This window comes from Meles meles, chromosome 1 (assembly GCF_922984935.1).
Source record: "Meles meles chromosome 1, mMelMel3.1 paternal haplotype, whole genome shotgun sequence".
In the NCBI taxonomy this organism is placed as follows: Eukaryota; Metazoa; Chordata; class Mammalia; order Carnivora; family Mustelidae; genus Meles; species Meles meles.
This window is the reverse complement of record NC_060066.1, coordinates 66,907,108-67,051,286: the sequence shown is the minus strand read 5'-3', so window position 1 is coordinate 67,051,286 and position 144,179 is coordinate 66,907,108. Positions and strand designations below refer to the sequence as shown.

The 144,179-nt window shown below is 38.7% G+C and overlaps 1 pseudogene; it reads left to right on the top strand.

Annotated features, from left to right (window-relative positions):
* Window positions 1-38,526: 38,526 nt before the first annotated feature.
* Window positions 38,527-136,793, top strand: LOC123945313 (annotated as a pseudogene).
* The last annotated feature ends 7,386 nt before the right edge of the window (window positions 136,794-144,179 follow it).

Genomic DNA, 144,179 nt, shown 5'->3' with positions numbered 1-144,179 from the left:
GTGTATTACACTAAGTGAAATCAGTCAGTCAGAAAAAGACAAATACCACATGATCTCACTCACTTGTGGAATTTAAGAAAGAAAACAGATAAATACATGGGAAGGGGGAGAAGAAAAAATGGAGAGGGGCACCTGGGTGGCTCAGTCATTTAAGCGTCTGCTTTGGCTCAGGTCATGATCCCAGGGTCCTGGGATTGAGCTCCGCATCAGGCTCCCTGCTTGGTGGGAGTCTGCTTCTCCCTCTTCTCCCCACTCATGCGCTCTCTCACTATCTCTGTCTGTCTCTCTCTCTCAAGTAAATAAATAAAATCTTTTTTTTAAAAAAGAAAGAAAAATGGAGAGAGGAAAACAAGCCATAAATGACTCATAAGGAAAGAAAACAAACAGGGTTGCTGGAGGGATATGGGTAGGAGATGGGATAAATGGGTGATGGGTATTAAGGAGGGCACTTGTTGTGATGAACACTGGGTGTTCTATATAAGTGATGAATCACTGAATTTCCTCCAGAAACCAATATTGCACTGCATGTTTACTAACAAAATTTATATTAAAATAAATAAATAAAAAGAATTAATGAACAAATTTAATAAACTTACAGGATACAAAATCAACATTCAGACAAAAATTTAAAAAAATTTTTTTAAATGAATTGTAAATAAAACATGCTTTCAGTGGTCTTATTTGTGTAATAATGAATTAATACATTATTACCTGGAATTTTGTCTGAGAAAAAAAAGGAATGTCAGATTTTACCTTTGGAAGAAATCCAGCTTCAAGAAAATTATGTTTTGGTGAATTTTTCCTTTGAAACTTGAATGGATATGACAGATACTACAATGTTCTGGTTCCATTCTTCTTCTGGAGCACACTCAGGGGAACTGTTCTTTCCTGACTGCTTATAGTTAGGTGTGTCCCTGGACCTAGTTCTGCCCAATGCTGAGGATCCTTTCTGATTTGGATTGTACAAAATGCCAGTAAGAGACCCACCTGCTCTGCTCATCCTTGTGAGGCAAATGTAGAAATACGTGTTAACATAAGACTCCTTCAACTCAGGTCCCTGAGTGACTACCGAGCAGAGACTCTTCAACCCCTCCTACCGCCCCCACCTAATACCACCCCAGGCCCATGTTGGACTTGTTAACGTAAGTGAAAGATACACCTTTGTTGTTTAAGCCACTGAGATTTGGAGCGTTCAGGGTTTCCACAGTTAGCCTATCCTGAATGACAGGGACAGCAACTTGAGCTCCTTACTGACACTGGCTCATCCAAAGATCAAAAGAGCCTTCTAAATATCCAAGTTTTCTATTATGACAGATTTCCATGATGTGGCCATTTTCAGTGGACAGTGGAACTTTCTTTTAGAACAGTACACAACATTGTAGTAGGGAAGATTACATGAAAATGCCTGGAGAATTATTTCCTTCTGTGATTTCTAAAGACCATGTGTATTTAGTGCCAAATGAAAAATTGCCAGATGACAAATGAAAAACTCAATCAAACATCTATGTGTTTTCAAATCGTATCTGGATCCTTCATATCAGACAAAACATCTGGTTGACTGCTGAACTGGAATGTTTTGCAGTGGATATTTAGCATTGTCCATAAATAGGACTAAAGTCAATAATGCAGTCCAAGTTTGGGCATAGAAATCCTCTGTTTGGTGAAGTGAACAAGAAATAGACATAAGCAGAAGCAGAAGCATTAGATGTTTTGTTAAATGCTTTGTAGCTCTAGAAGTTGGGAGATTTGTTCTCCTGATAAAAGATATCTCTTAAAAGTCCACTGTCAATAATAGACTAGTTCCTTTTTTTAAAATAGAAATTTTCTCTCTCTTAAAATGCAAATATGACAGAGGTAGTCACAACAATTTGTCAAATACATGAGCAAATAGGGGCACCTGGGTGACCCAATCATTTGAGCCCCTGCATTTGGACTCAGGTCATGATCCCAGGGTCTGGGATCAAACCCCACACTGGGCTCTCAGCTCAGCAGGGAGCCTGCTTCTCCCTCTCCCTCTAGCTGCTGCTTCCCCTGCTTGTGCTCTCTCTCCTCCATTCTCTGTGTCAAATAAATCAATAAAATCTTTAAAATACATACATGCAAATCATGGAAGAAAAGTTGTCTGGGCGCTTAGGCTAGAGTAAGCTATAAACTAGGAAATGGGTAATTAGAGAAAAATATGAAGAGGGAAAAGCAATTTCAGGAAGTAAGCAAGACCTCTTCAAATTAAGTAACACAGAGATTTCTCAAAGTTCTATTCTTCCTACACAGACAAACACTTTATCTTTTTTCTCCTAAAATGAGATTTTCATATAAAACGTGCAAATGGATTCTGGAATTCCTGAGAGAGGCACACACACACATAGATGCACAAAGACAGAGACAGAGACAAAGAGAGGTGAACTTTTTTCATAATCAAAGACACAGCAAGTATGCTATGAACAAGAAAACTGATAAACGGTACTTTTGCGGGGGGAAAAAAGCATTGATGTTCACATGTTTATTTGGGCCACTTTTCCACCGTTAACTGTGTTTTAGTGCTAGCCAATGATTTCTACTTTTTAATGTACTGTTTTCCATAAATTGATACAGTTTAGAGAGGCAAGGAGTCCTGGTCTGCTTCATAACTGTGAGCCTTGTGTCTGCCTGATGTCAGCTACATTTGTTCTGGGAAATTTGCTGCTTCATTGCTGTTGGCCTCACAACAGGATCACAAAATACTTCAAGGTCATGTACAGTGTCCTCTGGAATGAAGTAGAGGAAACCCGATTTCCTGCTAGAATCAGTTGAGCTTCTTGTACAAAACGTCACTATTGGCTACAACCTCTCGTGTGGCTCTGGAACTCTCTGAGGGAACTGGTCCAACGAGACATGGGTATGGAACAGGAATTGGCCTGTCATTAATTTACTTGGCCTCATGCTGATGAATAATAATGAATTATATGTCATAGATTCTTATCTGATGGGAGCATAAAAGGTTTTAAATCCCCATACTCCTATCAACTCCTTTGCAACTAACTGAAACTTAAAAAACCGGCATTTTTCCCCCCCTATTGTTGCTTAGGATGACTATTTAATAGAAAATATGTAGAAATGTCTGGATGGAGATAATACTTCAACTGACTTGATAATAATCAGATTCCTGCATCCCTTCCTTCAAATCACTGAGGACAATTGTTCAGATTGATAGTTTTACATTGTATGTCTCAGTGTAGTTAACCCAATCTCATCATCGTTATTAAGTATTAAAACTCCTGAAGACCCATTTCTCCACCTCCTCCTCTTCTCGCTTTGTTTTTCCTTGTGAGAAACCCACTGCTGCCTATAGACTTAAGCTGGTAATAAATATGTTATTATAGCCAGCAATCTTTTTTTTCCTTTTTTGTTTTTTTTAATAGCCAGTGTCAGTATCAATTCCCCACCTTAGGTCACCTATTACTTCTGATCTCCAAACTTCAGTGTGCTATCACCTATATCGATCATTTGGCTTTCTGCCCATGGGAGATAGTCTTATTTGAGCTACTTGAGTTTCTACACGTCTTGCTGGGTGAGCCAAGACTGCAAGTCCCTATTACCCAGGCCATTTCTGATGTTTGTTTATGCATCCGGGAGCCTTCGAGATGAGTAATATTTGGGCATAGAGCAGAATAGCTTGTTTCTTGCTAAAAAATAAATGGATTCCTCAAGCTCCACTGATGTTTGCCGTGTTGTGAATAATAAAGCCCTTTGTTTCTGACCCAAGATCTTGTGTCTTCTGCTAAGCACCTGGGAAACTGTTATAAGCTAACTTTATAGCCTCTAAGTGGAATAAAACCAAATCCATATCCACAGTCTATACCACCTGGATTGCGTTTATGTATGTGCTTTTGCCCCCAAATAGTAAGCCCTTCAAGATCAAGAGTCCTCTTTGCACTGCCTTTCATAAACTTCAATAAACACTCAGAAAGTGTTCAGTGGCTATGGTGATATCAACTTATATCAGGAGGGGATGGAATTTTTGATATCAACACAACAAGGATATCATTGTGGCAACTTGTAATGCCATAAGAGGATGCCACTTCTTTCTTTCCCCTTACTCATCCTAACTCATGAAGTAGATGATGCCATGTTGTGGAGAGATTTTTCTGTAGGAAACAGATGTGAGGAACTAGACTGTAATGGAAAGATGCTGGGAATATCACAGACATGGTTACTCCACACTTCTGTCCCCGCCCTAGTAACAAAAAGCTTCAGCAGAACAGCCATTTGCCATGAAGAAGAAAAGCTCACGTCAGGAAAAAACAAGGCACAAAAAGAAAACAAAAAAGAAGAAGGAGGAGGAGGACAGGGAATGGAGCTGCTTCTTCTCTATATTAGTACAATAGCAAATCTTTGTCTCTCTCTTTACCGTTTACTGAGGAGGAACTGACAGCTTTCTTTGAACTGAAAACCATCATATGGCTTCCAAAGGAGTCCAGTAGGTGCAAAGATTCTCTGAGTAATAAGTTCCTTTATTTTTTTGAGGTAGGAAAGTCATTTCCCTGTCAAGTAAATATATGAACTAATTTCCTTCTCATTTAACCAGACATATTTGTTTATTTTTTAAAGATTTTATTTACTTCTTTGACAAAGAGAAACAAGAAGAGAGGGAATATAAGCAGGGGCAGTGGGAGAGGGAGAAGCAGGCTTCCCATTGAGCAGGGAGCCCCATGCAAGGCTTCATCTCAGAACCCTGGGATCACAGCCTGAGCCAAAGGCAGACATGTAATGACTGAGCCACTCAGGTGCCCCTGAACTGACATATTTGTAAGGCTAAATGATGCACCAGTAAATGTGTTGTACTGATTCTATGCCTGGGAAGGTGTTCCCAGGAGAACAGACTCATTGGTGTGACCACCATAAGAATTCATGTTTCATATCTCCCATGGCAGGAAGCATCACTGACCTAAAGCCCAGCCACCTTCCTTTGACATCCATTTCTCCATTTGGACAAAGCTCATGCTTCTCAGGCCTTGTTCTTGGACACTGAGTGTGGCAGGAATATTATAGCAGGTCCATTCCTTGGATGTGTGCTACTGTTCTGATGGGTGACTTTGGTTCAAGATGTCCCAGCAGCGTGTGGAACTCCCCTTACAAGTGAACTTCTACATGACTGTCTTTCCTTGTTTCTGTTCTTCTCTTGAGGTCAGACTTGCACCACAATCTAATAGCTCTCCTACCTTCCCCCAACTCCCACCCTATTTTCTATTTTCTATTTTCTATTTTCTCCTTAGGGACATTAGCCCTAATAAATTTCTAGCATGTTCAACCCTGTCTTGGTATTGGCCTCTTGAAAGATGGACTAACTAATGTGCCTTAGAAATTAACAATGCTATTTGTTGAAAGCATGGAGATTCTTAGAGCGGTTTGAGATGAACATAGTGTAATCTGAAATTATGAATATTCAGCTCATTTATAACAATAAAACTGAGAGTTCTAGGAATTTTGGAGGAAATTATAATAAAATGGCATTTATGCTGTGTACTTAGTATTTCAGCAGCTTTAAATTGTTTATTCTAACGCTGGTTATTTTTGTCAGGATAATGGTCTCCCAAATGCATCCTCGGTTTCTCAGACCATTCTTTTGGTTACAGAGGTGGTGTGCCCCTAATCCACTTGCTTTGTCTTCCTACAGTCTTCAATCCTTATTGTCTTATTCATCCTTTAAGACTGGTTCCCATTGTCTGTGAAGCCTTTGCAGCAGCCTCTTCCCAAGCAGAGTATTTCTCTGTGTTTTCCTTGCTTACAAAGGACTTTTATTTAATATGTTACTGATTTTACTCACTTCCTGTCATATTTGTCATATTACCATGAGATCCTTGTGCTATCTCTTGTGGTGGAAGTGTCTTTTGGGTGGGTTGCATTTTATGAATATGTGGGTCCCTCTCCTTTCAAGGAGAAAGATCAGTGCCCACCTCACAGGACACATTCTGTGCACACTTACAGATCTGAGTGTAACTACTTTCTCAGTCATGGCTATTTAATAGGGAAGCACTTGAAAGTTTTGCAAGTTAGATCCCACCACTGGGGACTATTTTCGCCTTTTTTGCCTGACTCTTGACTGCTGAAAAATAATGTTAATTATAAAGTTACATGATGTTCTGTACTGATACTTTTTAAAAAGACAATAATGATTTAAGACCAGTCAATCGAATCTCTGAATGTGAAATTATAACTTCTTTCTAAGAGCCAAAAAATCTCACCTTTGACTTTTCACTCTAATTGCTTCCAAAGTGAATGCTCAACTCCATATTCTGTTATCCTCTTCAATACGTTACAGCATTTTTTTGGGTCACTTGAGTGACTCAGTAAAGTGTCATGATCTCAGGGTCCTGAAATCAAGCTCTGAGTCCGACTCCCCAGCTCAGTGGGGAGTTTGCTTCAGGACTCTGTTTCTCTGTTCCTCTGCCTCTTTCTCTATATCAAATAAATAAATACATCTTTTTAAAAAATGGTACAGCATTTTCCATATTATCTCAATATATTGCCCCTCATACTGGAGTTGTTAGGAGCCATCAGAATGATTTGTGTTTCTGTGGAGAAAATCACCTTTCTTCCCCTGGGATTCTCATCAGTTTTCATGAGCCTTCTGCTAAAGGCCCGAGACTGTTAAAGATTTAATATCTGGACCCCTTTAAAGTCAGAACAAGATCAGGTCCCGTCCTTTCATCTGGACACCTATAAAGCTGGGATGTGAAGAGAGAGACTTCTGACTTTTGCCAAATTTTTGTTATTCTCCAGTCTCTTCCCTCTTGCCTACATCTGCCTGTCAAATTGCACTGGAGATAGAGAAGATTAGAGAATTTATTTGCATATAACAGTCTCAAATGACCATTTTGTTTTATGGCTTTGTAAAAACATCACATGAAAATATTGGTGTTCTTTTAAAATATCATGATCTAACCCCCAGTGAGTGCATTCAACTGTATTTGGTTGGCAACCATTGTAGAAAAGTTCAAATTGGGCTAATCTTCCAAATTAGAGAATGGTGAAATTTGGTAAGAAACTTTCAGCCATAAAAGTTTGCTTTGAAGCAAAGCAAAAAGAAACTTCACCTGTGTCTTCTCTATTCCCCAAAAATGCAATAGCTCCCTATTGAATGTATAAAATTTTATTAGACATAATTGAATATGTTTTGAACTTGATTTTAAATTCATTCATTGTAATAGAAACTCTGTATTTTTAGGGTGATTTACAATGTTTCATGTAAGTAGTTCAACAGTAATCCAGGCACTGTGTAAGGGAGGCTCAGCGAATATTTCTGAAGTTCTTCTCTGGCCCATATGCCTGTATATATATGATACCCTATATAGTCACCTACTCTACTATTTTTCAGGGTGAGAATGCATGAAAATTTCAGTGGGTTCTGTAGTTACCATGAGTAGAGAGGTAGCAAGCATAATACTCGTCCCTCTGATTTCAGACCCCCAAAATATGGAATTCTATCTCACTCTTGCTAGAAATTAGCCTGGAGGTGAGCATAGATTTCCTTTTTCTGAGACCCTCCCTGATCTAAAATCTCATTAATCTCCCTACTCTATTGAACTAGAAGCATTTTATCAAGTATGGGGAAATGGTGTGTTATCGATGACAGGGAATGTAAGCTTTACCCAACTGAAACTTGCAATATTTTTTTTCTTCTTTTTCATCTGAAATTAGTCTTCTGCACTAAATAGCCAGAATTATTGCTTTCTTCCCTGTTTCCTTTATTGCTCTTCCCAATTTAGAGTAATTATTGGTAGCTCACTGAGCAAAGATGACTTTGTGTGTCTTGGGGGAGTTCCTATAATAATCCACATGTCACCTTGCTTATGTCAAGATATAATCTTTAAAAATAAACAGGTAACTCATACCATATGCAATTAATTCAAAATGAATCAACTACATAAATATAAGGGCTAAAACCATAAAAGTCTTAGAAGAAAAGACAGTGTTAAATCTTCATGACCTTAGATTTTGGCAATGGATTCTGAGATCTGACACCAAAAGCAATAAGAGAACAGTAAGAGGAAAAAAATAGATAAACTGGATTTCGTTGAAATTTTAAAAATTGTGCATGAAAAGATATTATCCAAAAAAGTGAAAAGATAACCTACAGAATGGGAGAAAATATTTACAAATCATTTATGTGGTAAGAGTTTAATATCGAGTATATATAAAGAACTCCCAAAACTCCAGAGAAAAGACAAAAACCAATTAAAAAATGGGCAAAGACTTGAATAGACATTTCTCCAAAGAATATTTACAAATGGGTCATAAACACATGAACAGATACTCAACATCACTAATCATTAGGGAAATACAAATCTTAATGAGATACTTACTAAGATATACTACCATAACTTCAAGAAAATGGAAAAATAACAAGTGTTGGGGCAATTGAAACTCTCCTCCATTGCTGATGACAATGTAAAATGGTGCAGCTTTCCGTGAAAGAGTCTGATAGCTCCTCCAAAAGCTAGATGCAGAATTATAAGACCCAGGAGTTATGCTCCTATGTATATACCTCACATCATTAAAACAGGGATTCAAACAGATATTTGTATGCCAATGTCCGTTGGAACATTATTCATGATAACTGAGTGGTGGAAACTACCCAAGTGTCTATTAACAGATGAAAGGATAAACAAAATACAGTACATACCTATGATGAAATACTATTTAGCCATAAAAAGGAATGAAGTTCTGATACATGCTACAGCCTGGATGAACCTTAAAAATATTATGCTTAGTGACAGAAAGCAGATGGAGAAGGACAACTATTGTATGACTCCACTTAACATGAAATATCGAGAATAAGCAAATTCATATACAGAAAGTGGTCTAGGGTTTACCAGGATGTAGAAGGACAGGACAATGGGGAGTTATAACCTGATTATATAATCTCTATTTGGGGTGATGAAAAGGTTTTGGAAATAGATGGTGGTGATAGTTGCATAATGTTGTAGATGTAACTAACACTGCTACATCATACACTTAAAAATGACTAAAATGGCAGTAAATAAATAAATACATGGCTTTGTTCCCCTATACCAAATAGACAAGCCAAATTTGGAAGATGGGTTTAAACAGTAGTTTAAGGCTACTGAAAATTGATATTTATTCACAGAAAAATAATTTAGAGTAGAAACATCAGTGATTCATAAGAACCATGAGAAAAAATAAGTATTTAACCCTTTGTTCAGTAGGTTTCCTGTTTGTAGAAGAGAATTCTCTGAAAGAGGGACAGAAGTTTCCTTAAGCCTTGTTGTCATTGACATCTGATTAAGACAACCCACATTATTTGGGTTGGTGGAGTTTTCCATTAACTTCGTGTGAGTTTTTCTACAGGAATTTTAAATAAAAATTTTCCTTTAAAATTCTTATATATGCTTGTCTTAGTTACTAAATCTTGCAGTCTGTCACTATCGACAAAACATAAGAGCTCTCACTAAGGCAAGTCTCTAGTCAACTTTTCTTTCTTCTTATTTTTTTCCTGTATGAAATTAGTAATAGGATCTACTAATACTTTTAAATAATTACTTTATTTCTGCTTGGATGACCACCTGGATTAGGACTAAACCTTTCTAACTGCATAACACCTTTCTTCAGGGAAATCTTAAATCCTTGGACTTATTTCCATTCTAATTTGTTTTGTAATCTTAACCTTTTTGGAGGGTAAGGAAGATGACAAGAAGTGAAGAGAAATAGTAAGAAGCAGCCAATACCTAACTTTTTATCTTCTTACATGGCAACTGACAACACATTTAAAAAAATTTCCAAAATTGTGCTTCTTGATGCCAACATACCCTTAGTTTGGATTTGCAATAAAATTTTTGCTGAAAGTAAAAAATTATTTGTAAGCTCAAGTTTGTGTAATCATATAAAAGTTTCATAATATAAAGTGGTATCTAGAGATAAAAACACACACACAGAAACAAATATAGGCACATCACAATCCCAGATTTTCTGGGACATGATAAGGGCCTGAGGGAAAGAGGGGGGTGTATTTTTAAACATAAAGTATACTTAAGTAACTTAAGGATAAAGTATTTATGATGTCAGAACCTGGGTAGGATAAGTAGAATTCAGTGACATGATAAGGGGATAAGATAAGGGCCTGAGAGGAAGGGGGGGAGAGATATATGTTAAACATAAAGGATACTTAAGTAACTTAAGGATAAAGTATTTATGATGTCAGAAATTGGGTAGGATAAACAGAGTTCAGTGACTTTGATTAGTCCTAGAAAGAAAACAGCTATAGTGAGCAGAAAAGAAGGATAGATAAAGAAAGATGAGTCCAAAAAAATGGGATTCTTGGAAGAACTACATAAAATAAGTGGGAGTGGGGACACTGGTGACTTACTCATTCACTTTCAAGTGGCCAGGATGTTGTAGTGTTAGATTACCTGGGTCTTTTGCTTTTCAAGACTGTTTCTTCACTTTCTTACCCCCACATATTCAGGGGGTATAGGTGTTCATGTTCGTGTCCCTCTAGTTTCTGCTATAAAGTTGTTGAAAGCCAGAATGAGGACTCCATCATATTCTAAGTGAAAAACTCCTCAGATACCTAGCCTCTGTAGCAACTTAAACATTTCAGAGGAGATTTTAACTGTTACAATCAAAACAACTTCTCCTTCAGAAGCAAATGACCAATTTGACCATTGCTTTATATGATCTTCTAATAAGACTGTTATGGGAATAGTGTTTTGTCATTGACTCATTCCTTGATTGATGCTACCATGCTGCTATACCTCACCTTATGAGTGCTTAACTAGTGACTTTTTTTAAAAGTAGGCTCCACATTGAGTATGGAGTCCAATATGGGGCCCAAAGTCACAACCCTAAGATCAAAACCCAAGCTAAGATCAAGAGGCAGATGCTTGACTTACTGAGCCACCCAAGTGCAACTACTTAGTGGTTTTTTGACATAACATATCTGGGAAAATTATACTACTTTTCAAACAATGACCTTTTCTCCCCAGAATAGCACAATTTTCACCATGAAGCACACTGGATAATCATGCTCTTAAGAAGTGGTATTTTGGGGCACCTGGGTGGCTCAGTGGGTAAAGCCTCTGCCTTCGCCTCAGGTCACGATCCCAGAGTCCTGGGATTGAGCCCCGCTTCGGATTCTTTGCTGGATGGGGAGCCTGCTTTCCCCTCTCTCTCTGCCTGCCTCTCTGCCTACTTGTGATCTCTGTCTGTCAAATAAATAAAATCTTTAAAAAAAGTGGTATTTTAACATTATGATTTCAGACAAAGACATGCTTATCAATTCATTCAAAACAAGTTTTTAGACAGAGTACAACATGTGGAACAAATTTAAATTGCATACTGTGAAGGATGCACCCAAAATATTTTCCTCTGTGTATGCAAGACAAGTGAAAGAGATGAGAACACAGCATCTTCAGCTAGTTACTCACATGGGTGATTTTGAAGTGTTCTGAAGTATTCTCATGGTTATTTAGTCTTTATTTCACCCTAAAAATATATTTCTGGGCTATAACTTTGAGTGTAGATTTGTGTACTAGACAATGATGTACCTAAGAATGGTTGAAAAATTGTCAAAGAGAAAGATGGAGAACAAACCCTCCAAAGAATATATTTCCTACACCCCTCCTCTAAAACCCACCATCCACTATAGTCTTTTATTACATTTTAAGTATAAACTATATTTACTTTAAACTAGTTATTAATCACAAGAAATTATTTTCTTACAATTCAATTCATGTATTTTTCTAAGAAGATTGTTTGGGTATCTTTCCTTTGGTATTGATATAAAACATCATAAATTTCCTTGTTAAATTTAATAGATTTTTAATTGAATTGTCAAGTTGCTTCACTTCTCTGAGACTTCCTTTCTTCATCAAAAAGAAGGTTAATAAAACTGGTGCTGAAAGTGCTGTGGGGTTTTAAAATAATTAATTAATTAATTAAAAAAATAAATGTCATGAGTAAATAGTTTCAAGCACTTTCACAGCATTTATTTATTTACTGATAAATGTTTTGTTACTAATGAATCGCTCCTGGGCATCTGGGTGGCTCAGTCAGTTAAGCATCTGACTCTTGGTTTCAGCCCAGGTCATGATCTCATGGGTCATGATCTCACGGTTCATGGGATCAAGCCCCACATGGGGCTCTGTGACCAGTGGGGAGTCTGCTTGAGGATACTCTCCCTCTTCCCCTCCCCCCTAAAATAAATACATAAATCTTAAGTAACAGTAATAATAAAATCACACTTATTGACACATTAAAATGGTTATTTAGCATATGAGATATTCAAACTGCATTCTTTGAAAATTAAAAAAGATAAATTTAATGGATTTCTTTTTCCTTTAATGACTCTTCACATGGTGGCAGAATTTCACAAATGAAGTAAAATCAGTAAGCAAAGGAAGACATTGATGGAATAAAAGAGCTGAGTAAGTTATAGCCTCAGCCTTGAAGGAAATTGTACATAAGAATGTGCAGAATGTAAAAGTTTATGTACATTATAAAGAAATAGGACCACACTTTAAAAAACAAATAAGCATATCTGAGTTTATACACCAAAACTACAGTTATCTCCTTTAAAAATTTCCCCTGGAAAGTATACACTGTCATTCCTCAAAAACTTATTTGATTGAAAGATAAGTTATGATGATAAAGTAATGGGAATGGTATCACAGAGAAGCACTAGGATATAAAATGCCCAGAACATAGATAAGCGATTTTTCTAAAGGGGTGACTATTCTTAAGGATCTTTCCATGATCTATTCTCCTTTCAACATTTTCTTTATCTATCTATCATCTATCTATCATCTATCTATCTATCTATCTATCTATCATCTCTATATTCTTTATATATATATATATTTCTTACTTTTAATTCTAAGTAGACTCCATGCCCAACATGGGGCTTGAACTCATGACCCTGAGATCAAGAGTCACATGCTCTGCAGACTAAGCCAGCCAGGTGCCCCTCAACATTTTCTACATAAGACTATAACAAGGTTCAGAAATGCTGATCCAAAGGAGCATTCAATTGTTAAAGTCCCATTCAGGAAAGTAGTCAAGCTTGGATCCAACAGTGTGGACATTTTTGCAATGGGAAACAACCAACCACAAAAGGAACTGACTTTGAATACCAAGTGAATAGACTCATTCTAGAAGATACTCTTTTTCTTGCTTAAAACTGTTGTCAGGAGGCAATGGTGGGAGTAAGGCGTAGTCTCATACCTTCCTATAGAGCAGAAACAAGAATTTTCAGAGGATATTCGTGGACATACAAGAATATTCAAAAGGAGTTTATATGGCAAGAGAAATAAGGCTAGGGGGACCTGGCAGGCTCAGTCAGTTAAGTCGCTGTCTTAGCTCAGATCATGATCTCAGGGTCCTGAGATCAAGCCCTACATCAGGCTCCCTGCTCAGTGGGAAGTCTGCTTCTCTCTCTCCCTCTGCTGCTCCCCCTGCTTATGTTCTCTCACTCTCATGCTCTCTCTCTCTCTCAAATAAATAAATAAAATCTTAAGGAAAAAAAATAAGTAAGGTTAATGAACTTTGTGTGTCTGGAGGGGTCTACAATCAACCATAAGCATGGTACATGTAAATGGTCACCCCATATGAAACAGGTCAAGATCCTAATTCAGTGAGATCAAGAATAACAGTGAATCAGGACACAAAGGAGTTCCTGAAAGTCATTCTAAAAGCTTCTGACCAGGTTCTTCAGTGTGCCCTATGATAATGTTTTGGTAATAGCGTCATTGCCATCAAACCCACTCATATATGACTTGGTATGTTTATTCCATAATGTGGGTTCATTTGTGTTCAACCAATTCTTTTTTGTCCCAAGTTAAAAAAAAAAAACAAAAAACCCAAAAGGTTTTATTAAGGGGGATTCTGAAACTGAAAGGACATTGTGTTTCTGATCCAAATGGACACTGTATACTCTTAACACCCTGATTTGTTCACAGGTAGATAGAGTATCAGTCCCATTATAGAGTAAGCAGGGCCATTTGGTAAACATCCTTACATTAACCAAGGATTGTACGTGGTTAGTGCTTAAATTTGATTCCTTCAAAATAGACATACAGAGGTTTCTTTAGTACTATACTGACATATACCTCTATGTCAACATTATCATCATTCCTAAATGGGTCACAGTGGGGGAACTCAGACTTTTTAAGGTCCCCACTGAGGCTGGTTATTCTGTGTGTGGGCCTCTTGTGACATAGTTTTTGCTCTTCCCCATCCTGCTTCATGCCCCAAGAAGCAAACCTGGAAGTCTGCGTTATCCAAATTCGTCTGCCCTCTGTCATTTGGTTGGGTTTGACAAATGCAATGCAAGAGATTAGAGAGTGAGAGGAGGAAGAGGTCAGGGATTTATTCCTGCTGCTCTCTGCCTGGTTCAGGAGCACCCATGTTCCTTTACAGATGGCCTCAGCACTTGGTCGGGTGGCTTCTCTCCAAGGGATACAGCCCTTACCATGCTCCAGTAGAGCTCTCCTTTGGGACTTCCTGCTGTCTCCTCAACATCCTCTGTTGGTTCCTTATCCTTGACAATCAGTCCCTACATCAAATCCTCTTTGATTTCCCCATTGGAATGGCTTCCTGCCTGAAACATATATCTTCCATGTATTATTTTCTTATATATTATTTTTTCTCATTAACACAAATATTTATTAACACTATTTATACACCAAAATAGGTTGAGTGTGAAGTTTGGATAACTTGAAGTCACCATTTGCTTCTGCACAAAGGGATTTTCTTATTTATTAATGAACATTTTTCTTTGTCATCCTTTAGTTTTTGTCCAGATATTGGCCACTGTCAAATATTTAAAAGTTAGCTTAGTTTCTATTAAACAAAACTAAAAGTGATTCTGTGACAGTGACTGTATGGTAACCAAATACTTCTGATGTCAAATGTCATTTAGAATGTTTCTTGGGACGCCTGGATGGCTCAGTCTGTTAAGCATCTGCCTTTGGCTCAGGTCATGATCCCAGGGTCTTGGGATCCAGTCTTGCATCAGGCTCCCTGGAGCCTGCTTTTCCCTCTGCCTGCCACTCCCCCTGCTTGTGCTTTCTCTTTCTGAAAGATAAATAAATAAAATCTAAAAAACAAAAAACAAAACAAAGCAAAAAACCAACTTAAAAAAACCCCACCAAAATTTAGTAAACAAAAAACAAACAAACAAAAACCAAAAACACCCCTGATTCTTGATCATCTCTGTCAGTTTGTGCTACTTATGACAGAGAGGGCTGGGATTTTATAAATTCCAAGCCTTATCTGAACAGTGTGCATATAAAAGTGGTCTTTTAGTTTATTAAAGGGGTATCCATGAAGCTGTGGACCTCTGCATTCTTGTCTCTACTCATCAATAACAGCCATCCTTCCAACTATCCTCTTTCAGGCAACCACAGGTTTTAGGAGCTGGCAAGGATCCACAAATAGGTTGTGCAAGTTTACTGTGAGGCACTGGTATACCCCCAGAAGAAGGGGAAGTGGGTCTCAGCAAGCCACTTCTCACAGTGGTTGTTCCTGCAGATCTGGTCGAAGGAGGGCTGTTGATATTGTTGGGAAGATTTGCTGGGACTGTGTACTCTGAGCCATGGGAGGGCCTGGCTGGGGAGGGGGTTGGTATGAGCTATTGTTTCTTTGGTACCTGGAGAATGAGAGCCATGGTTTCTTTTGGTACCTGGAGAACTAGAGCCATGGTGGCTAAATGCTTTTACTGGTTGCTGGCAAGCCAGAGGAGAAGATACTGTAGGGAAGCAGAATTTGCCTGGAGAGATATGGCTGAAGCCTGAGGTTGTGTATGAGGTATTTCTCCATTTGACACTTGAAAATTTAAGTCACTTCTGCTGCTTTTCACTGAGTCAACTTGCATATTCGATGTTTGGGACTCTCATTCATTATTTAATATAATTCCCACAATGCGCTTGTTAGAAGTATCACTCTAAAGATCACCAAAACAGAATCATACTTACCACAAAGTTGTAACTTAGAAGTAAATCTATATTTGACCATCTCTGAGCCTTTCTCCCCCATTTCATAAAGTTTCCTTCTAGAAGGTTTGTTAATACTTACTTAGCAAATCATCCATAAATATGCTATTATTATTCCTATTTTGCAAATGGAAACTAAAAATCAAAACCATCTACTCACTCCACCTCACATACTTGACTATTCACATTATCGTGATTTTACTCTGCCACTGTCTTTATCACAATGTCTTAACTAATGCAGGAAATTTTTGTCCAGAGAGCTAAAAGTTAAAAATAACTTCAATGTTCCTTTCAGGAACTTACTGAAAAAGTCCATTTTTAATGAACATAAGATTGTTTGGCTTTTCAATAGATAGCATCCAATAATTCTTTGCTTTCCGATTTTTCCATACCTTTACCTCAAAGCCCTTTTTTTTCTGTACCCACAAATCCTAAAGCATTCTGCTTTGATCTTTATCCCATCCTAATTAAAAGTCACCCCTTGCCTTGAAAGACTTGCCTTAAACCAAATACCGAAACTTCATATCACAACTTTGCTCTCTTCCTTCCAAGATGCTACTAATTTCATGGTCAAAGCAGTGTTCTCCCTTACTGAGGTAAGCAATAAATTCAGATTTACCTTTTCAACAGGTTATTTTGGTGGAATTTTTGAGGATCCAGCATTTGCCAACACTAACACTTAGGGACTTAAATAATCACCCAAGTTTAGCTAGATAGGAAGACGTGGAGCTGAGATTCAAACCGAGGCCTTCTGACCCTGGAGCCCTCCCATAAATAGCACACATTTTTGCCTCTAATAAGCTATACTATTAAAAGAAAATGTGACAAATCACGTAGCATAAATGTTACTAATTGGTCACTAGAGTGTTTAACACAGTCCCTGATGGCTTTGTATAACAGTACTATCTTTTCAGGTATTCAGAAAAAAATTATTAAAAATTAGACTTTTTCTTTTATCATTCCCCAAAGCTTAAATTTTTAAGACTTGTGTTACTTAGACTCACAAATATATCAAGGTAATTAGCAAAAGTAATAGTATTTCTTTATATATCAACTTGTCATATGAAAATATTGAGCTGTGTTTTATCACTACATATAAGTAAAAATGGGTCTTGCCTTTACATGGCATTATGCATCAAAGTACTGATTTCCAATTTGTCTTCACTGTGCAGCACTGATTATTTTATCATCTGAATGAAATAGAGCAGAATTTTACTTGTTCTAAAAAAGTAGTTGTCATAATAAAAGTGGGCATTTCAATAAAACAGCGTATGATTTTACTCTTGAGATACCAAAGGCAATAACTCAGAGAGAATTGAGTAAGAATTATCATTTTTAAATTACATATTTGAAGGCAATTATGAAAATAGGAACTGATGAATAAACCAAAGGAGTCAAGAAAGTTACTAGAAAATTCTGGAAATAGATTCTCTTCCTCTTGTTTATTTTATTTTTCATGGTGACCTTTGGAAACTCTCAAATAAATCTGATGCAAATGGATGTTAATGTTTAATGTCTTTTTAGCCTGATAATATGGGAAGCAACTCACTAAGGCTTCCACTGAGGGGACTCTCAGGATTAACAGACTCTCTACCCTCTCTCTGTGAATCATACTGGCTGATTCCCACAGCAAAATGACCCTCAGCACTGCCATACTAGCCCCATTCTATCCTTGTACCTGTGCTCCCATCAGCTGAGTTGTATGCTTCCCTAGACGCAATTGTGTTTGATTTGAAACCTTGTCATTGTAATACTATAACAACTACATGTTAATACAACTTGACAACTACATATTACCCAAGATGACAGGTTGTAAAAGAAAAATGTTGCTGCTGTGAAAACTAAATTAAATACTTCAGAAAGCAAACTGCTTTTTAAAATGAGATCAAATCAAATAATTTTAAAGAATTAGGGGGAAAAACCCTTTTAAGGCCTAGAAAAATTTTGCTGTTAGCTTTAAGATCTTTTTATCACTTGAAACACACTAGGAAATGTAGATGAATTAAGAGTATAGTTTTGTGAAAAAGACTATCTGGAACTCCAGTCACCAGATTCTTATTAAAAAAAAAAAAAAAAAAAAGCTTTGGGTCTACTACAAAAGGAAGATAAGCAAATATGTATTTATATGTTTGATGTAAAATTCAAAGTTCCAATTTAATATGTATCTCTTTTATGACTGTCTAATATGACTGATATTTCTTGATTAACCAATTGTGATGGTTAATTTTTTTTTCCATTTTATTTATTTTTTCAGCGTAACAGTATTCATTCTTTTTGCACAACACCCAGTGCTCCATGCAAAACGTGCCCTCCCCATTACCCACCACCTGTTCCCCCAACCTCCCACCCCTGACCCTTCAAAACCCTCAGGTTGCCCCAACCTCCCACCCCTGACCCTTCAAAACCCTCAGGTTGTTTTTCAGAGTCCATAGTCTCTTATGGTTCGCCTGCCCTCCCCAATGTCCATAGCCCGCTCCCCCTCTCCCAATCCCACCTCCCTCCAGCAACCCCCAGTTTGTTTTGTGAGATTAAGAGTCATTTATGGTTTGTCTCCCTCCCAATCCCATCTTGTTTCATTTATTCTTCTCCTATCCCCCTACCCCCCCATGTTGCTTCTCCATGTCCTCATATCAGGGAGATCATAGGATAGTTGTCTTTCTCCGATTGACTTATTTCACTAAGCATGATACGCTCTAGTTCCATCCACGTCGTCGCAAATGGCAAGATTTCATTTCTTTTGATGGCTGCATAGTATTCCATTGTGTATATATACCACCTCTTCTTTATCCATTCATCTGTTGATGGACATCTAGGTTCTTTCCATAGTCTGGCTATTGTAGACATTGCTGCTATAAACATTCGGGTACACGTGCCCCTTCGGATCACTATGTTTGTATCTTTAGGGTAAATACCCAGTAGTGCAATTGCTGGGTCATAGGGTAGTTCTATTTTCCACATTTTGAGGAACCTCCATGCTGTTTTCCAGAGTGGTTGCACCAGCTTGCATTCCCACCAACAGTGGAGGAGGGTTCCCCTTTCTCCGCATCCTTGCCAGCATCTGTCATTTCCTGACTTGTTAATTTTAGCCATTCTGACTGGTGTGAGGTGATATCTCATTGTGGTTTTGATTTGTATTTCCCTGATGCCGAGTGACGTGGAGCACTTTTTCATGTGTCTGTTGGCCATCTGGATGTCTTCCTTGAAGAAATGTCTGTTCATGTCCTCTGCCCATTTCTTGATTGGATTGTTTGTTCTTTGGGTGTTGAGTTTGCTAAGTTCCTTATAGATTTTGGATACTAGCCCTTTATCTGATATGTCATTTGCAAATATCTTCTCCCATTCTGTCAGTTGTCTTTTGGTTTTGTGAACTGTTTCCTTTGCTGTGCAAAAGCTTTTGATCTTGATGAAATCCCAATAGTTCATTTTTGCCCTTGCTTCCCTTGCCTTTGCCGTTGTTCCTAGGAAGATGTTGCTACGGCTGAGGTCGAAGAGGTTGCTGCCTGCATTCTCCTCAAGGATTTTGATGGATTCCTTTCTCACATTGAGGTCCTTCATCCATTTGGAGTCTATTTTCGTGTGTGGTGTAAGGAAGTGGTCCAATTTCATTTTTCTGCATGTGGCTGTCCAATTTTCCCAGCACCATTTATTGAAGAGGCTGTCTTTTTTCCATTGGACATTCTTTCCTGCTTTGTTGAAGATTAGTTGACCATAGAGTTGAGGGTCGATTTCTGGGCTCTCTATTCTGTTCCACTGATCTATGTGTCTGTTTTTGTGCCAGTACCATGCTGTCTTGATGATGACAGCTTTGTCATAGAGCTTGAAGTCCGGAATTGTGATGCCACCCACTTTGGCTTTGTTTTTCAATATTCCTTTGGCTATTCGAGGTCTTTTCTGGTTCCATATAAATTTTAGGATTATTTGTTCCATTTCTTTGAAAAAAATGGATGGTATTTTGATAGGGATTGCATTAAATGTGTAGATTGCTTTAGGTAGCATAGACATTTTCACAATATTTATTCTTCCAATCCAGGAGCATGGAACATTTTTCCATTTTTTTGTGTCTTACTCAATTTCTTTCATGAGTACTTTATAATTTTCTGTGTATAGATTCTTAGTCTCTTTGGTTAGGTTTATTCCTAGGTATCTTATAGTTTTGGGTACAATTGTAAATGGGATTGACTCCTTAATTTCTCTTTCTTCAGTCTTGTTGTTGGTGTACAGAAATGCAACTGATTTCTGTGCATTGATTTTATATCCTGACACTTTACTGAATTCCTGGACAAGTTCTAGCAGTTTTGGAGTGGAGTCTTTTGGGTTTTCCACATATAGTATCATATCATCTGCGAAGAGTGATAGTTTGACTTCTTCTTTACCGATTTGGATGCCTTTAATTTCTTTTTGTTGTCTGATTGCTGAGGCTAGGACTTCTAGTACTATGTTGAATAGCAGTGGTGATAATGGACATCCCTGCCGTGTTCCTGACCTTAACGGAAAAGCTTTCAGTTTTTCTCCATTGAGAATGATATTTGCGGTGGGTTTTTCATAGATGGCTTTGATAATATTGAGGTATGTGCCCTCTATCCCTACACTTTGAAGAGTTTTGATCAGGAAGGGATGCTATACTTTGTCAAATGCTTTTTTAGCATCTATTGAGAGTATCATATGGTTCTTGTTCTTTCTTTTATTAATGTTTTGTATCACATTGATTGATTTGCGGATGTTGAACCAACCCTGCAGCCCTGGAATAAATCCCACTTGATCGTGGTGAATAATCCTTTTAATGTACTGTTGAATCCTATTGGCTAGTATTTTGGCGAGAATTTTTGCGTCTGTGTTCATCAAGGATATTGGTCTGTAGTTCTCTTTTTTGGTGGGATCCTTGTCTGGTTTTGGGATTAAGGTGATGCTGGCCTCATAAAATGAGTTTGGAAGTTTTCCTTCCATTTCTATTTTTTGGAACAGTTTCAGGAGAATAGGAATGAGTTCTTCTTTAAATGTTTGGTAGAATTCCCCTGGGAAGCCGTCTGGCCCTGGGCTTTTGTTTGTTTGGAGATTTTTGATGACTGTTTCAATCTCCTTACTGGTTATGGGCCTGTTCAGGTTTTCTATTTCTTCCTGGTTCAGTTGTGGTAGTTTATATGTCTCTAGGAATGCATCCATTTCTTCCAGATTGTCCAATTTGTTGGCGTAGAGTTGCTCATAGTATGTTCTTATAATTGTCTGTATTTCTTTGGTGTTAGTTGTGATCTCTCCTCTTTCATTCATGATTTTATTGATTTGGGTCCTTTCTCTTTTCTTTTTGACGAGTCTGGCCAGGGGTTTATCAATCTTATTGATTCTTTCAAAGAACCTTATATCAGATCAATTAGATTTTAAGCCAAAGACTATAATAAGAGATGAGGAAGGACACTATATCCTACTCAAAGGGTCTGTCCAACAAGAAGATCTAACAATTTTAAATATCTATGCCCCTAACGTGGGAGCAGCCAACTATATAAACCAATTAATAACAAAATCAAAGAAACACATCAATAATAATACAATAATAGTAGGGGACTTGAACACTCCCCTCACTGAAATGGACAGATCATCCAAGCAAAAGATCAACAAGGAAATAAAGGCCTTAAATGACACACTGGACCAGATGGACATCACAGATATATTCAGAACATTTCATCCCAAAGCAACAGAATACACATTCTTCTCTAGTGCACATGGAACCTTCTCCAGAATAGATCACATCCTGGGTCACAAATCAGGTCTCAACCAGTATCAAAAGATTAGGATTATTCCCTGCATATTTTCAGACCACAATGCTCTGAAGCTAGAACTCAATCACAAGAGGAAAGCTGGAAAGAACCCAAATACATGGAGACTAAACAGCATCCTTCTAAAGAATGAATGGGTTAACCAGGAAATTAAAGAAGAATTGAAAAAATTCATGGAAACAAATGATAATGAAAACACAACAGTTCAAAATCTGTGGGACACAGCAAAGGCAGTCCTGAGAGGAAAATATATAGTGGTACAAGCCTTTCTCAAGAAACAAGAAAGGTCTCAAGTACACAACCTAACCCTACACGTAAAGGAGCTGGAGAAAGAACAAGAAAGAAACCCTAAACCCAGCAGGAGAAGAGAAATCATAAAGATCAGAGCAGAAATCAATGAAATAGAAACCAAAAAAACAATAGAAAAAATCAATGAAACTAGGAGCTGGTTCTTTGAAAGAATCAATAAGATTGATAAACCCCTGGCCAGACTCGTCAAATTTTTTTAAATTTATTTATTTTCAGCATAACAGTACTCATTGTTTTTGCACCACACCCAGTGCTCCATGCAATATGTGCCCTCTCTATTACCTTCCACCTGGTTCCCCAACCTCCCACTCCCCGCCCCTTCAAAACTTTCAGGTTGTATTTCAGAGTCCATAGTCTCTCATGGTTCATCTCCCCTTCCAATTTCCCTCAACTCCCTTCCCCTCTCCATCTCCCCATGTCCTCCATGTTCTTTGTTATGCTCCACAAATAAGTGAAACCATATGATACTTGACTCTCTCTGCTTGACTTATTTTGCTCAGCATAATTTCTTCCACTCCTGTCCATGTTGCTACAAAAGTTGGTATTCATCCTTTCTGATGGAGGCATAATACTCCATCGTGTTATATGTACCACATCTTCCTTATCCATTCGTCCATTGAAGGGCATCTTGGTTCTTTCCATAGTTTGGCGACCGTGGTAATTGCTGCTATTAACATTGGGGTATAGATGACTCTTCTTTTCACTACATCTGTATCTTTGGGGTAAATACCCAGCAGTGCAATTGCAGGGTCATGGGGAAGCTCTATTTTTAATTTCTTGAGGAATCTCCACACTGTTCTCCAGAGTGGCTGCACCAACTTGCATTCCCACCAACAGTGTAAGAGGGTTCCCCTTTCTCCACAACCTCTCCAACACACGTTGTTTCCTGTCTTGCTAATTTGGGCCATTCTAACTGGGATAAGGTGATATCTCAATGTGGTTTTCATTTGAATCTCCCTGATGGCTAGTGATGATGAGCATTTTTTCATGTGTCTGATAGCCATTTGTATGTCTTCATTGGAGAAGTGTCTGTTCATATCTTCTGCCCATTTTTTGATATGATTATCTGTTTTGTGTGTGTTGAGTTTTATAGATCCTGGATATCAACCTTTTGTCTGTACTGTCATTTGCAAATATCTTCTCCCATTCCGTGGGTTGCCTTTCTGTTTTGTTGACTGTTTCCTTTGCTGTGCAGAAGCTTTTGATCTTGATGAAGTCCCAAAAGTTCATTTTCGCTTTTGTTTCCTTGCCCTTTGGAGACATATCGTGAAAGAAGTTGCTGTGGCTGATATCGAAGAGATTACTGCCTATGTTCTCCTCTAGGATTCTGATGGATTCCTGTCTCACGTTTTTTTTTAAAGATTTTTATTTATTTATTTGACAGAGAGAGATCACAAGTAGGCAGAGAGGTAGGCAGAGAGAGAGATAGGGAAGCAGGCTCCCTGCTGAGCAGAGAGCCCTATGTGGGGCTCGATCCCAGGACCCTGAGATCATGACCTGAGCCAAAAGCAGTGGCTTAACTCACAAATTTAAAGATCTGTGTAGGAGGTCCAATATTTGAATGCTATGAGTTCCAGAAAGAAATACAGAGGAAAGTATGAAAATGCCTTAAACCAAAAAAATTCCTAGAACTGAGGAACACAGTTTTCCAGATTAAAATGACTCACTGGGGGTGCCTAGGTGACTCAGTCAGTTACACACCTGACTCCTGATTTCAGCACAAGTCATGATCTCAGGGTTGTGAGATTGAGCCCACATCAGGCTCTGCGCTGGCCATCGAGTCTGCTTGAGATTCTCTCTCTTCCTGTCCCTCTGGCCCTCCCTTTCTCTCCCCCCCCCAAAAAAAAGAAAAGGAAAGGGAAAAAAAAGACCCATTGAATGTGCAGCCATACGAATAAAGAAAGGCAAATAAGGACAAAAAAATCTTAAAAATTTGAGAAAGAAAAAAAAATCAGGTACTATACAAAAGATAGATTCCACATGTCATTCATAGGAATTCTGAGCAGCACTGAGAAGCCCTGTGATTTAAGGAAGAGCACATCCAATATAGAATTTCTAGATGACAGGGAAATCCCTTCATGGAGGCCATATAGTAAGGAAAGAAAGGACGTGAAATGTGTCAGGAGTCTTGATTGCTGTGATACCTGAGGTAAGCAGTATTAAAAGGCATGATGAACTCATGACTGGCAATAGAATGGGCAATCAGCCTGGTCCTGATATAGCCCTTTGTATGGCGGGGCCTTGGCCAGCTGTTGTTTGTTCCTGTATCTCTGTTGAGGCAGACAGAGGTGGATTCTGTGCTAATGAAACTAAGCTCCAGCTATCCAGTGGAAATTACCCCCACCGGGAAATATAGTCCACTCTCAAGTCTTATTTTTGACAGCTTTCTAATATGTGATCGCCAATGCCACCAAGAATTTCCTAAGGTGGAAAAATTCCCTCATAGGAACTACCTATTCCACAACTGCCTTTAGTCTCCATAATTACAGGTTACATGGAATATTATACCTTATATGACATGGGATTTTCAAGCAATTGGTTGTTTTCCTTTGTGACAAAGGCACACATTCAAAGTCCTAATGGAATTTATGTATTGGGCTTATTTTCTTAACAACCGGCACCAGAGAGAGGAGTCAAGATGGTAGAGAAGTAGCAGACTGAGACTACATCAGGTAGCAGGAGATCAGCTAGATAACTTATCTAAACATTGCAAACACCTACAAATCCAACGGGAGATTGAAGAGAAGAAGAACAGCAATTCTAGAAACAGAAAATCAACCACTTTCTGAAAGGTAGGACTGGCGGAGAAGTGAATCCAAAACAACGGGAAGATAGACTGCGGGGGGAGAGGCCGGCTCCCGACAAGCGGCGGAGCAAGGGAGCACAAAATCAGGACTTTTAAAAGTCTGTTCCATGGAGGGACATTGCTCCAGAGGCTAAACCGGGGTGAAGCCTGCGCAGGGTCAGCATGGCCCCAGGTCCCGCAGGGTCACAGAAGGATCGGGGGTGTTGGAGTGTCGCAGAGCTTGCAGGCATTACAACAGGAAAGCCAGCTACAGAGACAGAGCCGAGGAGTGAGCTCTCAGTTCGGGGTTACCTTGAACCGGTCGCAGGCTGGGTGAGCTCAGAGCATGGCTGGAGGCCGGGGATATGGGAGTGATTGGGCGCTGTTCTCTGGGGGTGCACTCAGGAGTGGGGGCCTGGCTCTCGGCTCCTCCGGGCCAGAGACTGGGAGACCACCATTTTCATTCCTGTCCTCCAGAACTCTACAGAAAGTGTTCAGGGAACAAAAGTTCCTGAAAGCAAAGCCAAGTGGATTACTCAGCCGGCGCCTGGTGAGGGCGGTGCAATTCCGCCTCAGGCAAAGACACTTGAGAATCACTACAACAGGCCCCTCCCCCAGAAGATCAACAGGAAATCCAGCCAGGACCAAGTTCACCTACCAAGGAGAGCAGGTTCAATACCAAGGACAGCAGCGGAATTCCAGAGGAAGAAAAAGCACAGTACGGTGCTCATGGCTTTCTCCCCATGATTCTTTAGTCTTGCAGTTAATTTAAATTTTTTTTCAATTTTTTTCTTCTTCTGCTAAATTTTTTTTAACTTTTACCCTTTTCTTTTTTAAAGTTTTTAACTAGTTTTCTAATATATATATTTTTTTTCTTTTTTATATTTTTTCTTTTTTAAATTTTTCTTTTTTTTTATGAACCTCTTTTTATCCCCTTTCTCCCCCGCAGGATTTGGGGTCTCTTCTGATTTGGTTAAAGCGCATTTTTCCGGGGTCTTTGCCACCCTTTTAGTATTTTACTTGCTCCTTCATATACTCTTATCTGGACAAAATGACAAGGCGGAAAATTCACCACAAAAAAAAAAAAAAAAAAAAGAATCAATGCACAGAAATCAGTTGCATTTCTCTACACCAACAACAAGACAGAAGAAAGATAAAATAAGGAGTCAATCCCATTTACAATTGCACACAAAACTATAAGATACCTCGGAATAAACCTAGCCAAGGAGGCTAAAAATCTATATGCAGAAAAATATAAAGTACTCATGAAAGAAATTGAGGAAGACACAAAGAAATGGAAAAATGTTCCATGCTCCTGGATTGGAAGAATAAATATTGTGAAAACGTCTATGCTACCTAAAGCAATCTACACATTTAATGCAATCCCTATCAAAATCCCATCCGTTTTCTTCAAAGAAATGGAACAAATAATCCTGAAATTTTTATGGAACCAGAAAAGACCTCGAATAACCAAAGGAATATAGAAAAAGAAAGCCAAAGTTGGTGGCATCACAATTCCGGACTTCAAGCTCTATTACAAAGCTGTCATCATCAAGACAGCATGGTACTGGCACAAAAACAGACACATAGATCAATGGAACAGAATAGAGAGCCCAGAAATAGACCCTCAACTCTATGGTCAACTGATCTTTGACAGAGCAGGAAAGAATGTCCAGTGGAAAAAAGGTATCCTCTTCAATAAATGGTGCTGGGAAAATTGGACAGCCACATGCAGAAAAATGAAATTGGACCACTTCCTTACACCACACATGAAAATAGACTCAAAGTGGATGAAGGACCTCAATGTGAGAAAGGAATCCATCAAAATCCTTGAGGAGAACACAGGCAGCAACTTCTTCGACCTCAGCCGTAGCAACATCTTCCTAGGAACATCGGCAAAGGCAAGGGAAGCAAGGGCAAAAATGCACTATAGGGACTTCATCAAGATCAAAAGCTTTTGCACAGCAAAGGAAACAGTTAACAAAACCAAAAGACAACTGACAGAATGGGAGAAGATATTTGCAAACGACATATCAGATAAAGGGTTAGTGTCCAAAATCTATAAGGAACTTAGCAAACTCAACACCCAAAGAACAAACAATCCAATCAAGAAATGGGTAGAGGACATGAACAGACATTCCTGCAAAGAAGACATCCAGATGGCCAACAGACACATGAAAAAGTGTTCCACATGACTCGGCATCAGGGAAATACAAATCAAAACCACAATGAGATATCACCTCACACCAGTCAGAATGGCTAAAATTAACAAGTCAGGAAATGACAGATGCTGGCGAGGATGCAGAGAAAGGGGAACCCTCCTCAACTGTTGGTGGGAATGCAAACTGGTGCAGCCACTCTGGAGAAGAGCAAGGAGGTTCCTCAAAATGTTGAAAATAGAACTACCCTATGACACAACAATTGCACTACTGGGTATTTACCCTAAGATACAAACGTAGTGATCCGAAGGGGCAGGTGCACACGAATGTTAATGTTTATAGCAGCAATGTCTACAATAGCCAAATTATGGAAAGAACCTAGATGTCCATCAACAGATGAATGGATAAAGAAGGTGTGGTATATATACACAATGGAATACTATGCAGCCATCAAAAGAAATGAAATCTTGCCATTTGCGACGACATGGATGGAACTAGAGGGTATCATCCTTAGTGAAATAAGTCAATCGGAGAAAGACAACTGTCATATGATCTCCCTGATATGAGGACATGGTGATGCAACATGGGGTGTTAGGGGATAGTAGAAGAATAAGTGAATCGAGATGGGATTGGGAGGGAGACAAACCATAAGTGACTCTTAATCTCACAAAACAGAGGGTTGCTGGGGGGGAGGAGGGTTTGGGAGAGGAGGAGGGGGGTTATGGACATTGGGGAGGGTATGTGCTATGGTGAGTGCTGTGAAGTGTGTAAACCTGGTGATTCATAGACCTGTACCCCTGGGGATAAAAATCCATTATATGTTTATAAAAAAATAAGAAATAAAAAATTTATTTAAAAAATTTCTCATAATCGAATGTAAATAGATGTTGCAAGTTAGGTTAATCACTACTATTTAAGTAGGGAATACTATTGGATGGGTTATCTTAACAACTGTCTTCCAGCTCACATGTTTAATCCAGATAATTTCACTGTTATTAAACTATTCCAGATCACAGATTTTTTTAGATGATTTCTCATTTATGGTAAGAATTCAGGTTAACTTTAATAATAAAATTTGTTAAGGAGAGCACAAAAAAGGAAAACTAGGGATCCAATGCTTTTATGAATATGGATGCACACTCAAATAGAAAATATAATCAAGTAGAACCCATTAATTTGGTACCACATTTTAAAAAATAAAATATGACTGAAATGCATACAAATGTGAGAGGACAGAATGTAAGAGCTGAGAGAATTCTGCCTGGGATATGCATATCCCCTTCCAGCTTTTTCTTTTTCACTCTCCCCACATCCCACAGACTACACATGTCAACCTGACCTGGGGTGCAACTGTAGAGCACTTTCAAAGCAGCAGCCAAACATAAGAAGTGGGAATACACAGAACCTCCTAGGGCTTCACAGTTGTTAAAGTGAGAAAATCCTCTCTGGCAGCTATTTAGGGAATGTATGAATGAGATCCTGGAGGCAATGAGACACTCTTCAGGGATCCAGATGTTTGACTTCCAAGGCAGGCCCACAGATCATTCTGGGTGGCAGGTATGGCGAGTGTCAGAACTCAGAGTACTTCCTAAAATTCTGGCTCCTCCACTGGACATTGACTTTTCTCTCTTTTATAGATGATTTTGCAGTCAGAGCTGTTCTTGTCACCCCCAAAGCTACTGTGCTTCTAATGGCAGGGACACACAGTCTTTTCCAGATCACCTGTGAATTCTGTGCCTTTGCCACCAAGGTGGGGCCACATACTCTCCTCTTCTTCCCCGTTTGTCCTTTATTTCTGCCTCATGTCTTCTGTCTTTCCAACTTTACCTTTCGGTTAGACCTTCTCTATACCCTGTTCTCAGTTCAGTTTAGGTTGGAACGCAGTCCAGCACTTTGGCAGTAGCTGCAGCTCACGCTGAAAGTCATGATTACTGAAGCTATGGAGTAGTTTCATAATGTTGGCAGCAATGGCTTGAAGTAATGGCAGCAGCGATTAGGTAGACTCAAAGGTGACAATTCTAATAGTTGCAAGTTGGCAAAGGTGCCAGCAGTTTCCATAGTGATAATGTTGGGTTCAAGAGAAGCAACAATGGATAATGGTCATGAACAGAAACTTTTCCAAGGTGAGTTACTAGCCTCCTCCCACCTGTCCTAGACATTGTAATTGCCTCTGTAGCATCCCCTTTACTCCTACTCCACTGGTTTCCATGAGATTGAACCCACCCTCAGTGCTAGGGATGACCTGGTTTGACCTAAGCCACTCATGACAACTTCTTGCTACACTAACTAGTTCAAGGAAAAGCAAAGATTCAGACCTAAGCCAATGAGTATACATAATTCCTTCAGTCACATTGATTGTTGAAGGAATGAATCTGTACCATTAAAATGGTCCAATAAGAGGGTCACCTTGGTAGCTCAGTTGGTGACGCATTGAACTCTTGATTTTGGCTCACGTCATTTTCTCAGGGTTGTAAAACAGAGCCCCATGTCATGCTGGGCGTGAGCCTGCTTAAGATTCTTTCTCTCCCTTTCCCTCTGCCCCTCCCCAACCCCTAAAAATGTTCAATTAGACACAAAGTTCAGAACTTCTGTTAGAGGTTGTTTTTAAAAATCCATTGCTCAGGGCGTGTGGGTGGCTCAGTGGGTTAAAGCCTCTGTCTTTGGCTCAGGTCATGATCTCAGGGTTGTAGGATCAAGTCCCACATTGGGCTCTCTGCTCATTGGGGAGCCTGCTTCCTCCTCTCTCTCTGCCTGCTTCTCTGCCTACTTGTGATCTCTGTCTGTCAAATAAATAAATACAATCTTTTAAAAAAAAAATCCATTGCTCAAGAAAAAAAAATACATTCCAAAACTTAGTGACTTAAAACATCAAAATTTATTATTTTTCTTAATTTTGTGAGTAGACCACGTGTTTCTTCTTCTTGTCTTGCCTGAGCTCTTTCATATGGTTGCAGTCATGTGACAGCTCACTTGGAACTAGAGTCCCAGATGTTATCACTCTCATGTCTGACAACTGATGATGACTGTTGGTTAAGGTACTTTGGCTCTTCTCCACGTGGCTTCCAATCCTACAGTAGGTTACTCTGGGCTTTTGTCTAGATGATGATCTCAGGTTTTCAAGAGGGCAAAAATGGAAGTTACAAGTTTTTCTAAGGGCTTAATCTCTGGAACTTATAGATCATCACTTCTATCACATTCTTTTGGAAAAGGCAATTCACAAGGTCAGTTAAGACTTAAGTAAGTGGGAAAAAAGACTCTATGCCTTAGTGGGAGCAACCAAATTGTGAAATTATTAAATGATGTGGATATAGGGAATTCATCAAGGGGCATTATCTACCTACAATCATTGAATGAGATCAGTTATGCTGTAAAATACCACATGTTGTGTAACCCACTATCTAGTATTATCTTTAAAAACTTATGTAGGGGCGCCTGGGTGTCTCAGTGAGTTAATGCCGCTGCCCTTGGCTCAGGTCATGATCTTAGGGTCCTAGGATTGAGCCCTACATTGGGCTTTCTGCTCAGCAGGGAGCCTCTTTCCCCCTTTCTCTCTGCCTGCCTCTCTGCCTACTTGTGATGTCTCTCTCTGTCAAACAAATAAACAAAATCTTTAAAAAAAAAAGAGCCATTTATTATTTTTTAAAAATTATGTAAACTCTTCCATCTAGTGTATTTCAGTTCCATAACTTTCCTCTTAGAACTGGCTATTTGTTCTACCACATCTTGTGTGTGTACACTTATTTAAGTGTATGTATACATGTCGTTAATCAAGATATGAAGTCACCACTAGTTTTCTCTTTTTGGTAATACAGACTTTTTTATTTAAATGTTCCACTGGCATCAGTGTTACACAGAATTTGAAATTTGTATTTATAGATGGTACAAGATAACGGGCAGAGGGTATGTGTTTTTCCTTAATCCCTTCAAACCCCCTGCCAACGTTAGGTAAGAGTAAAAGAAAACACCCATTTCTGCAAAGGGAATGAAATAGAAACTTGAGCAGGGGAGAGATTGCCACACATTTATGAAAGATAAAAAGAGGATGGAAGATTTTCAACAAGGAAAAGAGAGTGAGGCAGGTGTAGAGCACAAAACAGGAGAAGGTCGACCTAGAGGAAAGTTGAAAGGTGTAAAGCCAACAAGAGTGAGAAGAGTGGCATATCTGAGAAGGCTATTTGCACAGCAGCCTAATGTTTTCTTCCTGACATGCTCATTTCTTTGCTTTCCTTCTCTGTGTTTTCTGATGCTTAGTGTAAAAATCAAGCATCAGTCTCAGACTACAAACACCTAAGGATTCTTCTCTAATAAGATGGAAGCATCGATATAGGCAGAATTGGAACTTTTGGTGCCAGCACCCCAGAGTAAAGTTCTCCCATTTTGGCAGTTGGAACCTCCACAGCTAAAGACCTGTTACCTGCCTGTACCCATTAAATAATTCATTTCATTTAGACAAGTCCTAGACACCTACATAAAGGTCTCAGTAAATGTCTATTAATGAGAGAAACCAAGTAGAAAAACAAACCCACATAAATAGAGGAAACACATCCTTGCTACAGAGAGAAACAATCCCATCCCCTTTTCTTAATTGGAATGAATATACTGTCAACATCACAAAAGGACTGGATAAAAGAAAGACAAGACAAAAGAAAAAAAAAGAAGAAAAAGAAAAAACCCAAAAAACCAACAACAACAGAAAAATTGTTGCTAGAAGAAACAAAGAAATTTCAGAGAAAGATTTGAGAAGGTAGTACCCCCGAGTACAAGAGCAGAATGCTACAAGAAAGAACAGTCAAGGTACAAATTAGAACATTTATTATATATTTAATTATATGCCAAATGAAATATTTAAAGAAGTGTTAGAATATAATGTGAGTAGTTCTCGCACAACATAAAGAAAAAAACAAAGAGATTGAATGAGACAGAGGCAACAACAACAAAACGAGGAGATTGAACACTTGAAATAGATAAGATATTCAGAGTATAATTCTAAGAGATCCAACTCAACTAACAGGATTTCCAGAAAAATGGGCATACATTAACAAAGTTAAAGAAATTTTCATTTTAATTTTAAATTTTAATTAAAAAATTTTCTATGCCTAGCATGGAGTTCAATGGGCTTGAACTCACAACCCTGAGATCAAGATCTGAGTTGACATTAAGAGTCAGACATTTAACCAACTGAGCCACCCAGGTGCCCCACTAAGAGAAAGAAATTTTAAAGAAATACTACAAAAAAACTTTCTCAGAGGTCAGAAAACACTATTCTGTTTGAGTCTATCAAGTTCCTAGTAAATTAAGAGAAAATTCACATGTAAACATATGCCTGAAATCTTTCTGTCAGAACACAGAAGAAAGAGAATTCCAAAAAACTTTCACTTAGATAAAACAGGTCATTTACATAGGATAGAGAGTCAAAGTCTCACTGGACTTCTAATCACCAACACAACTGGTAAGAGAAAAATGAGCAATGGTATTTCCAGTTCTAATGGATAATAATTCTGAAGCAAATGCATCATGGCAAAATAACTACATTTTAGAGATCCCAGGACTTGGAAAATTTATATCTCATGCACTCTTCTAAAGGAAGTCATTTGAGATATAATCCAGTAAAATGGGTGTAGATATCAAGTGTTGTCAGTTGAATTGTATGCCCCCAAAAGATTTTGTCATTCTAGTCCCCAGTACCTATGAATGTGACCTTCTTTGGACCAAAGTTTTTCAGATCAATTTAAGATGAGGTCATTAGAAGAGACCATAATCCAATATGACTGTGTCCTTCTAAAAAGGGAACACAGACATGCACAGAAGAAAAACAATGTGAAGACATGGGGAGAACACATCTACAAGCTAAGGAATATCTGAGGATATCCAACAATAGGAGAGAGGGATGACCAGATTCTCCCTCACTGACCTTAGAAGAAATCAACCTTTTTAACCTCTTGATCTTATACTTTCAGCTTCCAGTACTGTGAGATGTTAAAACTTAGTTATGGCAGCCCTAGAAAATGAGTATACCAAGAGAAAAGACTCTGAAAAGAGAGATGGTGGAATTCACCTGAAGGCTTTGGAAAAACAATCCCAGGATGACAGTTTTTTTTTTTTTTTTAAGATTTTTTATTTATTTATTTGAGAGAGAGAGAGATCACAAGTAGGCAGAGAGGCAGGCAGAGAGAGAGAGAGGGAAGCAGGCTCCCTGCTGAGCAGAGAGCCCGATGTGGGACTCGATCCCAGGACCCTGAGATCATGACCCAAGCCGAAGGCAGCGGCCTAACCCACTGAGCCACCCAGGCGCCCCAGGATGACAGTTTTTGATCAGGTACTTAATCAATCAGTCCAGTGTGGGAATGCAATCAAGGGCTCCAAGAAGAATGAACAGAATAAAGACAAAACAGAGCAACAGAGAGTACCTAAGGGGCTGGAGAATATTAGTGATTTTCCAAAGAAAGGATATAGTTCTTCTTTTCACAGAAAATTAGAATCTCTACCAAAAGTAGAAAATAAAACCAAAACCTAAGAGACTGTGTAATAAAGTCATGGTTCAGATATGAAAGAAACCCAATGTCATGCAGGTCTTTCAGCAATTGATGGTGTGTTATGAAACAGAACCCATTTAACCTAGAAGAGGTCCCTGAGTGTCCTGAGTGTTATGAATTTGGACCTAAGGAGAAGGAAGTACAATTTTATTGTACTACTTATTTATGCAATGAGCATTATTTAAGTAGTCATATCATAAATACATTGTTAATTGATTTTAAACTTTTAAAAAGAAACGTGGATGTCTTAAATGTAATTACAGAATACAAGATAAATATTATCAATCCTGACAGTACAGAACTAAAGATACCAATTAAAAGGTAAAGGTGGAAGGTGGTGAGTCAGAGAAAGAAAGGCAGAATTGTTAATAGTCTCATGTAATAATACAGTAGGTAGTCAGGAGACATTGCATAACTTTTCTGTAACAGGAAGGAGTATTTTAAGTGTGCTGCTTATTTACAGATGTCGCCAATATAAGAATTAAAACAACTATCAAAAATGGGCATACCTGGGCGCCTGGGTGGCTCAGTTGGTAAAGCAACTGCCTTCGGCTCAGGTCATAGTCTCAGAGTCCTGGCATCAAGTCCCACATCGGGCTCCCAGCTCTATGAGGAGTCTGCTTCTCCCTCTGACCTCCCCTCTCATGATTTCTCTCACTCTGTCTCTTTCTCTCTCTCAAAATAAATAAATAAAAACCTTTAAAAATAAAAAAGGGCATACCCTCTCTCAACTTGATAAAGAACATCCTTGAAAACCTACAGCTAATATCATACTTAATGGTAGCAACTAGATGCTTTCCCTCTAAGATCAAGAATAAGGCAAATATATGTGCTCTCACCACTTCTATTTTATATTGTATTAAATCCTAGCTAATGCAATAAAATAAGAAAAGGAAATAAAAAGTATACAGATAAGGAAGGAATAAAACTGTCCTTGCTGTAGGATGACATGATTGTCTATGTGGAAATCCAAAACAATAACAATAAAAACCTCCTGTTACTAGTAAGTGATTAAAACAAGCTAGAAGGATACGAGGCAAATATAAAAAGCCAATTGCTTTCTGCTATACTAGAAATGAATAATTAAAATTTGAAATAAAAAACACAAGACCATTTACTTGGTAAACCTCATGTCCACACAAAAACCTGCACACTAAAGTTTATAGCAGCTTCATTCTTATTTTTAGTACCAAAAATTATACTTAGGTATATTGTTAACAATGTATATGTAATAGCTATATGAGAAACATACTGAAACTCTGATGAAAGAAATCAATGAAGATCCAAATAAATGAAGAGATATTCTATGTTCATGGATAGAAATATTTCATATTGTAAGTACGTCAGTTCTTTCTAACTTGATATATAGATTCAACATAATTCCAAACAAAATTTCAGCAAGCTAACTTGTGAATATTGAAAAAAACTATTCTAAAGTTGATATGGAGAGGCAAAAGACCCAGAAAAGCCAATCCGATATGGCGAAGAACAAAGTCAGAGGAGTAACTTTAAGACATGGTATAAATCTAGAGTAATCAATACAGTGCGGTACTGGGGAAAGAATAGACAAATAGATCAAGGAAAGAGAATAAAGAGTCCAGAAAAAGACCCACACTAACATAATCAATTGATCTTTGAAAAAGGAGCAAAGGCGATTTAATGGAGAAAGGATAGTCTTTTCATCAAATCATGCAGGAACAACTGGACAACCAATGCAAAAAACAAACCAAAAAACCCCCACAAATCTAGGCAAAGACCTTACACTTCTCAAAAATATTAACTCATGGATCATGGGCCTGAATGTAAAATGCAAAGCTAAACATCTGAGAAGACAACCTAAGAGAAAATCTGGGTGACTTTGGGTGTGACAATGATAAAGCCAAACATTTTTTGGATAGAGTGCCAAAAATGTGATCTATGAAAGAAAATCTTGATAAGTTGGTCTTCATTAAAATCAAGATCTTCTCTGCCAAAAGACAACGTCAAAAGAATAAAAAGAGGAGCCACAGACTGGGAGAAAATATTTGCAAAAGACACATCTGATAAAAGGACCATTGTACAAGATATACAAATATCTCTTATAGCTCAGTAATAATAAAAAAACCTAATTAAAAATGGACGACCAAAGACCTTAACAGACAGATTATGAAAGAGGATATACAGATGACAAGTATGCATATGAAAAGATATTCAGTCTTGTATGGCACTAGGGAATTATAAAATAAAACAACAATAGGATGCAACTACATACCAATTAGAATGGCCGAAATCCAAAATCCTGATACTGCCAAAGGCTGGTGAGGATGTGGAACAACAAGAATGTTCATTCACTGCTGATGGGAATGAAAAATGATACAGTCTCTTCAGAACAGTTTGGCAGAAATACACTCTCATCTTGTGATCCAGCAGTCATACTCCTTGGTATTTACTCGAAGGAGCTGAAATGTTCTATCTGTATAAAACCTGCCCAATAATGTTCATAGTAGCTTTCTTCCCAATTGCCCAAACTTGGAAACATTCAAGATGTCCTTCAACAGGTAAGTTGATAAGCTGGTACATCCTGATAATGGAATTTTATTCAGTGATAAAAAGAAATGAGCTATCAAGCCATGAAAAGACATGGAGGAAACTTAAATGCAGATTTCTAAGTGGAAGAAGCCTGTCTGAAAATGTACATAATGTATGATTCCAATTATATGTCACTCTGTAAAAGACAAAACTACAGAGACAGTAAAAAGATCAGTAATTGCCAGGATGGGGAATGGAGAGAGGAGTAAATACATAGAGAGCAGGGCACTTTTAGAAATTATTTTCTGACCTATAATGGTGGATATATGTCATCCATTTTTAAAAAGATTTACTTATTTATTGAAGAGAAAGAGAGCAAAAGAGCAAGGTGGAAGGGGCAGAGAGAGAGAGAGAGAGGCAGAGAAGCAGACTCCCCTATTAGCACAGAGCCTGATGCAGGGCTCAATCTCTGCACCCTGAGATCATGACCTGAGCCAAAATCAAGCGTTCGACATTTAACAGACTAAGCCACCCAGGCACCCATATATCATACATCTGTTAAAACACACAGAATGTGCAACACAAGGAGTGGATTCTAATGTAAACTATAGATTTTCATTAAAAATAATTTATACACATTGGCTGATTAATTGTAACAAGTGTGCCACACTAATGCAAGATGTTCACAATAAGAAAATCTATGTTGGGAAGGTGGAATATAAGGGGGTTTATAGGAACTCTCTAGCCTAATACATTATATACCTGTTTTCAGTAAACTTGCTTTTCTGCTTTGGTAATGTGATTTTTTTTCCTGGATTTATTATCATATATTTCGTTCAGTTTTCCATGATTGGTTTAGGAATAGTGTATATGGATTTTAATTATGTGATTGCCACATTTCAGGTGAGATGAATGGTACTTCTTTGAGAATACAAGAAATGTAATATTTGTAGTTTCTTCTGGTCCCCTAAACAGGCTCATAATTCACAGACACAGTCATTTACATATACACCATTTTTCTCTAAGAAAATAAAAGGGTATCTATCTTGCCTTCCCCTGAAGAAATGATAGAGGAGAAGCAAAAGGCCACCTCTAAACAAAGACCATTTTTGTTTAGAGATAGAATGATTAAAGAGTTCCAGTGCAATTCATTCATTCATTTGATCAACAAATATATATTTAACAAGACTGTATGCCAGATTCTGGAGAAGCTGTGGTGACACTGTCTTTTCCTTCAAGATACTGTGGTCCTGTAAAGAATTCCGTCAATTGATCTGGCAATTACAATGAACATAACGGATGCTATGATAAGGAAGAAGGACTGTGCTATGGATCTTGGCACTTAAGAATTCTGAAAGTACTCCTGCATGGCTGGGGTTCATTTGCCAAGGTGGGAGTGGCATGAAATAAACCCTGAGAGGCTGGGTCATAAATGACATTTGCCTTTATCCTGAGGGATTTGAAGTAGATTCAAACCCTTCTTGTATTCCAGGAAAAACTCTCTTGACCTCTTCTCTTACTCTTGATGACCATGGATGCAGTTCCTCAAATGCCCTCACCAACTTCATACAGGAACAATCTAAGAGTGCCTCACCCTTCTTGCTTCCTGACTCCACTTTTATCTGTGCAAACCTCTAAGCTTTCATGCAAGGGCACCATGCAAGTACAAGGTCCTATGAATGCCTTATGGAGCAATCCTTGACCACCTGGGGATAGGAAATAATGATTAAATGCTTCCCTCTTTCTTCCCCCAGGATAGTTCTGAGCTGTATTTCAAAAGACTACTCAGAAGGTCCTGTAGAAGAGAGCATCTAGTTTCCCACTGGAATGGTCAACTCTATTTTGTATTCTTGTATTGGTTTTCCCTTTTTCTCTGTTTCACTCCTTCTTCCCTCACTCTCCCCCCACCCCCAGGATCACATTACCTATATATTATCTTCACGTTAGCTATTGTCTCCTCTCTGCTTTCTAAGGAATCCAGGATAAGACACACAGGCAATGACATGAAAGACATATAATTTTTATAAATTTCATATATTATATATAGATATTGATAATAATAAGATACTATTATATATAATATATTATATATCTCATGTACATTTATATATATTAGAATGAAAACCTTGGAGGACACAAGAGAGGGTGTTCATAGAGGCAAGGGTAGAAGTTTTTACGGGGATGAGAGAAATAAGGTATAGCTTGAGGTTTATGAGGTTGGAGAGGATTTTTAAAGGGAGCTAAGCAGGCAGATGGTATCATGTAAGAATGATATTCTTCTGAGATTAACCATAGACAAAAACTGGCTGCTTATTTTGCAGGCATGGCTGTGTAAGGGCATATTTAGCCAGAGTGGCTCCACCTTGGTTGAACAGCCATTTTGTTGTTTATGCAGTAAAATTAAACTGACCCTGCCCCCGCCCCCTCCCCCCTCCCACGGGAACTTACTTAAAAGCAAGTCCAGGAAACCAGTAAAATATGGTTGACCAGTTCCAGCTAACAGAGCCCAAATACAAGGGTCGGTCCGATCAGGTGGCAATAACAGAGCCCGAATTTAGGGATGAGTCGGTCAAGTGGAGACATCCAATCAGTGGAGTATGCATATTGTCTCCCTAGCTACCAAGGAGTGTGGGCCCTGCCTTTTGGGCAACTTTTGGGCGCCAATTCTGACTAAGGAGATAGACTAGTTCAAATAGCTACTATGGGGTGAACTGTAATTCAATTAGCCACCCATGTGTGACCTACCATGACTGCAGCTTTCTCTGTGTGTTGCAATCTCATTGGCCACCTGTGTGTGGCCATGCTCAACCACATGGCCTTTGCTTTATAAAAGTTAGTCTGTGAGGCTGGGGGGTGGCCGCCCTCTCTGTAAGAGGTGGCCCTGAATGGTTGGTTTGATTCTCGATGCTTGGCACGAAATAAAGCTTTGCTTGACTTTCGCTTTGTATCAGTCTCACTCCTTTGATTACGGACCTAACAGCTGTAGGTCAAGTTTCCATAATGAGGAAAGTGATTATCCATTACATGTTAGATTACGGCTGTGAGGATGATTTGGGTTTGATCAAGCTAGTGTAGAAAGGACCACACTTTTAAGAACTTGAGAGTCTTCCCAAAGGAATCCTATTCAAACATTTATTTTGTTTGCTATGCCATGAACATTGTATCTAAAATTAAAATATGGCTGTGAAACTAAATTTTGTCCTTTCAGGTAATACACATTCTAAAATCCTAAAGTAATAAGTATTTTTAGAATTATTTCTTGTCCAAGACTCCTAATTATGCTTTATACAGCTCCAACATACCTATATCTTTATACTAGTATAGTCTAGAATCATCTATTATAGGCTAGAGTAGTAAAGGAAATGCCAGAATCAATTTTACTTATGAATAAAAAAGTCTGACTCCTAGAATTCTCTGTTTAACAAGATGGCCGTGCAATGAAGTAATCTTTCTTTTTTTTAGCCAGTGCTATTGTCTTTTGATGACTTCCACATCAAATCTGATTTATTACTTCACCTGGGCAAACACCAGTACCGGAATGGCAGGCAAGCTAAAATGATCTCTATCAGAAATACAAGCTGGGAACTCTTTTTTTTTAGAGAGACCATCTTGGGTTCTTCTGTCCAGGAGTTGTTCTTCTCTAATTCTGACCAAAGAAAACCTACTGTGCATTGTACTTTGGCTCTTTGAACTGTATAATAACAGATTCTAACCCGAACAAGTTCATGCATATGAAATAAACTTAATGGCTGGGCTAGTTTACCACTTAGCCTTTTCTCACTATCTTCTTTTTTCCCATCCCCTTTTTATTGGATGCTTCAACCTCATTACTATTTCAGGGAAAAACTGGGTCTTGTCCATCATTTTTGTTGTCGCTTTCTTTTTCCTGGCAGACAGAGCTTAAAGTTTCAATAGAGGAAGTGGGGAGGGATACAACACGTTCAGAGTTTATGAAAGACCTTATTTACCATCAAAGTGAAGGTTTCCAGATATGAGGGCCCTCTTTTCTTATGCTCTCAAGTCTTTGATAAGGAATTAAGAACTCCTGCCAGGGCTACAGAAGACACTGAGAGGTGCCTGGCAGAAGGCATTACATGGTGTTCTGAAGCTGTTTATTAATTACAAATGGTATTGAGGAATAATACACCGAGGAACAGAAGAATGGGGAGAAACTGTTAATATCATAATAATTTCTATGGGCACTTTTGAGAGACAATTGGATGTGCACACTTGAATATTTTTCTGTTAACGTCCTTGCACTTTTTTATTTTTTCAAAGCATGCCTTGCAGCTTCCTTTTAACAGAATTACTTATATTTATAACACTCTCCTACTCAATTATAATTCCTTAAAATGGTGGCTCTCAAATATTAGCAGGGCTAAGAATAATATGAAAACCCGTCAAAAGAGTTTAGGGCTTGCATCTCTGAGATTCTCCTTCAATACATCTAGGATGAGGCCCAGAAATGTTTAACAAGCCTCCATGTAATGGTCTGTGAAATACCTTCAGAAATATTTGCCTAGAGATCAAGTCTCTGTGGTCCTCAGGCCATAGGTCCATGCAATGCATGTAGAGTTACTCAATACACACGTTTGTAGATTCAAGGCAAATGGTTTGGGTAGGTAAAACCCCACTGGAGATTCAAGCTCAATATATTACTCTCAGAGATAAGGCTGAAGCTCTAGTGGGTTGTATATAAACTAATTATTTTTGATAAAAGGATAATGGCATAAACAGCTCTCAAACTTGGGGGGGGCAATTGGTTAGAAATATATATATATATATATATATATATATATATATATATATATATGTATATATTTATCTATAAGAGTGCCTGAATGGAAAGCGTGATTTATTTACTCACTTTTTATATTGGAGAAGGGTGGATGTAAGGAGGAAATGCATTCATTCCTTGTGGTACATTGTGTAAAGGCTAAACCATGTTTGATTTTCCCATTCATTGCTGGATGTGTGTTTCCTTTGTCCTCCCTTGTTTCTTTTGTTTATTGTTTACTAGGGGTTATGAGATCTGCTCTTTAATGCCCCTCCTCCTTTGTTCTTCTGCCACAAGGTGTGAAGCCATTTGCTTATTTGTCCTTTGCTCAGAGCTACCTGTAGATAGGCATGCACAAAACAAAGGAAAATCATATCTTGTCCATCAGCTCCTCACACATTCAAAAGCTGTGCCCTTAATAAAAGAAGAATATTTCACTCCCTCTTTGCTCTTTGAGGGATGTAGGGATTCATCATGCTCTGAAAAGATATCTCTGATAATTATTTTAATGTAAGTAATGTGGAAAATATCTTTTATTTTTAGAGTTTTGCTAATGCTTTCAACTATTGGAAAAAATTAACATGCTACTTTCTTTCATCAAAACCATTCACTCTTCAGTATATTTAAATGTCATTAGTGTGGAGTGCTTCAAGTTCTAAGTAGGAATAAAATGACACCGAAAAATCAATGTGGATAATATAAAGACAAAAATATATATGGATTATTCTGCTTGGAATTGTAAATGTTCAGTGCTCATTAGCTTCTGATTCTGTTTCCAAGTGAGAAAAGGCAATAAACATACACATTACAATCAGGACATGCTCTGTGTTTCTCTCCTTTTTCAAATCCTAAGAATATATCTGTATCTCTATACCTTTACGTGTATCTACACATCTTTTGATAACCACTCAATAACAGCTTTAGACAAAGCTGCTCATTTAGTGACACTGTGTTAAATCATAGCACCTCTTAGAAACAAAATTGGCACAAGTATTTTTGCCTGTGATTAAATTCACATACTATCTTGCTATTGAAAAAAAGTCATAGGCATGCAAAGCACCCCTCCAAAACAGCACAGTGCAAAGGGGGATGCTTATTCTATCTGGAGTCTGTTTGTTTGGGCCAGGGCTGTCATTTTCCCATAGTGTCTTCATTTATTATGCTAACTGACTTTCCAAGGGCAGGCAGGAGGGTATCTGCTCTGTGAATTATTCTCGGTTGGGGGGCTTTTAAAAGCAAACCTATTTTGTGCCCAAACAAAACCAAAAATCAATGTGTTTCTTTTCAAAGATGGGAGGGTTAATACCATGGTTGTTTTGTTCCCATCCAGTTATGTAACCTTGGGAACTTGTTTCTTTGCTTTCAGGATTTGTACAAAACACATTAAAGCTAAACAATAGGCGGGAGTCATAGAAGCAACCCTGGAGCTGTGTCTTGGAGTTCCTCCTCCTGGGTTTGGGAATCTCCAATTAGTTTTATCTCAAGTGCTGACTCCGTGTGTGTGTGTGCGCGTGTGTGTGCTTAGTTAGCCGGCATGCAACACACTTCCCCAGGGTTGTTTCCTTTTTCCTGAGATTTGGCGAAGGGTAAAGTGTCGGAGTCACATGGATACAAAGCATTTGATGAATGTCCAAGTCACCGCTGTGGCTGTCGGAGCTGCCTCTCCTCCAGCCCCGGCCGCGTGAGGCCGGAGCCACGGGGCTCAGCCTACAGGTCCCGGGCAGGAGCCCTCTCCTTGTCTGCTCAGAGCCTCGCGCCTCCCGCGCCGGAGTTCCAGCTAGCGCACTCTACTCTCCCAACACCCCAGCCTCTCCCCGGCATGTAAAGTCGCCCATGCCCCCTCCGACTTCTCAGAGGCAGCAACTTTCCCCTCTGGCCGGCGCGGGGCGGGGCACCAGTCGGCACCCGGCATAGCGCGCAGGACTGCAGCCCTGCGTCCCGCCGCCCACCTCGTGACCGACGAGAGCCGCGGGGATGCCAGCGCCGAGAGCGCCCAGGACCTGGAGAAACAGCTTCGCCTGCGCCTGTTGCATGCTCAGCGAGCTCCAGAAGACCGAGCGGGACTATGTGGGCACGCTGGAGTTCCTGGTGTTGGTGAGTGTGTCCCCGCGCGGCGAGGCAGGGAGTGGCGGGTGGCGCGGGGCGCGGATCCAGGAGAGGCCGCTGGAAGCGCGCGCGGCATTGTCTACTGGGGACGGGGTACTGCTCCCAGCGTCGCGGGACCATGAACCCGCGCACGGACACTATGCTCGCCCGCACGTGGACCCCGGGCGGGGCTGTTTCACGCCTGGACACGCAATGAGTTTGCCAGGGCCTTGGAGATAGGCGGGCTTGAAAAGTTAGCTCCAATGGGAGAAGGCTCTTGTCCCCGGAATCCCTGCTTACCCCATCTTTCCTCACTCTTTACCCCGTCCCCGGCTGCCTTATGTAATTTTTTTACCCTCTTCTCTTCCTCCCCTGGGATTTTAAGACTTTGGCTTGGTGATTAAAGTCAGTTTACCACATTCAGGCACATTTAGTTAAAAGAAAAAAAATCCTTGATTGCTTTAGAGCTTGAGTTCATTATTCAGATTAGATGGCAGCGAAGTCCCTTAGTTATAATAATCTTTGAAACATAGGATTCTGGCGGGGGCTAGAGAACTAGCAGCGGGGTTATGATCTCTAGCTGCTGTTGGCTATTAAAGCCACCTGTGGTGCTTACCGTGTTCTAGCTCTGCAGTCTCCTACCCCCATCCTCCATCCCGGGTTTAAATTTGTTCCCCGCTCAGCTTCTGGATTCTCTGTTCACACTGAGCCCAGGAGAGTAGTATAATAAAACTAGTGTCAAAAAACTTCAAGATTTCATAGAAAGAACTGGCAGGAACTTTGTTTCAAAGTTTCAGCTTGACGTATTGGAAGGCTGCTCTGGAAACGTTTCATTCATTTTAGAGCCAGAAGGGGCAAAACTGAGTGAAAGAAACTTCTGAGACATCACTCAGAAATTGAATTTTTTCTATTCATTGTTGCAAAGACAAAAGAGCATTGGCTCCTTTCCACCCAGATGCCTGGGAGAGCATAGGACTGAGGAGCTCTTAGCCTTTGCAATCTAACTCACATCTTCAAACCTTCTGCTCCTTCCACCTCCGTGTTGCGTGCCCTCGTGGTCCAAAGGGAAATGTTTCAAAGGCCAAAACTTTCCGCTCAGTGTTCTGTAAGATGTAAACTTTCTGCTTATAATTATGGTAGAGGAATTCACTTCTTTGCTATGTCAAGAAGGAGAGAACAATGTTTCAACACAGGTTGACTTCTGGTTGACTTCTCAAATTAAAATCAGTATACCTGAGCCCCTGGGGCCACATTCTTTGGAAATATTTAGATATTTGAGAATATATGTGTAATTGGTGATAAATTGGATTGTTGTACACTTCCATGCAGCAATGTTCTAAAAAGCATGTTTTTAAGATTTGACTTTTTTTTTACAAAGTTATTACAATATTATTGACTATATTCCCTATGTTGTATGTTTCTATGACATTTTATAATCAGAAGTGTGTACTTCTTAATCCTCTTCATCTATTTCACTTATCCTCCCACCCCCCTCCCTGCTGGCAACTGCTTGTTTGTTCTCTGTATTTATGAATCTGTTTTTCTTTGTTGTTGTTTGCTTGTTTTGTTTTTTAGATTCCACTGTAAATTAAATTATATGGTGTCTTTCTGTCTGACTTACTTCACTTGGCATACTACTATCTGTGTTGTCACAAATGGCCAGATTTAATGCTTTTTAATGTCTGAGTAATATTCCATTGTGAATTTCATATTCTATTCCATACGACATCTTCTAGATCAATTCATCTATAGATGGATGCATAAGTTGCTTACATACTGTAAATAATGCTGCAACAAACATAGGTGTACATATATCTTTTTGAGTTGATGTTTTCATTTTCCTCAGGCAAATGCCCAGAACTGGAGTTACGAATCATATGATACTTCTATTTTTAATTACTTGAGGAACTTCCATACTGTTTTCCAAAAGGGCCCCACAAATTTACATTACCACCAACAGTGCATGAGGGTTTCTTTTCCTCCATGTCTTTACCAGCACTTGTTATTTCTTGTTTTTTTTGATACTAGCCATTCTGACTGATGTGAGGTGGAGATTTGACTTTTAATAGCTTCAGATTTGCCTTTCATGAAACTTCATTGGTGACAAAGTTCTTTGACTTTTGAAAAATCTGAGCCACTTTTTAAACTGTATTAGTTACTTCTTTCTAGAGGTATATGAAAAAAGTACTGTGCAGAGTCCTGAATTGTAGAAATAGAGATCTAACCTAATCTACATCAAAAACTAATTTGTTGATCTTTATTTAATATATGCGTTTTTCCTCTAACCTTAGCACTTGATTATTAAAATTGAAAACTTATTGCTAGATAGAGTTGGGTAGGAAATTGTGGGAGGGGACACATGGGTGGCTCAGTTGGTTAAGCATCTGCCTTTGGCTCTGGTCATGATCCCAGGGTTCTGGGATTGAGCCCCACATTGGAGTCTTTGCTTAGCAGGGAGCCTGCTTCTCTCTCTGCCTGCTGCTTCCCCTGCTTATGATCTCTCTCTGACAAATAAATAAATAAAATCTTAAAAAAAAAAAAAAGAAATTGTGGGAGGTATAAAGTAAATTAATTATATGTCCCTATTTACAAGTAGTTCATTTAATGATTTCATTCTTCTTATTTCATTCAGAAATTATTGACTCTTCCACTTTTATTTTTCTTTGTCCATTATTTTGTGCACGTACATCCAGTACTTATGCACAAACATGTTCACACACACACAAACACACTAATTGGCCTGTCATCCTAAACAAAAGTTTACCCTGACTTCTTGTTAATCATAATCATTGAAAGCCTCAGATCTACTTGTAATACACTTTTAGATTTTTTCTGAGTATTTATTTTTTCATTATTATTTATAGTAACACTGACTATGCATGTATTATTACTTGTTCACCTTCTGTTGATGTAGTCAATCTAGTTCTAACTTTAACGTAAGGTAATAATATACCAAGCTTTAAAAATATTCAAACTCTTTGGCCTGGCAATTCTTTTTCTAGGAGTCCATCTTGAAGGACTGATCAGAAATGTAGACAAACCATAAAAGTGATTTTTAAAAAAAGTTAGCACTAGTATTAAATAAGGGGTACATTTGTTGTAAAAAATCTGGTAGTGCATTTCTAAGTCAAATGTAAATATTTGTTAGATTAGTCATTGTTTTAGATTTCTGTCATTGTTTCAGCCATTAACATGCAGGAAGGGTAACTCTTATTTTTATTATGAAGAGATAGAAAATGTATTTTTAGTTTTATCAAGAACATATTTTTGACTTACAAGCCCATAAATAATCAAACAAAATGGTATTTTTTCTCTTGATGAAATGATCATATGACCTGAAGGGGAAAATTTTTCATACTAAGATCTTTTATACTTCTTTTTCTTTTAAAGATTTTTTAAAAATTTTATTTGAGAGAGATAGAAAAAGAGCATGTGATCATGAACCAGGGGAGAGGCAGAGGGAGAAGAAAAAGGAGAAGCAGAGTCCCTGCTAAGGGGAGCCTGACTGGGGTTCTATTCTAGGACTCTGGGATTAAGACCTGAGCATTTAAGTCAGATGCTTAACTGACAGAGTCACCCAGGTACCCCTAAGATCTTTTATACTTCTAATTCCTTTCTGTTCTCATTTCCAACCCTTTCATTTTTTAAAGCGAGAACAACTTTCCCACCCCACAGATAGCTGGTATATAGAGTGATTCTCGCTTCCCATGGGATCTCTGGCTTCTTTTGTTTCTTACTAGCCCTTCTATCCTTTTGTATTCCCACTGGGCTTTCAGGGCTCCATTCCTTGAGGAAACTTCATAATCCTGTCCTCTCTGCTGTCCCCCCTACCCCATGCCAGGCTACAGTGCTCACTGCTTTGTAGTTTCTTCTTCCCTGCACCAAAGGAGGCTTATACATATATGTGTTTACTTTGGTCTCATTCTATTAGAATGTAAGCTTCTTGAGGACAGGCCGATATTTTACTTGTGTGTTTTTCCACAGAATTTTGTGCAGTGCTTGTGAAATCATAGGCCATACCAAGATCAGGATGTCTTCCCAGACCCATCTGAGTGAACAGAAGAAGGGCAGAGCAGGGCCAGCTTCATGGGTGTGCATGCTGTGCGCTTTGCTCTGGGCTTCGTACTCAGAAGGACCTGGAACTTGGTTTAGAGCTCTGATAACACTGTCTTGAAATTTGTGCTAGTTTTATCTTTGAACTTGTGTTTTACAAGTGAAGTCCATTGGGATAGTAGTGTGAGTAGAGCTAATATATATATGAAAGAAAGAGAAAAGCTTTATATTTTAATAGCTCTTTTTTTAAAGACTTTATTTGACAGAGAGAGACAATGAGAGAGGGAACACAAGCACAGGGAGAGGGAGAGGGAGAAGCAGGCTTCCTGCTGAGCAGGGAGCCCAATGCAGGGCTCAATCCCCTGACCCTGGGATCATGACCTGAGCTGAAGGCAGAGGCTTAACCAACTGAGCCACCCAGGTGCCCCTATTTCAGTATCTTTAATAACACATTTCCCCCTGCTTTTTGAGCAAAAGACCTCACACTTTTATTTTGCACTGGGCCTGGAAAATCTTGTCGACACATTTCACTCTGGCATTGTGGCCGGTTGGCTATGAACAATTTTTGTCTAAAATGGGACACTTCTGAGGGTGAAAGGGAGTGTTATTAATAATTACACTGGGAAACAGATGTAACCCTGGAGTGTTCCTGGCAAATCAGAATGTGCTGTTCTTCCATTGCGGGCACATGAGTTACATGTCTTGTCATAAACAAAAGATTTTGAAGTTTGTTACCTGCCTAGGCGCTGACCTCAGATAGCCCAGAATCTGAGTCCTGTCTCTAATTTACTAGTTAACTTTGGACACATTCCTAAACCTTTCAAGCCCCATTTTCTTCATCTGTAAAATGGGGAACCAATAGCATTTCTCAAGGTTGCTGTAAGGATGAGATGATGGATGCTTTGGGCTCTGCCCAGTCCCTGACTTACAGGAGTGCCCTATATATGGTTACTGTTATTTCTTCTGATGCTACAGTTGCTACACAGAGGTACCCATACTGGTCAGCCTTAGTGTCTAATTTTTGCATGGGTGATATTCCTCTTTACACTTTCTGTCTCTGAGTCTCTTCTTTACTTCTTCCCCCAGTGTTTCCCCTTCTTTTCATGCAGTCCTTATTCCCATGATATTCTTATTTTTTAAAAGATTTTATTTATTTACTTGTCAGAGAGAGAGAGCGAGTGAGCGCACACACAAGCAGGGGGAGTGGTAGGCAGAGGGAGAAGCAGACTCCCTGTCGAGCAGGGAGCCCAGTGTGGGACTTGAACCCTGGAATCATGACCTGAGCCAAAGGCAGACACTTAACCAACTGAGCCACCCAGGTGTGCCCCATGATATTCTTATACATACTCTGTTGACTTAAGACTGCAAGAACACTTTGCAGTCTATAAAACAACAACCATAGTTAGTATGCCATTTTACAGTTTATAGTAAATAATTGCATATTTATTATCTGATTTGGGTTAATATATATGCCTCTTACTCTTTCAAATGGTGCTCCCTAGAGTTCCAGGGTTCTGTGGTTTGGCTTCAGGATTCTGTGGTTTGGCCCTCATAGAGGGTGAGCAGGAACTGAATTGGATGGTTTCAGGCTTTCCACTCAATCTCTCCTAGCACAGCCCCACCTTCTTCTGATTTGTGCCTTTGCTAAAGCAGTTAGAAAGCCTCTTACCTAGATAGTAAACTCCAAGAGAACAGGAGTGGTGCATTTTTCTCTTAGGTACAGTTTTCTTGGCCTAAATATAGTGGTGTGTAAATAGGTACACAGGGAAACAAACAAATCAAACAAAAGCAAACACAAAGTTTGAATGAGTCCAAAAACAACTTCCTTCAGTCACGATCTAACTTTTTCCAGGCAAGGATAAACGAATTCAACACATTACCTTTAGGTTTGTGCTATCCCGGCTGAATTGTGTGATCGTCAAATTCATATGCTGCCATCCTAACCCTCAGTATACAAATAATTACAATGCCATGTGGGCGAGGCAATGATAGAGTAATAAGCAAAGTTGCATGGAGGCATTAAGGGGCCCCTTCAGTCCAGGGTCAAGGGAAGTTTTGGGAAAGAGGTGACGGATAGCTTCTGAGGGATGAGGAGAATATGCCAGACTGGGAAGACAGCTAACTATCCATCCAGAAAGAGCAGCGTGTTCCCTGTGATCTTCATATGACATTTTGGGGCTGCTGGCATGACGGTGCATAGGCGATGCTGACAATTCTTTGTTGACGGAGACTGATAAGTTCTACATGCTTTTTGGATACTTTTGGGTATTGGTAGGAGGTGAAGTAAGTTCAGTCTAGTTTGAGAAGGATTGTGTGTTTAAGAATTCTTTCTCCCTTTCTTTCTTTCTCTCTATTTTTATTATTTATTTGAGAGAGAGAATGAGAGAGGAAGAGAGAGAGAGAGTATGAGGAGGGGAGAAGCAGACTCCCTGTTGAGCAGGAAGCCCGATGCTGGACTCGATCCTGGGACTCCATGATCATGACCTGAGCTGAAGACAGTCTCTTAACAAGCTGAGCCACCCAGATGCCCCAAGAATTCTTTTTTTATTTTTATTTTTTAAGATTTTATTAATCTATGTAAAAGAGAGAGTGGGGGAGAGAACATGAGCAGGGGGAGGACAGAGGGAGAAACAGACTCTCCACTGAGCATGACCTGAGCCAAAGGCAGACACAACTGAGTCACCCAGGCACCCCTAATTGAAGAATCCTGACTTTAACTAAAAGTAGTAGGAAATCAATTGTGAGGGGACACCTACTGTCCTGTTAGTAATAAACAAATTTGAGAGCTCCAAAGTTGGCACCGGAAAGGGATGTCTTGTGGGATAAAGTTACTAGGCCAAGATTTCCTGAATCACTGTCTCTGAATTTCACCTTGGGATTCCTTCTCTCTGTTCCCTATGTCTACGACCTCTCTGGTCCTCAGCAATCCACTTAAGCATACAGAGAAGACCTTTCCTTGCTTCTCTTAATCTGGGACATGTTATAATCTTCAAAACATTATTCTTGAGTAGGGACGAACAGAGGCCAGTAATCCTAGAAACAACATGAAACACAAACATAGTCCAACTTGTATAATAGAGATTCCTGCTCCTAACCAAGTGACCTTTCAGGGCCGGAGACTCGGACCTATTTTTATCTTAAGCCCCAATGTAGTTCCTAACTGACCCCCTGGCTGGGCACTACTCCTGGGCTGACTTGGGGGAGTGCTTTGTTTTCTAAACATTAACTTGAACATGTATGTATGGGGATGGCCTCAGGACACTGCCCTTAGGATGTCTTGAGTCTCGTAGTGAATACACCTTAGTTCATTCATAATTCAGATATTTGGAATATTAATCATTATGGCCAGAGCCTACTCCCTATACAGAGGAATGTATTTTTAGTCTTATGGTTTCATCTGCATAGTTGTACCTTATTATAATGCTATTAATATAAGAATAGTATCTACTGAGATTAGCTTTGTTTCTCAGCAAGAGAATTCTGTCAGTAGGATTGAGGAATGAAGACTGGAGTCTGGTTCCCATTGGGAGCTTCTGCCATTGCATTGGTCCAGGTAAGAAATGTGGAATGTCTGATTTAAGACAGAATCAATGAAGAAGATAAACAAACCAAAACAGAATAAAACCCAAAACAAACCACAAACAGGAAAACAAGCACCCACCAACTAGGAGACATCCTTGGTTGGAACTTTTGGTAGGTGTGTTCATTCAGAAGTGGAGGTTTCTGTAGAAGGGAGAACATTGTGTGGAACTTCAGCCTGTAGTTTGAAAACAAGATGAATACAAGGGACAGAAGAGCATTGGGACGAGGAAAAAGGTGAATTTGGTTTTGGACTCGCTGGGCTGCAAATTCTGCTGTTTTTGAAGATATGAATATGAAAGTTAAGAAAGAATTTGGGGGGCACCTGGGTGGCTCAGTGGTTTAAGCGTCTGCCTTCGGCTCAGGTCATGATCCCAGGGTCCTGGGATAGAGCCCCACGTCGGGCTCTCTGCCCAGCAGGGAGCCTGCTTCCTTTCCTCTCTCTCTGCCTGCCTCTCTGCGTACTTGTGATCTCTGTCTGTCAAATAAATAAATAAAATCTTTAAAAAAAAAGAAAAAAAGAGAAAGAAATTGGGGCAAAAATTAGAGTTCTAGAAATTAACTTATCATATTTTTTTGAAGTCATCAGGTGGATGAGATGCCCTAAGGGGATGAACTTGAGGAAAAAAGCCATATAGACACAGGGTAGGTTGTTGGAAAGCCAGCATTTGAAGGATGGAGGAAGAAGTAGATTGCATGGGTGACCCAGACTGAGCCATCAAAGGTTGAAACAGAGAACCAGGAAAGAGTGATCTCTTGAAATCCAAGGAAGGACCTAGTAGTACCCAGGAGAAAGTCTTCCTTAGAACTTTTGAGAAGTAGGTTTTGGGAAGACTGAAAAGGCCCCTGGATTTGGCAATTAAATGCCTATCATTGGGCTTTAGTTCAGGAGTGTGTGAGCAGAAGACTGACAGACAATGAGCTGAGACCCCAGTGGAAGGTGAGGGATGAAGACCAGTGGAAAAACTATACTGAGACTTTGTCAGTAAATGCAAGGGGAGAAGTAGGTTAGTAACAGAAGCAGGTGATTTTGTCGAGGGATGTTTGAGGAACTGCCATGTCACTAGGAGATAAAGAAGATCCTTGGCAAGATTCACTGCCACGAAACACCCACAACAACACATCGTTGCATGTGTTGCACACTGTAATGCCAAGAGTGGGCCAGCTGTCTTGGATACTTTTAAATTTCTGCTGCTTCTCTAGTGTAGCATGTGAGGAACTGCTGGGGTGGCCTTTGTGCCTCCTTTTGCACACTCACCAGCATCCTGCTGGGACAGTAGGGTGCGGTGCATGGTACAGAGCATGGGTTTAGGGAATCTGATGACCTGGGTTAAACTCCTGGCACTGAAACTTACAAACTGTGTGTAACTTTGGGCAAATTACATAGCCTCTTTATGCTTGGTTTCATATTTGGAAAATACATTTAATAATATCTCACAGGCTGGCCTCAAGTTCAAATCAGCTTCTGTAGGTATAGTCCTGATAGGTAGTAAGGCTTTCCTCTTTTTCCTTTCTCTTCCTGCCTCACAGACAGAGTCTGGTGGTTGTTGAGGCTACCTAGCCTGCTTCTGGGCCCTTTCTCTTCCAGCCTGGAAGCATACTGGAGGTTTTAATAGATAAGTTTTAATAGAAAGGTCCTGAGGAGGCTGGAGGGGCCTTCAGGATTGCTGGTGAGGTGTGGTCTTCGAGGAGGAGAGGGAGTGGTAAGGGTGTGGGAGATGCGGGTTGGGAGTGTGTGGAAGGTGCAGAGTAGTTTGCCTCTGGGAGGAACGAAGGATACAATGCCTAGAGTTATTTTAGAGGAGAGGGGAGTTGGAGGTTTCTGCCTGGTGACCTTTACTTTTCTATGAAATTGAACTATTGTTTTCTTTGTGTTCTGTTTTGTTTGTTTTTGCTGAGAGTAAGGCCTATGAAGACAGTGGTAAAGATTTGAAACATACACTTTCAAGAACAGTAAGGGGAACTGAACTCAGGCATCTGAGGTTGGATGTCTGACTGTCTTTGTGTAATCATTCTTTTATTTATTTATTTATTTTAAAGATTTTATTTATTTGACAGAGAGAGATCACAAGTAGGCAGAGAGACAGGCAGAGAGAGAGAGATAGAGAGGAAACAGGCTCCCTGCTGAGCAGAGAGCCCAATGTGGGACTCGATCCCAGGACCCTGAGATCATGACCTGAGCCGAAGGCAGCGGCTTAACCCACTGAGCCACTCAGGCACCCTCTTTTATTTATTTTTGCTATGATTTTTAACAATTTTATTTATTTATTTGAAAGTCGGGGGGGGAGAGAGCATGAGCGGTGGGGGGAGAGATAGAGGGAGAGGGAGAAGTAGGTTCTTCTGCTAAGCAGGGAGCTCAACGAGGGTAGAGGGGGGAATGACTCAATCCTAGGACCCTAGGATCATGGGATCATGACTGAGCCAGAGCCAAAGGCAGAAGCTGTTTAACTGAATGAACCACCCAAGCACCCCGTGCGTATTCTTTTAAAAGTGACTTTCTTAATGCAACATATAAATTTAGAAGTCAAAATAGAGAAGTAGCTTCACCTGATTTCTTATATTATGACTAGGTTCAAATCTTGGAAATAATGACATAATCATTTTTTTAAACCATGACACAAATTGTGTAGAACTTCTGTATTATTACATTTAATGCACACAGCAATTACTATGCACATTCTTTTGAAAAGGAACATTGATTTATCTGACAACATTTTGATAACATTACATTTTTTTCTCAGTACTGTCTTTTAGCATTGTTCTGTTGAGTGTTCTCTTATTATATACCTGGTTTATACTTTAATTCCAAATAAAATTGTTATATTTGAGTTTTGAGTACAATTAGTTTAACCTAAAAATAGTTGTTTCTGTTTACATGAATTCTTTAAAATTATTATCTATAATATTTACTTTTCATAATAGATGAATTTTTATTCTCAGTGTATTGTAATTGCATTAGCTATATTAAAATCAAGATTTCTTTGACTTATTATATTATTGCCTCAAACAATAACAAATTCAAAATCACCCCTTAATAAATGTTTCTTTGCTTAAAACTATTGTTGGGCCAATTTTCAAATGGTGTTCAGTATATTCATTCAAATCCTGAGACATCTTATAAAAACTTTTTTTCAATTTTTTCCCATTCTCTGAACAATCATTGAATTTTATCCAAGAATTCAATGATTGTAATTTTAAGAAAATTGATATGTTAAGTTGAGGTTATGGTTTTTAAACATCTCTAGTTAGTATAGATAACTTCAGACTTTGATTCCATGCATAAATTTGTAGTATTCTAGCCTTACCATATAGCTAAGCATACTGTACAAAAAAGGACCTGTGTTGTTGGAGAGTAGCTAAGCCAAGGACTTTATGTTCTGTCATCAATGTGAAATGAGTATTTTCCATTAAAAGACAACCCCTTCACTTGGAAAGGTTAAATGGTATAATACTTAAGAAATGACGGCATCAGGTTAAATTTAGAATACTGACATAAAAATATTCTCTGGGTTAATAGCAAAAATACAGTAATATAGAATATGAATGAGTAAACATTTTTATTTATTTTAAAACTTTGTTTCTCTGGTCACTCATTTTTATTTATTTTAAAACTTTGTTTCTCTGGGAGAGTCGCCTAAGAGTTGATGTCTGTGTTTGACTTTGCTTTGCTACTTTTGTTATTTTAATTATCTATTGAAGTTGTCTTCTTGACAGTAGAAGAGGCTTTATAGATGGTGACACATTTTCAGTGATTGTGCAAGAAATGTGGATGTTTTCCTTTGCTGCCTGGTAATGCTTCACCTTGGCCTCGCTTTCATGCTCCTTTGGTTTCTAGTTTTTTTCTTGTTTGAGACTATTGCCCCAAAGAAACAAATCTTAGGATTCCAGAAATAACATCTCCCATTCCAAAGTTTTTTTTTTTTTTTTTCTGTCAGTAGCACTTGGGGGAGAGCTATGGAAAGACATTTTATCATCTAGATGTTAGTCCCATACTTGCATATTCCAAGATTGCTTTAATAGTTCATTATTTCCCCAGAACTAAAATTATGGAAGGAAAGGGAATTTTCATTTTCTACACTGTGTATCTGTGTGTTGGCTTTTGTGTGACTTTAATATATTTTTATATGTTATGTAGGAATATTTTTGTATTCATATATTTATTCTACTAAAAATTTTTGAATATTTTAAACACTTTATGCCAGGTTTTCTAGTATCTCTTGAATAATGAGATGTCTGGCAGAGATTTCTAATCGCTCCCAATGTCCAATATTCTTTTCTTCCATAGTGATAAAAGTTTTAGCTCAGGCCATGATTATCTAACTTAAGATTGCTTGTCTCAGCCTCCCTTGCTGTTAAGTGTGGCCCTATGAATAGGGTCTGGGCAGTGGGTTGTGAGCAGAAGTGGCATGGGTAACTTCCAAGGTGTACCTTGATAATGGAGGAGTATGCACTCTCTCCCTTCTCCCTGGGTGGTGTGAGGATGTGATGGTAGGAAATGAGGCAGCCATTTTCGACAATGATTTCATTGAAATGGAGTCACATGTTGAGGATAACAGAACAACAAAACAGAAAGAGTTAGACTGTTTTACTAAAACAGTCTAACTGGTATCCTGTCAAAAATGGGCCTGTAAAAATAAGTCAGTATTTACTTAACTCTGCCCTAACATCATCTTTTTTGACATTTTTACATTGTGCTTCCAATTTTTCACTGATTTATGCAAATTATTAATGAATTGGCAAACTTTAATCGATTTTTCTGCCTTTGTCTTAACTGAGTAATCCTAACGTTTTAAATTTATTTCTAGCTTTTCTTTAATGAAAGTTCACCAGTGATTTCCCTGGATTACACTAAAACTACACTCTCTTTTGCTCTTGGTAAACTTTCTTTTTTTGTTGTTAGAAAAAGAACAGTATATTTATTTATTTTTTTTTAAAGATTTTATTTATTTATTTGACAGATGGAGATCACAAGTAGGCAGAGAGAGGAGGAAGCAGGCTCCCTGCTGAGCAGAGAGCCCAATGCAGGGCTCGATCCCAGGACCCTGATATCATGACCTGAGCCAAAGGCAGGGGCCTAACCCACTGAGCCACCCAGGCGCCCCAAGAACAGTATTATTTTTAACCTATGTTTCTATTTTTTTTTTCCTGAAGGCCAGGTGTTGTGTGTTTGTTGTGTATATTTATAAGAACATTTGTTCAGCTGCTTTGACTGAGGTTAAACAACAGTAGTTTAAACAACAAGGATTGTTTGTGACTATGAAAGCCGTATGTAATCAACATGGCTTTTTGTGTGTGCGTTCTGTCTTGGAGCTCTGGTTATTTAATTTTTCAATTCGATTGCCTAACAGTATTTCAGAGGAGTAAGCAGCTTGGCTCTGTCAGGTCATTGAGTATCCCATTCCTTCTATCGTATTGCTCCACCATCCCCTAGGACCCATTAAATCAAAGTCTATAGGAGAGAAAGCCAGGCATCAGTATTTTAGATAGTTTCTCCAGGTGGTTCCAATGTGCAGAAGGTTGGAGAACCAATACACGAGGGTCTTCTTGTCCATAGGGGTCGAAGCTGGCTTACAGACCCCTTTCTCATTCCAGCTCTAAGGGGACAGAGGCAAATTCCACACATCACTTTCACTCTCATCCCCTTGGCCAGAACGTCATTACATGGCTGAACCAGCTGCAGGGGAGACTGGAATAGTGCTATCTAGTTGGGTAGCCATGTATACGGCTGAAATTTGGGAAGTTCTGCACTAATATAAAGAAGTAGAAAATAAATATTGAGGAGCAAGCTATAAAACTTAGGCTCCAGTGAAACATTAGGATTGGTTCTTTTTTTTTTTAAGACTTTATTTATTTATTTGACAGAGACACAGGGAGAGAGGGAACACAAGAAGGAGGGACGGGAGAGGGAGAAGCAGGCTTCCAGCTGAGCAGGGAGCACGATGTGGGGCTCAGTCCTAGGACCCTGGGATCATGACCTGAGCTGAAGGCAGATGCTTAATGACTGAGCCACCCAGGTGCCCCTAGGCTTGGATCTCAGAAAATCATAAAAATTAATTCTTGGGTTCCTTTACTATAAGAGTCTGTTCTACTTAACATATAATTTGGATTATTTCCCCCTAAACTAATATATTCTTGTCCACATAGAAATCTATCTAATATTTTATCTATCTCTTCACATATGTTTGTAAGAGCAATGTAAAGGGTTTTTTTTTGTTTGTTTGTTTTTGTTTGGTTTTCGTGGTTTTTATTTTTGTTTTTGTTGTTTTATTTTCCCATTGGTCTTCACTACAGGAAGAATGAAGAGAGGATTTGGAAATTTTGTAATTTACATGTTTGTAATTAAACATGTTTTTTTTCCTGAAGTCTCAAACAAATGATAAAACTGTCCCAGGAAAATCTGGAGATCATTTAATATGTCTTTGTTGTATGTCAGGCACTGGATATTCATGTATAACTCACAACTCCTTTCAAGGCTTGTATCATTTTAACAAATACCTAAGTATAGTCTGGTTGGTTCCTCAGTGAGAGAGGGGGGATTCTGAGCCAATCCATTGTGCAGCTATTCCAAGAGGTTCTGCTGGTATTTACTGGCCCAGGCATTTCTAGATTGTGGGAGCACTGTGATTAATCAGGACTCAGAAAACCAAGGCAGATGTTGGGATCAGGGCGCAGAACTTGTTGACTCCGGAAGTACACAGAAGCTAGAAGTCAGGAAGGGACAGTAGTTCATTTCAGGCAAAGGAACAAGAGCAAAGGAGCAACAAGAATCGCCTGGTCAATCCAAGACAGGGGTCAGAGCCAGGCAAGCACTCAGGAGCCAACAATTACCCAGAAGTCAAGAGTTTCCAGGATAGAAATGAGGAAATGCAATGAATCATTTAAAAATAGACAACCTTAGTTCTCCTGTTGGATATCTGTTAGTGTACATCATTGCTAAGGGTGATTTCAGTGTGGATCATTTTGGATCTCTATGTGCTTAATTACTTACTACTTACTCTTGGTTTTATGTGTTGAAAGTGGCTCATGGGTGTCCTCTATATGATTAAATCATATGCTATTTGAAACAGGGATAAAGTACACACACGCACACGCACACACAGACACACATCCTCACTCTTCAAAATGTATGTATTGTTTTGCATTCAGTGGATATTGTATAATTGGCGTTGGTAGAAAGCATTAATGTAATTAAAACACAGAGAAAGTGAACTATAATTCAAATGATTGTTATTCCTGGAAGTTCTCTATTTGCCAGGACTACTTCTTTTGATGGGATAGACGAGGGAGAGGAACAGGCATTGTGGTAATCCCAGAATGACGTTTGATAAATAAGCCATGGTCTATAGGTGGGGCCATTTTTCTTAGCTTCTAGCAAGGACAGTTAGCACAGCTGTGTAATCTTAGAATCCAGAAGGGAATCATGCTATGGATAGATGAATATAGCTTTCAAATAAAATATGAGAAGTTGATGTTTCTCATGTATATTTTGAAATAATAATTCTCACATATAAATTGTACCTTCTCTGTATGGTGAAATTTTCTGAGGATAGCAAATATTCTTTGGGCTTTAGGGCTGTTTTTTTTTTTTAATTATTTTATATTTAAAATTGACTTAATTATAAGGAATTTAATGATTTATATTATCAGAAAAAATTTTTTTTATTTGTTTATTTTCAGCATAACAGTGCTCATTGTTTTTGCACCACACCCAGTGCTCCATGCAGTACGTGCCCTCCCTATTACCCACCACCTGGTTCCTCAACCTCTTACACCCCCGCCCCTTCAAAACCCTCTGGTTGTTTTTCAGAGTCCATAGTCTCTCATGGTTCATCTCCCCTTCCAGTTTCCCTCAACTCCCTCTCCTCTCCATCTCCCCATGTCCTCCGTGTTCTTTGTTATGCTCCACAAATAAGTGAGACCATATGATACTTGACTCTCTCTGCTTGACTTATTTCGTTCAGCATTTCTCTTCCAGTCCCATCCATGTTGCTACAAAAGTTGGGTATTCATCCTTTCTGATGGAGGCATAATACTCCATTGTGTATATGGACCACATCTTCCTTATCCATTCATCCGTTGAAGGGCATCTTGGTTCTTTCCACAGTTTGGCGACCATGGCCATTGCTGCAATAAACATTGGGGTACAGATGGCTCTTCTTTTCACTACATCTGTATCTTTGGGGTAAATACCCAGCAGTGCAATTGCAGGGTCATAGGGAAGCTCTATTCTTAATTTCTTGAGATTATCAGAAAATTTGAAAGTTTAGTTGATAACTTCAATAGATTCTTAATTTTAAACATTCACATTTCTATAGTTGAGTATTTGGTCCAGATTCAACTTTAATGGCATCAGAAAAATATATGCAAACCTAAATGAGAGGTCCAGGAAGTCAGCCAGGATATTTGAATAAAATCTTAAAAAAGAAAAAGTCTGCTAACTAGACTTAAAGAGAAAATTATAGCTTTACTATATTGTATTATATATTCTTTCTACAAACCATTTCTTTTCCAGCTTGTCAGTATTAAAGTTCCAATTATTCTGATAGTCTAGAATTTTATTTTCTAGAATTTAATTTTTGCCAAGTGAAATCTGTAGTAATTTTGTAATAAGTAAAGACAGAACTAAGCAATCAGTAAAAAAAAAAAAAAAAAAAAAGGAATGGAATTGGAGTGATTTTTAAATTTATTTCAAAACCAACTTACATGTGAAAAACCTTTTAACAGTGCAATTTATGTCTCAGGTCAATTTAAAAAATACCTCTTTTAGGGGCGCCTGGGTAGCTCAGTGGGTTAAAGCCTCTGCCTTTGGCTCAGTTCATGATCCCAGGGTCCTGGGATCCAGCCCCGCATGGGGCTCTCTGCTCAGCAGGAAGCCTGCTTCCTTCTCTCTCTGCCTGCCTCTCTGCCTGCTTGTGATCTCTGTCTCTGTCAAAAAATAAATAAATAAATAATCTTTTAAAAAAAAACACCTTTTTTATACTAGGCCTTATGATTTAGTCTCTTCAATAATTGTTTTAAAAGCATAAGGTTCAGGTGTTTTGATTTTTTTTTTTAAGATTTTATTTATTTATTTGACAGAGAGAGACACAGCAAGAGAGGGAAGAGAAGCCTGGGGAGTGGGAGAGGGAGAAGCAGGCTTCCCGCTGAGCAGGGAACCTGATACGATGTGGGGCTTGATTCCAGGACCCTGGGATTATGACCTGAGCTGAAGGCAGATGCTTAACGACTGAGCCACCCAGGCACCCTTGATTCCTTTTTTAAAGACTTATTTATTTATTTGAGAGAGGGAAAGAGAGAATCTTAAGCAGACTCCCCACTGAGCACAGAGCCTGATTCCAGGATCAGTGGAGACCACCCCTGCCGAAATGAAGAGTCAGATGCCTAAGTGACAGAGCCACCCAGGCACCCCCAGATATATTTTTTTTAAGATTTTATTTATCCATCTGAGAGCAAGAGAAAGTGAGAGAGGGAGAGAGCATGAGTGGAGTGAGGAGCAGAGAAAGCAGCAGATTCCTAGCTGAGCAGGTAGCCCCATGTGGGGCTTGATCCTGGGACTCCAGAATCATGACCTGAGCCGAAGGCAGACACTTAACCAACTGAGCCACACAGGCCCACCAATTTTGATTCTTAATATTCCAGGGCATATTCATTAAGCACGTATTGCATGCCAATCACTGTTCTAGGCTGGGAGGAGGAGTTAAAAATCCCCTGTTTCATGGAGCTCCCTTTCTTTCTTTCTTTCTTTTTTTTTTTTTAAAGATTTTATTTATTTGATATATATAGAGAGATCACAAGTAGATAGAGAGGCAGGTAGAGAGAGAGGGGGAAGCAGGCTCCCTGCTGAGCAGAGAGCCCGATGCGGGGCTCGATCCCAGGACCCTGAGATCATGACCTCAGCCGAAGGCAGAGGCTTAACCCACTGAGCCACCCAGGTGCCCCTGGAGCTCCCTTTCTAAAACAGTAGATACAAGATAAATGAGTGAACTATTTGGTATATTAGCTAGTTTAAATGGCAATGAGAATGAGTGAAGCAGATGGAGAATAAAAATCTGTGTATGTTTTTACATTTTATATAGGTTGGAAATTCAGAAAGTCACTCCTCTCTGCAAGGCTCTAAGAATATTGGGAGAGGGGGAGCGGGCTATGGACATTGGGGAGGGGAGGCGAACCATAAGAGACTATGGACTCTGAAAAACAACCTGAGGGTTTTGAAGGGTCAGGGGTGGGAGGTTGGGGGAACAGGTGGTGGGTGATGGGGAGGGCACGTTTTGCATGGAGCACTGGGTGTTGTGCAAAAAGAATGAATACTGTTACGCTGAAAAAATTAATAAAAAGGGAAAAAAAATAACTTTTTTATTTTTGTTTTTTGACACTCTTAACTCAGGCAGTACCTAAGAGGAAAGTGCTACTCAGGTCTCTTGTTCAGCTCTTCAGTATGATTATAATCTAATGATGAAATTAATTTTAAAAAAAATTTTTTTTAAAGATTTTACGTATTTATTTGACAGAGAGAGATCACAAGTAGGCAGAGAGGCAGGCAGAGAGAGTGAGAGGGAAGCATGCTCCCCGCTGAGCAGAGAGCCCGATGTGGGACTCCATCCCAGGACCCTGAGATCATGACCTGAGCCGAAGGCAGCGGCTTAAACCACTGAGCCACCCAGGCGCCCCTAATGATGAAATTAAACCCAGATATACATTGCTAATAAATTTAATGGAACAGATTAGCAATAGCTTAGTGAGTGTAAGACTTAAGGCTTTAACTAGTTAATTCTTTAGCTGTCATTTCTCGGTACACTGACTTTAATAGAGTAGGCACATGGTTTTTTGGAGGTTCAGCAAACTAACAATATATCTACCTCACCCTGTCACTGTTACATGTTTATGCCATTGAGAAGCTTATTTTGTAGAGTGTTTGTCAATACGGTTTCACATCCTGGCAGCTTTGTGTCTAGTGGGAATTGTAGCCCGGGTTAGAATCCATCACTGTTGGGAACCAGCCAGCTGAGCAGTGCACCACCTCGGGGAAGCTTCTGCTGGAAATGAAGTGTCCTTCAGCCTTGAGTGGACGAGGTGTGGAGGTGACAGGTTGGGGATCCTGAAGGTGCAGCAGGATCTCAAGCCAGTTTTATAACTGTTACCTTAGATAATCCCAGATGAGTTAAAGCTAAGGTATGGAATGCTTTTTTCTGTTTTATCCATTAAGGTCTTCCCCTGAGAGGAAAAAGGAAGGGTAAGGAGTGTACCTTGTAACCCCTCCCCATTCCTTGTTCGGATAGTATTAGCTCCCTTGTGGCCCTATAGAAGTGACTCCCTGGAGAAGTGTGGACAGCTGGAGGCAGCCCCTCTGTGGCCTATAAAGTGTCATTGGGAGCCACAGCCAGAGACTGTGGGGGAGGGAAAGGGTCACTTCAGGACTGTGGAAAACGCTCCCTTTCCCCTCAGCATCCTAAGGCCTTGTTTCTTGTGTTATTGTCAGTAGAGTCTGGGAGCTTGGATTCTGGTGCTGAAGTTTTTTTCCGGGTTAGTTCTATAAATGATATTTTTTAAGCAACCTTTTTGTGGAGTTTCATTCTTTAGTTCACTGAATTTGTAGCACAAAGGAACGGAAAGAGATTTATTGCTATCGTCATTACCAATTTCAGAATAGAAATTGGTGAGTATTATACTTACATTAGACTTTTAAAAAGTATAACTGAGGGAAAGGGATTCAGCTGGCTGTATTTTTTGATAAGGTTCTGTGCTTTCCTCTTCCGTTTCTCTTTAGAGACAGTTCTATGGCTAATACATCATAAATGTGAAAAGGAAGTGCAAACACAATTACCACAGAAAGTCAAAATCTCTTCCATTCACTTCTTTATGCTGTTTATGACTGTCTGCCTGATTGTTTCAAAGTAAGAAAAAGCTTGGGATTCTTATCTATCATTATCAGTGGCACTGGCTTTGAGTGTGTGGTGTGGTTCTGACAAAACTGGGACAAAATCAACCTTCATGCTAGCAGCCATTGTACCAAACTAATCACAAGAATGTGTGCAGAATATACACAGTGAGCTTTAAAGGCAAGTACATTTGTCTAATGAGATAATGCAAGATACAATGCAAGGAGGGAGATCAGATATAGAATGAACATTCCGTTAACTCTGTAACAAAATATTCAGTGCCATCAGTAGCTCTTCCGTGGGGGCTTTGAGATTTTCTGCTCCACTCTGCTCAGTTTCTTAGTCCTCACCCAGTCCTGAAGCCCCCAGAGGAGGAGCTGAGAGCTGATGGGGCTCCTTAATCAAGAATACAGTGAATGTGGATGAAGTGATCCCTGGGAAACAAGGCTGGGTTTAGAATTTGGTCTAAGATAACATCTGGACATTTCAGAGGTCACAAAAGGAGTTGGGGTCAAGGATTAACACAGCTGAGGTCTGCAGTCTGTGACACAGAGCCAAGGAGCAGCTTTGGGGGATTTCTGCCATCTTTTACACTTGAGAAATATAGCTCCTACTCCTTAGCTCCTTCCCGTGCCCTCTGGTCTAGCCATACCCTCTCCCCTTTCACTTTCAGGTTCCTCTAGCAGACAGTTTTCCTGGACTGACCCGGTAGCTTTGAGTATGGGCTTCAGGCTTATGGTAACTTCTGAGGGGTGGATAATTCCATAATGATAAAGATTAGTATCAGTATTTGTAATCCAAGATGAGGTAGATTTTGACTGCTTTCATTAAACTTATTTCATTAGATGATTAGAATAATCATTTAAGCCATTTGGTTCATAGTTACTCCCTTAATGCATTTTTTTTCACCTAGAAAGGTTTACTAATGTTTTATGATTCTTGTATAATTTTGAAGAATATTTATCAGACTCAAAGAACTTCCCTGATAACTCGAGTCTGGTCTTAGCGACAAACTGTGCCATTTGGAAATGCTTGAAAACTTTCCTGACCACTTCTTTGAAGTTTGCTGTTTATTTTGATCAGCAGGTTCACTTGGCTACCCCTGTGGAAATGTTACAAGGGTCTTCTTTCAGTTCATTTCTGGTCCCAGGTTGACACAGATGAAGTGAGTTGCTCCAAACAGAAGCAACAGAGTTAGAGAATCTTCTGCCTATCATCTGAGTCAGCCTTGCTTAACATCTTACAATTCCAGTTTCTATGGCTTGATTTGTTCTAATTCCCAGGACCTGGACTATTTCTTCTCCTTTTTATTCATACCTTTGCTATAATTTGTTTAGAAATTCAGGAAGTATGGAAGAAAAGTTAAGAGAGAAATCAGTTATCTCCATTTTGGGAAACCAAAGAGCAAAGTGGTTTTGTTTATTAATTTGATGTTGTATGTTTGAGTAACAGTTGTTGAGAGGTTAAGGTCTTTTTCACAGAGTCATAATCTCTGAATTTCACATAAAACAGTATTAGGTACAGAGAGAACTTAGTTTTCAAACTGCCACCCCAAACTGAAGACAAAAATGAGTAAAAAAAAAACAAAACCCAAACCCCAAAACCTCAATGAGAGCTATTCCTATTGACATGAAGAAATACTGTAATGATCATCAGCCTTTCAACAACATGGGATTAATTATCCCAGTAAAAAGAACAATACCCCTAATCTATTTTCACGCTTCTATGTCTCTGATGGAACCAATTTACAAATAAAGGCTGACATTTTACTTTGCAGTTCTCAGCCTTGCCAATCCCCCGCGGCAATTGCGTTGGCCTGCCAGTTGGGAAAATACACAAAAAATAACTCAGAGTTAAGAGTTCTCACACTAGTAGCTATAAACTCATGTTTTCTCGATCAGGAGGTAATCCTCTTTTGATTTCAGAGTAAGTAAGAAATGCAAAATGCATCAAGAGAAGACCATTCTCCTCTTCTAAGATTGTGATACAATTGATGTCCTACACAAGGATCCTCAGAACCTGCTAGACTAGAGCCTGGAGGGTCAGGACAGAGACCAATGGTTCAGGGCTCCCTTCCTCCACCTGTTGACCTAGCAGAGTTTCCACTGTCTGAAGGATTTATCAGTTACGCTCTTACACTAATTTACCTAATGCAAACAGATTCTCCTTCATCTGTCATGCTAGTGCCAAAGAGGAAAGGCCTATGGTTTTTGAGTAGATTATACTGGAAAGACTGTCTCATTCTTTTGTTTTTGTAGAACAGTGATTAAAGTGGTCTGACCAAAGGATTGGTGTAGGGGAGTCGTGGGTGGTCAAGGTAGCCTAGGGTCAGATGGTTGAGTAGCCTTGAATGCCAGATTAGTTTAGAACTAGTGGTAGACAGTGGAGAGGTGGGGAGTTTTTTGAGCAGAAGTTATAGAATTGAGCCTTGATTCAAGAAGGGTCATCTGGCAGAAAGTCTTTTAGCAATAGGTTGTAGGAATGGCTTCATTGGGCACAGGTAAGACTGGAAGAGACCAACCGATGAAGCCCAACGAACGTCAAAAGATTAAATGAGTGGAGAATATGATGAGGCTCCCACTCTAGACCACCTTAATTAGAACCTTGGGATGGGAGAGAGAGTGGAAAGTCAGGAATTAGTATTTTTAAAAGGCTTCATAGCTGATTTGAATATGTAGGTAAGGTCAAAAAATAAAAGAAAATGAATAAAATAGCATTAACATATGTATCAATCAGGGATTGAGATGAATAATGTTTTTTCCAATATGCTGCTAAAAAGTCGACAAGTGTGGTTTAAGTTGTGGACATGCTTTCTTGAAAAGAGATAGAGCTCTGAGATGACAGAGGTAAGATGTTGAGTTGAGGACTGGTATGCATTATGGAGTAGTTTAAAAACCACCACCACCAGAAAGACATTATTGCATCAGCCAAAATGATCAGAAATGGGGCAGAATGATCACAATCATGACCCAGAACAAACTTTTTCTGCAGTTGTTTAGGAATTTTCTTTCTCCCTTTTCATGCTTTGATCTATTTCTCCAGATACATGAATCTCTGTGGGGAAAAAAGGAGTTTTTTGTTTGTTTGTTTTGAGTTTAAAGTACTATGTGCGATAGTTAAGTTGGCTACCTGGTATGGTGAAATCTGACTTCTGGCCCTTCCGCTACTTATTAGGAAAAGTGAGAAAGTAATTGATGTGTGCCAAATAATTCCCATACAGTGGGAATTTATATACATTATCATTAACCTGCCCAATAGTCCTGTGATGTAGGGATTAACCTCCCAGTTTTATAGGAAATAAAAGGAGGCTCTAGCTTTCAAGAGAGCACACACCTGCTCTTGCTCCCAAGCCTGTGCTATTTCTTATTACCTGTCCTGTCTCAGCAGACATGAGAAACAGTGGAGATAAACCATGAGTGCAAAGGTTAGTATTATTATTGTCATTTTCAGGTATTATAGAGATAACCCAGATGAATGGCTCATTCAAGGTTATGTGAAAGTAAATGACAAAGGAGAGGGTATGCAGAGGAAATCAGAGTTCATGAGCATACCCAAAGAACAGAAAGAAGGTTTAGGCTGAAGAGGCAAGTAAATTCACTTCACTCTCCTCACATTTTTTTTTTTCTGACCCCAACCCTGTGGGCTTTTATTTCATCACTCCACCAAATATATATTTATCCAAGTCACCAGTGCTATCCACATTGCTAAATCCAGTGGCCATTGGCCAGTTTTTCAGTCCTCTTTTTGCTTGACCTAAAGGAATGTTGGTTTTCTAATTGAAACACTTCCTTCCAGGACAGTATATATTGACTTTGTTTCTGACTCCGTACTCCACTATCTCAGTGTCCTTTGCTGGTTTGTCATCTTCTCCATGATAAGTAGCTATTGGAGCCACATGGTATCTATCCTAGAGATACAGGATTCATTGCTCTGACCACTTTTCTTCTTTACGTACATTTATTCCTTTGGTAGTCACCCTGAACTTCAGTCTTGAATGTCTGTGTCTCTCCATGGATGTCTAATACATGTCTCAAACTTAACATGGCCAAAATGAAACTGCTTAACACCTCACCTCATTCTTTCTCCCAGCCAAACCTCATCTTTCTGAGATCCTACTCTTGTCAGTAAACAACAACTTAATCTTTTCTCATTGATCACATTTAATAATGGCAAATCCTTTTAGCTCTATTAAAAAAAAAAGAAAATCCAGACTTTACATACGTTCATGATAAAAACCCTCAACAAAGTAGGCTTAGAGGGAACATACCTCAACATATGTAAAAAACCCACAGCTAACATCATTCTCAATGGGGAAAAACTGAGAGCTTTTCCCCTAAGGTCAGAAAGAAGACAAGGATGTTCACTTTCACCACTTTTATTCAACATAGTATTGGAAGTCCTAGCCACAGCAATCAGACAACAAAAAGAAATAAAAGGCATCCAAATTGGTAAGGAAGAAGTATAACTTTCACTATTTGCAGATGGCACGATATTATATATAGAAAGCCCTATAGACTCCAACAAAAAACTGCTAGAATGAATAAGTGAATTCCGTAAATTTGCAAGATATAAATCAAAGTACGGAAATCTGTTGCATTTCTATACTGAAGCAACTGAAAGAGAAATCAAGAAAACAATTCCATTTACAACTGCACCAAAAATTATAAGGTATCTAGTAATAAACCTATACTCTAGAAACTGTAAAACATCGATGAAAGAAATTGAAGATGAACAAAGATAGGGAAAGACAGTGCATCCTCATGGATTAGAACAAATACATTAAAATGTCTATGCTACCAAAGCAATCTACACATTTAATGTAATCTCTATCAAAATACTAACAACATTTTTCAAGGAAGTAGAACAAACGATTCTAAAATTTTTATGGAACCACAAGACTTTGAATAGCCCAAGCAATCATGAAAATGTGAAACAATGCTGGAGGTATCATAATTCCAGATTTCAACCTATTTAAAAAGCTTATGTCATCAAAACAGTATGGTACTGGCATAGAAAATGGACACATAGATCAATGAAACAGGACGGAAAGCCCAGAAATCCATCTATGAAAAAGGAGGCAACAATATGCAATAGGGAAAAGTCTCTACAACAAATGGTGTTGGGAAAACTAGACAGCTACATGCAAAAGAATGAAAGTGGACCACTTTTTTTTTTAAAGATTTTATTTATTTATTTAACAGAGAGAAACAGAGATCACAAGTAGGTGGAGAGGCAGGCAGAGAGGGAGGGGGAAGCATGCTCCCCGCCGAGCAGAGATTCTGACATGGGGCTTGACTCCAGGACCCTGAGATCATGACCTGAGCTGAAGGCAGAGGCTTAACCCGCTGAGCCACCCAGGTGCCCATGGACTACTTTTTTTATACCATACTCAAAAATCAACTAAAAGTTGAGGAAAGACCTTATTTGTGAGATCCAAACCATAAAAATCCTAGAAGAGAACACAGACAATAATTTCTCTGACATTGGCCATAGCAACTTTTTTTCTATGTATGCCTTCTGAGGTAAGGGAAACAGAAGCAAAAATAAATTAGCGGGACTTACAAAAAATAGAATGCATCTGATTAAAGAGGGCATGTATTGCATGGAACACTGGGTGTGGTGCATAAACAATGAATCTTGGAACACTGAAAAAAAATTAAAAAATAAAATCCATGCACAGAAAAATAAAGGTCCATCACTGCTGTGGGTAATTTTTCAAAATGCAATGGAGAATATAAATGTAACTCCAAAGTAAAAAAAGATCCAACAGTGTGTTAAACTACTGTAAAATCACAAAAATACGTGTAAAGTCTACTGTGAAAAGAATAATATTTTTAAGAATCTTTTAAAGAATAAAATGCATCTGCATAGCAAAGGAACAATAAAACTAGAAGACAACATACTGAATGGAAAGAGATATTTGCAAATGACATATCTGATAAAGGCTTAGTATCCAAAATGTATTAAGAACGATACAACTCAACACTAAAAGCCAAATAATCCAATTAGAAATGCGCAGAAGACAGGAACAGACATTTCTCTAAAGAAGATATCCAAATGGCCAACAGACATATGAAAAAATGTTCAACATCACTCATCATCAGGGAAGTGCAAATTGAAATCAGAATGGGATATCACCTCAGACCTTTCAGAATGGCTAAGACCAAAAACAAGAAACAGCAGGTGTTGGTGAGGATGTGGAGAAAAAGGAAACTTCTTGCACTGTTGGTAAGGATGTAAGTGCTGCAGGGACTGTGGAAAACTCTGTGGTTCCTCAGAAAGTTAAAAATAAAACTACCCTATGATTCAGCAATCACACTATTGAGTATTTACCCAAAGAATAGAAAAACACTAATTCAAAAGAGATACACGTACCCCTATGTTTATAGCAGCATTGTTTACCAATACCAGGATATGGAAGCAGCCCAAGTGTCTATTGGTTGAGGAACGGATAAAGAAAAAGTGGTATATGTACGCACACACACACACACACACACACACACACACACTGGAATATTTCTCAGCCATAAAAAAAATTAAATCTTGCCATTTGCAAGGACATGTATGGAGCTAGAGAGCATTAATGCTAAACAAAATAAGTCAGGGAAAGACAAATATTGTATGATTTCACTCATATGTGAAATTTAAGAAACAAAACAAATGAGCAGAAGGGCCTAAAAAAAGAAAGAGAGACAAACCAAGAAATAGACATAACTATGGAGAACAAACTGTTGGTTACCAGAGGGGAGGTGAGGGGGGCATCAATGAAACAGGTGATGGGGATTAAGGAGTACAATTGCTATGATGAACACTGGGCGGTGTAAGGAAGAGTTTATTTATTTTTTAAAGATTTTATTTATTTATATAACAGAGAGAGAGAGCATAAGCAGGGGCAGTGACAGAGGGAAAGGGAGAAGCAGCCCCCCACGCCCATCCCACAGAGCAGAGAGCCCAATGCGGGGCTCAATCCCAAGACCCTGGGATCATGACCTGAATTGAAGGCAGGTGCTTAACCAACTGAGTCACCCAGGCGCCCTGATATATGGAAGTGTTGAATCACTATAGTGGACACCTGAAACTAATATAACACTGTATGTTAACTAACTGGAATTAAAATAAAGACTTTAAAAAATTTGAAATTTAACCATTTTTCACTACCTCTGTCCACTGCTGTTATCCTGACACAGCAGCTTCCTGCTTGGTTTCCCTGGATCCCTATAACCAAGGTAGCTGGGGTAATTCTTTATGAGCATGTCAAATCATTTCACTCTTTTGGTTTAAGCCCTTCAAATACTTTTCATCTCGTTCAGAGTAAAAGCCATGTCCCTCTAATGGCCTGTGAGACCTTGTGATCTGTGGTCTTCTCTGTTACATCTCAATCTCATTTCCTGCTCTTTTTCCAACGTGCCTTTCTCTGATCACAGTCACCCCTTTGCTGATCCTCAAAATGCTGGGCATGCTCCTGTGTCAGGAACTTTGCACTATTGTTCCCTTGGCTTGGAATGCTCTCCCCCCAGGTACTCTCATGGCCAGGTCCTTTGCTTACTTCAGATCTTTGCTCAGATGCTGCTTCTCAGTGAGGCCCACCCTGACCACTGTATACCAAGTTGTATCTCTTCCCTTTCAACACAACACTCCTCACCCACCTTTACTGCTTTAATTTCTCTAAAGCACCTGCTGACCTACTAAATACCTCAGGTATCTTGTTTGTTCTTCTCCCACTAGGAAGCGAGTTCATTAGGAAATGAAGGAGATCCGTGACTGCTTGTTTATGGCTATTCGCACAACCTCTAAAACAATGCTTAGCACATAGTAGGTGTTCATAAATGGTTTTTTAATCGATTGATGTGACTCATACTCAATATCATATGACATATATATGTGTATATGTGTGTGTGTGTATGTGTGTATTTAAACCCTTTGTTAAGAAAACTTCTTAAAACATACACAATGCATTGGAAAGGTATTAGAAATCTAGTAAAGGGTTACAAATTTGAGTCTGATCTATAAATGCTAAGAGTTTAGCAAAGTAGATATTGATAATAAAATGGATGATGAGAAGGGATACACTGAAAAAATTAACTCATAAAACTAAGAGGCAAGTAAACACTGAAGAAGAAACTAAAGAGAAATGAAATTAGCTAGGAGACTGCATTTATAAGGAGATGTCATTCAGTGATTACCGAATAATACTTTTTTAAATTACTGAGAAATACTGTAGTGGAGGAGATACTGTTAAACTTTCGATTTGTCTTGGAAAGCAGTCAACTAATTATTTTCCATGTGTCTGAGCAGTGTAATAAGACAACAATGATTAGTGGAAAGTACTTTTGGTGTGGGAAAGGAAGTATACTACTTTGGGATATAAGGATGTTGTAGAAATTAAGATTTTAAAGTCTTAAGAGGATTCCCATAGGGGGCTGATGTATTTTCCAAAGTCCTTTGTTGTGATGAAATATGGAAGGTTATTTTCTAAGTACCAATTTGTGAACATAAGCATATGTATGCCAAGGGAGATTTGAAATTCAAGAAACTGATTTATATGAAACCACTTGTTTGATGTGATGTCCTTAATGATTTGGTTTTATTTTCATCCCATCCCTATGTCTAAACACATAATTAAAGTTCACCATTGTGAGAGGCTCAGATGTCCTTGCTTTTGGCTGTAATAGTAGAATTTTGATTTCCAGTACCAGTAATTCTTATAAATGAAGTCTACTGGTGATCTCCACAGAATGTAAGCTATTACTGTATATGAAGAGGCAGAAAAAGTGTCATTTTAGTTTATATCTTTCTATGGAAATACCTTACACTATGAGATTAGGCAGGTCTTTTAGTGTTGAAAAATATGAATGAAACCTCCTGTGGATTCCATTGCTTCTTGTAGCTGCTGTGGAAATTCTCTCGCAATGCTTTCAGACACCTTGACCACACTGTTGTACGTATTTACTGTTGCACTGACTGCTTTCTTGCCTTCTTTGAAGCCTTTCCCAACCTGGCTTCTTGACCCTTCTTTTCAGAAGAAAGACTCCTAACCTTTTCCCATGACCATCTTTTAACCATATAGTTTAACTCTGCCCCAGTAGGATCTCCTTTTGCTTCCCTGTGGCATTTGATATTGCTCATCAGTGTTACTTTTTTGAAATTTCCTCCTTGGGTAGCATCCGTTGGGTTCACTGATGAAAGTCTATAATATCCCCCTTTGCTTTCAACTCTCATTCTTGGCTTTTCATTCCCTTTCTTATATAAATTTTATCTGTCTTTTTAATAAACTTATCAACTCATCATGACCTCTACACTTACCTTTACATAAAGTGAAATATATCATTCCAGTTAAGATGTCGAGTTCCAAAGTCATGTCTTCTATATACGGGACATTGCACCGTATGTTTCACTTTTTTTTAAAATATTTTATTTATTTGCCAGAGAAATCACAACTAGGGAGAGAGGCAGGCAGAGAGAGAGGAGGAAGCAGGCTCCCTGCAGAGCAGAGAGCCCGATGCGGGGCTCGATCCCAGGACTTTGGGATCATGACCTGAGCCGAAGGCAGAGGCTTAACTCACTGAGCCACCCAGGCGCCCCATATGTTTCACTTTTGCCTCCAATTCTGTCATTATTTTTCCTCTCTTGGGCCCTACTACCTTCTTATAATTGGCATTTTCCAATTTCCCTAGACTGGAAAACTTGGTGTCTTTTTGGTCTTCTTGTTTTTTATCCCCTATCAAACCAGTTTCTTTTCTTTTTTTTTTTTTTTCCATTTTATTTATTTTTTCAGCGTAACAGTATTCATTGTTTTTGCACAACACCCAATGCTCCATGCAAAACGTGCCCTCCCCATTACCCACCACCTGTTCCCCCAACCTCCCACCCCTGACCCTTCAAAACCCTCAGGTTGTTTTTCAGAGTCCATAGTCTCTTATGGTCCGCCTCCCCTTCCAATTTTTTTTTTTTTAATAAACATACAATGTACTTTTATCCCCAGGGGCACAGGTCTGTGAATCGCCAGGTTTACACACTTCACAGCACTCACGATATCACATACCCTCCCCAATGTCCATAGCCCCCTCCCCTTCTCCCAATCCCACCTCCCCCCAGCAACCCCCAGTTTGTATTGTGAGATTAAGAGTCATTTATGGTTTGTCTCCCTCCCAATCCCATCTTGTTTCATTTATTCTTTTCCTATCCCCCCAACCCCCCATGTTGCTTCTCCATGTCCTCATATCAGGGAGATCATATGATAGTTGTCTTTCTCCGATTGACTTATTTCACTAAGCATGATACGCTCCAGTTCCATCCATGTCGTTGCAAATGGCAAGATTTCATTTCTTTTGATGGCTGCATAGTATTCCATTGTGTATATATACCACATCTTCTTTATCCAGTTATCTGTTGATGGACATCTAGGTTCTTTCCATAGTTTGGCTATTGTAGACATTGCTGCTATAAACATTCGGGTACACGTGCCCCTTCGGATCACTATGTTTGTATCTTTAGTGTAAATACCCAGTAGTGCAATTGCTGGGTCATAGGGTAGTTCTATTTGCAACATTTTGAGGAACCTCCATGCTGTTTTCCAGAGTGGTTGCACCAGCTTGCATTTCCACCAGCAGTGGAGGAGGGTTCCCCTTTCTCCACATCCTCGCCAGCATCTGTCATTTCCTGACTTTCAAACCAGTTTCAATGCCCTATTGATTCCCTCTTCTGATTGTGTTTAGACATTTCTAAATGTGTCCAGGATGCTGCTACTTAGGTAATGAATTGATCTTCCTTTGTTCAGGAAAGATGTAACAATGACAGAGAAGGCAGAGTGATAACCATGCAACAAACATGCCCAGATTAGTTTTGCTAAAATACTATTTTCATCTTTTTATTTATTTATTTATTTTGCCAAAGACAGACCTCACCTCCTTGAGGCTCACACGTCCTAATTGCCCCAGCTGACATTCTAGAACCTTCATAAAAATCTCCTTACCATATCTTTTCACACTTACCATGGTAACAAATCTCTCCTGTAGGGTTAGTTTGTTTCTCAAGTAATCCAGTCAGTTATCTTGCTGACTTATCTGATTGCCTCTGCTTATGCTCTTCTTTCTGCCGGAATAAACTCTCCTCTCTTCTTGGACACCCATAGTTTACTTGCCTTGTAAGACTCGATTCAAATATCACATTTCTATAAAGACATCTCATACCTCTCTTACCTTTCATCACCTCCCAATGTTTTGTTATTCATATTACAAATTTCATCATTTTAATGCTACTTGTCTTGCATCATCATTTATTTGGTTTCTGATATTGCTATCAGCTTAGGTCATGATCCCAGGGTCCTGGGATTGAGCCCCACATCAGGCTCCCTGCTCAGCGGGAAGCCTGCTTCTCCCTCTCTCACTCTCCCTGCTTGTGTTCCCTCTCTTGCTATATCTCCCTCTGTCAAATAAATAAATAAAATCCTTAAAAAATAACAACAACAAATGAACGGATAGATCTGGTCAATGTTACGAGTGTATAGCCTGTGCTTTTCTGTCTCTATGTCCTTTTCATTGTGTTTTCTCTACGTATCTTTAAGCAGAAACTGTGCCTTTCTCCTATTTTTATTTTCTATAACTAGTTCATAATGCACTGCCAATCCTATAGTGAACCTAGAGAATGAATGAATGACCAAATGCATTGAAAGTGAAACAAATAAATGTTAGTATACATCTTTTTAAAAAATCTCTTACATTTCCAAGTACATAAGAGTCTGAATAAACTATAGGAAAAGATGAGGGCAATGGAATTGAACAAAGTGTTAGATGGATATTATTATCAATAAGTAGGGCAAAGAAGTAGTGCCTAAGTAAGTATTATATTTTAGCATGTAATTATATCTTTTCAACCATATCTTATTCATTTAATGTTCCCAGTATTTATCAGGAATTCAGTAACTGGTTTTTGTGAAATGAATACATGAATTGTGTCTCATATATTTTTAAGTATTTGCTTAAATAATAATGCACTGCCGCAGCTGGTTTCCAAAGTTGTCTCCCCAAGGACCTTTACCTCCCAGTGGTCACACCTTTTTGGCATCCTTTCTTTGACTCTGAGCTGGCCCTGCAAGTTGCTGTTGACCAAAGACTCCTAGGTCTAGGTCATAAGAAGCTGTGCAGCTTGAAGAAAGTTTTGCTTTTGTGATGCTTTGCTTTGAAGCCAGTCACCATGTAGGAAGTGGACCTATTCTGAGACCACTGTGCCATGAGAAGCTTGAGCCATGTTAAGAAAATCACACGAAAGTGAAAACACAGTCACTGTACTATAGTGTAAAAATGTACCTGTAAGGAGAGCCATGCACTTAAACTCATGTTAAAGGTCAGCTGTTTTGTGTGTCCTATTTTTCGCATACCACTGTTTGTGCAATTTACCTGTAGTTTTTAAATTGCTATACTGTATCCCATTCTGTGAGTGTATCACAATTTATCCATTCTGCTCTTGATGGACATTGGAGTAGTTTCCTCTTGTTGACTAATATGGCTAGTTTTGCGGTTAGCATTCTTATAAATGTCTTTGATAAAAGGAGGTACCCCTTTCTGTTGGGTGGTTTTGAATTGTTTTATGGCTATTTTGCATTGCATTAGTTTTGTGTCTACAAGTAGCCTATATGCCATTTTAGAGTGTAATGACTAGGGTGTATGTGTTTCTCTTTCTTATCATAATGCCTACCAAGCAGAGTTTATAGTTTAATTATTCAAGAAATATACATTGATTGTTCATTTAGAAATTTTAAAGCACATCTGCTTGGCTTCTCAAAAAAAGTTCTAAATTAATCATGGAGTTTGTACTCCAGTCATTAAGGACAAAAAATAGGGAGACAAACCATAAATGACTCTTAATCTCACAATACAAACTGGGGGTTGCTGGGGGGAGGTGGGATTGGGAGAGGGGGAGGGGGCTATGGACATTGGGGAGGGTAAGTGCTATCGTGAGTGCTGTGAAGTGTGTAAACCTGGCGATTCACAGACCTGTACCCCTGGGGATAAAAATACATTATATGTTTATTAAAAAAAAAAAATTGGAAGGGGAGGTGAACCATAAGAGACTATGGACTCTGAAAAACAACCTGAGGGTTTTGAAGGGTCAGGGGTGGGAGGTTGGGGGAACAGGTGGTGGGTAATGGAGAGGGCACGTTTTGCATGGAGCACTGGGTGTTGTGCAAAAAGAATGAATACTGTTACGCTGAAAAAATAAATAAAATGGAAGCATCAAAAAAATAGGGAATATCTTTTTAATTAGACATTCCTGTTGAATAAATAGCAGTTTGTTGGAAAATATTTCATCTCCCCAGAGCTATTGTTTATTGTTTTACAAATAACATGAGAAAGAAAATCACTTTTCTCATAATGATAAAAGAAAGGGTAGTAATAAACAACTGAAGTTTCTGTGTACTATTATCATACCTTAGGGTTCTAAGCTTCAATAAATCACTTGTTAGGATAGAGCTTATAAATTATCAGTGTGTGTAACTTGAGAAGAGTGTTAGAGTACATATTTTCTATTTGATGAGCTATATTTTAGAGCTGCATCATATCATTTATTATAGTATAAATTAATGGGTACTAAAATTACAACATTTTTTTCCTTCACAGCTAATCAACTTGAGGAATTTTCTTGTTTTTTGCCTCTTTGTCATAACACCTGGATTATTTATTTTAAAAATTACAATGATAAAACTATTCCAAATAGGCCAGGTCTGATTACTTTCCATTCCAGCAAATTTACTTTAAGTGCCAATACCATATGGAAAAGTTTGACTCTGATATACCAGACTTTTTTTTTCTTTTTTGGTAAAGTGTAACTCTTGAACAAAAAAAAATGAGTGACATGGAGGTTTAAATTAGTTTCAGATGGTTTATAGTTTGTGGTTTGTTGTTGTTAACTCTAAAGAATCTAAAGGATATATAAAAAGATTAAAGAATCTTTTCAACTACCAAGCTTAAAATATCCGTGTTTATGAACAAATGCCATGCATTTTCTATCTTGGTTTATCCTTGTTCCTTTAATTCCTAGTATTTTTTTTTTTTTGAATACCGTGATGTCTTTTGCATCTTCCCATTCATCTATTTATTCAAACATTTACTGAGTGTTTTTTGTGAGGTAAACATTACTGTGGGCCTCCCATTTTCAGAGACTTGGCTCTTCCCTGGAGGAGATCAAGTGTACTGGGAATACCAGCTATATAGATGGATACAATATAATATCAGTAAACCTGAGGAAAGTAGGATCAGAGCAACTCGTTCTGCTTAAGGGAGTCCAGGAAGTTGTACACAGCAGATAACATTGGAAGGGAGACATGAAGGATGTATAGTAATTTGAGCAAAAAAGTGGAAGGAAAGATCTTCTGTGCAAAGAGAGTAGTGTAATACAGAGGCACAGATATGAGAGAGGTTTGGCATATTCAAGAAACAATGATAAGTGTGGTTTTCTTAGAGCTTAAAGCACACTGGGATAAAGAAGAGGGGGAAGACTTGAGATGAAGAAGGTTACCATTTCCACTGCCAGACATGAAAAGCACAGCCTTCCCCCAGAATGACCCCCTCTTTTTTTATCTTGGAACAGAACAGTAATATGGGAACTGGTAACCCTTGGTACAATTGGCAGGAATTGAATAAAAAGTAGGCTTTTTGATCAGCAAAGAAAATAGGATTGAGTTTTCTAAAAAAGTGTAAAAAGGACAAATGGGAGTAAAACCCCAGCATAGGCTCAGAGCAGTAAGTAACCAGTGGTCATTCCCAAAGTAGAGATGCTACAGCTAAGAAGGAAGGAAGCCTCCATTAGAGTGCCTTTGAGCACCGGGCATGGTTTTCTATATTTCTTCGTCTTCCTTCATCAACCTGGGTGAAACCCCAGAGGGCAACTGGATGGAATTAGGTAGACACTAATGTGGTTGATAGCAGAAATAGGCAACAGAGTGATTATGATAGGGAGATGGGCTGGCCTGAGAGTGAGAAAGTAAAGTTTAAAGGCATAAATCCAAATTTCTGCACTTCTACAATTACTGGGAAAGAGATGTTCTGTGTTTTAAACAAGCCCCTAAAAGAGGGGAACAGTATTAGAAGACTGTTGGGAAAGTAAATGTGGTCTTACCAGGACGATGTTGGTGAAGACAAGTGACACTGGATGGAGGCGTCACCTCCATTTTCCTTTGTCCTGGAGGCCATATTTTTAGAGATAATTACAGAGAAGAGAATGGCTGGGGAGGTAACCAGGGTGGTGAACGGTCTGGGAAGAATATTGCAGGCAAAAGAGACAACGGACCTGAAGCTGATCAACCCTCCCATGGAATAAAGGAGACAAGACAGTCAAAAGCAAGAATTGTCTAGAGTGAAGGCAACAACCACTAACTGGAAGTCCGAGGAGTAGATTTAGTTCTATGAAGAAATTTAGTTCTATGATCTTTCTTACGACTTTCATTGACAATAGGGAAATAAACAACTTTGGAAGAAATACCTCCAGGATAATGGGTTCTCTGTGTATTGGGAGTGTTCAAGCTGTGATGGGTGCCAACTTGTCAGTAATGCTGTGATTTGTAGGCATTTTGATAATGACCTTGAGTGTCATTGGAAGATGTCTGAAAATGTAAAATATGACACTCTTGATAGCCTTAAGATGTATGTGAACCAGATGGCCTCAGCTGGATGCATTTAGGAGCCCTGATGCCAGCGAGCCCTGGGCATGCGGTAGGGCTGTGTGCGAGCTTTCATTGGAGATCTGACTCGTGGGAAATGACCTAGTTGCTAAATTGAGATGAAATAACAATTATAGCCATTAGGAAATGAATGCCTGCTAGTGCCCAATTCTCAGCTGGGTACTTTATACACACTGTCTGACTTAGTCATCACAACAGACTTGGGTGGTGGAGTTTATTAAATATCCCTTCTTTTATCAATGAACAAAGAAAGGATTGACTAGATTGATTCCAGCTCCAACATTTGCCAGCTGTGTCACTTTGGAGACTTACGTTGTCTCCATGCCTCCGTTCCCCCATCGAAAAGTGTGGATAGTAAGAGTGGCTGCCACATAGATGAGAGTTAAATATGCTTAGCACATAGTAGATGCTTAATACAAGTTTGCTATCATACTTTAATTTTTACTATGGCTCCAAAGCTCATGTTGTTTTCCCTGAGATGCAGTGGGTTGGGGGAATGTCACAGCTAAAGAAATATGAAAAAATATTAGAATCTTCATTCTTTACGGGGGGGAATATATATATTAAATATAATATTACCATATTATATTTTATATATATATATAAAATAAAAATATATTGTTCCACTTGGGAGTTTGGGAGAGAGCCAGGTAGCAGTTGATGATTACATGAGTAGTCTCGTATATTTATGTATAAGAACGGTGTACAGTATTGGAGTTATATATCCTTCAGGTTAACAACCTCTCAACACCAATCCAAAATGCTACTTACTTTATAAAATTTTTCCAGTCCTCAAACTGGAATGGGATTATGTTTTCCTTTAACTGCCCACCCCTGCACACACCCCCCACCCCCGACCCTGAATGTTCTTACTTGCTTATTATTTCCTGATTTATATCATGGTTACTTGTGTACTCTCCAAAGAACCTGAAGCTCAGTTTTGGCCTGGCCTTTAGCATCTCCTCTGTGGTATTTCTTGGAATACCTCAGTTCTGGTATGCAGGTACTCCAGTCTTTATTTGAATTGAGCCGCATTATTAAGTTTTCATTTTTATCCTTTTTTTTTTTTTTACTGACCCCTTTAGACAATACTGAAAGGCATCCACAGAACATTTACTTTCTGTAGACCATAGAGTTTGTTTGTTTTTTTTTAATTTATTTATTTTTATTTGTTTATTTACAGCATAACCGTGTTCATTGTTTTGGCATCACACCCAGTGCTCTATGCAGTACGTGCCCTCCCTATTACCCACCACCTGGTTCCTCAACCTCCCACCCCCCCCCACCCCCCCTAGAGTTTGTTTTTTTTGTTTTTTTTTTTTTTAGATTTTATTTATTTGACAGAGAGAGAGAGAAATCACAAGTAGGCAGAGGCAGGCAGAGAGAGGAAGAAGCAGGCTCCCGGCTGAGCAGAGAGCCCGACGCGGGGCTAGATCCCAGGATCCTGAGATCATGACCTGAGCCGAAGGCAGAGGCTTTAACCCACTGAGCCACCCAGGCGCCCCTAGAGTTTGTTTTTTTAAAGCAGATAGGCTAATTCCTAAAATTTTAAGTTTGTGTACTTCTTTAAAAACAAACATTACTTTAATGAAAATAGATCCTGAATCTGGTATCTGCATACCAATGATTATGAATCAGTGGGGGAGGAAAGAAACTTTATTTCACTCTGGCCCCAAATGGCTTTCATGCAAAAAGACTAAATGCTCCCTTTAACTGACTCAGTTGCACAGATGTGTGGATGTGTATGCCCCCCTTCATCACCCAGCCATGCTGGTGCAGTGATGCTCGAATGTGCACACGCTTTGCAATACCTTCCACCTCTCCATCTTCACTGTCACTTCGTTTAAATTCTTATACCTGAGTTATTGTACTAGGTTCCTCATCGAGGTGCCTGCCACCATTCTGGACTCAGGTAAGCCCCCACCCTTCGTGATCATGAACGTTCTATGCACAGAGCTGACCATGTTCATGGACCTAGAATGCCACAGGAGTTTCAAGCAGTGAAGCTGGCCTCAGGGTCCTTCTGAGATCTCCCCCTCCCCCCAACAGATTTCTAGCAGCAGTCTTTCTCTGTCCTTTCCCTTCTGCCAGACCCCTTGGATTTTATGCTCAGAAATATAGGTAGTTTTTTGTTGTGTTATTCACTCTTTGATAACCCCTTAAATGTTATTGTAGTTATTAGGGATGTGGGCTCTACATCCAAATTTTATTTCCTTCAACTTCTACAACTGTAAGATGGGGATTATGTTAGTGCCTAAGTCATAGGATTGTTATGAGGATTGAGTTAATATTTGTAAAGTAGTACATCAGTGTACCTCTGTGCTCTGTCCTGCTTTGGGAATGTGTGTCATCATGCCTTTATTCCTGTTCCTGCTGTTCTCCCTATTTTTTAAAAAGATTTTATTTATTTATTTGACAGAAAGCATACACATGAATGGGGGGAGGAGGGGCAGAGAGAAGGGGAGAAGCAGGCTTTCAGCTAAGCAGGGAGCCCAATGCAGGACTTGATCCCAGGACCCTGAGATCATGGCCTGAGCTGAAGGCAGATGCTTAACTAGCTGAGCCACTCAAGCACCCCTGCTGTTCCCACTGTCTTAAGAGTTCTTCTTCTCTACTTGAAGAATTTCTATCCATTGCTTTAGAACCCTCCTCTAAGACATCAGTCTCTTAGTAAAGCCTTTCCATGTTACCCTTTACATGCTCAGAAAGATCTGATACTCCATCTACTTCTGAACCTTGAAAACAAATTTATATGGAACACACTGTGATGCAAATATTTTTATATATATCAGTGTCCTCTACTGGATCATCAACCCATGAAGTCATTATTGACTTATCATTGGTTCCTCAGAAGCTAGCTCAGTGTCAAGCACATCATTTTTAATAAAATCATTGGACAATTTTTTTTTTTGACTGAACAGCAAAGCATTTTACAACAGAATGTGGTGGTGGTAGTATTGAATTTCAAGATTTCGTTTGGACTTTGGTCCAGAGCATGGTGTTCTTGTGTGATTCTGATAGATATAGATACATATCTGCATATGTGTAGTTTTATTAGTGTATGCCTGATTGAATACAATCATTCCTGCCAGTTTGCATTTATTTAACTACTTCTGGTAGTTTATAAGAAATTAATCTTCTGACTTCCCATGTAAAAATGCAAGCCGAGAGTTGTGGTGATTCCGTGCCAAAGATCTGTTGCTGTTCACCTGGAAGACTGACGCGTCCTCTGGTTCAAGCTGTGCTTTAATAAACGGGAGCTCAAACACTTTGTGATGGGGAGTACAGCTAAGGACTCTTTGAAGTACACAAGCGGATCATGCTGAATGCTTTTCTAGGTCATGTTCATTTCATAAAAACAGTCAATTCCCAGCCATCCCAGAAGAGGAAATGCTGAAGGTCCCTCACTGCACTGCTGGGCTAGGAGGAAACCAAGGGCTGCGAGCGGGAGGGGCCCCACCGCCTAGCCTTTCCTTGACTAGTAACTGGTGGGCATGGAGCCCAGTCACACAGGTCCCCACACACAGCGGCTTTCAGGCTAAATTTGTGCCGCTGCTTCAATGCAGAAGTTTTTTTGTTTGGTTTTGTTTGGTTCCCATGTTGATTTCCTAATCATGACTTGATTTCAAAGCCAAACACGATAGCATCCTGAACACTCATCAGCATTTGGTCAGCTTTGCTGCCAAGCTAATTAACAGATTTTTATTTAAAGGGATGAGAATAAAGGGGATGATTTTGGTAAAGAAGTACCATCGTGGGAAATTTGATTTTTCTCTTCTGTTTAAGGATTGTTATTTCTAATTTTTGGACATTATGTTGTAAATATTAATTCCACTGGCCATGTTTGCTTTAATTTGAACACACACAGTTTTCAGATTCTGCTGACCATTGATGCTGACACATTTGTGATGGATATTACCAAGTTATCTTTTTTTTTTAAAGGTATTTATTTATTTGAGAGAGAGACAGTGAGAGAGAGCATGAGAGAGGAGAAGTTTAGAGGGAGAAGTAGACTCCCCATGGAGCTGAGAGCCAGATGCTGGACTCGACCCGGGACTCTGGGATCATGACCTGAGCCAAAGGCAGTTGCTTAACCAACTGAGCCATCCAGGCACCACCCCCCAAGTTATATTTTTAAAAACCTGATGAGTTATTGAGAAGGTACCACTTTGGATCTAAATGCCAAGATCAGAGCAGCTACTTGTGCGCTGACAAAACTTATTTTTCTTTCTTTTCAAGGATGGGAAAACAACTTTTTAGTCTGGAATAGCAGGCCTCTCACTGCTAAGCCATGAAGCCTGAGAGTCCCGAAACCAGAGGCAGAGAATCCTGGGGAGGGTGCTTAGTGTAGGGGGCTAAAGGGGAATCAGGAAGGAATCTCTCTTCCCTGGCATGACCAAACATTTGGAAGGGAGAGGAGCAGCTAGGCCATTGGAGGCAATTTGAGTGCCATGTCCGGACAGGGCATTTGGGCTTGGCTAAGGTCCACAAATTATCTGGGGTGTGGAGCTGCTCCAACCTTGCATACAACCAGTGCTTCCCACCAGAAATATCCAGAATGATGTCTCTTTAATTCTGTTATCAGGACCGTGAGGTTTCTAGCAGGGAACAGCTCTGCTGGAGGCTTTCAGGAAGCTTGATGAGTAAGAAGACTCACGTAGTGGTGGAAAGATCTCAGGCAGCTGTCACTTGGGAGATGGAAGTTCAAGGTTAATTTCACTTAGTTGGCAAATGTGTATTGAGAAAAAAGTTCATTTTCATAATGCTTCTTTTCGCTGGAGACCGGAGAAATGCAGGAAAGATTAACATTTTTCTAGGCTCTCTTTTGGGCTAATCAGGTTATACTAATGAAAATATTTTAGTGTGCAACACACAGTATTAAGTGCACCATGTGTGTAAATTCTTTTAATTCTCACAGTAATCCCATGAGGTAAGTGCTCTTATTCTGCCTTTTTTACGGTTGGGATATTGAGGCACAGAGAGATGAAGTGATTGCCCCGGAATCACCCAGCTAAGTGGCATAGCTGGGATTTGAACCTCGTCTTAGAGTTGAGCTTCTGCTCTTTGTCAGGACACTGTACTGCCTGAGCATGCGGGGAGCATGTAGATGCAATAGTTGGCTTGGTCTCTGAACTCTCTGTAACACTTCATGGAGCATTGATTTATCTCACTGGGTTTAAGCTATTGATTTCCATTTATATTACTTCTCTCCTTCTGTAACCTTCCAAAGGCAGGGGTTTGACTTTGCATCCCTGGCACCAGCTTGCGATCCTGGCACCTAAGGAAATTCTGGAACACGGTCCCAGCAATCTGGGGTCCAAGAAGACCAGCAAGGCTGGGAAATTCAAGTGACCCTGTGGCCTTTCCAGCTCTGGTCAGGGGAATAGAGATAATGTGTCAGAGTTTAGAAGTCACTGAAACCAAAGTTAAAGATGAATAGAATCACTCATTTCTGATGTGTTTATGTTTGCTCTCCTTTTATTATCAATATCTTCATCTTTCTAGAACTATGTAAAGCTGGTCAACATTTCCCAGAACGTAAGCTAGAGAGACCGTTAGCTAGCAATGCTAAATAGATCAATTCAGAGCCTCTATTGACATCATAAAGCCGGATTCTTTTTCTCTGACCTGGCTGGGCACCTTTAAGATATTTATTATTTCTTTCCAACCTGCCATACTTCTGCAGGGATTCTGAGGTTATCTCTGAGGCAAGCTGTGTGCATTGGGAGCAAAGGTTCAGTTACTGAATATGTCCAGAATGAAGTCGCAGACTGAGAGTTCCTCTCCAGGTATATTTCAAGTTCATCTCCTGCCTTGTTCCCCCAAGCCCCCATCTTGTGCACTGGACTGACTGTTCCCACATAGATCTGGTAGCTGCTAACCTTGGGTCTGGCCTTTTCGATCATTGCCTTTTCGAGATACCAGATACCCCATTTCTTCCTCTTTTTGGAAACGCTTCTCAGTCTGTGATGTTCAGACTCCACCTTTTCTAAGCATCTGTCCAGAATCTCCCCACCTGCATTTGACTTCTTCCTTCCCTACTCTGATAATCCTTCTTTCTAGACTGTTCTTACTAAGGCAAGCCTCATATTAGGTATTTGAATGTGTCTGTCTTTTTCATTGGGAATTTTGGAGGACCAGAAAGTTGTGTGTGTGTGTGTGTGTGTGTGTGTGTGTGTGTGTGTGTATACATGTGGCTACTCCCACGTACATAAATATACCCAATGTCTTTGCTGTCCCATAAGGCAGAATAGCAGGTACTCAAAGATACTTTTTCCATTTGAATGACCACCCTCCATCTTCCTGTTCACCTTCTGCCTCCACACATCATGGATGCCTCATTCTGATACCACAGAAAATATTTGAACACTTCTGCCTTCTAGTCATACAGTTTTTGGATTGTCTCTCTTCCCATTCTTTTCATTTATGAAATGCTACAGAGTGCACAGCCACCTAGCATCTGCCTGGCCTCAGTTCTAGCCAGCACTCCTCCACTTGCCCCTGCAGTGGGACAAGGACTAGAATCAAAGCAGTAGGGCTGCTGATGATAGAGGTTTGGTGAAAGTCAATGCACTCCATATCAGACATTCTCCTGGCAACCCTTCTGTCATTACTCCAGGAATGTTGCCTCCAAGGAGGAAACTGAAGCTCATGGAGATGACGGAGTGCAGCTGGGATTCAAAGCCAGATTTTGCTACCAAATCCCATGTTCTTTTGCCTACCACTCCTTAAGCCTCCTAAGCCCTGAATGTGCGTGACACGGTGCACTCCTCATCACCCGAGGGACTCTTTACTGAGAGAGAAATTGGTAGCCCCATTATCCACAGAGAGCGAGCTCCACCCAAGGTCCCACCAATGATAGTGGGAGAGCCCATGATTCAAGCACAGATGATCCCCCCTCTTCTCTTTCCATTGAACCACACCATTTCCTGACTCCCCAAAATATATATAGGAGACTTTGCGTGTCTTCTTTCTTTCCCAGGGTTGTTGCCCGCCACTCGTTTTTTTGTCTTCTAGTCCCCCCCCCCCCCCACTTAGTTGTGGAGCCTTGGGCCCAAGTTAGGGGTCTCTTACTTGATTAGTTTATCCTTTTGTTGGAAACTCAGAAGCTTCCCAAGGTAAAGCAAGCAATGCATACATAACAAGCAGGTGGTGATAACTGGTCAGGTGGAGGGAGCCTGTGCCCCATCCAAAGGGGCAGCGATACTCACGTCCAGTCAACTGCTGCTGAAGACTGGGACCCCAATGTTCCAGAAGCTCCTGCTTTTCCAGAGTAAGCTGGGATTCTGGATTTTTATCTGAGTTTTCCAAATTTTTGAAATGCAGAACAAGCAAACCAATCATGTGTATGGACCGGATTTCCGGACTGCTGTTTTGTGGCCTCTGCCTGGGGACCTGACTCGTCGCCCATACTTTGCTGTTTGGTGTGATTTCCCTATCCTGTAGAGATCTGGGTTTGTGACCTTGTTTGGGGGAAAGGAGAAGGAAATTAGTACATGAGATACAGATATGGAAAAAGAAATTCAAAAGTGTTAATATTTGATTTAAAAGATTCATGCTAAAATAAGTGGGGCACATCTAAATTTACATTTAAATATACATGGCATCCTAATTTAGCGACCACAAAGAATATCAGATTTCCTCAAAATAGAGTTTTCCCCAAATTAGTTATCCCTCTACCTAAATTTTGCCTAAGAATGATCTTTAAATGTATTTTAAAAACATCTAAATCTTAGATATTTTAATAATTAAAAATTTCCAGATCTAATTAAAGACTTCTAAAGAATAATACTAATATTTTATTTTCTATACATGTAGTTTGATAAGCATTTAAACTGTTTAGCCAAATTAGCATAGAACTTACACATATATTAGCAACATTTTAATAATGTTGCTCTATATTTCCTGCAAAATTATTGATGATTTTGTTATTTTTAAGTAGAAAGCTATGACTTCATTATAAAAATTTAAAGTTGTCTCACTATTAAGTAAAACTAGCTTTATATGTCAACCTTTAATTAATTACTGTGGTATTGCTAAATTCAGTCACCTTCCAAAGACTCAAAATTATTGTCCCTCAGTCTGTGGAATGCACTTAAAACAGGCATTTAAAATCACTTGTGTGGGGATACACTTGAAGAAATACCACATTTGTAAACAGTGATCTTCCTATTTTTAAAAAAATGTAAATCACTTAATCCATAATGCAGACATGTTTACAAAATGAATATTGTCTGCCAGATGAATCAGTAATTTCTGTATTTTAATGCTTCCTAAGCTGCTCATTTTTAAAAATGTGAACCCCTTTGTTGGATCTTTCGAGAGTCCTAGACATGGCTGGGGAGGGCTGGTGCTCTCTGTGTCATGGAACAGTGGTTCTCAAGCCTGTCTGTACGTTAGAATCACCTAGGAGCTTTAAAGATACATATAGATCCACTTCAATAGATCTGACTTGCTTGGTTTGGTGTAGGGCTTGGGCATTGTTTTCTTTAGTTTCGAAACTCTCCCCAGGTGGCTGTAAAGTGTAGCTAGGTATAAGAACAGTCCTGGGACTTCGAGGAGAATGCCAGCCATAACTGATACAATGCACTGAGTTTCAGCCTGGGTCCACCTCACTCAAGGTCCCCAGCAGCCTACCCAGATTGTGCTACTGGGGCTGTGGCCTGTGTTCCCTTGGCCTAAGGCTGAAAGCTCCGAGTTTATAGCTCTATACACCTAATGCAGTGGGGCAGAGGGGGTTTAATCTAGCCCCACTCGTGTGTCTGTGTGTTTTCCTTAATAATAAGTGCATTTATGGATTCATTGGGCTCTGTACTTGATGTCCAAGTTATCTTTAATTTCCCCAACAACTCTAAAAGTAGTGAAAATTATTATAACTTTACAAGGAGAAAACAAAAGAACAGGGAGAGGGAAGAAAGTAATATGCCCAGGGTCATACAAGAAGGAAGTGTTGGGATTTAAATCCAGGTATTCTAACTGCAGAGTTCACACGCTTAAACCAAAGGGTTTAAATAAAATGCTCATGAAGTAAGGCAAGGAACAAAAATGGCCAAAGCTGCTCAGGGGCAAACACTAGGGAGTGGTGAGGACTGGGGAGCGCAAGGAGGGCAGCACCCCTCTGCTCTACCCAATTGCTGCCAGGCAGCAAGTATAGTTAGCTCATCTAATGTTTTAAGAGGTACTCTAAAAAGTCTGGAATATTAATTTTTAAAATTATTTATTTATTTAAAGATTTTATTTATTTATCAGATAGAGATCCCAAGTAGGCAGAGAAGCAGGCAGAGAGAGAGGGGGAAGCAGGCTCCGGGCTGAGTAGAGAGCCCGATGTAGGGCTCAATCCCAGGACCCTGAGATCATGACCTGAGCCGAGGGCAGAGGCTTTAACCCACCCAGGCGCCCCCCAAATCTGGAATTTTTAATATGAATCTTCCTCAACTTTTAAACTAGCAAATCTCTGTTACAAATTATGCAATCTTCACTGTTCTTCGTTCTCATTCGTTCTCATTAAGGGAAGCCCTGGTCAAGGACAGAGATACTGAAAAGACAATATGAGCAATGCATTAAGTTCTGTGAAAAGAAAGCATGTAGATTCTTTTGGGGAGGGACTTGGCTTTCCACAGACAGGACCTGCATTGATCTACACAAGCTCTTTGTGTTACTCTTCTGAAACTGGTATATACTGTTCTTTGTGACACTAAACTAAGCTGCAGGTATGGGAATGTCTTATTGATCGGAAGGTCATAGCAAGGATATCTCTCCAGTTTCTTTGTCATCTCTGTGGTCTATGGTTCAGCACAGATGAGGGTATCATGATATCATAAACACAGGTGTTAAGATATAACCTGCCCCCATCAACTTAATATCCTGGTTTTGCTTAATTTTCATGTATAAATTTCTCATTTTTCTGCATGTGCATTAATGAGTCTCAGCTGGGAAGTATGATGAACATTGTCTTAGTATTTATTCATTCAACAAAGATACAGTCTGAGAAGTATTTAAGAACTTGGAAAAATAAAGTGTTTTATACTTTAAGGAACATTGCTTCAAATCTGATTTGGTCAGATATTGAGCCTTTCTAAATAATACCTAAGGTTAAGGAACATTAGTTATAAGCAACTTTTGAGACATAGATTTCTCCCTTAGTGTTCTAATACAGCACAATAGTTTAGAAATTCTTAAAACAGTGCAGTGTTTTGCAAGAAATGTCATTGTTAAGGGCAGTATAACCATGGGACCTGAATGATAGCACTTTGATTTAGAAACAGTCAAAAGCTTATTTTTCATAGCCTCTATAGCCACGGTTCAGATTCCATGAGTTTGAGTTATTCATCTGAACGTAATAGGAACTGTCTTTTTGTTAGAGGAATCAAACTGAGTTCTTTTAGGAGATGTAGGGGGTCATAACTGGTACCTTAGAAAAACAGGGGCAATGTAATTAGTTATTCTTAAGGAAAAACTTCAGATGAAAACATTTCTCTAGCAAAACCTAAGGTTATGAAAAAAATTGCACTGTTTATTTTAAAAAATAAGTTTTGAAGATGATGGATTGTTTATTTCAGAACTTGAACTGTTCAAAATTATCCTTGGCTTAAGTTTGTAAACAGATTTCAATATATTCTGTATTTTTTTCTTTTAATGATGAGGAAATAATTATTAAAATTTGTTCTAGATTTATAAGTATTTAGAGATAGGTGTTCTCCTGTTTAAGAATTCTGTTTCTTTTAAATACAAGTAGGTCCTGAAATTAATGCCATGCTTCAACTCGACTTTCTAACCATACAGCACATTTTATTGGACTGTGTTCTTTTTCCAGATAGTAACATCCATTTGTAATCATATGATTGAAGATGAAATGTTCAATTTGTACATAAAATTCTAGTTTCTTTGAAAGAATAATAATGTCTAACTTTTTGAAAATTTAGAATTACTACTTCAGTTTGGTAGCTACGTATTGAGTATTTTATCTAGTAATTCTATTGGTTATCTAATTAAGAAATAAAAAATATGGGCCAAAGGATTGGAGGAAATCTTCTGGAAGGAAGTGGGCTTTGATCTAGGCCCTGGAGGATGGATTGAAACCTTCCTTCACCACTGCAATGGTGGCTGCAGTTCTTATCAATGACACTGGTGATTGAAGGGAAATGACTGGAATTAGAGTATGACTTTGAGACGAGGAATGGCTGAGCGATAATATTTAAAAAGGTAGATGAAGTTCTGTAGGAATGATTTATATAATTTTAAACTGATTATTGCTCATCTACTATCATCTGGTCCTGGGTGATTCCACTGGTTAAAGCATACATCTGGTGCAAGCCAGATCATGCTTGCTGCTTCCTCTTCTTTTTTTTTTTTTTTTTTAAGGTTTTATTTATTTGACAGAGATCCCAAGCAGGCAGAGAGGCAGGCAGAGAGAGAGGGGGAAGCAGGCTCCCCCCTGAGCAGAGAGCCCGATGTGGGGCTCTAACCCAGGACCCCTGGATCAAGACCTGAACTGAAGGCAGAGGCTTTAACCCAATGAGCCACCCAGGTGCCCCTCATGCTTGCTTCTGTCCCAAGGCTGTAGACTACACTTACTATCTCAGAAACCTGCAGCATGGGTCATCAAGCAGGTGGCTATTGACAGGCAACAGGAAAAAACCTGCATTAGCCAGCCCAGGAATCTTCTCTTTTGCCTTTGACAATTATTCGACATGGCATAGATACCAGAACAAAAATTCAGTAGGAGTTGCCTTAATATTGTCACTGAATGTATTATTCTAAGTTTTCTGGTAGAGAAGAGAGAAGATTCTTTCACTGATTACAGCCTTTTGATGTCGACTAATTGTTTCTCTTAAATCTTGAACGAAATATCTTCCTGTACTTGCAGAAGATAATACAGATGACTCTGAGTTATTTACATATAATCATATATTAAGCAGTTGTTGGAAAATTGGAATTCAAAAAAGAACACTGGAGAAATGAAATCGTTATACCCAATGAATTTAACGTGTTAAATTACGCATGTAATTACGCATGTTACGCATCTGTTATGCGTGAGATTCTGGGCTAGATTCTGTGAGAGAACCAGGGAAACAGATTTAATCCTGGTCTTTAAGAATTTTATCAGTAACTACCATTGCTGACTCAGTATTCAGGAGAACTGCTTCACCATGAAGTCCAGATAATGAGTATGTGATAATGAGTATGTGATAATGACATGTGTATGGAGCTTGTGCTATGTGTCAGACCGTATAAAATCCAGGACACATTAAGAGTAAGAGCTGTGCCTGGAGAGGACACAGGGGTTAGACCCTAGAGGACAGTATATGCAAAGGAGATCTATACAATTTGAATATAATTTGATAGGTATATAATTCTATCCTAAAACTAAATTTTAAATATTTTGAGGGGAAGAATTGTTTCATCTTTTTTCTTTTCTTCCCTTCTTCCTGCTCCATAGTTTTCTCCTCTTCTTTTAGACAGTTTACTTAGTACACTCTTTATGTTGATTGCCCTCCGTACATAATGATATATAATAAAGTTTTACAGATAATGGGAAGTATAAGGTTTAGAGTTATTGTAAAGCTACCGAATAGAATTACATGGCCTTTCATGCTTAGATTCCTTAAAATTAGTATAATGCATAACATTTTCTTAATAAGCCTTTTATTATGGGTTTTAATTTTTTTATTTTCACTGCTTATGTATCACAGACAGACTGTGATATAAATTGCTCACCTGAAGATGATTGAGAATTGGCACTTTAACTTATTTTTAGAGTGTCATTTGTAGTCCTAGATAAAACCACATTCTCCCCAACACTTGGTATCGTTAGTCTTTATTATTTTAGTTCCTGGTATTAGTGTATCTTATTTTCATTTTAATTTGATTGTTCCTGATAACGGATGACCCAAGCTGCTCTTTTAAGCATTTATCAGCATTTTTGTATCTTCTTTCTGTTCAAATGTTTACCCGTTAGAAAATTGTAAAGTATTTCTTTTTTTTTTATTATTGATTTAAATATTTGTATATTCTACATAAGGAACCTTTGTCATACTTATGTATTACAGATATTTTTCCCCAGTCTGTGGTTTGCCTATTAATTACCCTAATTAATGGTGTCTGGGTGCGGGCAAAACTTAGATTTAACATCATAAAAGCAACAGTTAGCTTTATGGAGAATGAATGCTTAGGATAATTATTATCATTATTAACTCCATTGGTCATCTTCAAAGGAGATTTTATGCTGTTTTGAATTCATTAGTACATTGTTTTGGATGTCTGAAGACTGATTCAGGGTTTCAGGGTTTGGGATGTATCCTATGTCCTAAACCCTTATAAGCTCCTGTATTTCTCTCTGTAGTAGTAATACAATAATTTTGGATGAAAACAAGGTAACTCTAAGTATTTAAATTCCTCAAATGGTGAAAGGCCATTTCCTATATTTTGTAGGTGAAACTAGTGGGTAGTATGCTAACCAGGCAGACTTTGGTCTGCCCCTGGCAACTGATGGAATTCGTTAGCTGAAAGTAGGTACTCAATTGTATTGTGCTCTTTAATGTGGTCTTAACTTACATGCTATAATTAGGTTAAGAGGACAGGATTTTCAGAGAATTGTCTTCTGTAAGCAATATTCTGTTACAGATACAAGAGCTTACTCAAATTCTGTGCTTTTTATTCATTTCAGGAAAAAGTCCCTACAATCAAATCAAGTAGCCTTAAGCGGAAGATTTCTGTGCTCAAAGATATGAGGGAGTGCCATCCTTTTCCAAAGCAGCGCTAGGAACATTGGAAATCAAATTTAGAAACTGAACTTTATTTGGTTTCTGTTTCAGCCTCTGCATGAGGTCTCCTGACCTGACTATTTTAATTTCCCAGTGGGGGAGTGTGGGTCTCATAATCCAGTGAGCCATGGGAGAGTTGGTGCTGAGTCAAGCAGGAATTTATTCCAGGCTCCCTCATATCCTGGCTGCTTGACCTTGGAGACCTTACTTCACTTCTTTGAGACTTAGTTTCTCCATTGCTAAAATTCAGCTAAGATTATACCCAAACTTAGAGGATTATGGAAACATTAATTGAGTTAATTTATATAACTGGTGAAAAAAAAAGGACACTTTATTTATTAAATAATTAATAAATTAAATATTATTGCTCTATCTGTGGTAGAAATAGTAAGTTTGAACAGTAACCTTAATTTTTCTGTAACCTTAATTTTTCAGTAACCTTTCTTTTTCTGGTCATGTGGCAATGGCTAATTATTTCATGTCCCTTTATTCATATGTGTTCTTATTAATTAATTCTTTAGTGAATAGGCATCAAAGCAGTTTGTCTGTCTTTACTTAGCCAACTGAGAATTCAGAGTTGTTTATATTTCTTGCCACTGAGAAAAGGGCCATGCCAATTTATATGAAATACTCTTATTTTAGCTTTTTTAGTTTAGTATTTAGGCAATTTACTTGATTAAAATAATGTTTAATATTTTTCTTAAACAGTCACAATCCATATATGAAAATATATAAAGCATTTCTCATTTCTGAACAAATATTCCAACGAGTGTGGACTTTTGACCCGGGGAGTTCATCATTCATTTCTATCACTTTGGAATGAGAAAGAAACCAGTATGGCCACATCCCATTTATTCTTCACTTAATGAAGTGATACATAAGAAAGCAATTGTTGACACAGTTTATAAGTCATAATTTTTGATGGCTTCCTTAGTTCAGGCTACAGAACAGAAGGGAATATTTAAATGAAAAAGAGACACAGAACAGAAGAAATAGCCATGCATCTATTCCTTAACTGGCATTTTAAATGATTTTGAGAAATAAAAAATGGGATTACTTGGATCGGTGTTTATTAATTGAAATGGGGTGTGCTTGTGTGTGTGTGTGTGTGTGTGTATGTGTGTGTGCATATGGATATGTGAAAAACATTTGTAATTATGGAGGTACTAACAAAATTTATTTCACCGAATGAGAGATGCAGTAGCTTCATCACTCATCTTCCTGCTTCTGAGCTTGCATCTCATTTTTTATTATCAGAAAGGTACCAGAGTCCATCTAAAACATAGGCCAAATCCTGTCACTACTCAGTTGGAAACCTTCCCCATTGCACTATGAGTAAAAGTCGACGTTCTCATAATGGTCAACAAGGTCCTATACTCTGCCGTCTCCTTACCTCCTTACTCTCTGCTCTCATCCTCTACCTCTTTTCCTTCTCTATAAGGTGATACTATTTTTGGCCCCTGCTTACACATGAAGAAACAGAGTCTCAGAGATTTCTTAATCTAGCTTGCATTCAGTCCATTGTTTATTTATGAAACATTGAATTTCTACTTTGTGCACAGCACTGGCCTGTTGTTCTGGGTATAAAGGCGGTTAAAATACTGTGTTTATCCCCATCAGCTTCAAGCTAGTGGGGGAGAAGGGTGCATACATTTAATACAATCAAATAGTACATGAGGTACAATCATGAGAAAGTGCACAGGGCATTCTGGAAACCAGAAGAGCAGAACCAACGCCAACCTAGAGAATTAGCGCAAGGCTACCTACAGAAGAGGACCCTGAACCACTGTTAGGGAGGAGTAGAAGTTGACTAAATTTGGAGTGGAGGAGGGCATTCCAGGGAGAGGGCATGGTGAGGACACAGGCACAGAGTACGAAACAAGGTGATAAATGGACACTGGGAGGTGGCGGGTGTTTCAGGACCATAAACTTAACACAAGGCAATAAGCGATAAACAGACCGCATCGCCTCTTCCACCCTGGGAAGCAGGGTCTGGAATGAGTTTTACTGTCTTAGGTCCAGGGGACTGGGATGAGCAAAGACACCAATTCCTGAGTATCAATCTGATAACCCACCTCTACAGTGTGACTCGGCACTATAAAGTCACATGCTACTTCATTTCTGAATTTTATTCCAGTTCTTTATCAGCTCTAGTCCTATTGCATTTAGAAATGCAATCCTATTGCATTTAGAAGAGGCCATAACAATAAAAATTATTCCCCGGTAGGTGCCCTTTTCCCTTCCTCCCACCTCCTCTTCTCCCCACTCCACGTCAAAGAGCATCTGTATATACGTATAACTTTCAGACCAGTGACAGCAGGACACATGCTCCCATATCCCTGAATAATATCATTGCTGCCTGACGTCTTCTTGCTGGGGGCACTTAGGACTTCCAGACAAACCCCCAAATATTGGATGTAGTTCTGATTAGATTTTAGTTTACTGTTTAGTTTGTTCTTTATATTGTTTGCATTTTCAAGCTCTAAGCTCTGCAAATAATTGCCCTAAACCATGTTAGTAATGTGCACTCAGCCTAGGGACAATTTCATGTACATCCCACTAAGGCTGCTTCTTGAGGATCTAGGATGATTTAAGTGTTCTGAAACACAGAAAGTACTGGTATTAGAGGGTGTTTGCTGTTTGGAGCAGTAAGCAAATCTATTGCATCTTTGTGGTTATATAACAAAATTCATAAAGTTTTGAATGGACATTAGCTTTTTCTTTGTTATTTTACATAACCCAGGTCAGAAAAAAATGCATAAATTTTTGTTGTTATAATTGCTGTTTTCGTGTAAGGGAAGTTTTCTCGTTTACCTGCATCCAACTTGCTTCATGAATATTTAGCTGTTGATGGAGCTGCAAGCTAATATCTATGGAAATGAACTCATTAATAGTATTTTCCTGGCTCCTACTTGGTTCATGAAGTATACAGACTATTTATGATATTTCCTATTTCATTTTCCTCTTGGCTTTTGAAACAGGGTGCCTGGGTGGCTCAGTGGTTAAGCCTCTGCCTTCGTCTCAGGTCATGATCTCAGGGTCCTGGGATCGGGTCCCACATCGGGCTCTATGCTCCATGGGGAGCCTGCTTTCTCCTCTCTCTCTCTCTCTGCCTGCCTTTCTGCCTACTTGTGATCTCTGTCAAATAAAATATTAAGAAAAAAAAAAAAAAAAACTGATTCTTCTTGAACCTTCAAGAAGAATTAATTAGAGATTAAATGTACTGTTATTTAGAGATTAATTTAGAGATTAATTAATCTAATTTAATTAATCTAATCTAATTATTCTAAATTAATTAATTTAGAGATTAATTAATCAGAGATTAAATGTACTGTTATTTAATGAGAGTAACATCTGGCAAGTATATTTGGTGATATAAAATAAGAAAAATTAGTAGTTCTAGCTAACAGTGGTATATTGGTTTTTGATGTAATAGTTGCTTCACAAATATTAATTTATTTAACCTTTGCATGAAGGCTATAAGAATAAATACCATATTATTCTCATTTTACAGATATTGGGACTGCATCAGGGAGGTAAATTTACTGGTGAGATGTCTTGTATCTAGCATTTGGTAGACCTGGGGTTTGAATCCAGGCAGACTGGCTCCAGAATTCAAACTTTAAACCACTTCACATTCTTTTTTTTTTTTTTTTAAGTTGACAAAGTCTACAAACTGGACTGTCTGTTGTCTCAACACCTGTGCATTCCTTCCCCACTGATTGAAAGTACCACGTGCTTCATGGGGCATCTGGGTGGGTCAGTAGGTTAAGGCTCAGACTCTTGATTTCGGCTCAGGTCATGATCTTAAGGTTGTAAGACTGGGCTCCAGTGGGGCTGTGGGCCAGCATGGAGTCAACTTGAGGATTCTCTCTCTCCTCCTCCCTCTGCCCCTCTCTCCTCTCCCCTGTGCATGCTCGCAAGTGTGCTTTTTCTCTATAATGAGTAAATTAATTAAAAAAAAAAAAGCACCACTGGTTTCAGATACAGAATTCCCTCCTACTCAGAGTGTTTTCTGGGCTCTCTTCTGTTCCACTGATGTGTACTAGCCCCAAACTAACTGTTAACATTACTATACATTAGTTCCTTTTAGAAGTAGAGTTCAAATAGAATGAAAATGGAAAGGAAACAGAACTACAGACTGAGAAGTGGATGGTATGTTGAATATCTAGACATGAAGAAAGGAGAGAAGGGGGTATGGTAAGTCAGAAGGGGCAAAAGGATGTTGGTAGAAAAGTCATATGTATCTTAAGGATAGGAATGAACAATTTTAGGAGTTCTGAAGAAAAGGTAAAATAGATACAGAAATTTCTAAATAAAAAATTTAAATTTAAATTTAAAATTAGTTCAAGCATATATGTATCATGAAGCAAATTTAAAAAACCTTTCTTCTCTACCTTGTGGGATTTTTATAGTGAGCTAGAACAGAGTTTGAAAAAAAAAATGAGGTCTGGATACCAGGCAGAGATGAATCCTTGTGTTGGGATCCTCAAGTCATTTCTCTGGGTTATTTTCCAGCACTAAATACTTTTCCTTCCATCACTGCTACATTTTCTTTTCTTTCTTTTTTTTTTAATATTTTATTTATTTGATAGAGAGAGATCACAAGTAGGCAGAGAGGCAGGCAGAGAGAGGGAAGAAGCAGGCTCCCTACTGAGCAGAGAGCCCAATGTGGGGCTCGATCCCAGGACCCTGAGATCATGACCTGAGGCTAAGGCAGAGGCTTTAACCTACTGAGCCACCCAGGTGCCCCAGCTACATTTCCTTTTCATGGGACCTGAATTCTCAAATAACGACTTAAACAGGAATAGTGTTCTGCACTTTAAATTTGGGAAATGACCAGTTTCCTGTGCCAGAGAAAAATTTGTGCTTGAGAATATTATCTATATAGTGTGCTTTGTACTTCCTGCTTAGCCTTTTCTTTCATTGTGCTGTGTTTTTTAAGTTATCTGATATCACTGTGAATTCCTGAGCAGCACAATCTGAAGTATTATATTAGAACCACAATAGTCTCCTGGCATCTCTGACTAAATATTTGTGCAATATTAAAAATAAGTTAATTGAGCCGGCATTTTATTGAGGAAACATTTTCACAAGTATGTTCGTATAAGCTTATGAACGGCCCTTGGAAATTCATTTTATCCCATATCGATCACCAACACCGGAAACATACTTTTATCTTTTTTTTTTTTTTTTTTTTTTAAAGTAGCATGTCTTTTTTTTTTTTTTTTTTAAGATTTTATTTATTTATTTGACAGAGATCACAAGGAGGCAGAGAAACAGGCAGAGAGAATGAGAGGGAAGCAGGCTCCCCGCTGAGCAGAGAGCCCGATGTGGGACTCGATCCCAGGACCCTGAGATCATGACCTGAGCCAAAGGCAGCGGCTTAACCCACTGAGCCACCCAGGCGCCCACATACTTTTATCTTATTAAATGGCACCCCAAATTCTGAGATATTGGAAATACCCTTTTTTGTTATTAATTCAGAATGTAATGAAAGGTTCATTATTTTCATTTGACTTTGAGCTCTTTTACAAATATTATGACTTGTAATACATAAAGGAATAGATTTTAATTTTTGTTCTATAATCTCGCCTAATGCGCCATGTTTGTTTAATGGTTCTCTTGGTGCTATAAAGAGTTGATAGCATTCAGAAGAGCTAAGGCAGCTCCAAGGATATTAGTCTTCTTTTCTGTACCTGACTTTTCTGTAGAACTTTTTTTCAGGTTGGCCTGTCATTTTACTTTATTTTAAACTATTAAATATTTTTTAATAAAGTGACTTTTGGCAATAAATTTCTCTTGGCTTATATATTCCACGTATCATTTGATTCATGATGATCTTGTGTTCCTTTATATTGTTTTGGGTGATTGATGTCTTTTTCCGGAATGGTCAGTGATACACCAAACTTCAGGAAAAAAACAACTAAATAAATAAGATTAAGAAGTGCCCAATGTTTATAGTCTGCTGTTTTGAAACCCCTCAGAGCTAATCCTCCTCAACACACCTATAAACACCTACCACACACCTATGCAGATACAGTATGTCTCATAGGCAGGGAATGCAGCCAAGGCTCTGAGCCTTGGTTTCCTCACACATTAAATTAGGTTAATAATAATAGTACTTTGGGATATTTGGGTGGCTTAGTTGGCCGAGTCTCTTCAGTCATATTTTCTACACATTTCAGAAATTTAAAAACTAACAAATGCAAAGAAGGTAGAAAAAATTAATTCAAGACCAAACGGTAAGGTGTTTATAGAGACTGCAGCCCATCTATCATCCTTGAGAGGACTTAGAGCACAAAGTACTAATAAAAGTTGAACAATGTATGTGGAGTAAGGCCACACTATGGCTTTGATTTCAGTGATGTCCTTCATGATCTTGGTATGGACAGAACTCACACAGGCTGATAAAGTAAAATGACAGGCCCATCTGAAAAAAAAAATGTAAACTTTATGTTAGAATTAACATCTAATATAATTGTTAATGCCTTGGAAAAACAGATGTTAAGTCAATAGGCTCCAGTTTTCTTCGTGCTTTTTCTTCAAGCTTTTTCTCTTCTCTTCGGGGGAATTTTTCACTCTAATACTTTAAGACCAAGTGCCATTTTAAAACTTAGAACTCTGGGGGCTCAGTCAGGGGACCATGCGACTTGATGTCAGGATGCTGAGTTCAAGCCCCCTGTTGGGTGTAGTGATTACTAAAAATAAGCAAACTTTGAAAATAAAATCAAATAGAAGTTAGAAGTGTGGAATTGTAAGGGCCTGGTTGGCCAGAGAGAGCCATTTCCTTGTGGGCTTGGGTTGACCCTGCCCCTCCCAGAGGAACTTGCTTGCAGGCCCCGGAGGCGGGCCAGGTTGGATGGAGACATCCAATCAGTGGGGTGCACATATATTTGCTGTGGTGAATTGGGATTCAATTGGCCACCCCTATTGCTGACCCAGGGTGACTGTGCAGTTTTCCTTGTGTGTTGCATTCTCATTGGCCATCTGTGTGTGGGCCGGGCTCAAGCACCTCTATAAAGGTTAGTCTGTGAGGCGGGGGTAGTAATAGTCTTTGGGGTAGTAGTGGTAGCGTGGTAGTCATCGGGAGCATGGTCCTTGGGACCAGCATCCTTGGGAGCATTGTAATCGTCAGGAGCAGAGCGTCATGAACCTCGCGGGGGAGCGGCCTTGCCGCCTCCCTCGCTGGGGAGCGGCCTAGCCGCCTCCCTCGCTGGGGAGCGGCCTAGCCGCCTCCCTCGCTGGGGAGCGGCCTAGCCGCCTCCCTCGCTGGGGAGCGGCCTAGCCGCCTCCCTCGCTGGGGAGCGGCCTAGCCGCCTCCCTCGCTGGGGAGCGGCCTAGCCGCCTCCCTCGCTGGGGAGCGGCCTAGCCGCCTCCCTCGCTGGGGAGCGGCCTAGCCGCCTCGCTTCCCCGCCTCCCTCGCTGCCTTGCCGCCTCGCGGGGGAGTGGCCTGGCCTGGCCTCGCCTCTCCCAGCATCAGGGGAGCAGCCTGGCCTCGGCTTGCCTCGCCTTGCCAGGTAAGGGGAGCGGCCCGGCCTCACCTCGCCTTGCCTCGCCTGGTAAGGGGAGCGGCTGGGCCTCGCCTCGCCGCCTCGCGGGGTAAGGGGAGCGGCCTGGCCTGGCCTCGCTTCGCCTCGCCTGGTAATGGGAACCGCCTCGCCGGGTAAGGGGAACCTCCAGAGTCGGTGTCCTGGTTGTCATCGCCTCTTTGTAAGAGAGGGCCGCCACTGGTTGGTTTGATTTTCGATGCTTGGAAGTAAAGCTTTGCTTGACTTTCACTTTGTGTTGGTTTTTGTCCTTTGATCACGGACCCTAACAGAATGATTACTATTAAAGAAAGCTTTATAAAAGGTAACAGGGCCTTGGCAAAACCTCAAGATTATGTGCTGAAAATTTAAAGGGCCACAGAGATTTCTAAGTCACAAAAATCAGTAAAATGAATTTTATATAAATTAGATGACAATATTAGTGTTGAGAATAAAAAACAATTGCCATTTAGTTTTGGTCTGAGGGTAACAGGGAATAGTGATGACTGCAGCCTGTGAAGGGAACTTGTGGTTGCTTTTGCTCCAGGCTATTGCTACCATTCAGGATGTGGAACCTGTGTTGATTTTTTTTTTTTTCCTAACATTTGAAGAGGGACTGTAATGATTGATTTTTTATGTAAATGTTTTTATTTCCTTAAACGGTAGCAGTTGAAACAATATTTTAACCAATTGTGTTATGTTCAAAATACCTCTACTGCTTTCTATCTCCGCTTTAGACTTAACTCACTGCCTTAAGTCAATGGAAGTTAAATATACAAGAAAGATGGCTATTATTTATCTTTTATGGGCTGAGCGGTGAGGATGAGACATAGGAATTGAAATCACAAAAACACACAAGAGAAAACCAAAAACTTAACAAAATAACAAAAATTGGCAAAAAAACACACTTCAGAAAAGCTTGGTATGCTTTGAAATCACTTAATAATTATTCTGATTCTTACTCTCCTTTCCATTTTATGCATCTCCGAGATTCCATTCATCATGGTTTTGGTTTTTCCTTCATCTTCTGTCCATTTTCACTAGTGGCTCTCTAACCACCTATTAACCATCCTTAAAATCTTGTGCCTTGTATGTGGTTAGATTACCGATTACATGCTGATCCTTCATAAATTCTTGCCCCTGAGAAGTCCTGAAGAGCACAGTTCTGTCATGCTGCCTTTTAACACATTGAGGTCAAACAGAAGACACTAAATAATGTTTTAATTATCCTCAAATCCTGGAGAAGTTTCAGCCAAGGAAGTTTAAAAAGTATGGTTGTATGGTGAAAAATGATCTTCGTCTAGATGTTGGTGATGTTAATTTTGAAATAATAGTTGTTTTGAGAAAGAATAAAACATCTTTTTGTGGGAAATTGAGTACATATTAACAGGCTCTCAACAAATAGGACGTAATAAATCCTTTTGGTTCTGAATCATGAAAAAACACCAACATTCCAAGATTTTTTCCTCTGGATATTGACATACTGTTTGGTATCCCTGTGATCTTTTTAGGCATCTATCTGAGTAACCCAGGGTGACATATATTTTCCTTTAATCGTTTGTAGAGAGATAGATGCCCAAGAGGGTTAGTCTTCAGTGCTACTGAACAAGTGACAAGTGATTTATTATTCTCTGTTTTTGGAGCTTTGTATGGGTGGAATGTTGTCATGGCAGTCTAGGGACAAACTAATATCTGTTCCAAAAGATGAAAACATGCTGCCCATACATTTTCTGTAGTGTTATATAGTCTGATGGAGAACAGACATGCAAACTCCAAGTATTTTATAATTGTTCTTCATCGTGCCTGAATTGAAACTATACAACAAAGGGAGCTTTAAAAAATCTGCTTTGTTTGAAAGGAACTTTAAATTCTGCCTAATAATTTTATAAAAATGTGGTGGACTTTTTACTTATAATCTAACAAAATCATTGAAATAAGAAGATATATGGAGAAATAGGGGACATTGCTTAAAACCCAGGAAGCCAGAAAAAATTATTTTTATCATGTAGCCCAGAGATGTTGATAATGCAGAAGCTTTTAGTCTCAAATTTGTGAATTTCCTTAATAGTGCTATAGGTATTTGGGGATTGTATATACCAGGGGCGCTCAACTGCACCACTGTGGGGGTGCTGAGTCATGGCAATGTGGAGAGACATTTTTGGTGGTTGCAACTGGGATGGTAGTTGCTGTTAGCATCTAGTCAGTGCAGGCCATGAAACACTTAAACATCCTACATGTACAGGACAAACCCCACAACCAACATTTTTCTGACACAAGTGTCCAGAGTGTTAATATTGAGGTACCCTGGTATATGATGATGAAAAAGAAAAGCGATTGTATGATATTCTTATATTCTAAGTTGCTGATGATTAGCTGTATTCTAATAGCTGGGAAGATAATACACGAGGGGACTTAATACTACACAGTCTGGTGGTCTTTAGAAACAAAGACCCTCTAGTGAAGAAAATATTTTTTACTTATACCACTAGAGTTACTGAGTGCTTACCAAGTGCCAGGTATTGTTGGGAGACACGGGGGAAACCCAAGTGAACAAAACAGGTAGACTGCCTTCACAGAGCTCTGGTATGAATGTGGGGGACTAGTAAACAAATACATAAAATGGGACATGGAGGAGCAGGTAGTGCCATGGGGTAGATAAAGTAGAGTAATGGGGTAGGTAGGTAATGATGGGGGGTGGGAAAGGGAACACTTAGACTGGATGGCCATGAAAGACCTGAAGCTTAGGAGTGAGTGACAGTAGGAGGCAGCCAGATGAAGAGGGTTTTAGGCTGAGGAAGCAGGTTGTGAAAAGGTGCCAAGGTGGAAGTAGGCGTGGCTTGTTGGGGAGGCACAGAGAGGTGGCTGTGGTTGGGCAGTGGTCCAGAATGGGGAAGCTGGGATGAGACAGAATATGAGAGGATGGAGGGGCCAGATCATGCTCATTTCTTTTTTAGGTTGAGAATATTCCATCGTTTGGATGTATTTATCCATTCACTTACTGAAGGACATCTTGATTGCTTCCCACTTTTGTCATTAATGAATACAGCTGCTGTGAACTTGCAGGTGCAGGTTTTGTTATGGATAAATTTTCAGCTCATTTAGGTAACTTCTAAGGAACACGATCGCTGAATTGGCATGGTGAGAACATTTATGGTAAGAATATGCCAAACTGTTTCCCAAAGTGGCTGTATCAGTTTGCATTCCCACCAGCAATGAGTGAGTGTTTCTGATTATTCCCCAGCCTGACAGCCTTTGGCACTCTCAGTATTTTGGATTTTCTCCTTTCTGATAAGTGTGTAGTATCTCATTGTTCTTTTAATTTGTAGCTGCCTAATGACACAAGATTTGAACACCTTTTCATACGCTTATTTGCCATGAGTATATCTTCGGTGAGGTGTCTGTTCAGTTCTGCCCATTTTTAAATTTCATTGTTGAGTTTCTTATTGTTGAATTTTACTTTGTACATTTTGGACTATGATTCTTTATCACATGTGTCATATAATTCTTAGGGAAATACTTTCTGGTTTGTGGCTTGTCTTCTCATTCTCTTGTCATCACAGAGGAAAAGTTTTTAATTTTAATGATGTCTGGATTGTCAATTTTTTTTTTCATGGATCATGCCTTTGGTGTTACATCTAAAAAAGTCATCACCATATCATCACCTAGAAATTTCCCCCTATGTTAATTCTAGGCACTTTAGGGTTTTGTATTTTATATTTGGGTCTGATCCATTTTGAGCTAATTCTTCTGAAGGATGTAAGGTCTGTGTCTAGATTTTTTTTTTCTAATCTTTTTACATGTGGATGTCCAGTTGTTCCCAGCACTGTTTGTTAGAAAGACTATCCTTTCTCCATTGTATAGCATAGCCTTTGCTCCTTTGTCAAAGCTTAGTTGACTATATTTGTGTGAGTCTGTTTCTGGGCTCTCTGTTGTATTTCATTTATCTATTTGTTCTTTAACCAATTCCATACTGTTTTGATTATGGCTTTATATTAAGCCTTGAAATCCAGTAGTGTCAGTCTTGTGACTTTTTCCTTATTTTTTTTTAGTACTGTTTTGACTATTCTGAGTCTTTCATTCTCCATATAAACTTAAAATCGTTTTGTTGATATCCACCAAAGAACTTGCTAGAATTTTGATTAAAATTGTGTTAAATCAGGTTGGGAAGAACTAGCATCTTGACATTACCGAGTCTTCCTATCCATTAATGTGGACTGCCTCTCTCCATTTATTTAGTCTCTTTTGGTATATTTTTATCAGAGTTTTGTGGCTTTCCTCCTGTTGTACATATTTTGTTAGATTTATACCTAAGTATTTCATTTTTGGAGGTGCTAATGTAAATGGTATTGTGTTTTTAATTTCAATTCCATTTGTTCATTGCTGGCACAGAGGAAAGTGAGTGAATTTTGTATATTAACCACGTATCCTGCAACTTTGCTATAATTGCTTCTAAGTTCCAGGAGGTTTTTTGTCGATTCTTTTGCATTTCCCACACTGACAATCATATCGTTTGTGAACAAAGACAGTTTTATTTTTCCTTTCCAACCTATAAGCCTTTTACTTCCCTTTTTGTCTTACTGTATTAACTAGGAAATGGAAGACAATGCTGAAAAGGAGTGGTGACAGGATTTGCCTTGGTCTTGATTGTAATGGGAAATTTTCTAGTTTCTCACCATTATATATGATGTTAGCTGTAGGGTTTTTTTAAAAGATTTTTTTTTTAATAATGTTGAGGACATTCCCTTGTATACTTAGTTTACTGAGTATTTGTCATGAGTGGGTGTTGGAATTGTCAAATGCTTTTTTCTTCATCTTTTGATCACATCGTATGATTTTTCTTTTTAGATCGGTAATGAGATGGATTTCATTAACTGATTTTAGAATGTTGAACCAGCTTTGCATACCTATGGTAAATTCCCCTTGGTTGTGGAGTACAATTGTTTTTAGACATTTTTGGCTTTTACTTGTTAATATTTTGCTTAGAACTTTTTTCTTTTCTTTTTTTTTTTAAGATTTTATTTATTTATTTGACAGACAGAGATCACAAGTAGGCAGAGAAGCAGGCAGAGAGAGGGGAGGAAGCAGGCTCCCTGCTGAGCAGAGAGCCCTATGCAGGGCTTGATCCCAGGACCCTGAGATCAGGACCTGAGCCGAAGGCAGAGGCTTTAACCCACTGAGCCACCCAGGCGCCCCTGCTTAGAACTTTTGTAAAGATTGTATTTATTTATTTTACAGATAGAGATCACAAGTAGGCAAAGGCAGGCAGAGAGAGAGGAGGCAACAGGCTCGCCACTGAGCAGAGAGCCTATGCTGGGCTTGATCCCAGGACCCTGAGATCAGGACCTGAGCCTAAGGCAGAGGCTTTAACCCACCGAGCCACCCAGGCGCCCCACTTAGAACTTTTATACTTATAAGAGATATTGGTCTGTTATTTTCTTGTGAAGTCTTTGGTTTTGGTATTAGGATGATGCTGGCCTCATAAAACAAGTTAGGAAATGTTTCTTCTACTCCTGTTTTCTGAAAGAGATTGTAGAGACTTGGTATAATTTAAATGTTTGGTAACATTTAATAATAATTTTTTTCAATTGTGTGTAGATATGTTATTATTACAGTAAGTTCATTGCTCAGTTTTAGCACCTAGCTTCTAGTACGCTGAATATGTTTATTATGTTTATTGCATATTGTCTGCCTCCTCCCACTAGAATAAGAGCAGAAATTCTTGACTATTTTGTTTATTGATATGTTTTATATACCTAAAACAGTGGCTCTCAACTAGTGCTTTGCAGGTTTTTGGCGTTTTGCAAAAATCCTTTTGGAGAATATGTAAGGTCAAAGCTATTCTCGTGGTAATACTAAGACTTCTAAGACTTCGTTTGCTTCCCCCCCACCCCCCTGACCCGCTACTGTGCTGTTGCTTACACTGGTGGGGGAAAATCAGTCATGTGTAAAACTGCTGATGTTTTAGTGTGAATCCAGCAGTGGCACCAAACTCTACTAGTAGCCACGACATACTTCCTGGTCCTCACTCATGAGGGAGTGACAAGGGGATGCCAATTTCACTTAAAGCTGTAAAAATTATGAGTTTTATTAAGTCCTGACTCTTGAGCATGTGTCTTTTTAATATTCTGTGTGATGAAATGGGAAGTATACCTAGTACTTCTGCTCATACTCAAAAATATGGTTGTCTCCAGGGACTAGAATTTGTGGTTGAGTTGCTATGGAACATTATATTTACTTGAAATAACAACTGTGAGATAAACTATGTTTCAGTTTCCTGGCATTCAGGCATTTGGCAGATAGGTTTTTTTCAAAAAGGATGAAGTAAGCTTGTCACCTCAAGGAAAACAACTGATAGTATTTGCTGATGATGATAAATTCAAGTTTGCAAGTGAATTTCGAGTTTTGGAAAATTTATATCTATGAGCTCGATACTTTCCTCATACTTACAGATTTTTCTAATGAGTTGGATACTGATACTAACTATTGTGATGTGGGTTTTCTTTGATATTAAATAACAAAATGTGTTAATATCTTGAAGATATGTTTAACTCCCAGTGCATCATTGCTAAAATACCTTATAGCATCAAGCATATATAATAGATCTCTTCAAACTGCAGATAGATCAGTTGGTGTTAATGCAACAGAGTGTGGAGAGTTCACTGATATGGTTGGTTTCAGATTAAAAATCATGACTACCCTTTAAGAAATGACCTGAGGTATGGTGTTGTATTAAAGAAGAATATCCACAACTATCTGAAAATGTTATAGCAATGAACATGTCTGTGTGACTTTTAAGAGTGATCTGCTGTGCATGCCTGACGGAAAGAGTGGGGAGGACAAAAAATGAGTTGAAGGAGATACATTTTTCATTATTCATTATTTCATTATTTTCATTATTCAATATTTCAATATTTCATTATTCATTATTCATAATTTTTCATTAGATTTTGGTGTTTTGTACTTCGCAAGACTTAGAAATTTAGGAAATTTTGACTCCTAACTGTTTACCACAGAACATTGAGATCGTGGTGGATAAATTTAGTTCATATATACATGATCACTTTTGGTCTTGCCCCCAAATTCTTTTTTTTTTTAAAGATTTTATTTATTTATTTGACAGAGAGAGATCACAAGTAGACAGAGGGGCAGGCAGAGAGAGAGAGAGAAGCAGACTCGCCGCTGAGCAGAGAGCCCGATGCAGGACTCGATTCCAGAACCCTGAGATCATGACCTGAGCCGAAGGCAGCAGCTTAACCCACTGAGCCACCCAGGCGCCCCTTGCCCCCAAATTCTGAAGGATATATTCCCAGGGAGAAACCACTGTGAACCAGGGTTTCACCTTTTACAACTAAACAATTATTCTCAGGAGTTACTGGGTTTTTAAACTCTGGTTTCCTATAAAAAATTTAGTTCTAATCAACACCCTGTTATTTTATTAACCTAATGTTGCCTTCACAATATCTTTTTTTTTTGTTTTTTTCATGCAGGTTTTCTTACACTGAATGAACCAGTGTGCTGCATCAAAAATTGATCAAAATGTAACAGAAGAAACAGTGAAGGTGAGAAGAGGCACAGTCTGCCCTCAACCCAAGCACACATTCCCTTTTAGTTAAAATTTCTTCTGTGGGATGTTACTCTAGGCTCTTGAGCTTCTCCTCAGTTCCACTATAAGTTCTGTGCCAGTCACTTGTGTGGACGACCCTGAGATAAAGGGAAAGAGGTTTTGGGAAAAGAAACAGAGTGATGAGGACGTAGAGGCGTAGAAGACATGGAACAATTTTTTGCCGAGGCCTTTGGGCAGTTTGAAAAGAGGAAGAAAAACAAACACATGACCAAGAACCTCAGTGTCTGTGAGCAAGGGGGAACAGAGCCCTAAGTAGGAGCATTTCCTGAGGTGGCTTAGGAAGCAAGATGTGGACAAATGTGACTTCAATCTTTGATCACCAAAGAGTAAATGATTTGGGTGGTTCCGTGGTGCAGAAAATGTCTGCATAATGTCTTCAACTCAGAAACACATGTATAAGCCTTTCCTTTTAGGAAAGGAAAATGATGAAGAGTTTTGTAAAGGGGGAGGAGGTACATGAAAATTAATTGCACTACTGTTATTATTCATTTAAGCTGCCTAAATTATTATTGATGTTTATTTTTGGTGCTGATTTGCTGTTTTATTTTACAAAAAAAAAAAAAAAATTCCCCAAGGATTTTTATAGGCTCTTCTGACTATTTTTTTATAAATTAAAAATGAACTTTCAAATTCTCTTACCATGGGAGCATTTTAGTTTGTGTGCTTTTGGTCCCAAGCAATAGACACTTATTATTCAAACAAGTTGAAGACACATCAGCTCTCATTTGGGGACTCCAGACAGAAGAGAAGGTTCAGGACCTGTGACTCAGGGAGGTGGATAAGATTGCCAGGTTCTGTCTAGCTCTTCACTTTCATCCAGGTTATCTGCTTTGCCCCAGGGCTGGCTCTTCTCATCCCTGCAAAATGACCTTGTAGCTGTCCAAGCTATCACTTCCAGACACAGCACCTTTCCAGAGGGGAAGCTGTCCATTCCAGGATGCTGTTCCAGAGACCAAAGAAGCCTTTGCCCCCAAAAGCCTGCCAGCAAATCTGCCTGCACTATGTTACCTGCTGCCCATTCTCACTAATGGGTTGGGGACTGTCACGCTTGGATTTAGTTATTCGGGCTTTTCCTGAGAGCCAGGAATGGGTTCCTGGTTCCCAGAGCTGTGTAGGAGTAGAAAGGATGTCCAGACAAAATTGGTCCTCTGCCCTCTGCGTGGGTAGAAAGGATAAGCATGCCCTGAAATTTTCAGCTTGCAAAGAGAATACTATCCTCTCATGGACTTTTTTTTTGACCTGCTTCACTATTGCACTTATTATATTTATTTGTAGATGCTGTTCTCAAATATTGAAGATATCCTTGCTGTACCTAAGGAATTTTTAAAAGGCGTGGAAGAATGCCTGCATCCAGAACCTAACACTCAACAAGAAGTGGGAACCAGCTTTCTTCACTTTGTAAGATCAATTTCTGTTTATTTTAGAAGCTCTGCCCCATCCCCCAGATTTTAAGGTTTAGCTTTTGGCACAGTAGCATGTGAGAACTCAGTGTAGAAGTAAAATGTGACACCGAAAGTTTGGGGTCTTTTAAGGCCAATGAAATCTTCCACTGAGAGCCAGGAAAGGGGTGAGGTCCTCACATCATCCATTTTATTCAGTGAAGAACAAACAGCCTTTTCTTTTTTCCAGCAAGTTAGTTCTTGGCATCCTCTGTAGCTTTGAATCCTAATGAATATTCAGGCTGTTCATAATGAATGGATTTTTATGTTTCCCCCAAACATAGAGCATTTCCCTTTTGAGGGAGAAAATCCTTACTCTTACAATGGCCTGATGAGCCTTTTGTGAGTCAGAATGTTCCCTTGTTAATGGGCTGGTGACAAGCCTGCAGGTGAAGGAGCCCTGTCACTCTAGGTACACAGACGCAGGAGTCTCTTGTTTTTCAAGGGTAGTTTCTCAGAAGGTCGTACTGAGTGGTGCAGAAGAATAACCAGTCAGTCCTCCGTTGTTTCAAATTACACATCATGCTCCTGTAATCATTTTCGTCTCTTTGTTAAAAATGCAAAAGAGTATTTTGTCACAGAAGTCAATTTTTGTTTATTTTTATTTCTATTTAGCCTTTAGAAAGTTAACGGTATGTAATTTTTTTTTTAATTTTTTTTTAAGATTTTATTTATTTATTTGATAGACAGAGATCACAAGTAGGCAGAGAGGCAGGCAGAGAGAGAGGAGGAAGCAGGCTCCCTGCGGAGCAGAGAGCCCTATGCAGGGCTCGATCCCAGGACCCTGAGATCATGACCTGAGCCGAAGGCAGCAGCTTAATCCACTGAGCCACCCAGGCGCCCCCGGTATGTAATTTTTAGGTCTGTAATCCTGTCTGGAGTGGGCAAAGCTGCAAAAGTTCTTTTTATAATCAGGAAATATTTCATAAAGGTACTTAATATTAAATGGAGAGAGGCTCCTTGGCGCAGGAAGATCAAGCCGTACTTTCCTTGGGTATGACTGGAAACCACGCATGTTTGTGTCCACTTAATGCAGACTGTTCCTCTTCATGAATGAATTCACATCTTCTGCCAGCTGGAGCATCTGCTGCCTTAGTCCAGGGCCTCACATGGGAATCTTGCACTCTGACATCCATTTCCTCAGTAACACACTATGAATCTGTCATCCATGAATTTAGCTAAACTATTTCTGAAGCGTATTTCCTTTTGGGTCATACCATCTCTTGAAATAAGTAACTCAAAATATAAGTAACTCAAAATATTTTTTGCTGGCTATATAAAATAGCACTCAGTGTTGCTTTCCAAATGTATGTCATGGAAATTCCAGAGGGTGTACTTCGGTTCTAATATTTGATCAATACATTTTCTGTGTCTTCCTCTTATTGGAGTTGCTTTGGTAGATACTAATCCTAGCCACTGAGAGAAAAATCTAATGACAGAAGGATGCTTAGAGGTCATGATGGTGAAATTACTCCCTTTTTGAATGTACCCCTTCTGTGGCAAATACGAAGGTTATTTATCTTGTTCCTACTTGATCTCTTTTAATGAAAGCTATAAACACTAGAAGATCTTTATGTTAATCCTGAATCTGCCTACCACTGCCCATTATGGATTGCCCTTGCAATGTCCACCCAGTGGTCTTAGTTTTGTGTTTTGGAGCTACACAGTGTTGTAAGTCCCATTACACTATGACAGCTGTCTGAAAGTAGCTACCATTTCCTTACTTTATTATACTAACAAATGATTCTACTTGAAATGACCTCTCATACTTTGTCACAGAGAGTCTCATATTTGGAGACTCTAAGTCCATCATTATCTTAGTCACTTGTTGCTGACTATTCTCTTGTTTGTCCGTGTCCCTCCTAAACACAGCTGTCCAGATTGGTGCATGTGAACTGCAGGGTATTAGGTCCCTCTATTCCTGCATGATCAGGCACATGCTTTTCCCTGTTCCTAAAATGCTTTCTTCCCTCACCCTGCCTGGGAATGATGCATTTATCTCTCTGAACCTTGCTCAGATACTACTTTTTTTTTTTTTTTTAAAGCTGTATCTGAACCGTCTCAGGAAATCTAAGTACCCTCTTCTCTGTAATTTGCTACCATTTGGCTCATTTACTTAGTATTGCATACGTCATATTGGACTCTAGTTCGTATAACCTTTTTTCCTAGATTATTCTTCTTGAATCAGAGAAAATTGGTAAATGAAGTGTGCTTAGATACATACACAGAGTAGAGCTCCCAAAATATAGTAAACGCTTTGGACACATAAAATATGTTCGCAAACATCACACAGGTTGATCTTTCCAAATAGGTATTACCATGACTCTAACTTATCCTTATTCAAATTCACAGAAAGACAAGTTTCGTATCTATGATGAATATTGTAGTAACCATGAGAAGGCACAGAAATTGCTTTTCGAACTTAACAAAATAAGAACAATCCGCACATTTCTTTTGGTAAGTATATATATGAGTGTTACCATACGCTGTGATTTGTTGCTAGGCTCTCTAAGGAACCAAGGACTAGCGTCAATGTGGTGCAAAAATTACTCATGGGACAATGCTTTAAATGTGTCCGGGCTAGGAGACTAAAGTCACAAAGGACTCTAATCGTAAGAAGGGAGAGTTGGCAGAAGCTCATGGATGGGAAAACACTGATAATGGCCTCTCCTGGCTGACTATGAATTGTTTGTGAGAACCTCAGATTCTTAGTGAGAGAAGACATTTATGCCAGAGTTCATCATCGCTTGTATATCCCTCAGCTCCCTAGGGTTTCATTTGCTTTTGCTAAGAGAGCTGTAAATGGGGCCATCACAGGAAGGAAGCGATTCGTGGGTATAGTAGAAAAGAAATTTCAAGATTGAACTTTCTCCTGCATAAGTTCCTTACTCACTTTCCACAGAAAGAATAAGAATATATGTTATTTTAAAGATTTTATTTATTTATTTGACAGACAGAGATCACAAGTAGGCAGAGAGGCAGGCAGAGAGAGAGGGAGAAGCAGGCTCCCTGCTAAGCAGAGAGCTGGATACGGGGCTTGATCCCAGAACCCTGGGATCATGACCTGAGCCGAAGGCAGAGGCTTTAACCCACTGAGCCACCCAGGTCCCAAGAATATATGTTTTATTTCTTTAGGATAGCACAGAGAAATGCATATTTTGGTAGTAATTTGGACAATTTAATTGCCCGTAAGGACCACATTGTAAGTGTACAATTCAATACTATTTAGCCAATTGTGGAGTGGAGGAACCATCCCCACTATCCAGTTATAGAGATTTCTAGCACCCTGAAAAGTCCCTCATGCCTGCTCATGGCTCATCTCTACAACCCCTGTAAACTCTAGGCTATCAATTGATTTACTTTCAATCTCTGTACTTTGCCTTTTCTGGATAGTTCTTATAAATGGAATGGTTCAATGTAATATTTTACACCTGGTTTCTTCTACTGAGTAAATGTTTTGAGGTTCATCTCCATTGTAACATGTATCCATATGCCATTCATTTTTATTGCCGGATAGTATTCGTTGTATGGCTATACCATATTTTATTTATCCATTTGCCGGTGTATGGACTTTGGCTCAGCAAGCAAGTATGATTAATGATGGGCCTTGAAGATCTTTTCAGAGAGAGGTATTAGTATAGAAAAAGTCAGGAAATGTCCAGTTTGAACTGTTTTATCAACGATGGTGAGATGAACATTCATGTACAAGTCTTTGGATATTTTCATTCTCTTGGATGGATGCTAAGAGTGGAATTGCTAGGTCATAGTAAGTGTATATTTAAGAAACTGCCAAAATGACTGTGCCATATACACCAGCAATGTACGTTTGCAGTTTCTTTATATTTTTGCAAACACATGGTATTACCAGTTGCAATTATAGCTGGGTTAGTGGATGTGTAGTTTATCTCAAGATGATATTTATTTGCATTTCTCTCATGACCATTGATACCAGGCATGCTTTCAATGTTCTTATTAGACATTCATATATCCTGTTGGTGAAATGCTTATTCAAATCTTTTGTTCCATTTTTAAATTGAGATGTTTATCTTATATTGAGCTATAAGTGTTCTTTATTTTGGAACACATCTTCTGTATCTGACATATAATTTGTGAATATTTCCACTCAGTGTGGTTTGTTTAAAAATGTTATCTTTTGGACATCAGAATTCTTACATTTTGTTGAAGTAGGATTTATTAAATTTTTTCCATATGAACATATTTTCATTTTATTTAAGAAGTCTGTATTCAGGGGCGCCTGGGTGGCTCAGTGGTTTAAGCTGCTGCCTTCAGCTCAGGTCATGATCGCAGGGTCCTGGGATCGAGTCCCGCATCGGGCTCTCTGCTCGGCGGGGAGCCTGCTTCCCTCTCACTCTCTCTGCCTGCCTCTCTGCCTACTTGTATCTCTCTCTGTCAAATAAATAAATAAAATCTTTAAAAAAAAAAAAAGAATTCTGTATTCAGGTTTTATACTTACTTTGTTAATTTTTTCCCCAAGTATTTTGCTCTTTTTGATGCTGCTGTGATCGGAATGATTTTTTCTTTTCTTTTTTAAAATTTTTTATTTATTTCTTATTTTTTTTTATAAACATAGAATGTATTTTTATCCCCAGGGGTACAGGTCTGTAAATCGCCAGGTTCATACACTTCACAGCACTCACCATAGCACATACCCTCCCCAATGTCCATAAGCCCACTCCCCCTCTCCCAAGCCCCCTCCCCCAGCAAACCTCAGGTTTTTTTTGTGAGATTAAGAGTCACTTATGGTTTGTCTCCCTCCCAATCCCATCTCGTTTCATTTATTCTTCTCCTATCCCCTAGCCCCCCATGTTGCATCTCCACGTCCTCATATCAGGGAGATCATATGATAGTTGTCTTTCTCTGATTGACTTATTTCACTAAGCGGAATGATCTTAATATCATTTTTTGGACTGTTCATTGCTACCATATAAGCATTTGACTTTTATTTATTTTTGTTTATTGTATATTCTTATATCATGTGCTTTAAATTCATGTATTAGTTCTAGGAGTTTTTTTGGTAGACTCTTTAGGACACTTTACATATCGAATGAAGTCATCTGAGAGTAGACAGTTATATTACTTCCTTTTCAATATAGATGTCTTTTTTCCCCCCTGGGTTTTGCACTGGTTAGAACCAGTTTACTATTGAATAGAAGTGATAAGAACAGACATGCCTGCCTTGTTTCTGATCTTGGGGGAAATCAATCAGTTTTTCATCATGAAGTGTGAAGTTTACTGTTGTCACAGATGTCCTCTCCCAGTTGAAGAAGTTCCACTATATTCATAGTTTGTCAAGAGTTTTTATTGGGACCTTTTTGCTTTTTCCGACGTAGGTGTTTAAAGCTATGATTTTGTCCTACACACTGCATTAGTTTTATTCCATAAAATTTTACATGTGTTTTCAGTTTCATTCAGTTATTGAAAAGGTCTCGTTTCCTTCGTAATATCTGTCTATTCTTTATTTAGAGTTTGTCTTGGAAGGCAGTTCTGCATGGGACTGTGTCCCTGCACATTTTCGGAGCGGAGGAACTGACTGCTTTTGTTCTGGCTGATCTTTAAAGGATGTTTATATCACGATATAAAGGATGTTTATATCAGAAGGTAGAGATATTCTCTTCCTCCTAAGTGGCGGGCAGTCACGCCTGCTGCCCTCATGAAAGATGCATGGTTCTTAGCTTCAGGTCTCCTTTCCTGGTATCCATGTGCATGGGCCACCTGGTCTTTCTTGTGTTGCGATTTGGGAACTGAGCCTTGGCAAACTGGCCCCAAAATAATGATACTCTGGCTACTGCTATTGCTTTCAGGGGAAAAAAAAAAGTCCTGTAGCTCTGGCCTAGGAGTTTTATGTGTTCTTCCAGCATCCAGAAATCTCTGGCCGGTTGACTTTTGAGCTTGTCAGTAGGGTAAAATCTTAGAATGATGAGTTTTAACATTCCGTTATTTTATTTTCCAAGGTTGGAATTTTCCAGATTTCTTCCTGTAGTTGACTTTTTAAATTTAATTCCATTTTGGTCAGAGAACATAATTAAATCACTTAAATCTTTTTAAATTCATTAAGACATTTTTATGGTTTAGCATATGGTCTGTCCTGGAGTTTTTTGTTTTTTGTTTGTTTGTTTTTTTCCCCCTCTCTGTATGCTCCATGTGTGCTTAAAAACTATGCATATTCTGTAACTGTTGGGTGGAATGTTCTATAAATGTTAGGTCAGTTTTGTTCATAGTGTTGTTCTTCTCTTCTTTCTCTTTTCCTCTAGGTGTTCTGTCAGTTATTGAGGGTAGGATATTGAAATCTATAGATATAATTGTTAAATTGTCTGTCTTGCCTTTCAATTATGTCAGTTTTGTTTTATATGTTTTGGGGCTCTGTTGTTAAATATATATTCATTGAAAGTGCTTGTATTTGTATTTCTATTGATCATAAAATGTTTTTCTTTGTCCCTAGGGATATTTCTTTTCTTAAAGTCTGTTTTGGCTGATATTATTATAGCCATGACACTTCTTGTACTGTTTGTGTATCTTTTTCCAGTATTTTCCTTACAAACTATTTAGGTCTTTGAATCTAAAACATGTCTCTAGGAGACAGTATATAGTTGGATCTTGCCTTTTTTTTTTATTTTACTTTATTTAAATTCAGTTAGCCAACTACAGTACATCATTATGGATCTTGATTTTTTTATCCAGCCTGATCATCTCTGACTTTTGATTGGACTGTTCCATTCATTGATCTTTAACTGAATTATTGGTATTGTTGTATTGACAGGTACCATTTTATTGTTTTTTCTGTATGTGTTTTTGTTGTTACCCCTCTGTTCCTCCCTTACCTTCCTTAGTGTACTGTTTTATTTCCTCTGTTGATTTTTTTGAACTATTTTTTTGGGGGGGTGATTGCTCTAAGAACATTATTCATCTTAATTTATCAAGTCTATTTCCTGAAGTTGGTTGTTGTTTTTTGTTTGTGTTGTTCTGTTTTGTCTTTTTGTAACTTTCCTGGACTTGATTTAAGAACCTGTGACTCTTGTATGTGCAACTGCTCTCTCTACTCAATTTTTTGTTTTTTAATTTAGCCTCTCTTTTTAGGGGTCACTCCAGTAACTGCTTAACTTAGTTCTGTCGGTGGTTTGTCAGAGGTGACCAAACATCGTTAATCATCTTGTCTATGGATCTATGTGTTACTTTAGGGGGGTGGGGGAGACATTCAGAGAGTAGGCAGTTTTCAAGTCAGATCTAGGTTTTTCTTTCCATGGGGACACCGCTTCCCCCTTGGGTCTTTTTTACAGATGCACAGCCTGATATCTGCTCCAAAGAGGGCTATAATCTCAGGCCAAGGGAATTGTGGGCATTCTCCATTTTTCTTATATAGTGTGCTAACTTTATTGACAACGCCCTCAGGAGTGAGATATTTACTTTCTGCAGCCCCACCTGAAAGCAGGTTTTCAGGGTCTATCACTATGTCAGGGCCCCTGTGATGCGGCCACTGCAGGAGAGCCACTGTGGAAGCACCATTTTGATAGGGCCACTGTGCAGGGCGAGCTGAGGAGGGCGGAAGCACGGGGAGGCAGGGGGAAGGTGGGAGAAGCTCTTGTGAGAATGCTATAGACTCCCACCTTTCTTACCAGAAATTTCCGCAGTTTTTCATGGAAAAAACACTTCTCTGTTTTTTTGTTTGACTTTAGTTGATTTCCAGAGCCCTGAAGTTGATATTTTCGACAATTTTGCTGAGGTTACAGTTGTTTTTTTTAGGAAGAGGATTTACTAATCCCTTTTCTCTGCCACAGCCAGAAGAGGCTTCTATGCCACTAAAATTTTAGAGCTTTTTAGGAGGTGTTAAAGCTTCATTGTCTTAGTGAATCCAGTCTGTTCTCAGCACAGTTGACTCTTTGATCCCCTTGATCTAGTTTATTGACTGAATTGTGTCAAGCCATGCCAGTCAAGTCCAAAGTGTGTTGGTTTTTAGATGATCCTGCAGCATAGTCTGGTAGGAAACCTGGCTTTTATAATACCTGCTCTGGTACTAAGTGATCTCTAATTACCTGAATGACTTTAAGAAATTGATTTTATCGCTGGTGTCATTTTCCATCTCCATAAAATGGGGGATAATAACAGTCACCCTTGGGAAGACAGGTAAGAGTACAGATTTGGTGGTGGTATTATTTGGGTACTTGGGTATGCTGGCACAGTTTTCATCATCATGGAGATCTGTGGGAGCTCATTTAGAAGATATTCTTTGTAGACGCATGGAGAGCGAGTTGGCTTTCATAAGCCAGTCTAAAGTGACAACCCACCTCTGCTATTATGAAGACAGTTCATGATCTGTACAGTCCTCTTAGACAAGGAAATAACAGTGTGTTAAGCAGTCATGAATTTCTTAGGGTACCTCAACGCGGGGCTAGGGAAAGGGGTGGCTGTGTTTATAAGGGGCGCTAACGTATGTAAGGATGCTGAAACATCACTGAAAATACAGTGAGATGTACATAGTTGTGTTTCATACGGTTCCTCTGGGGACAACACCATGTGGGGTTGGAAAAAATATTTTGATAAACTGATTGCAATGGGGGGATGAAGCCCTCAAAGAGCATGCTTGAGTCAGAACACTTCTTTGCTCCCCTGTCTTCTAAAGTGTCTGGGTGAAGTTAAAGTCATGATGTTAGTTTTGCTGACTCAAATACACTTGGCTAAAGCCAAGTTGCTCACGACATTTGGGGCTGGGGGGCAGATACTGCTACCCCCAGTCTTTTCATTTTCATCCTTTCCTGCTCAGCTCTTGGTCTCTCTTCTCAGTGAATGTAGGACAGTAGTCTCATCCCTTGTAAAATGCTGGTATAAAGGTTGCTAAATTATCAGTATGATATCTGAGGAGCCCTTTTCTCCATTTATTACATATTTATCGACTACTTTCTTTTTGCCAGTCCCTCTGATAGGCATTGTAGGAAAAGGATTTGGCACAAGTTTCTAATCTTTTTCTTTTTTAAATTGATACTTAAATTATAAAATAAAGACCAGATGCTTCAGAGGATATAGGCTTTTTTTTTTTTAATCAGAGTTGATTTTCCTTCCATTTCATGTTATTCTGATTGCTGCTTTTGAGATTTCTCCGTTCATCTTGCCTCTCTGGTGATCATACCTGACCTCCTTCTCAGAGACTGACTGGCCATTGTCACTGGTGGGGTATTATAGCTAAAAGTGACTGAGCAATCACTTGGTTAAAACATGACAGTTTTATAGGCAGGAAAACTAGCATTCTGAAATCAACCCAAAGTTACATCACTAGTCAGTGGTGAGGATGTATAGAACGCGGTTGTCTTCAGGCCCTGCTCTTTACAACACAGCACAACACCACAATTCAGCTACAACACAACTCCTTTTATAAGCAGGATTGATCTGTGTATCTTTTTGTCTGTTATTTATTTATCCATCAGTCCATTCATCCACCCATCTGTCCATCCATCCATCCATCCACCTACCCATCATTTATTCCTCCATCTCTATCCTATTTCTTTTTCCTCAGACTTTAGAGGATAGTACATAAAAATTAATTTTAAAGGTATGTATTTAAAACTTATTTTGGTTTCTATAACTAACGTGATACGAAAATACTTCTCTTTGTCTTCTGTCAATGTTCTTTGTGATTTCACAGGCTCATCTCAGAGAAAGAAGGTATAAAGACAGGCTTTCAAAAGATTTTAGCAGAAAATTTTATGATAGAAGAAAATTTCATGGCTCCAGCTTTAAAAAATTGCGATTAATTATTTTTATTTCCACTGCAGAACTGCATGCTACTTGGAGGACGGAAGAATACAGATGTTCCCCTGGAAGGATATTTAGTAACACCAATACAAAGAATTTGCAAATACCCTCTCCTTTTGAAGGTATTTTATGTGTTTATTTCACTGTAGTATTTTCCTTGTATCTGCATATTTTGCTGCATATTTTGCTTTAAAATGTTTTTCTTTTAAATAATCTGATTTTCTAAAAAAAGGGCAGATTATACTTACTAGGGAAAATAGCTATTTCATCACATATATATGGATTAGGAAACAAATCTTTTAGGAAAAGAGACTTTTTAGTGCTCTTTGTAGAAAACTTATCCGTTTGAGTTTCATTTAGAGTAAATGCATTAGTTTCAAGATAGATCCCATTAAATACCTTATGACAAGTTTATATTGCATATTGTCTACAGGGTTCGTTATCTTAAGTAAATCTACTATTGTTGTATTTTTTGACTTCCCCTTACACTGGTCTCCTCTTGATGCTAATGAACTTAAAGTGAAAGTTACCTAATTTCACAGTTTGGTTTTTGAATCAGTATTCAGGGAATGTTGTGGGTCACATGGGACAATAAATGGTAGGATGTAGAACGACCGTGCTAAGCAAATACTGCCTGTGGACGCATTAATAGTCATAGGCCATTGTCTCATTACAATGACTAAAAGTGTTACTGTGAAATACACATTTTAATGTGCTAATTATGCTTGTACTGTAAGAATATGTGAATAGATTAGAATAGCAATTCTGGAAATGGTGCTTCTTGGAACTAGAACAGCAGTTTGGGTTGGCGGTTGAGCACAGGAACTCTGAGTTCAGATCCTAAGTATTCTGCTTACTATGACTGAACACATAACCTAACTTCTTTTTTTTTTTTAAGATTTTATTTTTATTTATTTGACAGACAGAGATCACAAGTAGGCAGAGAGGCTGGCAGAGAGAGAGAGAGAGGGAAGCAGGCTCCCCGCTGAGCAGAGAGCCGGATGCGGGGCTGGATCCCAGGCCTCTGGGATCATGATCTGAGCCGAAGACAGAGGCTTTAACCCACTGAGCCACCCAGGTGCCCCCACATAATCTAACTTCTTAAAGCCTTGGGTTTTTATTAATGAAGCAGAAAAAATGATGATGAAATTGTAGCGTATGTCTGCAAGGATGTGTATAATGGATGTGTATGTCTGTGTATGTGTGTATATACATATATACATACACACATATGGAAAATGTATTACATAAAAATAGTAATTCAACTTTTATGCAAATCATTTAGCACAGTATGTACTCCGTATATGTTAGTTATTATGTACTCCGTATATGTTAGCTGCTATTATTCATATATATTTGATTCTGATTTATCTTAATAGATGAATTACTGCTTGCTCTCTAAATTTTTATTAAAATATTTCAATATGTTATGCACATATTAACTGGTGTTCTTATTGATTTACTTTTTGAGAAACAAATGTAAGGAATTTGAACTTAAAAAAATTTTTTTAACTACAACTTCCATGAGTTGCATAATTGGGTTTTTGTGTAAAATTTCTTTGAAAACAATTTCTCCTTATTAAAAAAACAAGTCAAAATTGCTTGCTTAAGCCACAGAGGGAAGCTAACATGGGGATCTTCAGTTTTGCAGACCTTTAATATGGTCTTCAGTTCAGTAAGATTGGGGCAAACGTGACTCCTGTCTTTCTGAGAGTCCTTTCAGACTCTTGACTTGGTGACTCAGATCACGTCAGCTATTCCTGGCCCTGATTTTGGAATCCCAGGCATTTGTTTGTTGTAAGAGTCAGAAGGGATAGTGCTATTAAGAGAAGGATATCATGCTAAGTAGTTGTTCTAAATCACTTCTGGATGGGGATGACCACCAGATAGGGTTGGCTGATCTGACCTCTCCAAAGATAGAACAATGGACACATCCTTGCTTAGGAAGAAAAAGATCAACTCAGAGCTCCTTCGAGAAGTGGAAAGATGACATCTTTCCCCTTCTTTGGATGATTATCTTCACAAAGAAACATGAAGAAACTATTTATTTGTGTAGTAGATATGTTGGTGTTGATAATTTTGTTGTTGTTGTACCATTGTGCCTATAGTCTCTTTGATTTTGGTTGGTTTTATTTATTCGGAGAAAAGCATTAGGGGTTAGGCTGTGTGTTATACAATCTATCGGTCATCTTTGTGGAACTTGAAATTATTGGCATGGCCAACCAGTACAATGTTGATAGAAAGTAACTGACAAAAGATTAGTACTACTCATTTTTCTTGCTGTTTCACATTGTCTACATTCATGTCTCAACTTCACAGATACGCACTGGCACAATTCCATAGGACCTCAAATCACAGTCTGCAGACTGACTTGACCACTTCACATAATTTACAAATACTTCTGCACTTTAGAATTTTTAGAGAAGCCAGCATATCTCTTTTATGGATTTGTGATCCAACATAAGTTTTTAAATCTTGTCTTGGGAGTGATGTAATGTGCACTCTTCTGGTGCTAGCCCTGCAGAACGGAATGTGAACATACTGAATGCAGGGTCAAAGTTTATGGCAGAAGTTTCAACAGCAACAGACCTCAAGAGAGTATAACAACTGCATAGTTTCCCATTGGATGTTAAGAATGAAGAAACTTATTTTAAAGACTTGCCCCAGGATTTCTGTAATTGTGTTAGTTAATGTGATGATGGCAACTGTAGTAAAGAGACAAATGACTAATTAAAAAGCAATGTGGTCACAACTGTCTAGACAGTGGGTGAAGATGTTTATTTCGTGCTTCTAAACAACAAACAAAACCTTTTAATATATTTAAAAGATTAAAGATCACGCTTGCTCTGATATCCTGAATGGACAAAACCATAAAATGCCAAAAAAAAAAAAAAACAAACCCAAATCAAAACAACAACAAAAAAAGCTTTGGAGGGGCCTATGGCAATTCATTCACTGTAGAAAGTGAAACCGAGTTATTGGTGTAAATAGCATAAATTGCTCCGTTAGTGATGGAGTATCATGGAACTTGTAAGTTACTTATTTTGCTAGAGTATAAGACATCATTTAAAAATTTTGCTTTACTCATGGCATGTTTTTGTAGTTTCTCAAAAGTGTTTTAGGAAATAAGGCATTGAAATTATTTTTGAAATTATGGGACATATTTATTTAAAGACTTACTGTTCCGCTAAGACTCTAGGAAGACATACAGAGTTCTATTTCTGTTGGAGCAGAGGTCAATCTTATAAACAAATTACATGCTGCAGGTGAGATATTTGACAATTCAAAAGGAGAAATCTAATTTAGTTTTTAAAACAAAATAATTTTAAAGCCAAAAAATTAAAGGAGCTGCAAAATGTGTGTCAGGGTAACGTACATTCATTGATCTGAATTTCAGTGGAGTTTGTGATGTCCCTTCTGAAGGTGGCTCTCACGATCTCTGCAGTTCTCATTTCCTGGTCATTCTGAACCTGCTATACCAGAAAGCTGAAGATCAAAGGGCGATTAGGTTTTTTTTGTGTATAAACAGGAGTTGCTGAAGCGGCCTCCAAGGAAACACAGTGTCTACGCAGCAGTAATGGAAGCCCTCCAAGCCATGAAAGCTGTCTACCCCAACATAAACGAGGCCAAGAGGCAGATGGAGAAGTTAGAAGTTTTAGAGCAATGGCAGTCTCACATTGAAGGCTGGGAGGTACATTTACTCTACTCAACAGTGGAGCTTAAAATAGTTGTGTTATGTCTTATGCTGCATGTAGAATTGTTGACATTGGATGGAGCCATAAATGGTCATTTTCCCAGATAATGCCAGAGGGCTATAACCATTTCTGCAAAGTGCTATCATTATTATTTTTAAATCTCTTTAGAGTGGCAAGTTAATTGACTTAACGTCAACCTGAAAGCTTTGTCATAGAGCCTTCTGATGTTGTGTGGGTTATAAGCTTTGGTGTTTCAGTATTTGTGCGTCTTGATTATCCTTTTCCCTGCCTTCCTTTGATCAATAAGTACATAGCCTGAAACCTTGAGAGAGTAAGGAAGGGGAGTAACGCCCGGTATGTGTTCTATGATACTGTTATTTTCAGATTCTAAATTAGGTGTTTGATGATGAATTTCATGTTAAGGTCACTTAATCTCTTAAACTGCATTTCTTTGCAATTATTTCATCATTTCTAAGTGAAGAAACTGTCTTATGATGTGATTTTCAAGGTCCATTCAAGATGAAAAGTCTTACGGATTTATGACTCATTAAAGAAAGATTTTTTTAAATGATAAAAGAAGCAAACAAAGAATGATATTCAGACTCTGTTATATGTTTTCATCCATGGTAACTTTGAATCCTTGTTATTTCATGGGGTTGGAGCCCTGTGTTATTTTAGTGCTATATAAAGCATAAACTGAAATTTTGTCTTTAAATTGACTTAATTGAGATGAGATGAGCTTTCAACCGGGATCATTTAGTTTTATAAAGTAAAGCAATTAAGACATTTTTTAAAGGGATAGAGAAGATTTAAAATGTTTCCAACCAAATAATGTTTTCACACAAATTCGATAGAATTGCTTTGTATCTTTAGGACCTTATAATTGACTGATTTGTTTCATATCTTCAATATGTTGGTTTCCATTTAGATCTAAAATTAAATCCATTCAAAAATTATATCCATTCAGATTTGCAAAGAAACCTCAAACGTTGACCTCCGGGAATTCACCAGTTTATCCACCCTTCACCATGAAATTTTCAAATCCAGCTGGGATGGAAGTTTTCTCTTCATCTATATTCTTTCATTTCAAGTGTCCAGGGGGACCTCCCATTTCAGCATGAATGCTAATTATTTCAGTCAGTTAAAATGGTTGTGTGTTTTGCAGTTGATTCATGATGATAATTCCTTTCTTGGGGAGCGCTTGTCCTGCTGGGTTGAGGAAAATGGACTGAAGTTTGCTTTTGTCGTTCTGTTGTCAGGCGAGCATTGGAAGAAAAACTGAACATGCTTTAAACTGCAGGGTTTCTCATTGATATTTGCCAGGCCTTTTCCCAAAACAAAACCTCACAGGTTCTTCTCGGTACTCTAGGGGAATGGAATCTGTCATAATTTTGTTCCTCCTCATGTATATTCTAAAAAAAAAATTGTATCTACTGCAGAATTAAGAGATTCTTTATAAAAAAGTTGATATTTCTTGCTCTGGGCATGGCAGTTACTCAGAGGAAGAATGTGTGTGGATCATGTTCCGTTACTTACAGTCCCTAACAGGGGGTGCCTCAATCTCACCAGCGCTCTCTGTTTACAACAAACAGTTGAAGTGCAAGAGGAAAATGCAGCATCGGGACAGAGGAAACTGGCTGCAGGAAATCAGATATTACTACAGTCCCAGCAGGCACAGAGGAGATCATATGTGTTCAGGTCCCAAAAAAGGGCAGTGACGCAGATTCTATTGGAGTAGGATTTGAATATAATTGCATAAGACACAGCCAGGCTACTTTGGGGGGTTTTGGGACATTGAGGGAACGGAGCTTGGAGGAATGCCCAGCTAACTGGTTGGCAACTTTTGATAAGAACATGATTCCTCATCTCAGTCCACCAGCTTGGAGAGAGGGGGAAAGCTCTTACAATACTCACACCTTGTCTGTTCCTGGAAGCTTTGGAGAAACTGCTGATAGGACTCCCGATTTGTCCAGGAGAGAGGGGTAGTCTTACAGGATGAATACAGGCCCTGGGAGGGAAGGAGGATAGTTACAGAGCTTTCTCTGAATTGCAAACAAAGATTACTGCTCAGCTTGCAGAGAGCTTTGTGTATGTTTAGAGTAGCTCTCGTGGGATTAGGACACGGCCAAGGGCAGATGTCAGGTGGCAGGCTGGCCAAGAATGGAGAGTTCCTTAAAAAGCCTTTGAGGTGAGAAGTCTTGAGCTAAGAAGGCTGGGAAACAACTCCCTGTCTAGTTCCTTCCCCAAGCTCCTGCAGACCCTTGAGGACCACCTGAGGGATGACACCCTCGCTCCAGTAACTATAAAATTTCTTGAATGGGATCTGAATCTGATACAGCATGAATTAGCATTGTTTTCACCTTAGGTGGATTATTTATTTCATGTAAGTCACTTAATTATCCAGTCTTATTTTCTCATTAATCAAATGAAGGCTTTTTATAGTAAAATCTGTCTGGTATCTTGCCTGTCTAATATTTTGTGCTATAAATTATCATTACATTCCTTTATGTTGAATTTAGGTAAACAAGTGATTGAAATCTATGGTCCCAAATTAGATAACACAGAGGTGAAACATGATTTTCTCTAGTCCGGACTCTAACCCTTACTTTGGGGATGATATATCAGACCTCTCCCACATAGTATGTGGATTATTACAGGAGTCAAACGAAATAAGTGGAAGTGCTTTGAATACTGTAAAATCCTATGCAAATGAGAAGTATTTTAAAGCTCTGGTTCAATGGTAGGATTTTTACCGTTGAGAAATTCCTATTTGTCTAATACAAGCTCCTGACTACTGAAGGTATTATATCACTTCACTTAAGGTTAGATACCTCCAAGTCACAGAAACTAAAAGAAAAATTAATTTTAAAAGATATGGAGTAGCTCACAGAATCAGTAGAAAAGCTACACTCTCAAGGGTGTCTAGGCAGCCAAAACTGGTAGGTAGGTTCATCAGTGCCCTGAGTAAAATGGATAGACTCTAATAATGTTTTCTACCATTTTATTACATCACTCAAGATTCAAGATCAAAATCTAAGATTCCTGTAGTCTTGCCTAGGGGAGGACAGAGGTCCTTGTTGGCCAGTCAGCCACTTCCCTTTTGAGGAAAGGCTGATCTTCCATTGTATGCAATCTTGGTGAGCCCTTAACCGTTGGCTGAGGTTTTATAATCCCCATTACACAGATTTAAAAAGTGAGGGCCCGTATGATTTACCCCTAAGTGCTTATAGCTAATGGATGGCAGAGTTTAAACCTATATTCCTTGTCACCGTGTAATATTGTATCTACTCAGAAAAAAAATTAAGCTAATTCTTTAGATTACGTTGATTGCTTGCCATTTAGAAGTAAATTTACTATAGAAATTAGGTGTTTGTCATCATTTACATAGTGACTGCCATTACAGAAGATCTGTAGTTTAATTGCTCAGATTTGAAGTTCTGCCTTTTATTAGTATAATTTATGATATCTCAGTTTTATGTCTTCTCCAACATTCAGAGCATTGCACAGGATATTCTACCAAAGGTAATTGTAGGGCAGTGATCAGTGTGCTTGGAAAGGAAGTTCATTAGTTGTTTAATCAGAGTCACTGATTCATATCATAGAGCAGGACCAGTCGCCGTCTTGGTCTGCTTTTTGGCTGATTGATAGTATTGTAATGGTAACTCTAATCTTTGGAGTCCTAATGAACTCTGTCAACAAGGGAGTATCAAAAAGCATTATATCACTTGGTAATTCAGCTTTATATCCGTGATAGCCCTGTTTGGAATAGACCTCTCAAATCTGAAAACAATCATATTCAAAGATAAGAGGGAGAATTATTAACATATGAAGGTGCTGGAAAAAATGAGATCAAAATAGTTACTGCATTTTATGAAATAGAAACAGAATAGAAATTTGACACCTCTTGGCTTTCTGCGTGGAGAAATATAATGGCACAAAACTGTTTTAACATCCATTTCCTGCTTTTTATATATGATTGTGTCTGACAGTATATTGACTTCAAGTCATGTTCTCTTACTTTATGAGTATGAGTCTAACAGAGGTTGTGATGAGAATTTTTTTTTCTTTCTACAAGGTGATTTGGTAGATACAAATTTGTCTACTGCCTTGAGACAGAATTGATTTATAGATGGCTCTTGTTACTTAAGGACAGGTGGTTTGGGAAGAAGGCCATTGAAAGTCAATCTATGTAGAAAGGGAGCAGAATTTCCTGAGTGGGAGGGGGGAAGGTTGATTGGGACTTCATTTCGATAAAACGAACATTTATGTTATTAGTTTTATCTAATAGATGACAGAATCTAGGTTAAAACATCAGTTAATAAATTGAATCTCAAAAAGAGTGAACCAAATGCTGAATATTGCTGTGGGACATACATTTTATGACAGTCTATGATAAAATGATGTGATATTCTTCATTTCATGTTTAACTTTTCTAGTAGATTTAAAAGGTTTTTTGAAAGAATATTCAAATGCTTCATTCATTTTCTCGAGACACTCCTTTGATACTGAAATCATTCTCTTATGAGACGCTCACCTAGTTGTCATTCTTGTCAATTTTCTTTTCTTCCACAGTGAGTGGGTCTAGCTCTTGTTAGATCTTCATCTGTCAGTGCTTTGTATATGATTGGGGGAAGTTTCAGGGCCTCCTGTCATCCTCCTCCTTTGCCAAGATTATGCCTTCTCTCTGCAGTCTGCATTTTTCCAGTATTGACATTCAACATTGAGTTGACAAGATGAATGGGGTAGACTCTGGTGTTAAGCAGGGAGCGCTGACAGTGGGGTCAGATAATTAGTGACTAGTTTCCTATTATAGTGATTTTTTGCCTCCTCATAGCTGCAAAGAATCAGTAATGAACCCTTCCATAACATATTAAGAGAACTTAACATAAAAAGATTTACCTTTCAAATAATCCAGATGTGGTTTAGCAATAGTATTTTCATTGGGTCTTTTTCAGAGGTGGGGCTTTGTTCTATTGTTGCAGTGCTTCATAAATCATTTTAATGTTTGAAGACACACTGGAAATTAGAAAAGGGGCCATAAAATAAATCCACACGCTCCTGTCTTTTCTGGGTGTTGTCATTTTCTGAAAGCATACTTTGTCACCTAACTTGTGTCCACCTATGGAAATTCATCATATTCCACATTAAATTAAATTACATTAAATTCTGTAATGGCACTTTGAATTTACTAGTCTTTCATGTATGCTGACTATATAATTCACACCTGACTATACCTCCAATTCATTGAATCAAAATTATTCAGCTTCTTAACAAATTAGATTCTGAATTGTCACCATTTTCTGGCTGGATCTTGACCATGAGACACCCACAGTGGGAAGAGGAGCCATTGGTGAGGAGGGTTGCCAATATGGACTGCCACTGGGTCCTGGCTTTAGTGACTGAAGTCATGGTTTGCTCCATCCATTTCAGACTGATCTTTTCACCCTATCAGAAGGTGATACTGAAATGGTGTACTTTGTAAGTCTGACAAAGAAAATCCCTAAAGAGTGATTGAAACCTGAAACCACGATATGGAGTGAACTATATAGTTAATGATAAACAAATAATCATACACACACAGCTATCTCTAAGAGTGTTAATTCAGGCCAGCTCTCATTTTGTTGCTACTCTGTTACTGCAGTGATCACACTGCATTTAATTCTATGCTTTCATATCTGTTTCTTCCACTAGAATCTGGAACAGGGGTCAAGTCCCAAGCCTTTGCACCTGCTGGGACCAAGGTGAAGGAGGAGGGATGAGATAGGTTTCCACAGACTGGACTAGAAAGAGAAGCTTTTGGAAGGAGAGGCACTGGATGAGTAGATTCCCACCCATGGTGCAGTTATTAATGGGTGGTTACTTCTCCCCTTGAACGGCCACTCAGCCCCCCTTTCCTGATTTAATAAAAGTGGTCAGGATTAGAACCATCCATGGAACGTCCTTGCTGGGGCTTTGTTGTATTTAGTTATATATATATATATATATATATATATATATATATATATATATAACTTCATCACAGGTGTGATTTTACATGATAAATGTTGCTTCTTAAAGGGAAATGCATGTTAAAAAGGATAAATCATCTAGATGAAAAAAGTACATTATTTTGGTTATTTTTTAAGGGATTGCTGAGACAGCAAAAGTCTGAATCATATGGGTAAACACATTATTTAAAAATATCTGTACTGGGGCGCCTAGGTGGCTCAGTGGGTTAAAGCCTCTGCCTTCGGCTCAGGTCATGGTCTCAGGGTTGTGGGATCGAGCCCCACTCCGGGCTCTGCTCAGCAGGGAGCCTGCTTCCCCCCTCTCTCTCTGCTTGCCTCTCTGCCAGCTTGTGATCTCTCTCTGTCTGTGTCAAATAAATAAGTAAAATCTTTAAAAAAAATCTGTATTGAATATGTACATATACATATTACATTATGGGCAATAGCTTTCGGATAGTCCAAAATTAATGATTTATACAAGCCCTCTTATTTTTTTTAATACTTTATTTATTTGACAGAGAGAAATCACAACTAGGCAGGCAGAGAGAGAGGAGGAAGCAGGCTCCCTGCTGAGCAAAGAGCCTGATGCGGCGCTCGATCCCAGGACCCTGGGATCATGACCTGAGCCGAAGGCAGAGGCTTTAACCCACTGAGCCACCCAGGCGCCCCCCTCTTACTTTTTAAAATAATTCTTTATACCTTGCCTTCAAATGTTCGTTTATGACTCTATGATATATCACTGTACTGTTAAAATAGCTTATTTTAATGGGCAATATTTTTTTCACAGACACATGAAATTCCATCTTTGTAAAAGTATTTCTATAGGGTTTTTCCCATAGTGAAATAATCTGCCGCCTTCAACATCTATTTGGTGACCCATGAAAGACTGTACAAAACTGATCTAACCAAACATCTTTCCCTTTCTTTTATTTTCCTTCCTCCTGTCCTCCCACCATATTTCTTTCCTCCTTCCTTCCTTCCTTCCTTCCTTCCTTCCTTCCTTCCTTCCTCCCTTCCTCCTATTCTTCCTCCCTCCTGTCTCCCTCTCTCCCTCTTGCTTCCTAAAACTTTACAGAGAAGCCTACTTGCTAGAGATTTATACCAGGAAAAAATGTTTAACACATTGTTTGGCATGTTATAGAAATGTTAAAACCCTGACTTTAGTATTCATCTAGAGAAAAGTGTTTATCATACATGATTGTTCAATGACTAAATATGGAATTGCCAAAGAACAGATTTCTAGATTTAAAAATTAGCATCAATTTTCAAAATGAAGATAAAACACTAACTAGGTTATGTAACATTACTTAGGTATAATTGAATATTCACCAGTGATGAAATATACCAGAGGTGACCATGTGGTATATTTGCGACCATGGTAACACGATCAATGCCTATCTACCCTGGGACTAGGAAGCAGTCAGGACTACCTCAGGCAGAGACCTGTACTCACCTCTATCTCCCTGTCAGCAGGGTTGCCATAGGATCACTTGAGCACCTGGAATCAGGTACTCAAAGCCTCCAAGGCAATTTTACTTAGAGTGTTCCACATGCATCAGCATTTACTGGAATGACGTGGGACCTACCCCAGCTTTACTCAGTTTCAATCTCCGAAGGTAGGACCAGGGAACCTGGGAATTTCAAGAAGCATATCAGGTGTGTCTCCCAAACTCTAACCTTTGAGACCCATTGCCCTAGAGGCTTTGCTGTCTTCTGATGATCTGCCTGGCTTGTTTTACTGCTTTGACATTTTTTATATTCTAGTTCACTTGCCTGACGTTGTCATTTTGATAGACTTTAGTGCTCCTGACTCTTACCTAGTAATCTGATGTTCATAGCCATACTATATTTCAATTTCTTCCGTGAATTTTATAGCTTGACTTCTTTATTTCTAACCCCAGAAGCTCTCCTGGGATTTCTAGGTAAATGAAAAAAAATTGCATGTAATTTCGAAATATCATACATTTCATTTACTTTAAAGATAAAGTCATGAGGGTTTTGTTTTGTTTTCCTTTGTTTTAGCTACAGAGAAAGGTAGATTTATCATGTAAGCAAGGGGAAAATAACACAACATTATTTTAAAAGAGACGCTTATTAAGTGTCTACTTGTACAGGGGATGGATTTGAAGTGAGAGGCATATCATGACTATACAGACGATGGTATATACACTTGGTCAAATTTTTAATATTTCTAACATTGTACGTCTCTGTAGTTAAGAGATTCTTACTGATTTCTAGTTGCCATTGTCCTAGTAATAATGCACAGATTCAATCATGGTAAATCAAGGGCACAATGGTTCTTCTTGACCATTTACAGCTTATACACATGGTATAAAGAGAAATGCTATAGGCCATTCATTTAGAAGGAGTTTTTTTAGACAAATGTGTATGTTCAACACAGATTCCTTTAAGTGTGTAAGCAGTCCTCTGGGATTTATTTAATGGACATTTCATGTGACAGTAGTAGTTTACTATTATCTAATACTATTACTATTCTACTCTGGTAGAAGATGGTAAAGGTACCTAATGTACTGATTCTTAAAGCTGGCTGTTAAATATTAAAGACATATCATTACAGGGATAGAAACGTCTTGGTAGGATTTAGTAAAATATAATAGGAGTGATGTTATGTTTATATTGTGAGATATACTTTAAAAGATAACAAGATTGTTGGGCTCGATGTCATTACCCCACAAAGTTTCATTAATAGATTATTAAACAGATGCTTTGGGCTGTTTTTGAAAAGAAGTGTTTTACCTCACAGAGGTCAATTAATATTATTCTGGTTTTTGATCAGGAGCTAGGAGCTAATGGGAACTTATGGTAATGACTTAAACATAATGTAGTTTTTAAAGATTTTTTAAAAATTGTATTTATTTGAAAGAGAAAGAGAGCACAAGTGGAGGGACAAGGACAGGGAGAGGCAGGCTGAGCCTGACCGAGGGCTCCATTCCAGGACCTTGGGATCATGACCTGAGCTGAAAAGAGACAGTTAACCAACTGAGCCACTCAGGTGCCCCCAAACATAATGTATTTGTAATATTAGTAAGGGGTTTGAGAGTTTGCTATGATACCAATCTAGATTAAATCAAAAGTCAAACTCAGCATACAATAGAGGAAAATGATCCAGAGGCGTTTGTTGACTAATGGAGCACTTGGAATTAGCTGTAAGATGGGATTGCCATAAATGTGTTAATCCAATCTTATAGAATCAAGATATATGTTGTAGGGCTCTGGAGAAATACTGATATCACGACATGATTTACTCACCAGCTTGCATCTGGGTGGTCGTGTTCACTTCTGGAGATGTTCCGTATTGAGGGAGAACCTCACAAACTGGAGAAGGTTCAGAAGAGATCTTCAGGGATCTTGCAGATCTTTCCATAGTTTGGCTATTGTGGACATTACTGCTGTAGACATTTGGGTGCATGTACCCCTTCAGATTACTACATTTGTATCGTTAGGGTAAATAGCCAGGAGTGAGAGTGCTAAGTCATAGGGTAGCTCTATTTTAAACCTTTTGAGGAACCTCTATACTGTTTTCCAGAGTGGCTGCACCAACTTGCATTCCCACCAACAGTGTAGGAGGGTTCCCCTTTCTCCCCATCCTCTTCAACATCTATTGTTTCCTGACTTGTTAATTTTAGCCATTCTCATTGGTATGGTATGGTATCTTACTGTGGTTTTGATTTGTATGTCCCTGATGCCGAGCGATGTTGAGTTCTTTTTCATGTGTCTGATGGCCATCTGGATGTCTTCTTTGCAGAAATGTCTGTTCATGTCTTCTGCCCATTTCTTGATTGGATTATTTGTTCTTTGGGTGTTGAGTTTGGTAAGTTCTTTATAGATTTTAGGTACTAGTCCTTTATCAGATATGTCATTTTCAGATATCTTCTCCCATTCTGTCAGTTGTCTTCTGGTTTTGTTGACTGTTTCCTTTGCTGTGCAAAAGCTTTTGATCTTGATGAAATCCCAATAGTTCATTTTTGCCCTCACTTGCCTTGCCTTTGCTGATGTTTCTAGGAAGAAGTTGCTGCGGCTGAGGTTGAAGAGGTTTTGCTACCTGTGTTCTTCTCAAAGATTTTGATGGATTTCTGTCTCACAATGAGGTATTCCATCCATTTTGAGTCTGTTTTTGTGTGTGGTGTAAGTAAATGATCCAGCTTCATCCCTCTGCATGTGGCAGTCCAATTTCCCCAACACCATTTGTTGAAGAGACTGTCTTTTTTCCATTAAACGTTGTTTCCTGCCTTGTCAAAGATTAGTTGACCATAGAGTTGAGGATCCATTTCTGGGCTCTCTATTCTGTTCCATTGACCTATGTGTCTGTTTTTCTGCCAGTCCCATACTGTCTTGATGATTATAGGTTTGTAATAGAGCTTGAAGTCCAGAATTGTGATTCTGCCAACTTTAGTTTTCTTTTCAACATTCCTCTAGCTATTTGGGGTCTTTTCTGGTTCCATATAAATTTTAAGATTATTTATTCCATTTCTTTGAAAAAAAATTGATGGTATTTTGATAGAAAATGCATTAAATGTGTAGATTTCTATAGGTAGGTAGCATGAACATATTCACAATATTTGTTTTTCCAACCCATGCGCATGGAACACTTTTCCATTTCTTTTTGTCTTCCTCAATTTCTTTCATGAATACATTATAGTTTTCTGAGCACAGATTCCTTGCCTCTTTGGTTAGGTTTATTCCTAGGTGTCTTATGGTTTTGGGTGCAATTGTAAATGGGATTGACTCTTTAATTTCTCTTTCTTCTGTCTTGTTGTTGGTGTATAGAAATGCAACTGATTTCTGTGCACTGATTTTATATCCCGACACTTTACTGAATTCCTGTATGAGTTCTAGCAGTTTTGGAGTGGAGTCTTTTGGGTTTTCCACATAAAGTATCCTATCTGCAAAGACTCAAGAGTTTCACTTCTTCTTTACCTATTAGGATGCCTTTAATTTCTTTTTCCTGTCTGATTATTGAGGTTAGTACTTCTGGTATTATGTTTAATAGCAGTGGTGATAGTGGACATCCCTTCTGTGTTCTTGACCTTAGAGAAAAAGTTCTGTTTTTCTCTGAGAACGGATATTGAGAATGGATATTTGCTGTGAGTTTTTCATAGATGGCTTTGATGATATTGAGGTATGTACCCTCTATCCCTACACTGTGGACAGTTATGATCAAGAAAGGATGCTGTACTTTGTCAGACGCTTTTTCAGCATCTATTAAAAGTATCATATGGTTCATGTTCTTTCTTTTATTAATGTATCACATTGATTGATTTGCAGATGTTGAACCAACCCTGCAGCTGAAGAATAAATCCCACGTGGTTGTGGTGAATAATCCTTTTAATGTACTGTTGGTTCCGATTGGCTAGTATTTTGGTGAGATATTTTGCATCCATGTTCATCAAGGATATTGGTCTATAATTCTTTTTGATGGGGTCTCTGTCTGGTTTTTGGATCAAGGTAATGCTGGTTTCATAAAATGAGTTTGGAAGTTTTCCTTCCATTTCTGTTTTTTGGAATAGTTTCAGGAAACTAAATTCTTCTTTAAATGCTTGGTAGACATCCTTAGAAGCCATCTGGCCCTGGGCTCTTGTTAGCTGGGAGATTTTTTTTTTTTAAATGACTGCTTCAGTCTCCTTACTGGTTATGGGTATGTTCAGGTTTTCTGTTTCTTCCTGGTTTAGTTGTGGTAGTTTATATGTCTCTAGGAATTCATCCATTTCTTCCAGGTTGTCAAATTTGCTGGTGAATAGTTGCTCATAATATGTTCTTATAATTGTTTGTATTTCTTTGGTGTTGGTTGTGATCTCTCCTCTTTCATTCGTGTTTTTATTTATTTGGGTCCTTTCTCTTTTCTTTTTGATAAGTCTGGCCAGGAGTTTATCAATCTTATTAGTTCTTTCAAAGAACCAGCTCCTAGTTTTGTTGACTTGTTCTACTGTTTTTTTTTTGTTTGTTTGTTTGTTTGTTTGTTTGTTTTAGTTTCCATTTCATTGATTTCTGCTCTGATCTTTATGATTTCTCTTCGCCTGCTGGGTTTAGGCTTTCTTTACTGTTCTTTCTCCAGCTCCTTTAGGTGTAGGGTTAGGTTGTGTCCTTGAGACCTTTCTTGTTTCTTGAGAAGAGTTGTATTGCTATATACTTTCCTATCAGGACTCCCTTTGTTGTTTCCCAAGGATTTAGAACAGTTGTGTTTTCATTTTCATTTGTTTCCATGATTTTTTTTAAATTCTTTAATTTCCTGGTTGACCCATTCATTCTTTAGCATTATTCTCTTTAGCCTCTATGTATTTGAGTTTTTTTTTCCAACTTTCCTCTTGTAGTTGAGTTCTAGTTTCAAAGAATTGTGGCCTGAAAATATGTGGGGAATGATCCCAATCTTTTGATGCCAGTTGAGACCTGATTTGTGGCCCAGGATGTGATCTATTCTGTAGAATGTTCCATGTGCACTAGAGAAGTATGTGTAATCTGTTATTCTGGGATGGAATGTTCTAAATATAACTGTGATTTCCATATGTCCAGTGTGTCATTTAAAGGCTTCATTTCCTTGTTGATCTTTTCCTTAGATGATCTGTCCATTTCAGTGAAGGGTTGTTAAAGTTGCCTACTATTATTTTATTATTATCAATATGTTTCTTTGATTTTGTTATTAATTGGTGTATATAATTGGCTGCTCCCATGTTAGGGGCATAGATATTTAAAATTGTTAGATCTTTTTGGACAGACCTTGTAAGTAAGATATAGTGTCCTTCCTCATCTCTTACTATAGTCTTTGGCTTAAAATCTAATTTATCTGATGTAGGGATTGCTATGCCAGCTTTCTTTTGATGTCCATTAGCATGGTAACTTGTTTTACACCCCCTCCTGACTTTAAATCTGGAGGTGTCTTTAGGTCTCAAATGAGTTTCTTGGAGACAGCATAACGATGGGTCTTTTCATTCTTGTTCTTTTCTTTTTTTTTTTAATCCATTCTGATACCCTGTGTCTTTTGACTGGGGCATTTAGCCTACTTACATTCAGAGTAACTATTGCAAGCTATACATTTAGTGCCCTACTATTGCCTGTAAGGTTACGGTTACTGTATGTTGTCTTTGTTCCTTTCTGGTCTGTTACTTTTAGGATCTGTCTTTGATTAGAGGACCCCTTTCAATATTTCCTGTAGGGCTGGTTTGGTGATTGCAAATTCTTTTAGTCTTTGTCCTGGAAGCTTTTTATCTCTCCTTCTATTTTCAGTGACAGCCTAACTGGATATAGTATTCTTGATTGCATATTTTCCTCATTATATTGCTCTGATTATATCATGCCAGTCCTTTTGGCATGATCTCTGTAGCTTGGTCTGCTTCCAATCTAATATTTTTACTGTTGGAGTTTACTGACCTCTTGTCCTGGGCTGCTTTCAGGATTTTCCCTTTGTCACTGGGAATTAGGAGTTTTACTATTAGATGATAGGGTGTGGGCCTATTTTTATTGATTTTTTAATTTTTTTAATATATTTTTATTTTTTTTATAAACATATTTTTATCCCTAGGGGTACGGGTCTGTGAATCACCAGGTTTACACACTTCACAGCACTCACCATAGCACATACCCTCCCCAATGTCCATAACCCCACCCCTCTCTCCCAACTCCCTTCCCCCCTATTTTTATTGATTTTGAGGTGGCTTCTCTGTGCCTCCTGGATTTTGGTGCTTGTACCTTTGCCCAATTAGGGAAATTAATTCTCTGCTATAATTTGTTCCAAAATACCTTCTGCCTCTCTCTTTCTTTCTTCTTCTGGGATCCCAATAATCCCAATATTATTTCATTTTATGGTATCATTTATCTCTCAAATTCTGCCCTTGTGGTTCAGTAGTTGTTTGTCTTTTTCTCAGCTTCTTTATTCTCTATCATTTGGTCTTCTAAATCACTTAATTCTCTCTTCTGCCTCATTTATCCTAGAAGTAAGAGCCTCCATTTTTTTATTACACCTCATTAAATTCTTCTTCGATTTCAACTTAGTTAGATTTTCATTCTTGTATTCCTCCAGAAAGGGCTTTTTTTCTCCAGAAAGGGATTCTCTGAGGTCTTCCATGCTTTTTTCAAGCCAAGCTAGCACCTTGATAATCATCATTCTGAACTGTAGTTCTGAGATATTATTAATGTTTGTATCGTAGATCCCTAGGCACCGGTACTGCCTCTTGTTCTCTCTCTCTCTCTCTCTCTCTTTTTTTTGTGGTGAGTTTTTCCACCTTGTCATTTTTTCCAGATAAAAAAGATGTTCTCTCGAACAAAGGGTGGCAGTGATCCCAGAAAATTATATACTAACCAAGTCAGAAGAGACCCAAAACTGGGAGGAAAACAAAGGAGGAAAAAAGGAAAAAAGAAAAAATTTATATATATTAGACTGGTGAATAGAACAGACAAAATAACGGTAAATATGATGAAGGGATGGAATATGACTGTAAAGCTGAAAATTTAAAAAGATTCTAAAACAGGAAATGATAAATTCTTTGAAAAAGGAGGAAAAAAAGAGGAAAGAATGTGATCAGGCTGGAGACTAGAACAAAGACATGTGCTAGATTTAGGGTATATTTTGATCTATTAGAAGAATCTGTGTTCCAAAATTTTAAAGAAAAAAAAACCTATCTGTATCCAAAAAATAAAGTTAAATACAATGAAGGGATAGAATATGAGTATAACAATGAAAATTTAAAAAGATTTTTTAAAAGGTATTGATAAGATAAAATAGTTAAAAAACGTTAAAATAAGATGGAGGAAATTTTTACAAATAGAAAAAGGAAAAAACAAAATTTAAAAAGTTAACTTTCAAAGACTAAAGAATCATGGTAAAAAAGTCATGAATTCTATGTGTTGCTTTCCCCTAGCTCTGGAGTTCTGCAGTTCTTATTGAGTAGAGGACTTATTCTTGGCTAGATGTTCTTATACATCTACTGGGGGAGGGGCCTGTTGCCATGATTCTCAGATGTCCTTGCCTGAGGTGGAACTGCACCACCCTTGCCAGGGGCCAGGCTAAGTAATCTGCTCGTGTTTGCTTTCGGGAGCTTTTGTTTCCTGAACACTTTCTGTATAGCTTTGGAGAACCAGAATGAAGATGGTGGTCTCTCAATCTCTGGCCCTGGAGGAGCTGAGTGCTTGGGGGCTCTACTGCTCAGTGCACCCCCAGAGAAAAGCAGTTAATCCCTCTGTCTCCCTGGTCTCTGGCTGTACTCCAAGCTCACCCATCCTGTGACTGAGTTTTTCTATCTCTGTGGAATGGCCCCATTTGGAGTCTCCAAACCCAGCTGATTCCAGCACTGTGCTCCTATGCAGCTCCTCTTGGAGGAAGAAGGGTTTTCTCCCCTGATCTGCCCCTTGTGGGGTTCCTGCTTGGAGAGTTGTGGCCCAACTATGCCTCGGATCATGGTTTAAGGTAACCCTGAGCTTAGTTCTCCCTCCTTGGCTCTGTCTCTGCAGCCGGCTTTCCCTGCTCTATACCTGGGAGCTTTGCAACACTCAGACACCCCTGGTCTTTTTTTTTTGACCCCGTGGGTGCTGAGACCATACTATCCCCACGAGTGATCTCCCCACCCCCACCCCCCTACCCCTTAGCCTCTACAATGACATCCCTCAGTGGAGTGGACTTCTAAAAGTTCCTTTTTTGTGCTCTGCTGCTCCCTCTCTTGCTGGGAGCTGGCGCTTCCCCCCCAGTCTGTCTTCCCATCTGTTGCCTCAGATTCACTTCTCTGCACGTTCTACCTTTTGGAAAGTGGTCTGTTTTCTCTTCTTAGAATTACTGGTCGTCTTCTCCTTGATCTCCGGTTGAATTTGTAGGTATTCAGAATGGTTTGATGACTCTCTAGCTGAATTCCTGGGACCTGATGATATTTAAGTCTTTTACTTCTCCCCCATCTTGCTCCTCCCTTGCAGCTCCCATTTAATTAGATAAAAACTTAGCTTCTTTGCTTTACTTTTTTGGGCTACCATGAGAAATAATGTAACGTGACATATTTTGTACGTTTTGTAAAATTGTTATCAATAAAACCGCTTTCATAACATTGTATAGGTCCTTGTGCAAGAATCAATGTGATGTTTCCTTATTTCCATTTTTAATAGTATTCTATCGTAATTTTTTTCTGAGGTAGGGATAGTACTTAAGTAAGAAATCATTGCCACTGAAATTGGGATTTATATTCGAATTTGATGACAGTTTTTACTTAATTATCACATGAGGAAGGATATGAAATTGTATAAATTTTTGATAGATCTCTAATTATATGTCCACCTTTATGATGAAAGACGAGAAAAAGGGAAATGTCTTAAATCTAAAATATTTTGTAATGGATGGTCACCAGAGGGGAGGTGAGTCCGGGGGAAGGGTGAAAGAGGTGAGGGGGATTAAGAATACACTTATCGTGATGGGCACTGAATAAGGTATGGACTTGCTGAGTCACTATATTATACACCTGAAACTACTATAACACTGTTTGGTAACTCTCCTGGAATTAAAATTAATTTTTTTTTAAATTTAAGTTAAATATAAAAACAAAAAATAAAATACGTGTGTAGGGATGCCTGGGTGTCTCACTCATTTAAGCACCTGCCTTCAGCTCAGGTCATGATCCCAGGGTCCTGGGATTGAGCCTCCTTCTCCCTCTGCCTGTTGCTCCCCCTGTTTGTGCTCTCTCTGTCTCTCTCTCTCTCTCTCTCTCTGACAAATAAATAAATAAGATCTTTAATAAAATAAAGTTAGTAAAAAATAAAAAATAAATAAAATGTGTTTGTAATGCAGATACTCAGCACAATCACATTCTCTTAACTTCCCATTTGGGAAATTTCTTACTGACATGTATGAGTTATCACTGTAATTTAAATTTTTATAATCAGATAAACCATATCAATGATTACTGTGGAAATATGAAATTTACAATTCGTGGTCTGATTTTTAGATATCAAAAACAAAAATAAAAGCATTGAGTTGAAAAAGAATCAGAAATTTATCCCTAGATTTAAAGACCAGACATATTGAAAACAGAGCATGCTTACCAGCTATCTACTGAAAACTTTTTTTGTTTTTTTTTTGTTTTTTGTTTTTTGTTTTGTCTAACTCAGTGCATTAGCTGTGATAGTTTAGGATGTAGAAACAAATACACTGCCACATTTATAATGGCTCAAAGGACAGACTTTTAATCAGCTCACACAACAGTCCAATGCTTGTACTCTGCTTCATTGGGCAGCTTTCCTCTGTTCATGATTCAGGTTCTTTCCATCTGTGTCTCCTCTCAGTGGTTAGTTCTTGTGTGAAGACTTAGTTTTGTCACTAGTCATCTGAGCTTAGCATGCACTCAGTGAAGGCTTATTTAAGGAACAAGTGTGCCTATGCTAACTTTTACCTTGGGTTAAAGCTGTATGGAAGGTTGCTCTCTTTAAATGGTTTTTTTTCTTTAATTTCTTCTTTTTCTTCTCTCCATCCAAGGAGTGGATAAATAAGTTGATACCCGTTGAAAATTTAGAGAATTTAATGTACTTTGTGATATATCCGTGGAGCTCTTTTCCCATACCAGGGGAAGAGAGGAGGGGGAGAGAAGTGTTAGAGACATGAATTTTATGCATCAGTTTGAAATCATCTCCTTGTAAAAGAGCATCGGTAACATGTATCATCCATGCTTATATATGCCTACGTGTGTAAGAAAGCTAAAAGAAGACCCAGAGTCTCCTAACCACAGTTGTATCTGCTGAGACTGATGAGGAGGAGTCTGGGAGGGAAAGAGACCTCCATCCAGTGTATAAATATTTATGGTGTTTCAACTTTTATTCTGTCCGTATATTGTATCTTGAAATAAAAACAGACTTTTAATGAGAAAAAGAATTACACACAAACGTTTCTGTTAAGTAATCAGACATTATCTCTCTCTCTCTTTTTCTTTTTTTTTAACCTAGAGATCCAAGATCGCCGACACCTGCACTGAGATGCTAATGTGTGGCGTCTTGCTGAAAATTTCTTCTGGAAATATTCAAGAACGGGTGTTTTTTCTTTTTGATCATCTTCTGGTGTATTGCAAAAGGAAACACAGGTAAGGTGATAAACAGGTACTACTTCAGAAATAACTTATTAACCTTGGAAAATATTTTTTGAGAAAAAAGAAATTATCAGTCTCACAGTTTCAACCTTTTCCTCTGTGCTCCCGGGAACTCAGGATCTCCTCAGTAAAATTCACGTACTCTTAGCCTGTTTTCTGATTCTTCTCGTTACCTTCTTGTAAAACCTGACTGAAATGTGACAGTCGTTCAATAACACTACCTTCCCAGGAAGCTTTTGGAGGAAAAAAATTTTTTCTGTTGCTACCCGACATGCCTCAGGCTCTGTAGGAAAGGTGAATATGTCTTCCGTGTTTCCCAGTGCTGTTTCCCAGTCATTTCCTCCCCTTCCTTGGAAATATTTTCCTTGATTGCCCCATCTAGTATAGCCTCCCGGCAATTTTATATCGATACCTAGAAAATTCTTGCTAATAGTTCCTTCATTATTTATTTATTTGTTGCCACCTTTGCTGGATTAGATGGTAAAGTCAATGAGAATACTGGTCTTGCTACTTATTCTGTGCTATTTCCCCAGAGACTGGACCTGCCATGTACCATGTAATAGACACTCAAGAGGTATTTGTTGAATAAGTGAATAAATGAATGAATAAGTGAATGAATGAAACCCATGCAAGTTCCTGGTATAGCTTAGTTATCATTAGTTTAAGTAATTTAATGTAGCAGTGTTACTGATGTATGTTATTTTTTTTAAAGTAGGGATATAATTTTTTCTTCAGGAGGTACTTAATATATAGGATGTTTCCTTGAACTCCTGGTGAAACGTTTTACAGATTATTTAAGCAAAATAATAAAGCTGAACTTAATTGGGAAATTTCCTGAGCCTTTCTTTACTTCTTCCTAACCATATCTAGGATACATTATTTTCAGTTGAAAGGTACTAAAAGGCTTCCTGAAATTTAAAGGTGAAACAGATGGGTTGAGGATGCTGGGTTTGCATGAGTGTTTATTCTAGGTTCAGAAATGAGGACAGTGTAACCAAAGATTTTTGGTAACATGAAAATGAGAAACTCAAAAACTGCCTGATTTCTGAGGCAAGTTTAAGGGAAGTCATTCTTCATCTTTTGAAATGGGATTTCCTAAGTCAATGAACAAGATGTCAAGAGCAAGTTCTCTGAGCTGGCAGCTGTATTGATGACATGGGAGTTCTGCCTCTTGGATTATAGTATCAGAATGCCCTAGCAGGAGACATGAGTGCAAAAATACAGTGATGCTGAGAAAGCATAGAACTACCCATGTGTCTTGCTGAAAGGGAACAGGTTTGGGTTAAAGTCAAAAGATAGTTATGGGCTGCCTGGGTGGTGCAGTTGGTTAAGTGTCTAACTCCTGGTTTCGACTCCGGTTATGATCTCAGGTTTGTGAGATTGAGCCCCATATCAGGCTCTGCATCAAATTGGTGTCAGCTTGAGTTTCTCTCTCTCTCACTCTGCCCTTTCCCAATCTCACACATGCTCTCTCTCTTTAAAATAAAGAAATAATAAATCTTTCAAAAAAAGATAGTTGTTGTTAATCCCTGCCTTAATGAGCTTTTTTTTTTTTAAAGATGCTTTTTACCACATATGAAAATGAATTGACTATTTTTTTACTATGCTCTTCTAAATTCTTTGTATTTTGCAGCAAGATTGGGACTCATAGAAATACGTTTCAGGAAGATGTAGAAAAGGCTGTTAATTTTACTTGTATATAACTCATTAAAATATTATAACGTGCTTCAAGTTGTTTAGGTACAATTGTTTTTATCCAGCTTTATTGAGGACTAGTTGACAAGTAACATTGTAATATATTTTAATTGTACTACATGTTGATTTGATATACATCATGAAAGGATTTTACCTATGAAGTCAATTAACACATCCATCTAGGTGCAATTATTAAAGGCATCCATTTGAGAATGAGTTTTTTAAAATTACAATTGATCTCATACATGCCTGCTTTCAAGTGCAAAGCTTTTGCAAGATTAGCCATGTACAGTGATGATATCATTTATGGTCTTATGACTTTCCTTTTTAAATTGGTAAACAACAGAAAAGATTTTGTAAAATTAAATCCTGAAGGTTTTTTTTTATTATTTTGAGAGAGAGAGAGAGAGATAGTGAGCAGTAGGAGGGGCAAAGGGAGAGGGAGAGAAGCAGACTCTCCCCGTTGAAGTGCAGAGCCTGACATGGGGCTTAGTCCCAGGACCCTGAGATCATGACCTGAGCCAACATCAAGAGTTGGACGCTTAACTGACTGAACCATCCAGGTGCCCCTAAAATCCTAGTTTTTGAGCAAATATCCTTAATGGGTATATAATATGGACAAAATGCATAGTGACTAGAAATGGAAATACTGCATAAAAATGATTGTCTATTCACTTCCCGAATTGGAGTAGTAAGAAGATACCATCTAGTCCCTTCATTTTAGGATACTTCATCACCTTAATCAAGTATTATTGAAGCTCTAAAGATTATTTAGTGAGTATGAGTAAACTGAACCTTTTCCACATTTCCACAATATTTTAACTGCAAAACCTGGGGACTTGATGAATTGAATTCTAGATTTACATTCACAAAAGACAAGAGTGCTGATTAGGAATCTCAGCTCTGGAATTTACTAATGCTATTAATCTCAGGAGAAACTAGTATTTAAAAAAATGATGTATAATAGTTAATACATAAAGCATGATATGGCTTAGTTTGGCTTGTTAATGAGCTCTATAAGTATGATAACGTATTTTGCTTTCTGCAATTTATATTTTGTATACAATATAGTTTGTAAATTATTTATCCATATGTATAGGAATAGTTTATTCATTTAACTGTTGCATAATACTCCATTGGTTGAATATTATCACAATTATATTGATAACAACTTAATTACTCACTCTCCCATCAGTGGACTTTAGGTTTTTATTTGTTTGTTTTAGTTTTTCTGCCATTATGAATGTTCCTGCAGTGTGTGTCTGATGACCACTAAAACAATTAATTAGAAGGGAAATCAGAAAATTGGGATATCAAATATTCTCCATTAAAACATAGAGCAAAATTATTTTCAAAGCAGAAGCTTTTCAGTTGATACACTTTAATAGAACCACCTTCTGAAGGGAACGAAGATCTCTCTTTTTAAGCCAAGTGTTAACAATATTGATCAGACACTTAGTGGAATTTCATACTGAGTGTTACTATCTATGGGTCAAGAGAAATTTAAAAGCCTATACAGAACTCACAAGATCACAAAGTAAATTAATGCTTTGGAAAATAGACCCAGTGTTAGATTCCACACCATGATTCTTTGCCTGTGAATAAAACTTTTTTAAAAATGATTGAAGTATGATGTATCAACTTACAAGAAACTCTCTTTTGCAAGAGACCACAATAATATGTCCTACCTGGGAGAATATGCAATTATCTACATACTAAACTTCTCGGCATTCTTCTCTATCCTGGCTTTCTATGATGCCAACTTGCATACTATATGGCCTGAATCCGTAATTGGTAGCATTTATTTAGGGTTATTAGCAAAGGACATTTAGAGGTGACTTTCATAATGAACATAGGAGTGCAAGATGGTGAAGGCCTGGGCCGACAAACCCTAATCAGGTTAACTAATCTATTTAATTAGTTTCTTTTAGTAGGGATGAAGGACTAAGTTCTGATGAGGCTTTAGACAGATGACCTAGGAACATAGATTCTCTTTCAAGGAAGGAACTCAGACTGGGACAGCACCTTGTGACCCCTCCTTGCACCTACTCCTCCTGCTTCAGGGCTGATATCTAACTGCAAGGGTGGGGAGGAGAGGGACACTGAAGTTGGTGAATATTTATGCCTTCACTTTTGTCAGATGTGTCTGTACAACAAATGGAACAAATGAATAATTATTTCAGTATATTAAATTATTAGGCAGACTTTTGTCAATGAGTCAAATGGAATAGTTCAAGTTAATTGAAATCTTTTGAGTGACTAGGTATTCTGGAATCCTCCTGAATCATTTCTTAGAATCTTTCCTCTTTAATTAAAAATCCTGTTTTTAAAATAATCTCTCCTGAATGTTCAGTGATTCAACTACAAACACATTTAGCCACATAATACATTATTATAAATGTTCATCTATAAACCTGGATATTTTAACTTCGTGTTACATTTAAAGATTAAAGACCAGTCTTAGACACACTATACCAAAGTTCTGGAATGTTTGAGAGAGGAGGAAGCAGGCTCCCTGCCGAGCAGAGA